At 43.2% G+C, this 137,213-nt stretch overlaps 67 non-coding genes and 16 pseudogenes across 67 annotated transcripts; all 83 read right to left on the bottom strand.

Annotated features, from left to right (window-relative positions):
- Window positions 1-227: 227 nt before the first annotated feature.
- On the bottom strand, window positions 228-346 carry LOC143012660 (5S ribosomal RNA). The gene has a single exon (XR_012965069.1). It is a non-coding gene; the product is annotated as a 5S ribosomal RNA (ribosomal RNA).
- A 1,174-nt stretch (window positions 347-1,520) lies between these two features.
- LOC143009290 (5S ribosomal RNA) lies at window positions 1,521-1,639 on the bottom strand. The gene has a single exon (XR_012964681.1). It is a non-coding gene; the product is annotated as a 5S ribosomal RNA (ribosomal RNA).
- Window positions 1,640-2,090: 451 nt separating this feature from the next.
- LOC143011118 (5S ribosomal RNA) lies at window positions 2,091-2,209 on the bottom strand (annotated as a pseudogene).
- Window positions 2,210-2,671: 462 nt separating this feature from the next.
- Window positions 2,672-2,791, bottom strand: LOC143010591 (5S ribosomal RNA; annotated as a pseudogene).
- Window positions 2,792-3,035: 244 nt separating this feature from the next.
- Window positions 3,036-3,154, bottom strand: LOC143009239 (5S ribosomal RNA). The gene has a single exon (XR_012964678.1). It is a non-coding gene; the product is annotated as a 5S ribosomal RNA (ribosomal RNA).
- A 6,156-nt stretch (window positions 3,155-9,310) lies between these two features.
- On the bottom strand, window positions 9,311-9,429 carry LOC143010968 (5S ribosomal RNA). Its single transcript, XR_012964875.1, has one exon. It is a non-coding gene; the product is annotated as a 5S ribosomal RNA (ribosomal RNA).
- A 457-nt stretch (window positions 9,430-9,886) lies between these two features.
- Window positions 9,887-10,005, bottom strand: LOC143011790 (5S ribosomal RNA). The gene has a single exon (XR_012964946.1). It is a non-coding gene; the product is annotated as a 5S ribosomal RNA (ribosomal RNA).
- A 45,427-nt stretch (window positions 10,006-55,432) lies between these two features.
- LOC143012942 (5S ribosomal RNA) lies at window positions 55,433-55,551 on the bottom strand. The gene has a single exon (XR_012965099.1). It is a non-coding gene; the product is annotated as a 5S ribosomal RNA (ribosomal RNA).
- A 245-nt stretch (window positions 55,552-55,796) lies between these two features.
- Window positions 55,797-55,915, bottom strand: LOC143012162 (5S ribosomal RNA). The gene has a single exon (XR_012965020.1). It is a non-coding gene; the product is annotated as a 5S ribosomal RNA (ribosomal RNA).
- A 239-nt stretch (window positions 55,916-56,154) lies between these two features.
- On the bottom strand, window positions 56,155-56,273 carry LOC143010754 (5S ribosomal RNA; annotated as a pseudogene).
- Window positions 56,274-56,736: 463 nt separating this feature from the next.
- LOC143013637 (5S ribosomal RNA) lies at window positions 56,737-56,855 on the bottom strand. Its single transcript, XR_012965203.1, has one exon. It is a non-coding gene; the product is annotated as a 5S ribosomal RNA (ribosomal RNA).
- Window positions 56,856-57,100: 245 nt separating this feature from the next.
- LOC143012463 (5S ribosomal RNA) lies at window positions 57,101-57,219 on the bottom strand. The gene has a single exon (XR_012965056.1). It is a non-coding gene; the product is annotated as a 5S ribosomal RNA (ribosomal RNA).
- Window positions 57,220-58,332: 1,113 nt separating this feature from the next.
- Window positions 58,333-58,451, bottom strand: LOC143009689 (5S ribosomal RNA). The gene has a single exon (XR_012964705.1). It is a non-coding gene; the product is annotated as a 5S ribosomal RNA (ribosomal RNA).
- Window positions 58,452-58,696: 245 nt separating this feature from the next.
- Window positions 58,697-58,815, bottom strand: LOC143010425 (5S ribosomal RNA). The gene has a single exon (XR_012964802.1). It is a non-coding gene; the product is annotated as a 5S ribosomal RNA (ribosomal RNA).
- A 463-nt stretch (window positions 58,816-59,278) lies between these two features.
- On the bottom strand, window positions 59,279-59,397 carry LOC143011269 (5S ribosomal RNA). Its single transcript, XR_012964903.1, has one exon. It is a non-coding gene; the product is annotated as a 5S ribosomal RNA (ribosomal RNA).
- Window positions 59,398-59,642: 245 nt separating this feature from the next.
- On the bottom strand, window positions 59,643-59,761 carry LOC143007856 (5S ribosomal RNA). Its single transcript, XR_012964529.1, has one exon. It is a non-coding gene; the product is annotated as a 5S ribosomal RNA (ribosomal RNA).
- A 7,209-nt stretch (window positions 59,762-66,970) lies between these two features.
- On the bottom strand, window positions 66,971-67,089 carry LOC143012879 (5S ribosomal RNA). The gene has a single exon (XR_012965097.1). It is a non-coding gene; the product is annotated as a 5S ribosomal RNA (ribosomal RNA).
- A 239-nt stretch (window positions 67,090-67,328) lies between these two features.
- LOC143011164 (5S ribosomal RNA) lies at window positions 67,329-67,447 on the bottom strand (annotated as a pseudogene).
- A 463-nt stretch (window positions 67,448-67,910) lies between these two features.
- LOC143013130 (5S ribosomal RNA) lies at window positions 67,911-68,029 on the bottom strand. The gene has a single exon (XR_012965117.1). It is a non-coding gene; the product is annotated as a 5S ribosomal RNA (ribosomal RNA).
- A 245-nt stretch (window positions 68,030-68,274) lies between these two features.
- LOC143012403 (5S ribosomal RNA) lies at window positions 68,275-68,393 on the bottom strand. Its single transcript, XR_012965054.1, has one exon. It is a non-coding gene; the product is annotated as a 5S ribosomal RNA (ribosomal RNA).
- A 239-nt stretch (window positions 68,394-68,632) lies between these two features.
- LOC143010921 (5S ribosomal RNA) lies at window positions 68,633-68,751 on the bottom strand (annotated as a pseudogene).
- A 463-nt stretch (window positions 68,752-69,214) lies between these two features.
- Window positions 69,215-69,333, bottom strand: LOC143008233 (5S ribosomal RNA). Its single transcript, XR_012964574.1, has one exon. It is a non-coding gene; the product is annotated as a 5S ribosomal RNA (ribosomal RNA).
- A 245-nt stretch (window positions 69,334-69,578) lies between these two features.
- LOC143012340 (5S ribosomal RNA) lies at window positions 69,579-69,697 on the bottom strand. The gene has a single exon (XR_012965047.1). It is a non-coding gene; the product is annotated as a 5S ribosomal RNA (ribosomal RNA).
- Window positions 69,698-69,942: 245 nt separating this feature from the next.
- LOC143008880 (5S ribosomal RNA) lies at window positions 69,943-70,061 on the bottom strand. Its single transcript, XR_012964632.1, has one exon. It is a non-coding gene; the product is annotated as a 5S ribosomal RNA (ribosomal RNA).
- A 457-nt stretch (window positions 70,062-70,518) lies between these two features.
- Window positions 70,519-70,637, bottom strand: LOC143011435 (5S ribosomal RNA). The gene has a single exon (XR_012964913.1). It is a non-coding gene; the product is annotated as a 5S ribosomal RNA (ribosomal RNA).
- Window positions 70,638-70,882: 245 nt separating this feature from the next.
- Window positions 70,883-71,001, bottom strand: LOC143008392 (5S ribosomal RNA). The gene has a single exon (XR_012964586.1). It is a non-coding gene; the product is annotated as a 5S ribosomal RNA (ribosomal RNA).
- A 463-nt stretch (window positions 71,002-71,464) lies between these two features.
- LOC143008286 (5S ribosomal RNA) lies at window positions 71,465-71,583 on the bottom strand. Its single transcript, XR_012964579.1, has one exon. It is a non-coding gene; the product is annotated as a 5S ribosomal RNA (ribosomal RNA).
- A 245-nt stretch (window positions 71,584-71,828) lies between these two features.
- On the bottom strand, window positions 71,829-71,947 carry LOC143011853 (5S ribosomal RNA). The gene has a single exon (XR_012964949.1). It is a non-coding gene; the product is annotated as a 5S ribosomal RNA (ribosomal RNA).
- A 7,208-nt stretch (window positions 71,948-79,155) lies between these two features.
- LOC143012758 (5S ribosomal RNA) lies at window positions 79,156-79,274 on the bottom strand. Its single transcript, XR_012965082.1, has one exon. It is a non-coding gene; the product is annotated as a 5S ribosomal RNA (ribosomal RNA).
- A 245-nt stretch (window positions 79,275-79,519) lies between these two features.
- On the bottom strand, window positions 79,520-79,638 carry LOC143009812 (5S ribosomal RNA). Its single transcript, XR_012964733.1, has one exon. It is a non-coding gene; the product is annotated as a 5S ribosomal RNA (ribosomal RNA).
- Window positions 79,639-79,877: 239 nt separating this feature from the next.
- Window positions 79,878-79,996, bottom strand: LOC143010709 (5S ribosomal RNA; annotated as a pseudogene).
- Window positions 79,997-80,462: 466 nt separating this feature from the next.
- On the bottom strand, window positions 80,463-80,581 carry LOC143012042 (5S ribosomal RNA). The gene has a single exon (XR_012964977.1). It is a non-coding gene; the product is annotated as a 5S ribosomal RNA (ribosomal RNA).
- A 245-nt stretch (window positions 80,582-80,826) lies between these two features.
- On the bottom strand, window positions 80,827-80,945 carry LOC143012608 (5S ribosomal RNA). The gene has a single exon (XR_012965061.1). It is a non-coding gene; the product is annotated as a 5S ribosomal RNA (ribosomal RNA).
- A 463-nt stretch (window positions 80,946-81,408) lies between these two features.
- LOC143009576 (5S ribosomal RNA) lies at window positions 81,409-81,527 on the bottom strand. The gene has a single exon (XR_012964696.1). It is a non-coding gene; the product is annotated as a 5S ribosomal RNA (ribosomal RNA).
- Window positions 81,528-81,772: 245 nt separating this feature from the next.
- LOC143010047 (5S ribosomal RNA) lies at window positions 81,773-81,891 on the bottom strand. Its single transcript, XR_012964760.1, has one exon. It is a non-coding gene; the product is annotated as a 5S ribosomal RNA (ribosomal RNA).
- A 7,169-nt stretch (window positions 81,892-89,060) lies between these two features.
- Window positions 89,061-89,179, bottom strand: LOC143012714 (5S ribosomal RNA). The gene has a single exon (XR_012965075.1). It is a non-coding gene; the product is annotated as a 5S ribosomal RNA (ribosomal RNA).
- Window positions 89,180-89,424: 245 nt separating this feature from the next.
- Window positions 89,425-89,543, bottom strand: LOC143009125 (5S ribosomal RNA). Its single transcript, XR_012964670.1, has one exon. It is a non-coding gene; the product is annotated as a 5S ribosomal RNA (ribosomal RNA).
- A 239-nt stretch (window positions 89,544-89,782) lies between these two features.
- LOC143010666 (5S ribosomal RNA) lies at window positions 89,783-89,901 on the bottom strand (annotated as a pseudogene).
- A 460-nt stretch (window positions 89,902-90,361) lies between these two features.
- On the bottom strand, window positions 90,362-90,480 carry LOC143011981 (5S ribosomal RNA). The gene has a single exon (XR_012964964.1). It is a non-coding gene; the product is annotated as a 5S ribosomal RNA (ribosomal RNA).
- A 245-nt stretch (window positions 90,481-90,725) lies between these two features.
- LOC143012558 (5S ribosomal RNA) lies at window positions 90,726-90,844 on the bottom strand. Its single transcript, XR_012965058.1, has one exon. It is a non-coding gene; the product is annotated as a 5S ribosomal RNA (ribosomal RNA).
- Window positions 90,845-91,307: 463 nt separating this feature from the next.
- On the bottom strand, window positions 91,308-91,426 carry LOC143009519 (5S ribosomal RNA). The gene has a single exon (XR_012964693.1). It is a non-coding gene; the product is annotated as a 5S ribosomal RNA (ribosomal RNA).
- A 245-nt stretch (window positions 91,427-91,671) lies between these two features.
- LOC143009992 (5S ribosomal RNA) lies at window positions 91,672-91,790 on the bottom strand. Its single transcript, XR_012964758.1, has one exon. It is a non-coding gene; the product is annotated as a 5S ribosomal RNA (ribosomal RNA).
- A 6,364-nt stretch (window positions 91,791-98,154) lies between these two features.
- Window positions 98,155-98,273, bottom strand: LOC143011022 (5S ribosomal RNA; annotated as a pseudogene).
- A 463-nt stretch (window positions 98,274-98,736) lies between these two features.
- LOC143008941 (5S ribosomal RNA) lies at window positions 98,737-98,855 on the bottom strand. The gene has a single exon (XR_012964639.1). It is a non-coding gene; the product is annotated as a 5S ribosomal RNA (ribosomal RNA).
- A 245-nt stretch (window positions 98,856-99,100) lies between these two features.
- On the bottom strand, window positions 99,101-99,219 carry LOC143012285 (5S ribosomal RNA). The gene has a single exon (XR_012965043.1). It is a non-coding gene; the product is annotated as a 5S ribosomal RNA (ribosomal RNA).
- Window positions 99,220-99,464: 245 nt separating this feature from the next.
- Window positions 99,465-99,583, bottom strand: LOC143008825 (5S ribosomal RNA). Its single transcript, XR_012964631.1, has one exon. It is a non-coding gene; the product is annotated as a 5S ribosomal RNA (ribosomal RNA).
- A 1,110-nt stretch (window positions 99,584-100,693) lies between these two features.
- LOC143013231 (5S ribosomal RNA) lies at window positions 100,694-100,812 on the bottom strand. Its single transcript, XR_012965125.1, has one exon. It is a non-coding gene; the product is annotated as a 5S ribosomal RNA (ribosomal RNA).
- An 808-nt stretch (window positions 100,813-101,620) lies between these two features.
- On the bottom strand, window positions 101,621-101,739 carry LOC143013406 (5S ribosomal RNA). The gene has a single exon (XR_012965137.1). It is a non-coding gene; the product is annotated as a 5S ribosomal RNA (ribosomal RNA).
- Window positions 101,740-101,984: 245 nt separating this feature from the next.
- Window positions 101,985-102,103, bottom strand: LOC143012515 (5S ribosomal RNA). The gene has a single exon (XR_012965057.1). It is a non-coding gene; the product is annotated as a 5S ribosomal RNA (ribosomal RNA).
- A 460-nt stretch (window positions 102,104-102,563) lies between these two features.
- LOC143009435 (5S ribosomal RNA) lies at window positions 102,564-102,682 on the bottom strand. The gene has a single exon (XR_012964690.1). It is a non-coding gene; the product is annotated as a 5S ribosomal RNA (ribosomal RNA).
- Window positions 102,683-102,927: 245 nt separating this feature from the next.
- Window positions 102,928-103,046, bottom strand: LOC143010811 (5S ribosomal RNA; annotated as a pseudogene).
- Window positions 103,047-103,291: 245 nt separating this feature from the next.
- LOC143008447 (5S ribosomal RNA) lies at window positions 103,292-103,410 on the bottom strand. The gene has a single exon (XR_012964589.1). It is a non-coding gene; the product is annotated as a 5S ribosomal RNA (ribosomal RNA).
- Window positions 103,411-103,873: 463 nt separating this feature from the next.
- LOC143011559 (5S ribosomal RNA) lies at window positions 103,874-103,992 on the bottom strand. Its single transcript, XR_012964931.1, has one exon. It is a non-coding gene; the product is annotated as a 5S ribosomal RNA (ribosomal RNA).
- A 245-nt stretch (window positions 103,993-104,237) lies between these two features.
- LOC143013172 (5S ribosomal RNA) lies at window positions 104,238-104,356 on the bottom strand. Its single transcript, XR_012965122.1, has one exon. It is a non-coding gene; the product is annotated as a 5S ribosomal RNA (ribosomal RNA).
- A 245-nt stretch (window positions 104,357-104,601) lies between these two features.
- LOC143010480 (5S ribosomal RNA) lies at window positions 104,602-104,720 on the bottom strand (annotated as a pseudogene).
- A 451-nt stretch (window positions 104,721-105,171) lies between these two features.
- LOC143010863 (5S ribosomal RNA) lies at window positions 105,172-105,290 on the bottom strand (annotated as a pseudogene).
- Window positions 105,291-105,535: 245 nt separating this feature from the next.
- Window positions 105,536-105,654, bottom strand: LOC143009928 (5S ribosomal RNA). The gene has a single exon (XR_012964753.1). It is a non-coding gene; the product is annotated as a 5S ribosomal RNA (ribosomal RNA).
- A 245-nt stretch (window positions 105,655-105,899) lies between these two features.
- Window positions 105,900-106,018, bottom strand: LOC143007800 (5S ribosomal RNA). Its single transcript, XR_012964525.1, has one exon. It is a non-coding gene; the product is annotated as a 5S ribosomal RNA (ribosomal RNA).
- A 463-nt stretch (window positions 106,019-106,481) lies between these two features.
- LOC143010210 (5S ribosomal RNA) lies at window positions 106,482-106,600 on the bottom strand (annotated as a pseudogene).
- Window positions 106,601-106,845: 245 nt separating this feature from the next.
- Window positions 106,846-106,964, bottom strand: LOC143009002 (5S ribosomal RNA). Its single transcript, XR_012964646.1, has one exon. It is a non-coding gene; the product is annotated as a 5S ribosomal RNA (ribosomal RNA).
- Window positions 106,965-107,209: 245 nt separating this feature from the next.
- Window positions 107,210-107,328, bottom strand: LOC143012097 (5S ribosomal RNA). The gene has a single exon (XR_012964984.1). It is a non-coding gene; the product is annotated as a 5S ribosomal RNA (ribosomal RNA).
- Window positions 107,329-107,573: 245 nt separating this feature from the next.
- Window positions 107,574-107,692, bottom strand: LOC143009869 (5S ribosomal RNA). The gene has a single exon (XR_012964735.1). It is a non-coding gene; the product is annotated as a 5S ribosomal RNA (ribosomal RNA).
- Window positions 107,693-107,937: 245 nt separating this feature from the next.
- Window positions 107,938-108,056, bottom strand: LOC143011619 (5S ribosomal RNA). Its single transcript, XR_012964936.1, has one exon. It is a non-coding gene; the product is annotated as a 5S ribosomal RNA (ribosomal RNA).
- A 463-nt stretch (window positions 108,057-108,519) lies between these two features.
- On the bottom strand, window positions 108,520-108,638 carry LOC143008182 (5S ribosomal RNA). The gene has a single exon (XR_012964564.1). It is a non-coding gene; the product is annotated as a 5S ribosomal RNA (ribosomal RNA).
- Window positions 108,639-109,101: 463 nt separating this feature from the next.
- LOC143013031 (5S ribosomal RNA) lies at window positions 109,102-109,220 on the bottom strand. The gene has a single exon (XR_012965104.1). It is a non-coding gene; the product is annotated as a 5S ribosomal RNA (ribosomal RNA).
- Window positions 109,221-109,465: 245 nt separating this feature from the next.
- Window positions 109,466-109,584, bottom strand: LOC143009751 (5S ribosomal RNA). The gene has a single exon (XR_012964720.1). It is a non-coding gene; the product is annotated as a 5S ribosomal RNA (ribosomal RNA).
- Window positions 109,585-110,053: 469 nt separating this feature from the next.
- On the bottom strand, window positions 110,054-110,172 carry LOC143011665 (5S ribosomal RNA). Its single transcript, XR_012964938.1, has one exon. It is a non-coding gene; the product is annotated as a 5S ribosomal RNA (ribosomal RNA).
- Window positions 110,173-110,419: 247 nt separating this feature from the next.
- Window positions 110,420-110,528, bottom strand: LOC143011210 (5S ribosomal RNA; annotated as a pseudogene).
- A 445-nt stretch (window positions 110,529-110,973) lies between these two features.
- LOC143008127 (5S ribosomal RNA) lies at window positions 110,974-111,092 on the bottom strand. Its single transcript, XR_012964555.1, has one exon. It is a non-coding gene; the product is annotated as a 5S ribosomal RNA (ribosomal RNA).
- Window positions 111,093-111,337: 245 nt separating this feature from the next.
- LOC143013078 (5S ribosomal RNA) lies at window positions 111,338-111,456 on the bottom strand. Its single transcript, XR_012965112.1, has one exon. It is a non-coding gene; the product is annotated as a 5S ribosomal RNA (ribosomal RNA).
- A 457-nt stretch (window positions 111,457-111,913) lies between these two features.
- On the bottom strand, window positions 111,914-112,032 carry LOC143008506 (5S ribosomal RNA). The gene has a single exon (XR_012964596.1). It is a non-coding gene; the product is annotated as a 5S ribosomal RNA (ribosomal RNA).
- Window positions 112,033-115,088: 3,056 nt separating this feature from the next.
- On the bottom strand, window positions 115,089-115,207 carry LOC143007971 (5S ribosomal RNA). Its single transcript, XR_012964540.1, has one exon. It is a non-coding gene; the product is annotated as a 5S ribosomal RNA (ribosomal RNA).
- A 439-nt stretch (window positions 115,208-115,646) lies between these two features.
- LOC143008073 (5S ribosomal RNA) lies at window positions 115,647-115,765 on the bottom strand. The gene has a single exon (XR_012964549.1). It is a non-coding gene; the product is annotated as a 5S ribosomal RNA (ribosomal RNA).
- A 457-nt stretch (window positions 115,766-116,222) lies between these two features.
- LOC143010535 (5S ribosomal RNA) lies at window positions 116,223-116,341 on the bottom strand (annotated as a pseudogene).
- Window positions 116,342-116,586: 245 nt separating this feature from the next.
- Window positions 116,587-116,705, bottom strand: LOC143011386 (5S ribosomal RNA). The gene has a single exon (XR_012964912.1). It is a non-coding gene; the product is annotated as a 5S ribosomal RNA (ribosomal RNA).
- Window positions 116,706-116,949: 244 nt separating this feature from the next.
- On the bottom strand, window positions 116,950-117,068 carry LOC143011728 (5S ribosomal RNA). Its single transcript, XR_012964941.1, has one exon. It is a non-coding gene; the product is annotated as a 5S ribosomal RNA (ribosomal RNA).
- Window positions 117,069-117,513: 445 nt separating this feature from the next.
- Window positions 117,514-117,632, bottom strand: LOC143010369 (5S ribosomal RNA; annotated as a pseudogene).
- A 459-nt stretch (window positions 117,633-118,091) lies between these two features.
- On the bottom strand, window positions 118,092-118,210 carry LOC143007566 (5S ribosomal RNA). Its single transcript, XR_012964491.1, has one exon. It is a non-coding gene; the product is annotated as a 5S ribosomal RNA (ribosomal RNA).
- Window positions 118,211-118,655: 445 nt separating this feature from the next.
- On the bottom strand, window positions 118,656-118,774 carry LOC143008728 (5S ribosomal RNA). The gene has a single exon (XR_012964624.1). It is a non-coding gene; the product is annotated as a 5S ribosomal RNA (ribosomal RNA).
- A 245-nt stretch (window positions 118,775-119,019) lies between these two features.
- LOC143012983 (5S ribosomal RNA) lies at window positions 119,020-119,138 on the bottom strand. The gene has a single exon (XR_012965101.1). It is a non-coding gene; the product is annotated as a 5S ribosomal RNA (ribosomal RNA).
- Window positions 119,139-119,601: 463 nt separating this feature from the next.
- LOC143012817 (5S ribosomal RNA) lies at window positions 119,602-119,720 on the bottom strand. Its single transcript, XR_012965091.1, has one exon. It is a non-coding gene; the product is annotated as a 5S ribosomal RNA (ribosomal RNA).
- Window positions 119,721-119,965: 245 nt separating this feature from the next.
- Window positions 119,966-120,084, bottom strand: LOC143008607 (5S ribosomal RNA). The gene has a single exon (XR_012964619.1). It is a non-coding gene; the product is annotated as a 5S ribosomal RNA (ribosomal RNA).
- A 445-nt stretch (window positions 120,085-120,529) lies between these two features.
- Window positions 120,530-120,648, bottom strand: LOC143011073 (5S ribosomal RNA; annotated as a pseudogene).
- Window positions 120,649-137,213: the final 16,565 nt, after the last annotated feature.

Raw genomic sequence — 137,213 nt, 5'->3', positions numbered from 1 at the left:
TCATCATCATCATCATCGTCACACAGTGGCTCGTGTACTTAACTTCTCATGTGCATTCAATCATCAAATATTATGCCCATGTGCAATACTCATTTTCTGAATGTATGCTTTCATATAAGATAAGATAAGATACAACTTTATTCTCCCGAAGGACATTGGGTGTTGACAGAGGGAGTGAAACATGAGGGAGGAGGACCAGGTGAGGCCTGCTGCTAAGAGGGCTAAAATGCTTACGGCACCGGGTATTCCCAGACGGTCTCCCATCCAAGTACTAACCTGGCCCGACGCTGCTTAGCTTCCGCGATCAGACGAGATCGGGCGTGTTCAGAGTGGTATGGCCGTAAACGAGGAGAGCAGCCACACAGAGGCTCTTTATAGGTGAGACGGACCCAGTTCAAGTCACCGTGTACACATGACTACACTCAAGTTCATGTATATCACAATTTACATGATGTCTTCATCAGAAGAACACTAACATTTCAGAAAAGATAAGAGACAACTTTATTCTCCCGAGGGAAATTGCGTGTTGACAGAGGGAGTGAAACATGAGGGAGGAGGACCAGGTGAGGCCTGCTGCTCAGAGGGCCAAAATGCTTACGGCACCGGGTATTCCCAGGCGGTCTCCCATCCAAGTATTAACCTGGCCCGACGCTCCTTAGCTTCCGAGATTGTGCGTGTTCAGAGTGGTACGGCCTTAAACTAGGAGAGCAGCCACACAGAGGCTCTTTATAGGTGAGACAGACCCAGTTCAAGTCACCGTGTACACATGACTACACTCAAGTTCATGTATATCACAATTTACATGATGCCTTCATCAGAAACACACATTTCTGGATAATGAAGTCTTACCTAATGAAACTGATAATCATCACATAGAACATACAGAGGGACCACTTACATCTCTGACGCTCACTTTCATCATCATCATCATCATCATCATCATCATCATCATCATCGTCACACAGTGGCTCCTGTACTTCACTCCTCATGTGCATTCAATCTTCTCATATTATGCCCATGTGCAATACTCATTTTCTGAATGTATGCTTTCATATAAGATAAGATAAGATACAACTTTATTCTCCCGAGGGAACTTGCGTGTTCACAGAGGGAGTGAAACATGAGGGAGGAGGACCAGGTGAGGCCTGCTGCTCACAGGGCCAAAATGCTTACGGCACCGGGTATTCCTAGGCGATCTCCCATCCAAGTACTAACCTGGCCCGACGCTGCTTAGCTTCCGAGATTGTGCGTGTTCAGAGTGGTACGGCCTTAAACTAGGAGAGCAGCCACACAGAGGCTCTTTATAGGTGAGACAGACCCAGTTCAAGTCACAGTGTACACATGACTACACTCAAGTTCATGTATATCACAATTTACATGATGCCTTCATCAGAAGAACACTAACATTTCAGATAAGATAAGATACAACTTTATTCTCCCGAGGGAAATTGCGTGTTGACAGAGGGAGTGAAACATGAGGGAGGAGGACCAGGTGAGGCCTGCTGCTCAGAGGGCCAAAATGCTTACGGCACTGGGTATTCCCAGGCGGTCTCCCATCCAAGTACTAACCTGGCCCGACGCTGATTAGCTTCTGAGATCAGACGAGATCGGGCGTGTTCAGAGTGGTATGGCCGTAAACAAGGAAAGCAGCCGCACAGAGGCTCTTTATAGGTGAGACAGATTCAGTTCAAGTCACCGTGTACACATGACTACACTCAAGTTCATGTATATCACAATTTACATGATGCCTTCCTCAGAAACACACATTTCTGGATAATGAAGTCTTACCTAATGAAACTGATAATCATCACATGGAACATACAGAGGGACCACTAACATTTCTGACGCTCACTTTCATCATCATTTTCATCATCATCATCGTCACACAGTGGCTCGTGTACTTCACTTCTCATGTGCATTCAATCTTCTCATATTATGACCATATGCAATACTCATTTTCTGAATGTATGCTTTCATATAAGATAAGATAAGATACAACTTTATTTTCCCGAGGGAAATTGCGTGTTGAGAGAGGGAGTGAAACATGAGGGAGGAGGACCAGGTGAGGCCTACTGCTCAGAGTGCCAAAATGCTTACGGCACCGGGTTTTCCCAGGCGGTCTCCGATGCAATTACTAACCTGGCCCGACGCTGCTTAGCTTCCGAGATCAGACGAGATCGGGCGTGTTCAGAGTGGTATGGCCGTACCGAGGAGAGCAGCCACACAGAGGCTCTTTATAGGTGAGACAGACCCAGTTCAAGTCACCGTGTACACATGACTACACTCAAGTTCATGTATATCACAATTTACATGATGCCTTCATCAGAAACACACATTTCTGGATAATGAAGTCTTACCTAATGAAACTGATAATCATCACATAGAACATACAGAGGGACCACTTACATCTCTGACGCTCACTTTCATCATCATCATCATCATCATCATCATCATCATCATCGTCACACAGTGGCTCCTGTACTTCACTCCTCATGTGCATTCAATCTTCTCATATTATGCCCATGTGCAATACTCATTTTCTGAATGTATGCTTTCATATAAGATAAGATAAGATACAACTTTATTCTCCCGAGGGAACTTGCGTGTTCACAGAGGGAGTGAAACATGAGGGAGGAGGACCAGGTGAGGCCTGCTGCTCACAGGGCCAAAATGTTTACGGCACCGGGTATTCCTAGGCGATCTCCCATCCAAGTACTAACCTGGCCCGACGCTGCTTAGCTTCACAAGATCAGACGAGATCAGGCGTGTTCAGAGTGGTATGGCCGTAAACGAGGAGAGCAGCCACACAGAGGCTCTTTATAGGTGAGACAGACCCAGTTCAAGTCACCGTGTACGCATGACTACACTCAAGTTCATGTATATCACAATTTACATGATGCCTTCATCAGAAGAACACTAACATTTCAATAAGATAAGATACAACTTTATTCTCCCGAGGGAAATTGCGTGTTGACAGAGGGAGTGAAACATGAGGGAGGAGGACCAGGTGAGGCCTGCTGCTCAGAGGGCCAAAATGCTTACGGCACCGGGTTTTCCCAAGCGGTATCCCATCCAAGTACTAACCTGGCCTGACGCTGCTTAGCTTCCGAGATCAGATGAGATTGGGCGTGTTCAGAGTGGTATGGCCGTAAACGAGGAGAGCAGCCACACAGAGGCTCTTTATAGGTGAGACGGACCCAGTTCAAGTCACCGTGTACACATGACTACACTCAAGTTCATGTATATCACAATTTACATGATGCCTTCATCAGTAGAACACTAACATTTCTGATAAGATAAGATACAACGTTATTCTCCCGAGGGAAATTGCGTGTTCACAGAGGGAGTGAAACATGAGGGAGGAGGACCAGGTGAGGCCTGCTGCTCAGAGGGCCAAAATGCTTACTGCACCGGGTATTCCCAGGCGGTCTCCCATCCAAGTACTAACCTGGCCCGACGCTGCTTAGCTTCTGAGATCAGACGAGATCGGGCGTGTTTCTTTTTTTTTCTCTTTTATTATCAAAAAATAAATATTTTTACAAATACATTTTACACAAGTAAATACAAGTCATTTCAAATCAAATCAAATTATTTCCAACAATCCATAACACCATTCATCACATCTTTTTTTTTTTTTTTCCTTCACCCATCACCCCTCACCCTTGACCTATTGACATTTGCACCCCACCCTGATTTCCACACACAAATAGACAGTTATCTTCCAGCACCTTTTGTTTGAAATTCTTGTCCCCACCATCCCACAGCAGACTCACATTCCTTTTCATAAAGTTACAGAAAAATCTCCAGATGTTCACTTTTTTGTCCTCGAAATGTGAATAGTTTCTCCGAAGTCTGATGACATGTTTGGCATAACTCAGAATGTAATTGATAAGCCATTTGTTCACCCCTGCTTTCCTTTCCTTATACCCAAATAGAAAAAACCTCTCCCATTTTTCCTTTTCCGTGATTGTGACTCTAAATTTTTGAAAGCATTGGTCCAGTTTCTCAAAAAACACTTTTAGCTCCTTAGATTCAAAAATAAAGTGCCTAAATGTCTCCACTTCCACCTCACATATATCACAAACCTTGCTGTTGAGTCTATTTATCTGGTTTAGCACCAAATTGACAAATATTCTATTATGTCTGAGCCTGAAATTTGTATCAAAGCACTCTGATGAAATGAACTTCACATTTAGATCTGACCAAATGTGCTCCCTCTGAAGCCCATGGAACTGCCTTAGCCATACTTCCTCAGCTGCCGCTTTCTTCTTTTCCTTTCCCAAAAACACTCTATATAGTATCTTGGAGTTAACTGATCGTATGTCATGCTCTTTCCCTCCTTGGATGAGGGAGAAACTGACCAACTCCAGAGCCTTCTCTGCCCTCCTCCCCTTCACCAGCGCCACCCAGCTACGAGGTAACCCCTCTAAAATTCTCTGGCATAGTCTTTTGATCTCTATTGGTCTCACTTTCCCTAATCTTCCCCTGACCTCCTGGATTACTTCCTCCTGCAGAAATCCACCACCTCTTTGGATAAAGTGCTTCACCTGATTTAAACCTGGTTCCTCCAAGTACCTCCCTGAAAAAACCTTCCCCTGACACCTTATTGCCGGATTTCTGAAAACTGGTTGGTGTAACACCTGCTCCGCAGTCTCACATCTAAACTTTAAATCCCCCAGTAAAATATTCCACGCTTCAAGTATTTCCCCTGTAAATGCATTAACCTGTGCTCTTTCCCTTTGCTCCGTTTCCCTACATAGATTAAACACTCCTCTATTATCCCACCCCTGTAGGCAAGAGTCGAGGCACTTCTGCCACGCGTAAATCTTTGCGTTTCCCATAAATTTCCCTAACAGTCGAATCCGTGCACTAAGCTTTTTACTTTTCAGGTCCACCAATTTCAAACCGCCCTCCTTCTGCCCATTGATGAGCACCTTCCTGGCTATCAAATGCTGTTTTTTATTCCAGATGAAAGCACTCATCATGTCATTCAGCTTTCCTATTACCCTGTCCGGCATTTCACAGACTCTTAGCGCATACTGACACTTGGACAGGAGGAGGGCGTTAGTTACTATCACTTTACCCCTTAGATTCAATTTCCTCCCGGACCAGAAATCCAATCGCATTTTGATTTTTCCCTCTATTTCACCCCACGTTTGTTTTGTTGCTGCATCTCGATTCTTACCTACATATACACCCAAAACCTTCACCATTTCATTTCTCTTTACAAAATTCCATTTATTTACACAATCGAAACCATCACCAAAGCCCATTAGCTCGCTTTTTCCCCATTGATTTTGGCCCCAGATGCCCTCTCATAGCACTCTACATGCTGCAGCACCCTGTCTACACTCCTCTCATCCCTAACCGTAATACTTATGTCATCTGCGTACTGGTAGATTTTCGTGTCCGTTTTATCTTCCATTTCAATCCCCAAAATCCCTGGGTCCCTCCTAATGAGGGCAGACAAGGGTTCTGCCGCTATGGAGTATAACATAGCTGAAAGCGGGCATCCTTGCCTGATTGACCTCTCCAGAGCGAAGCTCTCAGTTAACCTCCCGTTTATTTTCACCCTACTGATGGCATTCCTATATATTAACCTAATCCATTTAGTGAAACCTTCCCCGAAACCCATCTTTTCCAGTGTTTTAAACAAAAAATCATGATCCACCCTATCAAACGCCTTCTCTAAATCAACCCCTATGTACAGCCCTCCCTTCTGATTCATTTTGTCAAAGATGTCCTGGATCGATAAGATGATGTCACTAATGACTCTCCCTACCACACCATAACACTGACAGGGATTCACCACTGTGCCTATCACCTCCTTCAATCTGTTTGCCAGGATTTTAGCCAGTATTTTATAATCTGTATTTAGCAGACTAATTGGCCTATAATTCCCCAAATCACCTTTGTCACCCTTATTCTTATACACCACTCGGATTAGCCCCGTGAAGAAGTCCCCAGATGCTTTCCCCTCCCGCTCCATGCATTGAAAGATTCTCAGGAGAATTGGCTTCATCACCTGTTTAAAGGTGATGTAAAATTCCCCCGATAACCCATCCAGCCCTGGACTTTTGTTCTTATTCAAACCATTTATTGCTCTTTCCAATTCTTCCTCTGTAATGTTTTTATCACAGTCTGCTCTGTCCTCTTCCCCTAATTTTTTTTCTATCCCTTCAAAAACACTGTGGTCTGTAGAGTTTACCTCCATCTTTGAAAAAAGTGTTTTAAAATGTTTATGAGCCACCTCCAGCATTTCCTCTGTCTTCTCCATTGTCTTACCCTCTTCATTTTTCAGGTTTTGCAGATGAGCTTTCTTTTGCTGTCTTTTTTCAAGCCCTAAAAAGAAACTTGTATTCTTTTCCCCTTCTAAAATATCCTTCATCCTCGATCTGATAGCTGCCCCTCTGCTCCGTTTCTTCTCAAGCTCATCTAATTGTTTTCTCAGCATGAGATATTTTAGATTGTTGAAGTTTTCCTCTGCAATCGACCTTTCCAGCTCTTTATTAATCTGGTCTCTTAAACTATACTCAGTCCTTCTTTCCTTCTCCATTTTATTTTTACAATAGTTTATTGTCACTTTTTTGATGTGCAATTTCACCTCCTCCCACCACTCCCCCATATTTATACAACCCTCACCCTGCAGTTCTCTTTTTCTTTCTTTCAGTAGATTTTCAACTTTCTCCCTATATTTTCCATCCAGCAAAACACTGTTATTTAAACACCATAACCCTCCACCTTTGTGCTCTTTCTCCCCCAGCTCCACCCATAACCTTGCATGATCGCTAAACCCTGTGAACTCATACCAGCATTTTGAAATCTTTTTTTCCAGCCCAGATGCTAATAGACATAAGTCAATCCTGGACTGTTTAAGTTTCCCCAGAACCGTCTGTCGTCTGGAAAAGCCCCTTTCTCCCATATTGCGCACCCTCCACAGATCTACCAGGTTGAAATAGTCAAAAAGCTCATTTAGCGATTTCCTACTTATATCACTTTTGTATGTATTGTTGCTTGATATATCCAATCTCGTAAGTGCACAGTTAAAATCCCCCACTACACAAATGTTCCCTCCCAAATGCGGTTTTAGTTGATCAAAGAAAATTCCACGCTTGTTGTCCTCATTCGGTGCATAAATATTCAAAAGTTTGTAAAGCACATTCCTGTAAATAAATTCAATACCGATCACCCTTCCCTCATCATCCTTCACTATTTCCTTAACATTTTTGATCTTATCTCCTTTAGCAAAAATAGCGACTCCGGCTCGTCCATTTACACCGTTGTTTGCCCACACTTTTCCAGCCCATGTATCCCTCAGATAGCTTCTCCACTCCCTTGTCCACTTAGTCTCTTGTACACAGAGGATGTCAAAAGTATCCACCCTTAAAACATCTCTCATCTTGTTAATACATCTTAAGCCGTTTGTGTTTTGCGATAGTATTTTTAACATTGTAAATACATAGAGATAAATCAGGCCCATCACCTTTATGCTACAGTTCATGTCTTACTTTTTCCTCTTTTTGATCCCCTTGTCTTCAGCATCCATTGCAGTCTTCTCTTCCCCAGCTCCTGGCTGTTTCCGAGGTCCATATCAGACTCCGAGTTCCCCGACTCTTGAGACCCCGTCAAGCATATCTCTGAGTCTGATTCTGGGGGCCGCTGAAGTTGAACAATTTTCACCTTCCTCTCCTTTCTCTCCGATGTATCCACACTCTGCCCCTCTGCTGCGTCTCCATGTCCCGGCACCTCAGCTGTCGATCCTCTCACCTCCATTCCTTGCTCTCCGTCCGACTCCAGTATGTCTCTTCCTTTCTCCGCTTCCCCCTCCGCACGATCCTTCTCGGTCTCCTCCCTCTCAGAGATATTCTCTCTCGATTCTTCCTGCTCCTCACGTTGCTTTCCTCCCGTCCCTGGAGCATGATCAACGTCCTCACAAACACATCTGCTGCTCTCCTTTTTGCAGCTCTGGCATTTGTTCCCTCTGCCCATGCACTCCCTTGCATAGTGCCCCTGCTCTCCACATTTTCTACAAAGGAAATCTGGACAGTCCCTCAGGATATGACCAGTCTGTATGCACTGTCTGCACACTTTCACCTGTTTGTCGTGCAAAACTCTGAAGAACTCTGCTCCAAAAGCCGTCTCAAACTTGGTCGAATATGGAAGTGATTGGACCGTCTCCGTGAATTTAACTTTCACGTATCTTGTTCCGTCAGCAATTCAAGTTCCCGGCCACATTCTCCTGATGATCGGGGATACTGCACTTACTCCCCAGCTGTTCAGCTTGCCCAGAATGACGCTGTCCGTGATATACGCCGGCAGCCCCAGAAACGAGACCACCAGCTCATCATTACATAACTCCTTGGACATGATCGCGGTCTGTCCAATTTTTATGCCGTCCAATAGTCTTTCTTTCCCCTTCGGGTGATTCATTGTGATATGTCATATTTATTTCTGTCCGTGTACCGGCAGGCGATGATTTTCCCACAAGTGTCTTGTATTGCCTGGATCAGCTCCATTGCGGTCACTTTATCTTCTCCAATCAGCTCCAGCGCGAGCGTTAAATTTTGCTGAAACTCTTCAGCTTTATCCTTAATAATCCGTATCTCTTCCTCTCTCATGATTTCTCTCTCCTGCCCTCTTCCTCCTTCCGCATTTTCGGCTACGTCAGGAGCTGTCACCGCACGTGTGTCCTCCATTTCTCCCGTCATATTCTGACCGTCCACGGTCCTGTACGCCCGATCGTCTTTCACCATCAGCTCGCTTGCCTCGGCCGTCCGGTCCGGGCCCGGTGCAGCGACTCTGGCTCCCTTTCCTCTGGTTCTCACCATACTTGGAGCACAGTATAAACTATTTTCCATCAGGAAAACACAAACCAAACAAACAATTAACTTAAAGTGTCCCCCAGACAGTCAAAACTGCTGGGGGTGGCTCCAAAAACCGAGCTATCAAAGAAATGAAAAATCTGGGATTAAAGAAACGCCACAGTTCAAACTCAAAATCAAAATTGCCGCACAGGATCAGTCAAAATACACGCACGCCTGGAGCTCACACACACCTCCTCTTACTTCCGTGTTCAGAGTGGTATGGCCGTTAACGAGAAGAGCAGACCCAGTTCAAGTCACCGTGTACACATGACTACACTCAAGTTCATGTATATCACAATTTACATGATGCCTTCATCAGAAGAACACTAACATTTCAAATAAGATAAGACACAACTTTATTCTCCCGAGAGAAATTGCGTGTTGACAGAGGGAGTGAAACATGAGGGAGGAGGACCAGGTGAGGCCTGCTGCTCAGAGGGCCAAAATGCTTACGGCACCGGGTATTCCCAGGCGGTCTCCCATCCAAGTACTAACCTGGCCCGACGCTGATTAGCTTCCGAGATCAGACGAGATCGGGCGTGTTCAGAGTGGTATGGCCGTAAACGAGGAGAGCAGCCACACAGAGGCTCTTTAAAGGTGAGACAGACCCAGTTCAAGTCACCGTGTACACATGACTACACTCAAGTTCATGTATATCACAATTTACATGATGCCTTCATCAGAAACACACATTTCTGGATAATGAAGTCTTACCTAATGAAACTGATAATCATCACATAGAACATTAAGAGGGACCACTAACATCTCTGACGCTCACTTTCATCATCATCATCATCATCATCATCATCATCGTCACACAGTGGCTCGTGTACTTCACTTCTCATGTGCATTCAATCTTCTCATATTATGCCCATGTGCAATACTCATTTTCTGAATGTATGCTTTCATATAAGATAAGATAAGATACAACTTTATTCTCCCGAGGGAACTTGCGTGTTCACAGAGGGAGTGAAACATGAGGGAGGAGGACCAGGTGAGGCCTGCTGCTCAGAGGGCCAAAATGCTTACGGCACCGGGTATTCCCAGGGGGTCTCCCATCCAAGTACTAACCTGGCCCGACGCTGCTTAGCTTCCGAGATCAGACGAGATCAGGCGTGTTCAGAGTGGTATGGCCGTAAAATAGGAGAGCGGCCACACAGAGGCTCTTTATAGGTGAGACAGACCCAGTTCAAGTCACCGTGTACACATGACTACACTCAAGTTCATGTATATCACAATTTACATGATGCCTTCATCAGAAGAACACAGCAGCCTCTATCTCCTTCCTTGTCACAGATATGGGCTTTTTAAGTTTTCTCCAGTTTCAAAAATCGATGACCCGGGGGTCAACTTTTTTCCAAAATTTTCAATATTCCCCAATTTGTCCAAAATTTACACACATTGATGGCATTTCTGTCTGGATGCTGCGTCTGAAATTGTAGCTCTCTATCTCCTTCCTTGTCACAGATATGGGCTTTAAAAGTTTCTCCAGTTTCAAAAATCGATGACCCGCGAGTCAACATTTTTAGAAAATTTTCAATATTCCCCAATTTGCCCCAAATTTACACACATTGATGGCATTTCTGCCTGGATGCTGCGTCTGAAATTGTAGCTCTCTATCTCCTTCCTTGTCACAGATATGGGCTTTTCAAGTTTTCTCCAGTTTCAAAAATTGATGACCCGGGGGTCAACTTTTTTCCAAAATTTTCAATATTCCCCAATTTGCCCCAAATTTACACAAATTGATGGCATTTCTGTCTGGGTGCTGCGTCTGAAATTTTAGCTCTCTATCTCCTTCCTTGTCACAGATATGGGCTTTTCAAGTTTTCTCTAGTTTCAAGAATCGATGACCCGCGGGTCAAAATTTTTAGAAAATTTTCAATATTCCCCAATTTGCCCCAAATTTACACACATTGATGGCATTTCTGCCTGGATGCTGCGTCTGAAATTTTAGCTCTCTGTCTCCTTCCTTGTCACAGATATGGGCTTTTCAAGTTTTCTCCAGTTTCAAAAATTGATGACCCGGGGGTCAAATTTTTCCAAAATTTTCAATATTCCCCAATTTGCCCCAAATTTACACAAATTGATGGCATTTCTGTCTGGGTGCTGCGTCTGAAATTTTAGCTCTCTATCTCCTTCCTTGTCACAGATATGGGCTTTTCAAGTTTTCTCTAGTTTCAAGAATCGATGACCCGCGGGTCAACATTTTTAGAAAATTTTCAATATTCCCCAATTCGCCCCAAATTTACACACATTGATGGCATTTCTGCCTGGATGCTGCCTCTAAAATTGTAGCTCTCTATCTCCTTCCTTGTCACAGACATGGGCTTTTCAAGTTTTCTCTAGTTACAAGAATTGATGACCCGCGGGTCAACATTTTTAGAAAATTTTCAATATTCCCCAATTTGTCCCAAATTTACACAAATTGATGGCATTTCTGTCTGGATGCTGCGTCTGAAATTTTAGCTCTCTATCTCCTTCCTTGTCACAGATATGGGCTTTTAAAGTTTTCTCCAGTTTCAAAAATCGATGACCCGCGGGTCAACATTTTTCCAAAGTTTTCAATATTCCCCAATTTGCCCCAAATTTACACACATTGATGGCATTTCTACCTGGATGCTGCGTCTGAAATTTTAGCTCTCTATCTCCTTCCTTGTCACAGATATGGGCTTTTCAAGTTTTCTCCAGTTTCAAAAATTGATAACCCGGGTCAACATTTTTAGAAAATTTTCAATATTCCCCAATTTGTCTCAAATTTACACAAATTGATGGCATTTCTGTCTGGATGCTGCGTCTGAAATTTTAGCTCTCTATCTCCTTCCTTGTCACAGATATGGGCTTTTAAAGTTTTCTCCAGTTTCAAAAATCGATGACCCGGGGGTCAACTTTTTTCCAAAATTTTCAATATTCCCCAATTTGCCCCAAATTTACACACATTGATGGCATTTCTGCCTGGATGCTGCGTCTGAAATTGTAGCTCTCTATCTCCTTCCTTGTCACAGATATGGGCTTTTAAAGTTTTCTCCAGTTTCAAAAATCGATGACCCGGGGGTCAACTTTTTTCCAAAATTTTCAATATTCCCCAATTTGCACCAAATTTACACACATTGATGGCATTTCTGCCTGGATGCTGCGTCTGAAAATTTAGCTCTCTATCTCCTTCCTTGTCACAGATATGGGCTTTTCAAGTTTTCTCCAGTTTCAAAAATTGATGACCCGGGTCAACATTTTTAGAAAATTTTCAATATTCCCCAATTTGCCCCAAATTTACACACATTGATGGCATTTCTGCCTGGATGCTGCGTCTGAAATTGTAGCTCTCTATCTCCTTCCTTGTCACAGACATGGGCTTTTCAAGTTTTCTCTAGTTACAAGAATCGATGACCCGCGGGTCGACATTTTTAGAAAATTTTCAATATTCCCCAATTTGCCCCAAATTTACACACATTGATGGCATTTCTGCCTGGATGCTGCGTCTGAAAATTTAGCTCTCTATCTCCTTCCTTGTCACAGATATGGGCTTTTCAAGTTTTCTCCAGTTTCAAAAATTGATGACCCGGGTCAACATTTTTAGAAAATTTTCAATATTCCCCAATTTGCCGCAAATTTACACACATTGATGGCATTTCTGCCTGGATGCTGCGTCTGAAATTGTAGCTCTCTATCTCCTTCCTTGTCACAGACATGGGCTTTTCAAGTTTTCTCTAGTTACAAGAATCGATGACCCGCGGGTCGACATTTTTAGAAAATTTTCAATATTCCCCAATTTGCCCCAAATTTACACACATTGATGGCATTTCTGCCTGGATGCTGCGTCTGAAAATTTAGCTCTCTATCTCCTTCCTTGTCACAGATATGGGCTTTTGAAAGTTTGCTCCAGTTTCAAAAATTGATGACCCGGGTCAACATTTTTGGAAAATTTCCAATATTCCCCAATTTGCCCCAAATTTACACAAATTGATGGCATCTCTGTCTGGATGCTGCATCTGAAATTGTAGCTCTCTATCTCCTTCATTGTCACAGACTTGGGCTTTTCAAGTTTTCTCTAGTTACAAGAATTGATGACCCGCGGGTCAACATTTTTAGAAAATTTTCAATATTCCCCAATTTGCCCCAAATTTACACAAATTGATGGCATCTCTGTCTGGATGCTGCGTCTGAAATTTTAGCTCTCTATCTCCTTCCTTGTCACAGACATGGGCTTTTCAAGTTTTCTCTAGTTTCAAGAATCGATGACCCGCGGGTCAACATTTTTAGAAAATTTTCAATATTCCCCAATTTGCCCATAAATTTACACAAATTGATGGCATTTCTGTCTGGATGCAACGTCTGAAATTTTAGCTCTCTATCTCCTTCCTTGTCACAGATATGGGCTTTTCAAGTTTTCTCCAGTTTCAAAAATTGATGACCCGGGGGTCAAATTTTTCCAAAATTTTCAATATTCCCCAATTTGCCCCAAATTTACACAAATTGATGGCATTTCTGTCTGGGTGCTGCGTCTGAAATTTTAGCTCTCTATCTCCTTCCTTGTCACAGATATGGGCTTTTCAAGTTTTCTCTAGTTTCAAGAATCGATGACCCGCGGGTCAACATTTTTAGAAAATTTTCAATATTCCCCAATTTGCCCCAAATTTACACACATTGATGGCATTTCTGCCTGGATGCTGCCTCTGAAATTGTAGCTCTCTATCTCCTTCCTTGTCACAGACATGGGCTTTTCAAGTTTTCTCCAGTTTCAAAAATCGATGACCCGCGGGTCAACATTTTTCCAAAATTTTCAATATTCCCCAATTTGCCCCAAATTTACACACATTGATGGCATTTCTACCTGGATGCTGCGTCTGAAATTTTAGCTCTCTATCTCCTTCCTTGTCACAGATATGGGCTTTTCAAGTTTTCTCCAGTTTCAAAAATCGATGACCCGCGGGTCAACATTTTTAGAAAATTTTCAATATTCCCCAATTTGCCCCAAATTTACACACATTGATGGCATTTCTGCCTGGATGCTGCGTCTGAAATTTTAGCTCTCTATCTCCTTCCTTGTCACAGATATGGGCTTTTCAAGTTTTCTCTAGTTACAAGAATCTAGTTACAAGAATCGATGACCCGCGGGTCAACATTTTTAGAAAATTTTCAATATTCCCCAATAAGTCCCAAATTTACACACATTGATGGCATTTCTGCCTGGATGCTGCGTCTAAAATTGTAGCTCTCTATCTCCTTCCTTGTCACAGACATGGGCTTTTCAAGTTTTCTCTAGTTACAAGAATCGATGACCCGCGGGTCAACTTTTTTCCAAAATTTTCAATATTCCCCAATTTGTCCCAAATTTACACAAATTGATGGCATTTCTGTCTGGATGCTGCGTCTGAAATTTTAGCTCTCTATCTCCTTCCTTGTCACAGATATGGGCTTTTCAAGTTTTCTCTAGTTTCAAGAATCGATGACCCGCGGGTCAACATTTTTAGAAAATTTTCAATATTCCCCAATTTGTCCCAAATTTACACACATTGATGGCATTTCTGTCTGGATGCTGCGTCTGAAATTTTAGCTCTCTATCTCCTTCCTTGTCACAGATATGGGCTTTTAAAGTTTTCTCCAGTTTCAAAAATCGATGACCCGGGGGTTAAAATTTTTCCAAAATTTTCAATATTCCCCAATTCGCCCCAAATTTACACACATTGATGGCATTTCTACCTGGATGCTGCGTCTGAAATTGTAGCTCTCTATCTCCTTCCTTGTCACAGATATGGGCTTTTAAAGTTTTCTCCAGTTTCAAAAATCGATGACCCGGGGGTTAAAATTTTTCCAAAATTTTCAATATTCCCCAATTTGCCCCAAATTTACGCACATTGATGGCATTTCTGCCTGGATGCTGCGTCTGAAATTGTAGCTCTCTATCTCCTTCCTTGTCACAGATATGGGCTTTTCAAGTTTTCTCTAGTTTGAAGAATCGATGAGCCGCGGGTCAACATTTTTAGAAAATTTTCAATATTCCCCAATTTGCCCCAAATTTACACACATTGATGGCATTTCTGCCTGGATGCTGCGTCTGAAATTTTAGCTCTCTATCTCCTTCCTTGTCACAGATATGGGCTTTTCAAGTTTTCTCCAGTTTCAAAAATTGATGACCCGGGTCAACATTTTTAGAACATTTTCAATATTCCCCAATTTGCCCCAAATTTACACACATTGATGGCATTTCTGCCTGGATGCTGCGTCTGATATTGTAGCTCTCTATCTCCTTCCTTGTCACAGACATGGGCTTTTCAAGTTTTCTCCAGTTTCAAAAATTGATGACCCGGGTCAACATTTTTAGAAAATTTCCAATATTCCCCAATTTGCCCCAAATTTACACAAATTGATGGCATCTCTGTCTGGATGCTGCGTCTGAAATTTTAGCTCTCTATCTCCTTCTTTGTCACAGATATGGGCTTTTCAAGTTTTCTCTAGTTACAAGAATCGATGACCCGCGGGTCAACATTTTTAGAAAATTTTCAATATTCCCCAATTTGCCCCGATTTACACACATTGATGGCATTTCTGCCTGGATGCTGCGTCTGAAATTTTAGCTCTCTATCTCCTTCTTTGTCACAGATATGGGCTTTTCAAGTTTTCTCCAGTTTCAAAAATCGATGACCCGCGGGCCAACATTTTTAGAAAATTTTCAATATTCCCCAATTTGTCCCAAATTTACACAAATTGATGGCATTTCTGTCTGGATGCTGCGTCTGAAATTTTAGCTCTCTATCTCCTTCCTTGTCACAGATATGGGCTTTTCAAGTTTTCTCTAGTTACAAGAATCGATGACCCCGCGGGTCAACATTTTTAGAAAATTTTCAATATTCCCCAATTTGTCCCAAATTTACACACATTGATGGCATTTCTGTCTGGATGCTGCGTCTGAAATTTTAGCTCTCTATCTCCTTCCTTGTCACAGATATGGGCTTTTAAAGTTTTCTCCAGTTTCAAAAATCGATGACCCGGGGGTCAAAATTTTTCCAAAATTTCCAATATTCCCCAATTTGCACCAAATTTACACACATTGATGGCATTTCTGCCTGGATGCTGCGTCTGAAAATTTAGCTCTCTATCTCCTTCCTTGTCACAGATATGGGCTTTTCAAGTTTTCTCCAGTTTCAAAAATTGATGACCCGGGTCAACATTTTTCCAAAATTTCCAATATTCCCCAATTTGCACCAAATTTACACACATTGATGGCATTTCTGCCTGGATGCTGCGTCTGAAATTGTAGCTCTCTATCTCCTTCCTTGTCACAGACATGGGCTTTTCAAGTTTTCTCTAGTTACAAGAATCGATGACCCGCGGGTCGACATTTTTAGAAAATTTTCAATATTCCCCAATTTGCCCCAAATTTACACACATTGATGGCATTTCTGCCTGGATGCTGCGTCTGAAAATTTAGCTCTCTATCTCCTTCCTTGTCACAGATATGGGCTTTTCAAGTTTTCTCCAGTTTCAAAAATTGATGACCCGGGTCAACATTTTTAGAAAATTTTCAATATTCCCCAATTTGCCCCAAATTTACACACATTGATGGCATTTCTGCCTGGATGCTGCGTCTGAAATTGTAGCTCTCTATCTCCTTCCTTGTCACAGACATGGGCTTTTCAAGTTTTCTCTAGTTACAAGAATCGATGACCCGCGGGTCGACATTTTTAGAAAATTTTCAATATTCCCCAATTTGCCCCAAATTTACACACATTGATGGCATTTCTGCCTGGATGCTGCGTCTGAAAATTTAGCTCTCTATCTCCTTCCTTGTCACAGATATGGGCTTTTGAAAGTTTGCTCCAGTTTCAAAAATTGATGACCCGGGTCAACATTTCTGGAAAATTTCCAATATTCCCCAATTTGCCCCAAATTTACACAAATTGATGGCATCTCTGTCTGGATGCTGCATCTGAAATTGTAGCTCTCTATCTCCTTCATTGTCACAGACTTGGGCTTTTCAAGTTTTCTCTAGTTACAAGAATTGATGACCCGCGGGTCAACATTTTTAGAAAATTTTCAATATTCCCCAATTTGCCCCAAATTTACACAAATTGATGGCATCTCTGTCTGGATGCTGCATCTGAAATTGTAGCTCTCTATCTCCTTCCTTGTCACAGACATGGGCTTTTCAAGTTTTCTCTAGTTACAAGAATTGATGACCCGCGGGTCAACATTTTTAGAAAATTTTCAATATTCCCCAATTTGCCCCAAATTTACACACATTGATGGCATTTCTGCCTGGATGCTGCGTCTGAAATTGTAGCTCTCTATCTCCTTCCTTGTCACAGACATGGGCTTTTCAAGTTTTCTCCAGTTTCAAAAATCGATGACCCGCGGGTCAACATTTTTAGAAAATTTTCAATATTCCCCAATTTGCCCCAAATTTACACACATTGATAGCATTTCTGCCTGGATGCTGCGTCTGAAATTGTAGCTCTCTATCTCCTTCCTTGTCACAGATATGGGCTTTTAAAGTTTTCTCCAGTTTCAAAAATCGATGACCCGGGGGTCAACTTTTTTCCAAAATTTTCAATATTCCCCAATTTGCCCCAAATTTACACACATTGATGGCATTTCTGCCTGGATGCTGCGTCTGAAATTTTAGCTCTCTATCTCCTTCCTTGTCACAGACATGGGCTTTTCAAGTTTTCTCTAGTTTCAAGAATCGATGACCCGCGGGTCAACATTTTTAGAAAATTTTCAATATTCCCCAATTTGTCCCAAATTTACTAAGATTGATGGCATTTCTGTCTGGATGCTGCGTCTGAAATTTTAGCTCTCTATCTCCTTCTTTGTCACAGATATGGGCTTTTCAAGTTTTCTCCAGTTTCAAAAATTGATGACCCGGGTCAACATTTTTAGAAAATTTTCAATATTCCCCAATAAGTCCCAAATTTACACACATTGATGGCATTTCTGCCTGGATGCTGCGTCTAAAATTGTAGCTCTCTATCTCCTTCCTTGTCACAGACATGGGCTTTTCAAGTTTTCTCTAGTTACAAGAATCGATGACCCGCGGGTCAACTTTTTTCCAAAATTTTCAATATTCCCCAATTTGTCCCAAATTTACACAAATTGATGGCATTTCTGTCTGGATGCTGCGTCTGAAATTTTAGCTCTCTATCTCCTTCCTTGTCACAGATATGGGCTTTTCAAGTTTTCTCTAGTTTCAAGAATCGATGACCCGCGGGTCAACATTTTTAGAAAATTTTCAATATTCCCCAATTTGTCCCAAATTTACACACATTGATGGCATTTCTGTCTGGATGCTGCGTCTGAAATTTTAGCTCTCTATCTCCTTCCTTGTCACAGATATGGGCTTTTAAAGTTTTCTCCAGTTTCAAAAATTGATGACCAGGGTCAACATTTTTGGAAAATTTCCAATATTCCCCAATTTGCCCCAAATTTACACAAATTGATGGCATCTCTGTCTGGATGCTGCATCTGAAATTGTAGCTCTCTATCTCCTTCCTTGTCACAGACATGGGCTTTTCAAGTTTTCTCTAGTTACAAGAATTGATGACCCGCGGGTCAACATTTTTAGAAAATTTTCAATATTCCCCAATTTGCCCCAAATTTACACACATTGATGGCATTTCTGCCTGGATGCTGCGTCTGAAATTTTAGCTCTCTATCTCCTTCCTTGTCACAGACATGGGCTTTTCAAGTTTTCTCTAGTTACAAGAATCGATGACCCGCGGGTCAACATTTTTAGAAAATTTTCAATATTCCCCAATTTGCCCCAAATTTACACACATTGATGGCATTTCTGCCTGGATGCTGCGTCTGAAATTGTAGCTCTCTATCTCCTTCCTTGTCACAGATATGGGCTTTTCAAGTTCTCTCCAGTTTCAAAAATTGATGACCCGGGTCAACATTTTTAGAAAATTTTCAATATTCCCCAATTTGCACTAAATTTACACAAATTGATGGCATCTCTGACTGGATGCTGCGTCTGAAATTTTAGCTCTCTATCTCCTTCCTTGTCACAGATATGGGCTTTTCAAGTTTTCTCTATTTTGAAGAATCGATGACCCGCGGGTCAACATTTTTAGAAAATTTTCAATATTCCCCAATTTGCCCCAAATTTACACACATTGATAGCATTTCTGCCTGGATGCTGCGTCTGAAATTGTAGCTCTCTATCTCCTTCCTTGTCACAGATATGGGCTTTTAAAGTTTTCTCCAGTTTCAAAAATCGATGACCCGGGGGTCAACTTTTTTCCAAAATTTTCAATATTCCCCAATTTGCCCCAAATTTACACACATTGATGGCATTTCTGCCTGGATGCTGCGTCTGAAATTGTAGCTCTCTATCTCCTTCCTTGTCACAGATATGGGCTTTTCAAGTTTTCTCTAGTTACAAGAATCGATGACCCGCGGGTCGACATTTTTAGAAAATTTTCAATATTCCCCAATTTGCCCAAAATTTACACACATTGATGGCATTTCTGCCTGGATGCTGCGTCTGAAATTGTAGCTCTCTATCTCCTTCCTTGTCACAGATATGGGCTTTTCAAGTTCTCTCCAGTTTCAAGAATTGATGACCCGCGGGTCAACATTTTTAGAAAATTTTCAATATTCCCCAATTTGCACTAAATTTACACAAATTGATGGCATCTCTGACTGGATGCTGCGTCTGAAATTTTAGCTCTCTATCTCCTTCCTTGTCACAGATATGGGCTTTTCAAGTTTTCTCTATTTTGAAGAATCGATGACCCGCGGGTCAACATTTTTAGAAAATTTTCAATATTCCCCAATTTGCCCCAAATTTACACACATTGATAGCATTTCTGCCTGGATGCTGCGTCTGAAATTGTAGCTCTCTATCTCCTTCCTTGTCACAGATATGGGCTTTTAAAGTTTTCTCCAGTTTCAAAAATCGATGACCCGGGGGTCAACTTTTTTCCAAAATTTTCAATATTCCCCAATTTGCCCCAAATTTACACACATTGATGGCATTTCTGCCTGGATGCTGCGTCTGAAATTGTAGCTCTCTATCTCCTTCCTTGTCACAGATATGGGCTTTTCAAGTTTTCTCTAGTTACAAGAATCGATGACCCGCGGGTCGACATTTTTAGAAAATTTTCAATATTCCCCAATTTGCCCAAAATTTACACACATTGATGGCATTTCTGCCTGGATGCTGCGTCTGAAATTGTAGCTCTCTATCTCCTTCCTTGTCACAGATATGGGCTTTTCAAGTTCTCTCCAGTTTCAAGAATTGATGACCCGCGGGTCAACATTTTTAGAAAATTTTCAATATTCCCCAATTTGCCCCAAATTTACACACATTGATGGCATTTCTGCCTGGATGCTGCGTCTGAAATTTTAGCTCTCTATCTCCTTCCTTGTCACAGACATGGGCTTTTCAAGTTTTCTCTAGTTTCAAGAATCGATGACCCGCGGGTCAACATTTTTAGAAAATTTTCAATATTCCCCAATTTGTCCCAAATTTACACAAATTGATGGCATTTCTGTCTGGATGCTGCGTCTGAAATTTTAGCTCTCTATCTCCTTCCTTGTCACAGATATGGGCTTTTCAAGTTTTCTCCAGTTTTAAAAATCGATGACCCGGGAGTCAACTTTTTTCCAAAATTTTCAATATTCCCCAATTTGCCCCAAATTTACACACATTGATGGCATTTCTGCCTGGATGCTGCGTCTGAAATTGTAGCTCTTTATCTCCTTCCTTGTCACAGACATGGGCTTTTCAAGTTTTCTCTAGTTACAAGAATCGATGACCCGCGGGTCAACATTTTTAGAAAATTTTCAATATTCCCCAATTTGTCCCAAATTTACACACATTGATGGCATTTCTGCCTGGATGCTGCGTCTGAAATTGTAGCTCTCTATCTCCTTCCTTGTCACAGACATGGGCTTTTCAAGTTTTCTCTAGTTACAAGAATCGATGACCCGCTGGTCAACATTTTTAGAAAATTTTCAATATTCCCCAATTTGTGCCAAATTTACACACATTGATGGCATTTCTGCCTGGATGCTGCGTCTGAAATTGTAGCTCTCTATCTCCTTCCTTGTCACAGATATGGGCTTTTCAAGTTTTCTCTAGTTTAAAGAATCGATGACCTGCGGGTCAACATTTTTAGAAAATTTTCAATATTCCCCAATTTGCCCCAAATTTACTAAAATTGATGGCATTTCTGTCTGGATGCTGCGTCTGAAATTTTAGCTCTCTATCTCCTTCCTTGTCACAGATATGGGCTTTTGAAGTTTTCTCCAGTTTCAAAAATTGATGACCCGGGTCAACATTTTTAGAAAATTTTCAATGTTCCCCAATTTGCCCCAAATTTACACACATTGATGGCATTTCTGCCTGGATGCTGCGTCTGAAATGTTAGCTCTCTATCTCCTTCCTTGTCACAGATATGGGCTTTTCAAGTTTTCTCCAGTTTCAAAAATTGATGACCCGGGTCAACATTTTTAGAAAATTTTCAATATTCCCAGATTTGCCCCAAATTTACACACATTGATGGCATTTCTGCCTGGATGCTGCGTCTGAAATTGTAGCCTTCTATCTCCTTCCTTGTCACAGACATGGGCTTTTCAAGTTTTCTCTAGTTACAAGAATCGATGACCCGCGGGTCAACATTTTTAGAAAATTTTCAATATTCCCCAATTTGCCCCAAATTTACACACATTGATGGCATTTCTGCCTGGATGCTGCGTCTGAAATTGTAGCTCTCTATCTCCTTCCTTGTCACAGATATGGGCTTTTCAAGTTTTCTCTAGTTTGAAGAATCGATGACCCGCGGGTCAACATTTTTAGAAAATTTTCAATATTCCCCAATTTGCCCCAAATTTACACACATTGATGGCATTTCTGTCTGGATGCTGCGTCTGAAATTTTAGCTCTCTATCTCCTTCCTTGTCACAGATATGGGCTTTTCAAGTTTTCTCCAGTTTCAAAAATTGATGACCCGGGTCAACATTTTTAGAAAATTTTCAATATTCCCCAATTTGTCCCAAATTTACACAAATTGATGGCATTTCTGTCTGGATGCTGCGTCTGAAATTTTAGCTCTCTATCTCCTTCCTTGTCACAGATATGGGCTTTTCAAGTTTTCTCCAGTTTTAAAAATCGATGACCCGGGGGTCAACTTTTTTCCAAAATTTTCAATATTCCCCAATTTGCCCCAAATTTACACACATTGATGGCATTTCTGCCTGGATGCTGCGTCTGAAAATTTAGCTCTCTATCTCCTTCCTTGTCACAGATATGGGCTTTTCAAGTTTTCTCCAGTTTCAAAAATTGATGACCCGGGTCAACATTTTTAGAAAATTATCAATATTCCCAGATTTGCACCAAATTTACACACATTGATGGCATTTCTGCCTGGATGCTGCGTCTGAAATTTTAGCTCTCTATCTCCTTCCTTGTCACAGACATGGGCTTTTCAAGTTTTCTCTAGTTACAAGAATCGATATCCCGCGGGTCAACATTTTCCGAAAATTTTAAATATTCCCCAATTTGCCCCAAATTTACACACATTGATGGCATTTCTGCCTGGATGCTGCGTCTGAAATTGTAGCTCTCTATCTCCTTCCTTGTCACAGACATGGGCTTTTCAAGTTCTCTCCAGTTTCAAAAATCGATGACCCGGGGTCAACTTTTTTCCAAAAATTTTCAATATTCCCCAATTTGCACTAAATTTACACAAATTGATGGCATCTCTGTCTGGATGCTGCGTCTGAAATGTTAGCTCTCTATCTCCTTCCTTGTCACAGATATGGGCTTTTCAAGTTTTCTCCAGTTTCAAAAATTGATGACCCGAGTCAACATTTTTAGAAAATTTTCAATATTCCCCAATTTGCCCCAAATTTACACACATTGATGGCATTTCTGCCTGGATGCTGCGTCTGAAATTGTAGCTCTCTATCTCCTTCCTTGTCACAGATATGGGCTTTTCAAGTTTTCTCCAGTTTCAAAAATTGATGACCCGGGTCAACATTTTTAGAAAATTTTCAATATTCCCCAATTTGCCCCAAATTTACACACATTGATGGCATTTCTGCCTGGATGCTGCGTCTGAAATTTTAGCTCTCTATCTCCTTCCTTGTCACAGATATGGGCTTTTAAAGTTTTCTCCAGTTTCAAAAATCGATGACCCGGGGGTCAACTTTTTTCCAAAAATTTTCAATATTCCCCAATTTGCCCCAAATTTACACACATTGATGGCATTTCTGCCTGGATGCTGCGTCTGAAATTGTAGCTCTCTATCTCCTTCCTTGTCACAGACATGGGCTTTTCAAGTTTTCTCTAGTTTCAAGAATCGATGACCCGCGGGTCAACATTTTTAGAAAATTTTCAATATTCCCCAATTTGTCCCAAATTTACTAAAATTGATGGCATTTCTGTCTGGATGCTGCGTCTGAAATTTTAGCTCTCTATCTCCTTCCTTGTCACAGATATGGGCTTTTCAAGTTTTCTCCAGTTTCAAAAATTGATGACTCGGGTCAACATTTTTAGAAAATTTTCAATATTCCCCAATTTGTCCCAAATTTACTAAAATTGATGGCATTTCTGTCTGGATGCTGCGTCTGAAATTTTAGCTCTCTATCTCCTTCCTTGTCACAGATATGGGCTTTTCAAGTTTTCTCCAGTTTCAAAAATTGATGACTCGGGTCAACATTTTTAGAAAATTTTCAATGTTCCCCAATTTGCCCCAAATTTACACACATTGATGGCATTTCTGCCTGGATGCTGCGTCTGAAATGTTAGCTCTCTATCTCCTTCCTTGTCACAGATATGGGCTTTTCAAGTTTTCTCCAGTTTCAAAAATTGATGACCCGGGTCAACATTTTTAGAAAATTTTCAATATTCCCAGATTTGCCCCAAATTTACACACATTGATGGCATTTCTGCCTGGATGCTGCGTCTGAAATTGTAGCCTTCTATCTCCTTCCTTGTCACAGACATGGGCTTTTCAAGTTTTCTCTAGTTACAAGAATCGATGACCCGCGGGTCAACATTTTTAGAAAATTTTCAATATTCCCCAATTTGCCCCAAATTTACACACATTGATGGCATTTCTGCCTGGATGCTGCGTCTGAAATTGTAGCTCTCTATCTCCTTCCTTGTCACAGATATGGGCTTTTCAAGTTTTCTCTAGTTTGAAGAATCGATGACCCGCGGGTCAACATTTTTAGAAAATTTTCAATATTCCCCAATTTGCCCCAAATTTACACACATTGATGGCATTTCTGTCTGGATGCTGCGTCTGAAATTTTAGCTCTCTATCTCCTTCCTTGTCACAGATATGGGCTTTTCAAGTTTTCTCCAGTTTCAAAAATTGATGACCCGGGTCAACATTTTTAGAAAATTTTCAATATTCCCCAATTTGTCCCAAATTTACACAAATTGATGGCATTTCTGTCTGGATGCTGCGTCTGAAATTTTAGCTCTCTATCTCCTTCCTTGTCACAGATATGGGCTTTTCAAGTTTTCTCCAGTTTTAAAAATCGATGACCCGGGGGTCAACTTTTTTCCAAAATTTTCAATATTCCCCAATTTGCCCCAAATTTACACACATTGATGGCATTTCTGCCTGGATGCTGCGTCTGAAAATTTAGCTCTCTATCTCCTTCCTTGTCACAGATATGGGCTTTTCAAGTTTTCTCCAGTTTCAAAAATTGATGACCCGGGTCAACATTTTTAGAAAATTTTCAATATTCCCCAATTTGCCCCAAATTTACACACATTGATGGCATTTCTGCCTGGATGCTGCGTCTGAAATTGTAGCTCTCTATCTCCTTCCTTGTCACAGACATGGGCTTTTCAAGTTTTCTCTAGTTTCAAGAATCGATGACCCGCGGGTCAACATTTTTAGAAAATTTTCAATATTCCCCAATTTGTCCCAAATTTACTAAAATTGATGGCATTTCTGTCTGGATGCTGCGTCTGAAATTTTAGCTCTCTATCTCCTTCCTTGTCACAGATATGGGCTTTTCAAGTTTTCTCCAGTTTCAAAAATTGATGACCCGGGTCAACATTTTTAGAAAATTTTCAATATTCCCCAATTTGCCCCAAATTTACACACATTGATGGCATTTCTGCCTGGATGCTGCGTCTGAAATTGTAGCTCTCTATCTCCTTCCTTGTCACAGATATGGGCTTTTCAAGTTTTCTCCAGTTTCACAAATTGATGACCCGGGTCAACTTTTTTCCAAAAATTTTCAATATTCCCCAATTTGTCCCAAATTTACACAAATTGATGGCATTTCTGTCTGGATGCTGCGTCTGAAATTTTAGCTCTCTATCTCCTTCCTTGTCACAGATATGGGCTTTTCAAGTTTTCTCCAGTTTTAAAAATCGATGACCCGGGGGTCAACTTTTTTCCAAAATTTTCAATATTCCCCAATTTGCCCCAAATTTACACACATTGATGGCATTTCTGCCTGGATGCTGCGTCTGAAAATTTAGCTCTCTATCTCCTTCCTTGTCACAGATATGGGCTTTTCAAGTTTTCTCCAGTTTCAAAAATTGATGACCCGGGTCAACATTTTTAGAAAATTTTCAATATTCCCCAATTTGCCCCAAATTTACACACATTGATGGCATTTCTGCCTGGATGCTGCGTCTGAAATTGTAGCTCTCTATCTCCTTCCTTGTCACAGACATGGGCTTTTCAAGTTTTCTCTAGTTTCAAGAATCGATGACCCGCGGGTCAACATTTTTAGAAAATTTTCAATATTCCCCAATTTGTCCCAAATTTACTAAAATTGATGGCATTTCTGTCTGGATGCTGCGTCTGAAATTTTAGCTCTCTATCTCCTTCCTTGTCACAGATATGGGCTTTTCAAGTTTTCTCCAGTTTCAAAAATTGATGACCCGGGTCAACATTTTTAGAAAATTTTCAATATTCCCCAATTTGCCCCAAATTTACACACATTGATGGCATTTCTGCCTGGATGCTGCGTCTGAAATTGTAGCTCTCTATCTCCTTCCTTGTCACAGATATGGGCTTTTCAAGTTTTCTCCAGTTTCACAAATTGATGACCCGGGTCAACTTTTTTCCAAAAATTTTCAATATTCCCCAATTTGTCCCAAATTTACACAAATTGATGGCATTTCTGTCTGGATGCTGCGTCTGAAATTTTAGCTCTCTATCTCCTTCCTTGTCACAGATATGGGCTTTTCAAGTTTTCTCCAGTTTTAAAAATCGATGACCCGGGGGTCAACTTTTTTCCAAAATTTTCAATATTCCCCAATTTGCCCCAAATTTACACACATTGATGGCATTTCTGCCTGGATGCTGCGTCTGAAAATTTAGCTCTCTATCTCCTTCCTTGTCACAGATATGGGCTTTTCAAGTTTTCTCCAGTTTCAAAAATTGATGACCCGGGTCAACATTTTTAGAAAATTTTCAATATTCCCCAATTTGCCCCAAATTTACACACATTGATGGCATTTCTGCCTGGATGCTGCGTCTGAAATTGTAGCTCTCTATCTCCTTCCTTGTCACAGACATGGGCTTTTCAAGTTTTCTCTAGTTTCAAGAATCGATGACCCGCGGGTCAACATTTTTAGAAAATTTTCAATATTCCCCAATTTGTCCCAAATTTACTAAAATTGATGGCATTTCTGTCTGGATGCTGCGTCTGAAATTTTAGCTCTCTATCTCCTTCCTTGTCACAGATATGGGCTTTTCAAGTTTTCTCCAGTTTCAAAAATTGATGACCCGGGTCAACATTTTTAGAAAATTTTCAATATTCCCCAATTTGCCCCAAATTTACACACATTGATGGCATTTCTGCCTGGATGCTGCGTCTGAAATTGTAGCTCTCTATCTCCTTCCTTGTCACAGATATGGGCTTTTCAAGTTTTCTCCAGTTTCACAAATTGATGACCCGGGTCAACTTTTTTCCAAAAATTTTCAATATTCCCCAATTTGTCCCAAATTTACACAAATTGATGGCATTTCTGTCTGGATGCTGCGTCTGAAATTTTAGCTCTCTATCTCCTTCCTTGTCACAGATATGGGCTTTTCAAGTTTTCTCCAGTTTTAAAAATCGATGACCCGGGGGTCAACTTTTTTCCAAAATTTTCAATATTCCCCAATTTGCCCCAAATTTACACACATTGATGGCATTTCTGCCTGGATGCTGCGTCTGAAAATTTAGCTCTCTATCTCCTTCCTTGTCACAGATATGGGCTTTTCAAGTTTTCTCCAGTTTCAAAAATTGATGACCCGGGTCAACATTTTTAGAAAATTTTCAATATTCCCCAATTTGCCCCAAATTTACACACATTGATGGCATTTCTGTCTGGATGCTGCGTCTGAAATTGTAGCTCTCTATCTCCTTCCTTGTCACAGATATGGGCTTTTCAAGTTCTCTCCAGTTTCAAGAATTGATGACCCGCGGGTCAACATTTTTAGAAAATTTTCAATATTCCCCAATTTGCCCCAAATTTACACACATTGATGGCATTTCTGCCTGGATGCTGCGTCTGAAATTGTAGCTCTCTATCTCCTTCCTTGTCACAGACATGGGCTTTTCAAGTTTTCTCTAGTTACAAGAATCGATGACCCGCGGGTCAACATTTTTAGAAAATTTTCAATATTCCCCAATTTGTCCCAAATTTACACACATTGATGGCATTTCTGCCTGGATGCTGCGTCTGAAATTGTAGCTCTCTATCTCCTTCCTTGTCACAGATATGGGCTTTTCAAGTTTTCTCCAGTTTCAAAAATTGATGACCCGGGTCAACATTTTTAGAAAATTTTCAATATTCCCCAATTTGTCCCAAATTTACACACATTGATGGCATTTCTGTCTGGATGCTGCGTCTGAAATTTTAGCTCTCTATCTCCTTCCTTGTCACAGATATGGGCTTTTCAAGTTTTCTCCAGTTTCAAAAATCGATGACCCGGGGGTCAACTTTTTTCCAAAAATTTTCAATATTCCCCAATTTGCCCCAAATTTACACACATTGATGGCATTTCTGCCTGGATGCTGCGTCTGAAATTTTAGCTCTCTATCTCCTTCCTTGTCACAGACATGGGCTTTTCAAGTTTTCTCTAGTTTCAAGAATCGATGACCCGCGGGTCAACATTTTTAGAAAATTTTCAATATTCCCCAATTTGTCCCAAATTTACTAAAATTGATGGCATTTCAGTCTGGATGCTGCGTCTGAAATTTTAGCTCTCTATCTCCTTCCTTGTCACAGATATGGGCTTTTCAAGTTTTCTCCAGTTTCAAAAATTGATGACCCGGGTCAACATTTTTAGAAAATTTTCAATATTCCCCAATTTGCCCCAAATTTACACACATTGATGGCATTTCTGCCTGGATGCTGCGTCTGAAATTGTAGCTCTCTATCTCCTTCCTTGTCACAGACATGGGCTTTTCAAGTTTTCTCTAGTTACAAGAATCGATGACCCGCGGGTCAACATTTTTAGAAAATTTTCAATATTCCCCAATTTGTCCCAAATTTACACACATTGATGGCATTTCTGCCTGGATGCTGCGTCTGAAATTGTAGCTCTCTATCTCCTTCCTTGTCACAGATATGGGCTTTTCAAGTTTTCTCCAGTTTCAAAAATTGATGACCCGGGTCAACATTTTTAGAAAATTTTCAATATTCCCCAATTTGTCCCAAATTTACACACATTGATGGCATTTCTGTCTGGATGCTGCGTCTGAAATTTTAGCTCTCTATCTCCTTCCTTGTCACAGATATGGGCTTTTCAAGTTTTCTCCAGTTTCAAAAATCGATGACCCGGGGGTCAACTTTTTTCCAAAATTTTCAATATTCCCCAATTTGCCCCAAATTTACACACATTGATGGCATTTCTGCCTGGATGCTGCGTCTGAAATTTTAGCTCTCTATCTCCTTCCTTGTCACAGACATGGGCTTTTCAAGTTTTCTCTAGTTTCAAGAATCGATGACCCGCGGGTCAACATTTTTAGAAAATTTTCAATATTCCCCAATTTGTCCCAAATTTACTAAAATTGATGGCATTTCAGTCTGGATGCTGCGTCTGAAATTTTAGCTCTCTATCTCCTTCCTTGTCACAGATATGGGCTTTTCAAGTTTTCTCCAGTTTCAAAAATTGATGACCCGGGTCAACATTTTTAGAAAATTTTCAATATTCCCCAATTTGCCCCAAATTTACACACATTGATGGCATTTCTGCCTGGATGCTGCGTCTGAAATTGTAGCTCTCTATCTCCTTCCTTGTCACAGACATGGGCTTTTCAAGTTTTCTCTAGTTTCAAGAATCGATGACCCGCGGGTCAACATTTTTAGAAAATTTTCAATATTCCCCAATTTGTCCCAAATTTACTAAAATTGATGGCATTTCTGTCTGGATGCTGCGTCTGAAATTTTAGCTCTCTATCTCCTTCCTTGTCACAGATATGGGCTTTTCAAGTTTTCTCCAGTTTCAAAAATTGATGACCCGGGTCAACATTTTTAGAAAATTTTCAATATTCCCCAATTTGCCCCAAATTTACACACATTGATGGCATTTCTGCCTGGATGCTGCGTCTGAAATTTTAGCTCTCTATCTCCTTCCTTGTCACAGATATGGGCTTTTAAAGTTTTCTCCAGTTTCAAAAATCGATGACCCCGGGGTCAACTTTTTTCCAAAAATTTTCAATATTCCCCAATTTGCCCCAAATTTACACACATTGATGGCATTTCTGCCTGGATGCTGCGTCTGAAATTGTAGCTCTCTATCTCCTTCCTTGTCACAGACATGGGCTTTTCAAGTTTTCTCTAGTTTCAAGAATCGATGACCCGCGGGTCAACATTTTTAGAAAATTTTCAATATTCCCCAATTTGTCCCAAATTTACTAAAATTGATGGCATTTCTGTCTGGATGCTGCGTCTGAAATTTTAGCTCTCTATCTCCTTCCTTGTCACAGATATGGGCTTTTCAAGTTTTCTCCAGTTTCAAAAATTGATGACCCGGGTCAACATTTTTAGAAAATTTTCAATATTCCCCAATTTGCCCCAAATTTACACACATTGATGGCATTTCTGCCTGGATGCTGCGTCTGAAATTGTAGCTCTCTATCTCCTTCCTTGTCACAGATATGGGCTTTTCAAGTTTTCTCCATTTTTAAAAATCGATGACCCGGGGGTCAGCTTTTTTCCAAAATTTTCAATATTCCCCAATTTGCCCCAAATTTACACACATTGATGGCATTTCTGCCTGGATGCTGCGTCTGAAAATTTAGCTCTCTATCTCCTTCCTTGTCACAGATATGGGCTTTTCAAGTTTTCTCCAGTTTCAAAAATTGATGACCCGGGTCAACATTTTTAGAAAATTTTCAATATTCCCCAATTTGCCCCAAATTTACACACATTGATGGCATTTCTGCCTGGATGCTGCGTCTGAAATTGTAGCTCTCTATCTCCTTCCTTGTCACAGATATGGGCTTTTCAAGTTTTCTCTAGTTACAAGAATCGATGACCCGCGGGTCAACATTTTTAGAAAATTTTCAATATTCCCCAATTTGCCCCAAATTTACACACATTGATGGCATTTCTGCCTGGATGCTGCGTCTGAAAATTTAGCTCTCTATCTCCTTCCTTGTCACAGATATGGGCTTTTCAAGTTCTCTCCAGTTTCAAGAATTGATGACCCGCGGGTCAACTTTTTTAGAAAATTTTCAATATTCCCCAATTTGCCCCAAATTTACACACATTGATGGCATTTCTGCCTGGATGCTGCGTCTGAAATTGTAGCTCTCTATCTCCTTCCTTGTCACAGATATGGGCTTTTAAACTTTGCTCCAGTTTCAAAAATTGATGACCCGGGTCAACTTTTTTCCAAAATTTTCAGTATTCCCCAATTCGCCCCAAATTTACACACATTGATGGCATTTCTGCCTGGATGCTGCGTCTGAAATTGTAGCTCTCTATCTCCTTCCTTGTCACAGACATGGGCTTTTCAAGTTTTCTCTAGTTACAAGAATCGATGACCCGCGGGTCAACATTTTTAGAAAATTTTCAATATTCCCCAATTTGTCCCAAATTTACACACATTGATGGCATTTCTGCCTGGATGCTGCATCTGAAATTTTAGCTCTCTATCTCCTTCCTTGTCACAGACATGGGCTTTTCAAGTTTTCTCTAGTTACAAGAATCGATGACCCGCGGGTCAACATTTTTAGAAAATTTTCAATATTCCCCAATTTGTCCCAAATTTACACACATTGATGGCATTTCTGCCTGGATGCTGCGTCTGAAATTGTAGCTCTCTATCTCCTTCCTTGTCACAGATATGGGCTTTTAAAGTTTTCTCCAGTTTCAAAAATCGATGACCCGGGGGTCAACTTTTTTCCAAAATTTTCAATATTCCCCAATTTGCCCCAAATTTACAAACATTGATGGCATTTCTGGCTGGATGCTGCGTCTGAAATTTTAGCTCTCTATCTCCTTCCTTGTCACAGAAATGGGCTTTTCAAGTTTTCTCCAGTTTCAAAAATTGATGACCCGGGTCAACATTTTTAGAAAATTTTCAATATTCCCCAATTTGCCCCAAATTTACACACATTGATGGCATTTCTGCCTGGATGCTGCGTCTGAAATTTTAGCTCTCTATCTCCTTCCTTGTCACAGAAATGGGCTTTTCAAGTTTTCTCCAGTTTCAAAAATTGATGACCCGGGTCAACATTTTTAGAAAATTTTCAATATTCCCCAATTTGCCCCAAATTTACACACATTGATGGCATTTCTGCCTGGATGCTGCGTCTGAAATTTTAGCTCTCTATCTCCTTCCTTGTCACAGAAATGGGCTTTTCAAGTTTTCTCCAGTTTCAAAAATTGATGACCTGGGTCAACATTTTTAGAAAATTTTCAATATTCCCCAATTTGCCCCAAATTTACACACATTGATGGCATTTCTGCCTGGATGCTGCGTCTGAAATTGTAGCTCTCTATCTCCTTCCTTGTCACAGATATGGGCTTTTAAAGTTTGCTCCAGTTTCAAAAATTGATGACCCGGGTCAACTTTTTTCCAAAATTTTCAGTATTCCCCAATTTGCCCCAAATTTACACACATTGATGGCATTTCTGCCTGGATGCTGCGTCTGAAAGTGTAGCTCTCTATCTCCTTCCTTGTCACAGACATGGGCTTTTCAAGTTTTCTCTAGTTACAAGAATCGATGACCCGCGGGTCAACATTTTTAGAAAATTTTCAATATTCCCCAATTTGCCCCAAATTTACACACATTGATGGCATTTCTGCCTGGATGCTGCGTCTGAAATTTTAGCTCTCTATCTCCTTCCTTGTCACAGATATGGGCTTTTAAAGTTTTCTCCAGTTTCAAAAATCGATGACCCGGGGGTCAACTTTTTTCCAAAATTTTCAATATTCCCCAATTTGCCCCAAATTTACACACATTGATGGCATTTCTGCCTGGATGCTGCGTCTGAAATTGTAGCTCTCTATCTCCTTCCTTGTCACAGATATGGGCTTTTCAAGTTTTCTCTAGTTTCAAGAATTGATGACCTGCGGGTCAACATTTTTAGAAAATTTTCAATATTCCCCAATTTGCCCCAAATTTACTAAAATTGATGGCATTTCTGTCTGGATGCTGCGTCTGAAATTGTAGCTCTCTATCTCCTTCCTTGTCACAGATATGGGCTTTTCAAGTTTTCTCCAGTTTCAAAAATTGATGACCCGGGTCAACATTTTTAGAAAATTTTCAATATTCCCCAATTTGTCCCAAATTTACACACATTGATGGCATTTCTGCCTGGATGCTGCGTCTGAAATTTTAGCTCTCTATCTCCTTCCTTGTCACAGATATGGGCTTTTAAAGTTTTCTCCAGTTTCAAAAATCGATGACCCCGGGGTCAACTTTTTTCCAAAAATTTTCAATATTCCCCAATTTGCCCCAAATTTACACACATTGATGGCATTTCTGCCTGGATGCTGCGTCTGAAATTGTAGCTCTCTATCTCCTTCCTTGTCACAGACATGGGCTTTTCAAGTTTTCTCTAGTTTCAAGAATCGATGACCCGCGGGTCAACATTTTTAGAAAATTTTCAATATTCCCCAATTTGTCCCAAATTTACTAAAATTGATGGCATTTCTGTCTGGATGCTGCGTCTGAAATTTTAGCTCTCTATCTCCTTCCTTGTCACAGATATGGGCTTTTCAAGTTTTCTCCAGTTTCAAAAATTGATGACCCGGGTCAACATTTTTAGAAAATTTTCAATATTCCCCAATTTGCCCCAAATTTACACACATTGATGGCATTTCTGCCTGGATGCTGCGTCTGAAATTGTAGCTCTCTATCTCCTTCCTTGTCACAGATATGGGCTTTTCAAGTTTTCTCCATTTTTAAAAATCGATGACCCGGGGGTCAGCTTTTTTCCAAAATTTTCAATATTCCCCAATTTGCCCCAAATTTACACACATTGATGGCATTTCTGCCTGGATGCTGCGTCTGAAAATTTAGCTCTCTATCTCCTTCCTTGTCACAGATATGGGCTTTTCAAGTTTTCTCCAGTTTCAAAAATTGATGACCCGGGTCAACATTTTTAGAAAATTTTCAATATTCCCCAATTTGCCCCAAATTTACACACATTGATGGCATTTCTGCCTGGATGCTGCGTCTGAAATTGTAGCTCTCTATCTCCTTCCTTGTCACAGATATGGGCTTTTCAAGTTTTCTCTAGTTACAAGAATCGATGACCCGCGGGTCAACATTTTTAGAAAATTTTCAATATTCCCCAATTTGCCCCAAATTTACACACATTGATGGCATTTCTGCCTGGATGCTGCGTCTGAAAATTTAGCTCTCTATCTCCTTCCTTGTCACAGATATGGGCTTTTCAAGTTCTCTCCAGTTTCAAGAATTGATGACCCGCGGGTCAACTTTTTTAGAAAATTTTCAATATTCCCCAATTTGCCCCAAATTTACACACATTGATGGCATTTCTGCCTGGATGCTGCGTCTGAAATTGTAGCTCTCTATCTCCTTCCTTGTCACAGATATGGGCTTTTAAACTTTGCTCCAGTTTCAAAAATTGATGACCCGGGTCAACTTTTTTCCAAAATTTTCAGTATTCCCCAATTCGCCCCAAATTTACACACATTGATGGCATTTCTGCCTGGATGCTGCGTCTGAAATTGTAGCTCTCTATCTCCTTCCTTGTCACAGACATGGGCTTTTCAAGTTTTCTCTAGTTACAAGAATCGATGACCCGCGGGTCAACATTTTTAGAAAATTTTCAATATTCCCCAATTTGTCCCAAATTTACACACATTGATGGCATTTCTGCCTGGATGCTGCATCTGAAATTTTAGCTCTCTATCTCCTTCCTTGTCACAGACATGGGCTTTTCAAGTTTTCTCTAGTTACAAGAATCGATGACCCGCGGGTCAACATTTTTAGAAAATTTTCAATATTCCCCAATTTGTCCCAAATTTACACACATTGATGGCATTTCTGCCTGGATGCTGCGTCTGAAATTGTAGCTCTCTATCTCCTTCCTTGTCACAGATATGGGCTTTTAAAGTTTTCTCCAGTTTCAAAAATCGATGACCCGGGGGTCAACTTTTTTCCAAAATTTTCAATATTCCCCAATTTGCCCCAAATTTACACACATTGATGGCATTTCTGGCTGGATGCTGCGTCTGAAATTTTAGCTCTCTATCTCCTTCCTTGTCACAGAAATGGGCTTTTCAAGTTTTCTCCAGTTTCAAAAATTGATGACCCGGGTCAACATTTTTAGAAAATTTTCAATATTCCCCAATTTGCCCCAAATTTACACACATTGATGGCATTTCTGCCTGGATGCTGCGTCTGAAATTTTAGCTCTCTATCTCCTTCCTTGTCACAGAAATGGGCTTTTCAAGTTTTCTCCAGTTTCAAAAATTGATGACCCGGGTCAACATTTTTAGAAAATTTTCAATATTCCCCAATTTGCCCCAAATTTACACACATTGATGGCATTTCTGCCTGGATGCTGCGTCTGAAATTTTAGCTCTCTATCTCCTTCCTTGTCACAGAAATGGGCTTTTCAAGTTTTCTCCAGTTTCAAAAATTGATGACCTGGGTCAACATTTTTAGAAAATTTTCAATATTCCCCAATTTGTCCCAAATTTACACAAATTGATGGCATTTCTGTCTGGATGCTGCGTCTGAAATTTTAGCTCTCTATCTCCTTCCTTGTCACAGATATGGGCTTTTCAAGTTTTCTCCAGTTTCAAAAATTGATGACCCGCGGGTCAACATTTTTAGAAAATTATCAATATTCCCAGATTTGCCCCAAATTTACACACATTGATGGCATTTCTGCCTGGATGCTGCGTCTGAAATTTTAGCTCTCTATCTCCTTCCTTGTCACAGACATGGGCTTTTCAAGTTTTCTCTAGTTACAAGAATCGATATCCCGCGGGTCAACATTTTTCGAAAATTTTCAATATTCCCCAATTTGCCCCAAATTTACACACATTGATGGCATTTCTGCCTGGATGCTGCGTCTGAAATTTTAGCTCTCTATCTCCTTCCTTGTCACAGACATGGGCTTTTCAAGTTCTCTCCAGTTTCAAAAATTGATGACCCGGGTCAACATTTTTCCAAAATTTTCAATATTCCCCAATTTGCCCCAAATTTACACACATTGATGGCATTTCTGCCTGGATGCTGCGTCTGAAATTTTAGCTCTCTATCTCCTTCCTTGTCACAGATATGGGCTTTTCAAGTTTTCTCCAGATTCAAAAATTGATGACCCGGGTCAACATTTTTAGAAAATTTTCAATATTCCCCAATTTGCCCCAAATTTACACACATTGATGGCATTTCTGCCTGGATGCTGCGTCTAAAATTGTAGCTCTCTATCTCCTTCCTTGTCACAGACATGGGCTTTTCAAGTTTTCTCTAGTTTCAAAAATCGATGACCCGGGGGTCAACTTTTTTCCAAAATTTTCAATATTCCCCAATTTGCCCCAAATTTACACACATTGATGGCATTTCTGCCTGGATGCTGCGTCTGAAATTTTAGCTCTCTATCTCTTTCCTTGTCACAGATATGGGATTTTAAAGTTTTCTTCAGTTTCAAAAATCGATGACCCGGGGGTCAACTTTTTTCCAAAATTTTCAATATTCCCCAATTTGCACTTAATTTACACAAATTGATGGCATCTCTGTCTGGATGCTGCGTCTGAAATGTTAGCTCTCTATCTCCTTCCTTGTCACAGATATGGGCTTTTCAAGTTTTCTCCAGTTTCAAAAATTGATGACCCGGGTCAACATTTTTAGAAAATTTTCAATATTCCCCAATTTGCCCCAAATTTACACACATTGATGGCATTTCTGCCTGGATGCTGCGTCTGAAATTGTAGCTCTCTATCTCCTTCCTTGTCACAGATATGGGCTTTTCAAGTTTTCTCCAGTTTCAAAAATTGATGACCCGGGTCAACATTTTTCGAAAATTTTCAATATTCCCCAATTTGCCCAAAATTTACACACATTGATGGCATTTCTGCCTGGATGCTGCGTCTAAAATTGTAGCTCTCTATCTCCTTCTTTGTCACAGACATGGGCTTTTCAAGTTTTCCTAGTTACAAGAATCGATGACCCGCTGGTCAACATTTTTAGAAAATCTTCAATATTCCCCAATTTGCCCCAAATTTACACACATTGATGGCATTTCTGCCTGGATGCTGCGTCTGAAATTGTAGCTCTCTATCTCCTTCCTTGTCACAGACATGGGCTTTTCAAGTTTTCTCTAGTTTCAAGAATCGATGACCCGCGGGTCAACATTTTTAGAAAATTTTCAATATTCCCCAATTTGTCCCAAATTTACTAAAATTGATGGCATTTCTGTCTGGATGCTGCGTCTGAAATTGTAGCTCTCTATCTCCTTCCTTGTCACAGACATGGGCTTTTCAAGTTTTCTCTAGTTTCAAGAATCGATGACCCGCGGGTCAACATTTTTAGAAAATTTTCAATTTTCCCCAATTTGCCCCAAATTTACACACATTGATGGCATTTCTGCCTGGATGCTGCGTCTGAAATTGTAGCTCTCTATCTCCTTCCTTGTCACAGATATGGGCTTTTCAAGTTTTCTCCAGTTTCACAAATTGATGACCCGGGTCAACTTTTTTCCAAAAATTTTCAATATTCCCCAATTTGTCCCAAATTTACACAAATTGATGGCATTTCTGTCTGGATGCTGCGTCTGAAATTTTAGCTCTCTATCTCCTTCCTTGTCACAGATATGGGCTTTTCAAGTTTTCTCCAGTTTTAAAAATCGATGACCCGCGGGTCAACTTTTTTCCAAATTTTTCAATATTCCCCAATTTGCCCCAAATTTACACACATTGATGGCATTTCTGCCTGGATGCTGCGTCTGAAAATTTAGCTCTCTATCTCCTTCCTTGTCACAGATATGGGCTTTTCAAGTTTTCTCCAGTTTCAAAAATTGATGACCCGGGTCAACATTTTTAGAAAATTTTAAATATTCCCCAATTTGCCCCAAATTTACACACATTGATGGCATTTCTGCCTGGATGCTGCGTCTGAAATTGTAGCTCTCTATCTCCTTCCTTGTCACAGATATGGGCTTTTCAAGTTCTCTCCAGTTTCAAGAATTGATGACCCGCGGGTCAACTTTTTTAGAAAATTTTCAATATTCCCCAATTTGCCCCAAATTTACACACATTGATGGCATTTCTGCCTGGATGCTGCGTCTGAAATTGTAGCTCTCTATCTCCTTCCTTGTCACAGATATGGGCTTTTAAACTTTGCTCCAGTTTCAAAAATTGATGACCCGGGTCAACTTTTTTCCAAAATTTTCAGTATTCCCCAATTCGCCCCAAATTTACACACATTGATGGCATTTCTGCCTGGATGCTGCGTCTGAAATTGTAGCTCTCTATCTCCTTCCTTGTCACAGACATGGGCTTTTCAAGTTTTCTCTAGTTACAAGAATCGATGACCCGCGGGTCAACATTTTTAGAAAATTTTCAATATTCCCCAATTTGTCCCAAATTTACACACATTGATGGCATTTCTGCCTGGATGCTGCGTCTGAAATTTTAGCTCTCTATCTCCTTCCTTGTCACAGAAATGGGCTTTTCAAGTTTTCTCCAGTTTCAAAAATTGATGACCCGGGTCAACATTTTTAGAAAATTTTCAATATTCCCCAATTTGCCCCAAATTTACACACATTGATGGCATTTCTGTCTGGATGCTGCGTCTGAAATTGTAGCTATCTATCTCCTTCCTTGTCACAGATATGGGCTTTTCAAGTTTTCTCCAGTTTCAAAAATTGATGACCCGGGTCAACATTTTTAGAAAATTTTCAATATTCCCCAATTTGCCCCAAATTTACACAAATTGATGGCATTTCTGTCTGGATGCTGCGTCTGAAATGTTAGCTCTCTATCTCCTTCCTTGTCACAGATATGGGCTTTTAAAGTTTTCTCCAGTTTCAAAAATCGATGACCCGGGGGTCAACTTTTTTCGAAAATTTTCAATATTCCCCAATTTGCCGCAAATTTACACACATTGATGGCATTTCTGTCTGGATGCTGCGTCTGAAATTTTAGCTCTCTATCTCCTTCCTTGTCACAGATATGGGCTTTTCAAGTTTTCTCCAGTTTCAAAAATTGATGACCCTGGTCAACATTTTTAGAAAATTTTCAATATTCCCCAATTTGCCGCAAATTTACACACATTGATGGCATTTCTGTCTGGATGCTGCGTCTGAAATTTTAGCTCTCTATCTCCTTCCATGTCACAGATATGGGCTTTTCAAGTTTTCTCCAGTTTCACGAATCGATGACCCGGCGGTCAACTTTTTTCCAAAATTTTCAATATTCCCCAATTTGCCCCAAATTTACACACATTGATGGCATTTCTGCCTGGATGCTGCGTCTGAAATTTTAGCTCTCTATCTCCTTCCTTGTCACAGATATGGGCTTTTCAAGTTTTCTCCAGTTTCAAAAATTGATGACCCGGGTCAACATTTTTAGAAAATTTTCAATATTCCCCAATTTGTCCCAAATTTACACAAATTGATGGCATTTCTGTCTGGATGCTGCGCCTGAAATTTTAGCTCTCTATCTCCTTCCTTGTCACAGATATGGGCTTTTCAAGTTTTCTCCAGTTTCAAAAATTGATGACCCGGGTCAACATTTTTAGAAAATTTTCAATATTCCCCAATTTGCCCCAAATTTACACACATTGATGGCATTTCTGCCTGGATGCTGCGCCTGAAATTTTAGCTCTCTATCTCCTTCCTTGTCACAGATATGGGCTTTTCAAGTTTTCTCCAGTTTCAAAAATTGATGACCCTGGTCAACATTTTTTGAAAATTTTCAATATTCCCCAATTTGCCCCAAATTTACACACATTGATGGCATTTCTGTCTGGATGCTGCGTCTGAAATTTTAGCTCTCTATCTCCTTCCTTGTCACAGATATGGGCTTTTCAAGTTTTCTCCAGTTTCAAAAATTGATGACCCGGGTCAACATTTTTAGAAAATTTTCAATATTCCCCGATTTGCCCCAAATTTACACACATTGATGGCATTTCTGTCTGGATGCTGCGTCTGAAATTTTAGCTCTCTATCTCCTTCCTTGTCACAGATATGGGCTTTTCAAGTTTTCTCCAGTTTCAAAAATTGATGACCCTGGTCAACATTTTTAGAGAATTTTCAATATTCCCCAATTTGCCCCAAATTTACACACATTGATGGCATTTCTGTCTGGATGCTGCGTCTGAAATTTTAGCTCTCTATCTCCTTCCTTGTCACAGATATGGGCTTTTCAAGTTTTCTCCAGTTTCAAAAATTGATGACCCGGGTCAACATTTTTAGAAAATTTTCAATATTCCCCAATTTGCCCCAAATTTACACACATTGATGGCATTTCTGTCTGGATGCTGCGTCTGAAATTTTAGCTCTCTATCTCCTTCCTTGTCACAGATATGGGCTTTTCAAGTTTTCTCTAGTTTCAAGAATCGATGACTCGCGGGTCAACATTTTTAGAAAATGTTCAATATTCCCCAATTTGTCCCAAATTTACACAAATTGATGGCATTTCTGTCTGGATGCTGCGTCTGAAATTTTAGCTCTCTTAATCCTTCCTTGTCACAGATATGGGCTTTTCAAGTTTTCTCTAGTTTCAAGAATCGATGACTCGCGGGTCAACATTTTTAGAAAATTTTCAATATTCCCCAATTTGTCCCAAATTTACACACATTGATGGCATTTCTGCCTGGATGCTGCGTCTGAAATTTTAGCTCTCTATCTCCTTCCTTGTCACAGACATGGGCTTGTCAAGTTTTCTCTAGTTTCAAGAATCGATGACTCGCGGGTCAACATTTTTAGAAAATTTTCAATATTCCCCAATTTGTCCCAAATTTACACAAATTGATGGCATTTCTGTCTGGATGCTGCGTCTGAAATTGTAGCTCTCTATCTCCTTCCTTGTCACAGATATGGGCTTTTCAAGTTTTCTCCAGTTTCAAAAATATATGACCCGGGTCAACATTTTCAGAAAATTTTCAATATTCCCCAATTTGCCCCAAATTTACACACATTGATGGCATTTCTGTCTGGATGCTGCGTCTGAAATTTTAGCTCTCTATCTCCTTCCTTGTCACAGATATGGGCTTTTCAAGTTTTCTCCAGTTTCAAAAATTGATGACCCGGGTCAACATTTTTTTTGAAAATTTTCAATATTCCCAAATTTGCCCCAAATTTACACACATTGATGGCATTTCTGCCTGGATGCTGCGTCTGAAATTGTAGCTCTCTATCTCCTTCCTTGTCACAGACATGGGCTTTTCAAGTTTTCTCTAGTTTCAAAAATCGATGACCCGCGGGTCAACAATTTTAGAAAATCTTCAATATTCCCCAATTCGTCCCAAATTTACACAAATTGATGGCATTTCTGCCTGGATGCTGCGTCTGAAATTTTAGCTCTCTTTCTCCTTCCTTGTCACAGATATGGGCTTTTCAAGTTTTCTCCAGTTTCAAAAATCGATGACCCGGGGGTCAACTTTTCTCCAAAATTTTCAATATTCCCCAATTTGCCCCAAATTTACACACATTGATGGCATTTCTGCCTGGATGCTGCGTCTGAAATTTTAGCTCTCTATCTCCTTCCTTGTCACAGATATGGGCTTTTCAAGTTTTCTCCAGTTTCAAAAATTGATGACCCGGGTCAACATTTTTAGAAAATTTTCAATATTCCCCAATTTGCCCCAAATTTACACACATTGATGGCATTTCTGCCTGGATGCTGCGCCTGAAATTTTAGCTCTCTATCTCCTTCCTTGTCACAGATATGGGCTTTTCAAGTTTTCTCCAGTTTCAAAAATTGATGACCCTGGTCAACATTTTTTGAAAATTTTCAATATTCCCCAATTTGCCCCAAATTTACACACATTGATGGCATTTCTGTCTGGATGCTGCGTCTGAAATTTTAGCTCTCTATCTCCTTCCTTGTCACAGATATGGGCTTTTCAAGTTTTCTCCAGTTTCAAAAATTGATGACCCGGGTCAACATTTTTAGAAAATTTTCAATATTCCCCGATTTGCCCCAAATTTACACACATTGATGGCATTTCTGTCTGGATGCTGCGTCTGAAATTTTAGCTCTCTATCTCCTTCCTTGTCACAGATATGGGCTTTTCAAGTTTTCTCCAGTTTCAAAAATTGATGACCCTGGTCAACATTTTTAGAGAATTTTCAATATTCCCCAATTTGCCCCAAATTTACACACATTGATGGCATTTCTGTCTGGATGCTGCGTCTGAAATTTTAGCTCTCTATCTCCTTCCTTGTCACAGATATGGGCTTTTCAAGTTTTCTCCAGTTTCAAAAATTGATGACCCGGGTCAACATTTTTAGAAAATTTTCAATATTCCCCAATTTGCCCCAAATTTACACACATTGATGGCATTTCTGTCTGGATGCTGCGTCTGAAATTTTAGCTCTCTATCTCCTTCCTTGTCACAGATATGGGCTTTTCAAGTTTTCTCTAGTTTCAAGAATCGATGACTCGCGGGTCAACATTTTTAGAAAATGTTCAATATTCCCCAATTTGTCCCAAATTTACACAAATTGATGGCATTTCTGTCTGGATGCTGCGTCTGAAATTTTAGCTCTCTTAATCCTTCCTTGTCACAGATATGGGCTTTTCAAGTTTTCTCTAGTTTCAAGAATCGATGACTCGCGGGTCAACATTTTTAGAAAATTTTCAATATTCCCCAATTTGTCCCAAATTTACACACATTGATGGCATTTCTGCCTGGATGCTGCGTCTGAAATTTTAGCTCTCTATCTCCTTCCTTGTCACAGACATGGGCTTGTCAAGTTTTCTCTAGTTTCAAGAATCGATGACTCGCGGGTCAACATTTTTAGAAAATTTTCAATATTCCCCAATTTGTCCCAAATTTACACAAATTGATGGCATTTCTGTCTGGATGCTGCGTCTGAAATTGTAGCTCTCTATCTCCTTCCTTGTCACAGATATGGGCTTTTCAAGTTTTCTCCAGTTTCAAAAATATATGACCCGGGTCAACATTTTCAGAAAATTTTCAATATTCCCCAATTTGCCCCAAATTTACACACATTGATGGCATTTCTGTCTGGATGCTGCGTCTGAAATTTTAGCTCTCTATCTCCTTCCTTGTCACAGATATGGGCTTTTCAAGTTTTCTCCAGTTTCAAAAATTGATGACCCGGGTCAACATTTTTTTTGAAAATTTTCAATATTCCCAAATTTGCCCCAAATTTACACACATTGATGGCATTTCTGCCTGGATGCTGCGTCTGAAATTGTAGCTCTCTATCTCCTTCCTTGTCACAGACATGGGCTTTTCAAGTTTTCTCTAGTTTCAAAAATCGATGACCCGCGGGTCAACAATTTTAGAAAATCTTCAATATTCCCCAATTCGTCCCAAATTTACACAAATTGATGGCATTTCTGCCTGGATGCTGCGTCTGAAATTTTAGCTCTCTTTCTCCTTCCTTGTCACAGATATGGGCTTTTCAAGTTTTCTCCAGTTTCAAAAATCGATGACCCGGGGGTCAACTTTTCTCCAAAATTTTCAATATTCCCCAATTTGCCCCAAATTTACACACATTGATGGCATTTCTGTCTGGATGCTGCGTCTGAAATTTTAGCTCTCTATCTCCTTCCTTGTCACAGATATGGGCTTTTCAAGTTCTCTCCAGTTTCAAGAATTGATGACCCGCGGGTCAACATTTTTAGAAAATTTTCAATATTCCCCAATTTGCCCCAAATTTACACACATTGATGGCATTTCTGCCTGGATGCTGCGTCTGAAATTTTAGCTCTCTATCTCCTTCCTTGTCACAGATATGGGCTTTTCAAGTTTTCTCCAGTTTCAAAAATTGATGACCCGGGTCAACATTTTTAGAAAATTTTCAATATTCCCCGATTTGCCCCAAATTTACACACATTGATGGCATTTCTGTCTGGATGCTGCGTCTGAAATTTTAGCTCTCTATCTCCTTCCTTGTCACAGATATGGGCTTTTCAAGTTTTCTCCAGTTTCAAAAATTGATGACCCTGGTCAACATTTTTAGAGAATTTTCAATATTCCCCAATTTGCCCCAAATTTACACACATTGATGGCATTTCTGTCTGGATGCTGCGTCTGAAATTTTAGCTCTCTATCTCCTTCCTTGTCACAGATATGGGCTTTTCAAGTTTTCTCCAGTTTCAAAAATTGATGACCCGGGTCAACATTTTTAGAAAATTTTCAATATTCCCCAATTTGCCCCAAATTTACACACATTGATGGCATTTCTGTCTGGATGCTGCGTCTGAAATTTTAGCTCTCTATCTCCTTCCTTGTCACAGATATGGGCTTTTCAAGTTTTCTCTAGTTTCAAGAATCGATGACTCGCGGGTCAACATTTTTAGAAAATGTTCAATATTCCCCAATTTGTCCCAAATTTACACAAATTGATGGCATTTCTGTCTGGATGCTGCGTCTGAAATTTTAGCTCTCTAAATCCTTCCTTGTCACAGATATGGGCTTTTCAAGTTTTCTCTAGTTTCAAGAATCGATGACTCGCGGGTCAACATTTTTAGAAAATTTTCAATATTCCCCAATTTGTCCCAAATTTACACACATTGATGGCATTTCTGCCTGGATGCTGCGTCTGAAATTTTAGCTCTCTATCTCCTTCCTTGTCACAGACATGGGCTTGTCAAGTTTTCTCTAGTTTCAAGAATCGATGACTCGCGGGTCAACATTTTTAGAAAATTTTCAATATTCCCCAATTTGTCCCAAATTTACACAAATTGATGGCATTTCTGTCTGGATGCTGCGTCTGAAATTGTAGCTCTCTATCTCCTTCCTTGTCACAGATATGGGCTTTTCAAGTTTTCTCCAGTTTCAAAAATATATGACCCGGGTCAACATTTTCAGAAAATTTTCAATATTCCCCAATTTGCCCCAAATTTACACACATTGATGGCATTTCTGTCTGGATGCTGCGTCTGAAATTTTAGCTCTCTATCTCCTTCCTTGTCACAGATATGGGCTTTTCAAGTTTTCTCCAGTTTCAAAAATTGATGACCCGGGTCAACATTTTTAGAAAATGTTCAATATTCCCCAATTTGTCCCAAATTTACACAAATTGATGGCATTTCTGTCTGGATGCTGCGTCTGAAATTTTAGCTCTCTATCTCCTTCCTTGTCACAGATATGGGCTTTTCAAGTTTTCTCTAGTTTCAAGAATCGATGACTCGGGGGGCAACATTTTTAGAAAATTTTCAATATTCCCCAATTTGTCCCAAATTTACACACATTGATGGCATTTCTGCCTGGATGCTGCGTCTGAAATTTTAGCTCTCTATCTCCTTCCTTGTCACAGATATCGGCTTTTCAAGTTTTCTCCAGTTTCAAAAATCGATGACCCGGGGGTCAACTTTTCTCAAAAATTTTCAATATTCCCCAATTTGCCCTAAATTTACACACATTGATGGCATTTCTGTCTGGATGCTGCGTCTGAAATTTTAGCTCTCTATCTCCTTCCTTGTCACAGACATGGGCTTGTCAAGTTTTCTCTAGTTTCAAGAATCGATGACTCGCGGGTCAACATTTTTAGAAAATTTTCAATATTCCCCAATTTGCCCCAAATTTACACACATTGATGGCATTTCTGTCTGGATGCTGCGTCTGAAATTGTAGCTCTCTATCTCCTTCCTTGTCACAGATATGGGCTTTTCAAGTTTTCTCCAGTTTCAAAAATATATGACCCGGGTCAACATTTTCAGAAAATTTTCAATATTCCCCAATTTGCCCCAAATTTACACACATTGATGGCATTTCTGCCTGGATGCTGCGTCTGAAATTGTAGCTCTCTATCTCCTTCCTTGTCACAGACATGGGCTTTTCAAGTTTTCTCTAGTTTCAAGAATCGATGACTCGCAGGTCAACATTTTTAGAACATTTTCAATATTCCCCAATTTGTCCCAAATTTACACAAATTGATGGCATTTCTGTCTGGATGCTGCGTCTGAAATTTTAGCTCTCTTTCTCCTTCCTTGTCACAGATATGGGCTTTTCAAGATTTCTCTAGTTTCAAAAATCGATGACCCGCGGGTCAACATTTTTAGAAAATTTTCAATATTCCCCAATTTGCCCCAAATTTACACAAATTGATGGCATTTCTGTCTGGATGCTGCGTCTGAAATTTTAGCTCTCTATCTCCTTCCTTGTCACAGATATGGGCTTTTCAAGTTTTCTCCAGTTTCAAAAATCGATGACCCGGGGGTCAACTGTTCTCCAAAATTTTCAATATTCCCCAATTTGCCCTAAATTTACACACATTGATTGCATTTCTGTCTGGATGCTGCGTCTGAAATTTTAGCTCTCTATCTCCTTCCTTGTCACAGACATGGGCTTGTCAAGTTTTCTCTAGTTTCAAGAATCGATGACCCCCGGTCAACATTTTTAGAAAATGTTCAATATTCCCCAATCTGTCCCAAATTTACACACATTGATGGCATTTCTGTCTGGATGCTGCGTCTGAAATTTTAGCTCTCTATCTCCTTCCTTGTCACAGATATGGGCTTTTCAAGTTTTCTCCAGTTTCAAAAATCGATGACCCGGGGGTCAACTGTTCTCCAAAATTTTCAATATTCCCCAATTTGCCCTAAATTTACACACATTGATTGCATTTCTGTCTGGATGCTGCGTCTGAAATTTTAGCTCTCTATCTCCTTCCTTGTCACAGACATGGGCTTGTCAAGTTTTCTCTAGTTTCAAGAATCGATGACCCCCGGTCAACATTTTTAGAAAATGTTCAATATTCCCCAATCTGTCCCAAATTTACACAAATTGATGGCATTTCTGTCTGGATGCTGCGTCTGAAATTGTAGCTCTCTATCTCCTTCCTTGTCACAGATATGGGCTTTTCAAGTTTTCTCCAGTTTCAAAAATCGATGACCCGGGGGTCACCATTTTTCCAAAGTTTTCAATATTCCCCAATTTGCCCCAAATTTACACACATTGATGGCATTTCTGCCTGGATGCTGCGTCTGAAATTTTAGCTCTCTATCTCCTTCCTTGTCACAGATATGGGCTTTTCAAGTTTTCTCAAGTTTCAAAAATTGATGACCCAGGTCAACATTTTTAGAAAATTTTCAATATTCCCCAATTTGCCCCAAATTTACACACATTGATGGCATTTCTGCCTGGATGCTGCGTCTGAAATTTTAGCTCTCTATCTCCTTCCTTGTCACAGATATGGGCTTTTCAAGTTTTCTCAAGTTTCAAAAATTGATGACCCGGGTCAACATTTTTAGAAAATTTTCAATATTCCCCAATTTGCCCCAAATTTACACACATTGATGGCATTTCTGCCTGGATGCTGCGTCTGAAATTTTAGCTCTCTATCTCCTTCCTTGTCACAGATATGGGCTTTTCAAGTTTTCTCAAGTTTCAAAAATTGATGACCCAGGTCAACATTTTTAGAAAATTTTCAATATTCCCCAATTTGCCCCAAATTTACACACATTGATGGCATTTCTGTCTGGATGCTGCGTCTGAAATTGTAGCTATCTATCTCCTTCCTTGTCACAGATATGGGCTTTTCAAGTTTTCTCCAGTTTCAAAAATTGATGACCCGGGTCAACTTTTTTCCAAAATTTTCAATATTCCCCAATTTGCCCCAAATTTACACACATTGATGGCATTTCTGCCTGGATGCTGCGTCTGAAATTTTAGCTCTCTATCTCCTTCCTTGTCACAGATATGGGCTTTTCAAGTTTTCTCAAGTTTCAAAAATTGATGACCCGGGTCAACATTTTTAGAAAATTTTCAATATTCCCCAATTTGCCCCAAATTTACACACATTGATGGCATTTCTGCCTGGATGCTGCGTCTGAAATTTTAGCTCTCTATCTCCTTCCTTGTCACAGATATGGGCTTTTCAAGTTTTCTCAAGTTTCAAAAATTGATGACCCAGGTCAACATTTTTAGAAAATTTTCAATATTCCCCAATTTGCCCCAAATTTACACAAATTGATGGCATTTCTGCCTGGATGCTGCGTCTGAAATTGTAGCTCTCTATCTCCTTCCTTGTCACAGATATGGGCTTTTAAAGTTTTCTCCAGTTTCAAAAATTGATGACCCTGGTCAACATTTTTAGAAAATGTTCAATATTCCCCAATTTGCCCCAAATTTAGACACATTGATGGCATTTCTGCCTGGATGCTGCGTCTGAAATTTTAGCTCTCTATCTCCTTCCTTGTCACAGATATGGGCTTTTCAAGTTTTCTCAAGTTTCAAAAATTGATGACCCTGGTCAACATTTTTAGAAAATTTTCAATATTCCCCAATTTGTCCCAAATTTACACAAATTGATGGCATTTCTGCCTGGATGCTGCGTCTGAAATTGTAGCTCTCTATCTCCTTCCTTGTCACAGACATGGGCTTTTCAAGTTTTCTCTAGTTACAAAAATCGATGACCCGCAGGTCAACATTTTTAGAAAATGTTCAATATTCCCCAATTTGTCCCAAATTTACACAAATTGATGGCATTTCTGTCTGGATGCTGCGTCTGAAATTTTAGCTCTCTATCTCCTTCCTTGTCACAGATATGGGCTTTTCAAGTTTTCTCCAGTTTCAAAAATTGATGACCCAGGTCAACATTTTTAGAAAATTTTCAATATTCCACAATTTGTCCCAAATTTACACAAATTGATGGCATTTCTGTCTGGATGCTGCGTCTGAAATTTTAGCTCTCTATCTCCTTCCTTGTCACAGATATGGGCTTTTCAAGTTTTCTCCAGTTTCAAAAATTGATGACCCTGGTCAAAATTTTTAGAAAATTTTCAATATTCCCCAATTTGCCCCAAATTTACACACATTGATGGCAATTCTGCCTGGATGCTGCGTCTGAAATTTTAGCTCTCTATCTCCTTCCTTGTCACAGATATGGGCTTTTCAAGTTTTCTCCAGTTTCAAAAATTGATGACCTGGGTAAAATTTTTTAGAAAATTTTCAATATTCCCCAATTTGCCCCAAATTTTCACACATTGATGGCATTTCTGCCTGGATGCTGCGTCTGAAATTGTACCTCTCTATCTCCTTCCTTGTCACAGATATGGGCTTTTAAAGTTTTCTCCATTTTCCAAAATTGATGACCCGGGTCAACTTTTTTAGAAAATTTTCAATATTCCCCAATTTGCCCGAAATTTACACAAATTGATGGCATTTCTGTCTGGATGCTGCGTCTGAAATTGTAGCTCTCTATGTCCTTCCTTGTCAGAGACATGGGCTTTTCAAGTTTTCTCCAGTTTCAAAAATCGATGACCCGGGGGTCAACGTTTTTCCAAAATTTTCAATATTCCCCAATTTGCCCCAAATTTACACACATTGATGGCATTTCTGCCTGGATGCTGCGTCTGAAATTGTAGCTCTCTATCTCCTTCCTTGTCAGAGACATGGGCTTTTAAAGTTTTCTCCAGTTTCAAAAATCGATGACCCGGGGGTCAACGTTTTTCCAAAATTTTCAATATTCCCCAATTTGCCCCAAATTTACACACATTGATGGCATTTCTGCCTGGATGCTGCGTCTGAAATTGTAGCTCTCTATCTCCTTCCTTGTCAGAGACATGGGCTTTTCAAGTTTTCTCTAGTTACAAGAATCGATGACCCGGGGGTCAACTTTTTTCCCAAATTTTCAATATTCCCCAATTTGCCCCAAATTTACACACATTGATGGCATTTCTGCCTGGATGCTGCATCTGAAATTTTAGCTCTCTATCTCCTTCCTTGTCACAGATATGGGCTTTTCAAGTTTTCTCAAGTTTCAAAAATTGATGACCCGGGTCAACATTTTTAGAAAATTTTCAATATTCCCCAATTTGCCCCAAATTTACACACATTGATGGCATTTCTGCCTGGATGCTGCATCTGAAATTTTAGCTCTCTATCTCCTTCCTTGTCACAGATATGGGCTTTTCAAGTTTTCTCAAGTTTCAAAAATTGATGACCCGGGTCAACATTTTTAGAAAATTTTCAATATTCCCCAATTTGCCCCAAATTTACACACATTGATGGCATTTCTGCCTGGATGCTGCGTCTGAAATTGTAGCTCTCTATCTCCTTCCTTGTCACAGATATGGGCTTTTAAAGTTTTCTCCAGTTTCAAAAATCGATGACCCGGGGGTCAACTTTTTTCCCAAATTTTCAATATTCCCCAATTTGTCCCAAATTTACACAAATTGATGGCATTTCTGTCTGGATGCTGCGTCTGAAATTTTAGCTCTCTATCTCCTTCCTTGTCACAGATATGGGCTTTTAAAGTTTTCTCCAGTTTCAAAAATTGATGACCCGGGGGTCAACTTTTTTAGAAAATTTTCAATATTCCCCAATTTGCCCCAAATTTTCACTCATTGATGGCATTTCTGCCTGGATGCTGCGTCTGAAATTGTACCTCTCTATCTCCTTCCTTGTCACAGATATGGGCTTTTCAAGTTTTCTCCAGTTTCAAAAATTGATGACCCGGGTCAACATTTTTAGAAAATGTTCAATATTCCCCAATTTGCCCCAAATTTACACACATTGATGGCATTTCTGCCTGGATGCTGCGTCTGAAATGTTAGCTCTCTATCTCCTTCCTTGTCACAGATATGGGCTTTTCAAGTTTTCTCCAGTTTCAAAAATTGATGACCCGGGTCAAGATTTTTAAAAAATTTTCAATATTCCCCAATTTGCCCCAAATTTACACACATTGATGGCATTTCTGCCTGGATGCTGCGTCTGAAATTTTAGCTCTCTATCTCCTTCCTTGTCACAGATATGGGCTTTTCAAGTTTTCTCCAGTTTCAAAAATTGATGACCCGGGTCAACATTTTTAGAAAATTTTCAATATTCCCCAATTTGGCCCAAATTTACACACATTGATGGCATTTCTGTCTGGATGCTGCGTCTGAAATTTTAGCTCTCTATCTCCTTCCTTGTCACAGATATGGGCTTTTCAAGTTTTCTCTAGTTTCAAGAATCGATGACTCGCGGGTCAACATTTTTAGAAAATTTTCAATATTCCCCAATTTGTCCCAAATTTACACACATTGATGGCATTTCTGCCTGGATGCTGCGTCTGAAATTTTAGCTCTCTATCTCCTTCCTTGTCACAGATATGGGCTTTTCAAGTTTTCTCCAGTTTCAAAAATTGATGACCCTGGTCAACATTTTTAGAAAATTTTCAATATTCCCCAATTTGCCCCAAATTTACACACATTGATGGCATTTCTGCCTGGATGCTGCGTCTAAATTTTAGCTCTCTTTCTCCTTCCTTGTCACAGATATGGGCTTTTCAAGTTTTCTCCAGTTTCAAAAATCGATGACCCGGGGGTCAACTTTTCTCCAAAATTTTCAATATTCCCCAATTTGCCCCAAATTTACACACATTGATGGCATTTCTGTCTGGATGCTGCGTCTGAAATTTTAGCTCTCTATCTCCTTCCTTGTCACAGATATGGGCTTTTCAAGTTTTCTCTAGTTTCAAGAATCGATGACTCGCGGGTCAACATTTTTAGAAAATGTTCAATATTCCCCAATTTGTCCCAAATTTACACAAATTGATGGCATTTCTGTCTGGATGCTGCGTCTGAAATTTTAGCTCTCTATCTCCTTCCTTGTCACAGATATGGGCTTTTCAAATTTTCTCTAGTTTCAAGAATCGATGACTCGCGGGTCAACATTTTTAGAAAATTTTCAATATTCCCCAATTTGTCCCAAATTTACACACATTGATGGCATTTCTGCCTGGATGCTGCGTCTGAAATTTTAGCTCTCTATCTCCTTCCTTGTCACAGATATCGGCTTTTCAAGTTTTCTCCAGTTTCAAAAATCGATGACCCGGGTCAACATTTTTAGAAAATTTTCAATATTCCCCAATTTGCCCCAAATTTACACACATTGATGGCATTTCTGCCTGGATGCTGCGTCTGAAATTGTAGCTCTCTATCTCCTTCCTTGTCACAGATATGGGCTTTTCAAGTTTTCTCTAGTTTCAAGAATCGATGACCCGCGGGTCAACCTTTTTCGAAAATTTTCAATATTCCCCAATTTGCCCCAAATTTACACACATTGATGGCATTTCTGTCTGGATGCTGCGTCTGAAATTTTAGCTCTCTATCTCCTTCCTTGTCACAGATATGGGCTTTTCAAGTTTTCTCCAGTTTCAAAAATTGATGACCCGGGTCAACATTTTTAGAAAATTTTCAATATTCCCCAATTTGCCCCAAATTTACACAAATTGATGGCATTTCTGTCTGGATGCTGCGTCTGAAATTTTAGCTCTCTATCTCCTTCCTTGTCACAGATATGGGCTTTTCGAATTTTCTCTAGTTTCAAGAATCGATGACTCGCGGGTCAACATTTTTAGAAAATTTTCAATATTCCCCAATTTGCCCCAAATTTACACACATTGATGGCATTTCTGCCTGGATGCTGCGTCTGAAATTGTAGCTCTCTATCTCCTTCCTTGTCACAGATATGGGCTTTTCAAGTTTTCTCTAGTTTCAAGAATCGATGACCCGCGGGTCAACCTTTTTCGAAAATTTTCAATATTCCCCAATTTGCCCCAAATTTACACACATTGATGGCATTTCTGTCTGGATGCTGCGTCTGAAATTTTAGCTCTCTATCTCCTTCCTTGTCACAGATATGGGCTTTTCAAGTTTTCTCCAGTTTCAAAAATCGATGACCCGGGGGTCAACTTTTCTCCAAAATTTTCAATATTCCCCAATTTGCCCCAAATTTACACCCATTGATGGCATTTCTGTCTGGATGCTGCGTCTGAAATTTTAGCTCTCTATCTCCTTCCTTGTCACAGATATGGGCTTTTCAAGTTTTCTCTAGTTACAAGAATCGATGACCCGCGGGTCAACATTTTTCCAAAATTTTCAATATTCCCCAATTCGTCCCAAATTTACACACATTGATGGCATTTCTGCCTGGATGCTGCGTCTGAAATTGTAGCTCTCTATCTCCTTCCTTGTCACAGATATGGGCTTTTCAAGTTTTCTCTAGTTTCAAAAATCAATGACCCGCGGGTCAACATTTTTAGAAAATTTTCAATATTCCCCAATTTGCCCCAAATTTACACACATTGATGGCATTTCTGCCTGGATGCTGCGTCTGAAATTGTAGCTCTCTATCTCCTTCCTTGTCACAGATATGGGCTTTTCAAGTTTTCTCTAGTTTCAAGAATCGATGACTGGCGGGTCAACATTTTTAGAAAATTTTCAATATTCCCCAATTTGTCCCAAATTTACACACATTGAAGGCATTTCTGTCTGGATGCTGCGTCTGAAATTTTAGCTCTCTATCTCTTTCCTTGTCACAGATATGGGCTTTTCAAGTTTTCTCCAGTTTCAAAAATTGATGACCCGGGTCAACCTTTTTAGAAAATTTTCAATATTCCCAAATTTGCCCCAAATTTACACACATTGATGGCATTTCTGCCTGGATGCTGCGTCTGAAATTGTAGCTCTCGATCTCCTTCCTTGTCACAGATATGGGCTTTTCAAGTTTTCTCCAGTTTCAAAAATTGATGACCCGGGGGTCAACATTTTTAGAAAATTTTCAATATTCCTCAATTTGCCCCAAATTTACACAAATTGATGGCATTTCTGTCTGGATAATGCGTCTGAAATTTTAGCTCTCTATCCCCTTCCTTGTCACAGATATGGGCTTTTCAAGTTTTCTCCAGTTTCAAAAATTGATGACCCGGGTCAACATTTTTTTTGAACATTTTCAATATTCCCAAATTTGCCCCAAATTTACACACATTGATGGCATTTCTGCCTGGATGCTGCGTCTGAAATTGTAGCTCTCTATCTCCTTCCTTGTCACAGATATGGGCTTTTCAAGTTTTCTCCAGTTTCAAAAATCGATGACCCGGGGGTCAACTTTTCTCCAAAATTTTCAATATTCCCCAATTTGGCCCAAATTTACACCCATTGATGGCATTTCTGTCTGGATGCTGCGTCTGAAATTTTAGCTCTCTATCTCCTTCCTTGTCACAGATATGGGCTTTTCAAGTTTTCTCTAGTTACAAGAATCGATGACCCGCGGGTCAACATTTTTAGAAAATTTTCAATATTCCCCAATTTGCCCCAAATTTACACAAATTGATGGCATTTCTGTCTGGATGCTGCGTCTGAAATTGTAGCTCTCTATCTCCTTCCTTGTCACATATATGGGCTTTTCAAGTTTTCTCCAGTTTCAATAATCGATGACCCGGGGGTCACCATTTTTCCAAAATTTTCAATATTCCCCAATTTGCCCCAAATTTACACAAATTGATGGCATTTCTGTCTGGATGCAACGTCTGAAATTTTAGCTCTCTATCTCCTTCCTTGTCACAGATATGGGCTTTTCAAGTTTTCTCCAGTTTCAAAAATCGATGACCCGGGTCAACATTTTTAGAAAATTTTCAATATTCCCCAATTTGTCCCAAATTTACACAAATTGATGGCATTTCTGTCTGGATGCTGCGTCTGAAATTGTAGCTCTCTATCTCCTTCCTTGTCACAGATATGGGCTTTTCAAGTTTTCTCCAGTTTCAATAATCGATGACCCGGGGGTCACCATTTTTCCAAAATTTTCAATATTCCCCAATTTGCCCCAAATTTACACAAATTGATGGCATTTCTGTCTGGATGCAACGTCTGAAATTTTAGCTCTCTATCTCCTTCCTTGTCACAGATATGGGCTTTTCAAGTTTTCTCCAGTTTCAAAAATCGATGACCCGGGTCAACATTTTTAGAAAATTTTCAATATTCCCCAATTTGTCCCAAATCACACAAATTGAAGGCATTTCTGCCTGGATGCTGCGTCTGAAATTGTAGCTCTCTATCTCCTTCCTTGTCACAGATATCGGCTTTTCAAGTTTTCTCTAGTTACAAGAATCCAATGACCCGCGGGTCAACATTTTTAGAAAATTTTCAATATTCCCCAATTTGTCCCAAATTTACACAAATTGATGGCATTTCTGTCTGGATGCTGCGTCTGAAATTGTAGCTCTCTATCTCCTTCCTTGTCACAGATATGGGCTTTTCAAGTTTTCTCCAGTTTCAAAAATTGATGACCCGGGTCAATATTTTTAGAAAATTTTCAATATTCCCCAATTTGCCCCAAATTTACACACATTGATGGCATTTCTGCCTGGATGCTGCGCCTGAAATGTTAGCTCTCTATCTCCTTCCTTGTCACAGATAGAAAATTTTCAATATTCCCCAATTTGCCCCAAATTTACACACATTGATGGCATTTCTGCCTGGATGCTGCGTCTGAAATTTTAGCTCTCTATCTCCTTCCTTGTCACAGATATGGGCTTTTCAAGTTTTCTCCAGTTTCAAAAATTGATGACCCTGGTCAACATTTTTAGAAAATTTTCAATATTCCCCAATTTGCCCCAAATTTTCACACATTGATGGCATTTCTGCCTGGATGCTGCGTCTGAAATTGTAGCTCTCTATCTCCTTCCTTGTCACAGATATGGGCTTTTCAAGTTTTCTCCAGTTTCAAAAATTGATGACCCTGGTCAACATTTTTAGAAAATTTTCAATATTCCCCAATTTGCCCCAAATTTACACACATTGATGGCATTTCTGCCTGGATGCTGCGTCTGAAATTGTAGCTCTCTATCTCCTTCCTTGTCACAGATATGGGCTTTTCAAGTTTTCTCCAGTTTCAAAAATTGATGACCCTGGTCAACATTTTTAGAAAATTTTCAATATTCCCCAATTTGCCCCAAATTTACACACATTGATGGCATTTCTGCCTGGATGCTGCGCACTTTCATCATCATCATCATCATCATCATCATCATCATCGTCACACAGTGGCTCGTGTACTTCACTCCTCATGTGCATTCAATCATCTCATATTATGCCCATGTGCAATACTCATTTTCTGAATGTATGCTTTCATATAAGATAAGATAAGATACAACTTTATTCTCCCGAGGGAAATTGCGTGTTGACAGAGGGAGTGTAACATGAGGGAGGAGGACCAGGTGAGGCCTGCTGCTCAGAGGGCCAAAATGCTTACGGCACCGGGTATTCCCAAGCGGTCTCCCATCTAAGTACTAACCTGGCCCGACGCTGATTAGCTTCCGAGATCAGAAGAGATCGGGCGTGTTCAGAGTGGTATGGCCGTAAACGAGGAGAGCAGCCACACAGAGGCTCTTTATAGGTGAGACAGACCCAGTTCAAGTCACCGTGTACGCATGACTACACTCAAGTTCATGTATATCCCAATTTACATGATGCCTTCATCAGAAAAACACTAACATTTCAGATAAGATAAGATACAACTTTATTCTCCCGAGGGAAATTGCGTGTTCACAGAGGGAGTGAAACATGAGGGAGGAGGACCAGGTGAGGCCTGCTGCTCAGAGGGCCAAAATGCTTACGGCACCGGGTATTCCCAGGCGGTCTCCCATCCAAGTACTAACCTGGCCCGACGCTGATTAGCTTCCGAGATCAGACGAGATCGGGCGTGTTCAGAGTGGTATGGCCGTAAATGAGGAGAGCAGCCACACAGAGGCTCTTTATAGGTGAGACAGACCCAGTTCAAGTCACCGTGTACACATGACTACACTCAAGTTCATGTATATCACAATTTACATGATGCCTTCATCAGAAGAACACTAACATTTCTGATAAGATAAGATACAACTTTATTCTCCCGAGGGAAATTGCGTGTTCACAGAGGGAGTGAAACGAGGAGGACCAGGTGAGGCCTGCGGCTCAGAGGGCCAAAATGCTTACTGCACCGGGTATTCCCAGGCTGTCTCCCATCCAAGTACTAACCTGGCCCGACGCTGATTAGCTTCCGAGATCAGACGAGATCGGGCGTGTTCAGAGTGGTATGTCCGTAAACGAGGAGAGCAGCCACACAGAGGCTCTTTATAGGTGAGACAGACCCAGTTCAAGTCACCGTGTACACATGACTACACTCAAGTTCATGTATATCACAATTTACATGATGCCTTCATCAGAAACACACATTTCTGGATAATAAAGTCTTACCTAATGAAACTGATAATCATCACATAGAACATACAGAGGGACCACTTACATCTCTGACGCTCACTTTTATCCTCATCATCATCATCATCATCATCATCATCATCGTCACACAGTGGCTCCTGTACTTTACTCCCCATGTGCATTCAATCATCTCATATTATGCCCATGTGCAATACTCATTTTCTGAATGTATGCTTTCATATAAGATAAGATAAGATACAACTTTATTCTCCCGAGGGACATTGGGTGTTGACAAAGGGAGTGAAACATGAGGGAGGAGGACCAGGTGAGGCCTGCTGCTCAGAGGGCCAAAATGCTTACGGCAGCAGGTATTCCCAGGCGGTCTCCCATCCAAGTACTAACCTGGCCCGACGCTGCTTAGCTTCCGAGATCAGACGAGATCAGGCGTGTTCAGAGTGGTATGGCCGTAAACGAGGAGAGCAGCCACACAGAGGCTCTTTATAGGTGAGACAGACCCAGTTCAAGTCACCGTGTACGCATGACTACACTCAAGTTCATGTATATCACAATTTACATGATGCCTTCATCAGAAGAACACTAACATTTCAGATAAGATAAGATACAACTTTATTCTCCCGAGGGAAATTGCGTGTTGACAGAGGGAGTGAAACATGAGGGAGGAGGACCAGGTGAGGCCTGCTGCTCAGAGGGCCAAAATGCTTACGGCACCGGGTATTCCCAGGCGGTCTCCCATCCAAGTACTAACCTGGCCCGACGCTGATTAGCTTCCGAGATCAGACGAGACCGGGCGTGTTCAGAGTGGTATGGCCGTAAACGAGGAGAGCAGCCACACAGAGGCTCTTTATAGGTGAGACAGACCCAGTTCAAGTCACCGTGTACACATGACTACACTCAAGTTCATGTATATCACAATTTACATGATGCCTTCATCAGAAACACATATTTCTGGATAATGAAGTCTTACCTAATGAAACTGATAATCATCACATAGAACATAAAGAGGGACCACTAACATCTCTGACGCTCACTTTCATCATCATCATCATCATCATCATCAGCATCATCATCTTCGTCACACAGTGGCTCGTGTACTTCACTTCTCATGTGCATTCAACCTTCTCATATTATGACCATGTGCAATACTCATTTTCTGAATGTGTGCTTTCATAAAAGCAAAATGTTATTAAATAGTTTGCCAGAATCTTGGAGCAGCACAAGCCAAGAACAAACAAATAGAACAGATCGACTCCCAGGGTCAGATGCAAGTCAACAAGGCTCTTTCAGACCAGTCCATTATGAAATGAGCAAGTAATCAAATTACAAAATCCAATGTACAGTACAGCATTGCTACTGTCATAACTTATAAACATTAGCAAATCAACAGCAGCTCGTGACATTGCCATTACTATTTGTTTCCTATATTCTGTTATGTTAGGTTATTCAGAACCATTGGATTCATTAGTTGCGTTGTCTATTTATTTAAATATTCCACAATCACACAATCACAATCATTGTATATTACCATGTGTTTACACTGTTACGACCATATTGTCTTTGATTTCTTTCCCTTGTTCCTTTTTTTTTTTTTGAGAGTCAACAACCTTTATTTGTCCATATATCAATATAACATGCACGATCTCGTCTGACATAACATAGAACATAAAGAGGGACCACTAACATCTCTGATGCTCACTTTCATCATCATCATCATCATCATTGTCAAACAGTGGCTCGTGTACTTCACTTCTCATGTGCATTCAATCTTCTCATATTATGCCCATGTGCAATACTCATTTTCTGAATGTATGCTTTCATATAAAATAAGATAAGATACAACTTTATTCTCCCGAGGGAAATTGCGTGTTGACAGAGGGAGTGCAACATGAGGGAGGAGGACCAGGTGAGGCCTGCTGCTCAGAGGGCCAAAATGCTTACGGCACCGGGTATTCCCAGGCGGTCTCCCATCCAAGTACTAACCTGGCCCGACGCTGCTTAGCTTCCGCGATCAGACGAGATCGGGCATGTTCAAATTGGTATGGCCGTAAACGAGGAGAGCAGCCACACAGAGGCTCTTTATAGGTGAGACGGACCCAGTTCAAGTCACCGTGTACACATGACTACACTCAAGTTCATGTATATCACGATTTACATGATGCCTTCATCAGAAGAACACTAACATTTCAGAAAAGATAAGATACAACTTTATTCTCCCGAGGGAAATTGCGTGTTCACAGAGGGAGTGAAACATGAGGGAGGAGGACCAGGTGAGGCCTGCTGGTCAGAGGGCCAAAATGCTTACGGCACCGGGTATTCCCAGGCGGTCTCCCATCCAAGTACTAACCTGGCCCGACGCTGATTAGCTTCCGAGATCAGACGAGATCGGGCGTGTTCAGAGTGGTATGGCCGTAAACGAGGAGAGCAGCCACACAGAGGCTCTTTATAGGTGAGACAGACCCAGTTCAAGTCACCGTGTACACATGACTACACTCAAGTTCATGTATATCACAATTTACATGATGCCTTCATCAGAAACACACATTTCTGGATAATAAAGTCTTACCTAATGAAACTGATAATCATCACATAGAACATACAGAGGGACCACTTACATCTCTGACGCTCACTTTTATCCTCATCATCATCATCATCATCATCATCATCATCGTCACACAGTGGCTCCTGTACTTCACTCCCCATGTGCATTCAATCATCTCATATTATGCCCATGTGCAATACTCATTTTCTGAATGTATGCTTTCATATAAGATAAGATAAGATACCACTTTATTCTCCCGAGGGACATTGGTTGTTCACAGAGGGAGTGAAACATGAGGGAGGAGGACCAGGTGAGGCCTGCTGCTCAGAGGGCCAAAATGCTTACGGCACCGGGTATTCCCAGGTGGTCTCCCATCCAAGTACTAACCTGGCCCGACGCTGCTTAGCTTCCGAGATCAGAAGAGATCAGGCGTGTTCAGAGTGGTATGGCCGTAAACGAGGAGAGCAGCCACACAGAGGCTCTTTATAGGTGAGACAGACCCAGTTCAAGTCACCGTGTACACATGACTACACTCAAGTTCATGTATATCACAATTTACATGATGCCTTCATCAGAAGAACACTAACATTTCAGATAAGATAAGATACAACTTTATTCTCCCGAGGGAAATTGCGTGTTGACAGAGGGAGTGAAACATGAGGGAGGAAGACCAGGTGAGGCCTGCTGCTCAGAGGGCCAAAATGCTTACGGCACCGGGTATTCCCAGTCGGTCTCCCATCCAAGTACTAACCTGGCCCGACACTGCTTAGCTTCCCAGATCAGACGAGATCGGGCGTGTTCAGAGTGGTATGGCCGTAAACGAGGAGAGCAGCCACACAGAGGCTCTTTATAGGTGAGACAGACCCAGTTCAAGTCACCGTGTACACATGACTACACTCAAGTTCATGTATATCACAATTTACATGATGCCTTCATCAGAAACACACATTTCTGGATAATGAAGTCTTACCTAATGAAACTGATAATCATCACATAGAACATAAAGAGGGACCACTAACATCTCTGACGCTCACTTTCATCATCATCATCATCATCATCATCATCATCATCGTCACACAGTGGCTCGTGTACTTCACTTCTCATGTGCATTCAATCATCTCATATTATGCCCATGTGCCATACTCATTTTCTGAATGTATGCTTTCATATAAGATAAGATAAGATACAACTTTATTCTCCCGAGGGACATTGGGTGTTGACAGAGGGAGTGAAACATGAGGGAGGAGGACCAGGTGAGGCCTGCTGCTCAGAGGGCCAAAATGCTTACGGCACCGGGTATTCCTAGGCGGTCTCTCATCCAAGTACGAACCTGGCCCGACGCTACTTAGCTTCCGAGATCAGACGAGATCAGGCGTGTTTTTTTTTTTTTCTTTTATTATCAAAAAAATAAATATTTTTACAAATACATTTTACACAAGTAAATACAAGTCATTTCAAATCAAATCAAATTATTTCCAACAATCCATAACACCATTCATCACATCTTTTTTTTTTTTCTTTTTTTTTCCTTCACCCATCACCCCTCACCCTTGACCTATTGACATTTGCACCCCACCCTGATTTCCACACACAAATAGACAGTTATCTTCCAGCACCTTTTGTTTGAAAGTCTTGTCCCCACCATCCCACAGCAGACTCACATTCCTTTTCATAAAGTTACAGAAAAATCTCCAGATGTTCACTTTTTTGTCCTCGAAATGTGAATAGTTTCTCCGAAGTCTGATGACATGTTTGGCATAACTCAGAATGTAATTGATAAGCCATTTGTTCACCCCTGCTTTCCTTTCCTTATACCCAAATAGAAAAAACCTCTCCCATTTTTCCTTTTCCGTGATTGTGACTCTACATTTTTGAAAGCATTGGTCCAGTTTCTCAAAAAACACTTTTAACTCCTTACATTCAAAAATAAAGTGCCTAAATGTCTCCACTTCCACCTCACATATATCACAAACCTTGCTGTTGAGTCTATTTATCTGGTTTAGCACCAAATTGACAAATATTCTATTGTGTCTGAGCCTGAAATTTGTATCAAAGCACTCTGATGAAATGAACTTCACATTTAGATCTGACCAAATGTGCTCCCTCTGAAGCCCATGGAACTGCCTTAGCCATACTTCCTCAGCTGCCGCTTTCTTCTTTTCCTTTCCCAAAAACACTCTATATAGTATCTTGGAGTTAACTGATCGTATGTCATGCTCTTTCCCTCCTTGGATGAGGGAGAAACTGACCAACTCCAGAGCCTTCTCTGCCCTCCTCCCCTTCACCAGCGCCACCCAGCTACGAGGTAACCCCTCTAAAATTCTCTGGCATAGTCTTTTGATCTCTATTGGTCTCACTTTCCCTAATCTTCCCCTGACCTCCTGGATTACTTCCTCCTGCAGAAATCCACCACCTCTTTGGATAAAGTGCTTCACCTGATTTAAACCTAGTTCCTCCAAGTACCTCCCTGAAAATACCTTCCCCTGACACCTTATTGCCGGATTTCTGAAAACTGGTTGGTGTAACACCTGCTCCGCAGTCTCACATCTAAACTTTAAATCCCCCAGTAAAATATTCCACGCTTCAAGTATTTCCCCTGTAAATGCATTAACCTGTGCTCTTTCCCTTTGCTCCGTTTCCCTACATAGATTAAACACTCCTCTATTATCCCACCCCTGTAGGCAAGAGTCGAGGCACTTCTGCCACGCGTAAATCTTTGCGTTTCCCATAAATTTCCCTAACAGTCGAATCCGTGCACTAAGCTTTTTACTTTTCAGGTCCACCAATTTCAAACCGCCCTCCTTCTGCCCATTGATGAGCACCTTCCTGGCTATCAAATGCTGTTTTTTATTCCAGATGAAAGCACTCATCATGTCATTCAGCTTTCCTATTACCCTGTCCGGCATTTCACAGACTCTTAGCGCATACTGACACTTGGACAGGAGGAGGGCGTTAGTTACTATCACTTTACCCCTTAGATTCAATTTCCTCCCGGACCAGAAATCCAATCGCATTTTGATTTTTCCCTCTATTTCACCCCACGTTTGTTTTGTTGCTGCATCTCGATTCTTACCTACGTATACACCCAAAACCTTCACCATTTCATTTCTCTTTACAAAATTCCATTTATTTACACAATCGAAACCATCACCAAAGCCCATTAGCTCGGTTTTTTCCGCATTGATTTTGGCCCCAGATGCCCTCTCATAGCACTCTACATGCTGCAGCACCCTGTCTACACTCCTCTCATCCCTAACCGTAATACTTATGTCATCTGCGTACTGGTAGATTTTCGTGTCCGTTTTATCTTCCATTTCAATCCCCAAAATCCCTGGGTCCCTCCTAATGAGGGCAGACAAGGGTTCTGCCGCTATGGAGTATAACATAGCTGAAAGCGGGCATCCTTGCCTGATTGACCTCTCCAGAGCGAAGCTCTCAGTTAACCTCCCGTTTATTTTCACCCTACTGATGGCATTCCTATATATTAACCTAATCCATTTAGTGAAACCTTCCCCGAAACCCATCTTTCCCAGTGTTTTAAACAAAAAATCATGATCCACCCTATCAAACGCCTTCTCTAAATCAACCCCTATGTACAGCCCTCCCTTCTGATTCATTTTGTCAAAGATGTCCTGGATCGATAAGATGATGTCACTAATGTCTCTCCCTACCACACCATAACACTGACAGGGATTCACCACTGTGCCTATCACCTCCTTCAATCTGTTTGCCAGGATTTTAGCCAGTATTTTATAATCTGTATTTAGCAGACTAATTGGCCTATAATTCCCCAAATCCCCTTTGTCACCCTTATTCTTATACACCACTCGGATTAGCCCCGTGAAGAAGTCCCCAGATGCTTTCCCCTCCCGCTCCATGCATTGAAAGATTCTCAGGAGAATTGGCTTTATCACCTGTTTAAAGGTGATGTAAAATTCCCCCGATAACCCATCCAGCCCTGGACTTTTGTTCTTATTCAAACCATTTATTGCTCTTTCCAATTCTTCCTCTGTTATGTTTTTATCACAGTCTGCTCTGTCCTCTTCCCCTAATTTTTTTTCTATCCCTTCAAAAACACTGTGGTCTGTAGAGTTTACCTCCATCTTTGAAAAAAGTTTTTTAAAATGTTTATGAGCCACCTCCAGCATTTCCCCTGTCTTCTCCATTGTCTTACCCTCTTCATTTTTCAGGTTTTGCAGATGAGCTTTCTTTTGCTGTCTTTTTTCAAGCCCTAAAAAGAAACTTGTATTCTTTTCCCCTTCTAAAATATCCTTCATCCTTGATCTGATAGCTGCCCCTCTGCTCCGTTTCTTCTCAAGCTCATCTAATTGTTTTCTCAGCATGAGATATTTTAGATTGTTGAAGTTTTCCTCTGCAATCGACCTTTCCAGCTCTTTATTAATCTGGTCTCTTAAACTATACTCAGTCCTTCTTTCCTTCTCCATTTTATTTTTACAATAGTTTATTGTCACTTTTTTGATGTGCAATTTCACCTCCTCCCACCACTCCCCCATATTTATGCAACCCCCCCGAGTTCTCTTTTTCTTTCTTTCAGTAGATTTTCAACTTTCTCCCTATATTTTCCATCCAGCAAAACACTGTTATTTAAACACCATAACCCTCCACCTTTGTGCTCTTTCTCCCCCAGCTCCACCCATAACCTTGCATGATCGCTAAACCCTGTGAACTCATACCAGCATTTTGAAATCTTTTTTTCCAGCCCAGATGCTAATAGACATAAGTCAATCCTGGACTGTTTAAGTGCCCCAGAACCGTCTGTCGTCTGGAAAAGCCCCTTTCTCCCATATTGCGCACCCTCCACAGATCTACCAGGTTGAAATAGTCAAAAAGCTCATTTAGCGATTTCCTACTTATATCACTTTTGTATGTATTGTTGCTTGATATATCCAACCTCGTAAGTGCACAGTTAAAATCCCCCACTACACAAATGTTCCCTCCCAAATGCGGTTTTAGTTGATCAAAGAAAATTCCACGCTTGTTGTCCTCATTCGATGCATAAATATTCAAAAGTTTGTAAAGCACATTCCTGTAAATAAATTCAATACCGATCACCCTTCCCTCATCATCCTTCACTATTTCCTTAACATTTTGGATCTTATCTCCTTTCGCAAAAATAGCGACTCCGGCTCGTCCATTTACACCGTTGTTTGCCCACACTTTTCCAGCCCATGTATCCCTCAGATAGCTTCTCCACTCCCTTGTCCACCTAGTCTCTTGTACACAGAGGATGTCAAAAGTATCCACCCTTAAAACATCTCTCATCTTGTTAATACATCTTAAGCCGTTTGTGTTTTGCGATAGTATTTTTAACATTGTAAATACATAGAGATAAATCAGGCCCATCATCTTTATGCTACAGTTCACGTCTTACTTTTTCCTCTTTTTGATCCCCTTGTCTTCAGCATCCATTGCAGTCTTCTCTTCCCCAGCTCCTGGCTGTTTCCGAGGTCCATATCAGACTCCGAGTTCCCCGACTCTTGAGACCCCGTCAAGCATATCTCTGAGTCTGATTCTGGGGGCCGCTGAAGTTGAACAATTTTCACCTTCCTCTCCTTCCTCTCCTTTCTCTCCGATGTATCCACACTCTGCCCCTCTGCTGCGTCTCCATGTCCCGGCACCTCAGCTGTCGATCCTCTCACCTCCATTCCTTGCTCTCCGTCCGACTCCAGTATGTCTCTTCCTTTCTCCGCTTCCCCCTCCGCACGATCCTTCTCGGTCTCCTCCCTCTCAGAGATATTCTCTCTCGATTCTTCCTGCTCCTCACGTTGCTTTCCTCCCGTCCCTGGAGCATGATCAACGTCCTCACAAACACATCTGCTGCTCTCCTTTTTGCAGCTCTGGCATTTGTTCCCTCTGCCCATGCACTCCCTTGCATAGTGCCCCTGCTCTCCACATTTTCTACAAAGGAAATCTGGACAGTCCCTCAGGATATGACCAGTCTGTATGCACTGTCTGCACACTTTCACCTGTTTGTCGTGCAAAACTCTGAAGAACTCTGCTCCAAAAGCCGTCTCAAACTTGGTCGAATATGGAAGTGATTGGACCGTCTCCGTGAATTTAACTTTCACGTATCTTGTTCCGTCAGCAATTCTAGTTCCCGGCCACATTCTCCTGATGATCGGGGATACTGCACTCACTCCCCAGCTGTTCAGCTTGCCCAGAATGACGCTGTCCGTGATATACGCCGGCAGCCCCAGAAACGAGACCACCAGCTCATCATTACATAACTCCTTGGACATGATCGCGGTCTGTCCAATTTTTATGCCGTCCAATAGTCTTTCTTTCCCCTCCGGGTGATTCATTGTGATCTCATATTTATTTCTGCCCGTGTACCGGCAGGCGATGATTTTCCCACAAGTGTCTTGTATTGCCTGGATCAGCTCCATTGCGGTCACTTTATCTTCTCCAATCAGCTCCAGCGCGAGCGTTAAATTTTGCTGAAACTCTTCAGCTTTATCCTTAATAATCCGTATCTCTTCCTCTCTGATGATTTCTCTCTCCTGCCCTCTTCCTCCTTCCGCATTTTCGGCTACGTCAGGAGCTGTCACCGCACGTGTGTCCTCCATTTCTCCCGTCATATTCTGACCGTCCACGGTCCTGTACGCCCGATCGTCTTTCACCATCGGCTCGTTTGCCTCGGCCGTCCGGTCCGGGCCCGGTGCAGCGACTCTGGCTCCCTTTCCTCTGGTTCTCACCATACTTGGAGCACAGTATAAACTATTTTCCATCAGGAAAACACAAACCAAACAAACAAATAACTTAAAGTGTCCCCCAGACAGTCAAAACTGCTGGGGGTGGCTCCAAAAACCGAGCTATCAAAGAAACGAAAAATCTGGGCTTAAAGAAACGCCACAGTTTAAACTCAAAATCAAAATTGCCGCACAGGATCAGTCAAAATACACGCACGCCTGGAGCTCACACACACCTCCTCTTACTTCCGTGTTCAGAGTGGTATGGCCGTAAACGAGGAGCGCAGCCACACAGAGGCTCTTTATAGGTGAGACAGACCCAGTTCAAGTCACCGTGTACACATGACTACACTCAAGTTCATGTATATCACAATTTACATGATGCCTTCATCAGAAGAACACAGAAGCCTCTATCTCCTTCCTTTTCACAGATATGGGCTTTTCAAGTTTTCTCTAGTTTCAAGAATCGATGACCCGCGGGTCAACATTTTTAGAAAATTTTCAATATTCCCCAATTTGCCCCAAATTTACACAAATTGATGGCATTTCTGTCTGGATGCTGCGTCTGAAATTTTAGCTCTCTATCTCCTTCCTTGTCACAGATATGGGCTTTTAAAGTTTTCTCCAGTTTCAAAAATCGATGACCCGGGTGTCAACTTTTTTCCAAAATTTTCAATATTCCCCAATTTGCCCCAATTTACACACATTGATGGCATTTCTGCCTGGATGCTGCGTCTGAAATTTTAGCTCTCTATCTCCTTCCTTGTCACAGATATGGGCTTTTCAAGTATCTCCAGTTTCAAAAATCGATGACCACATTTTTAGAAAATTTTCAATATTCCCCAATTTGCCCCAAATTTACACACATTGATGGCATTTCTGCCTGGATGCTGCGTCTGCAATTTTAGCTCTCTATCTCCTTCCTTGTCACAGATATTGGCTTTTAAAGTTTTCTCCAGTTTCAAAAATTGATGACCCGGGTCAACATTTTTAGAAAATTTTCAATATTCCCCAATTTACCCCAAATTTACACACATTGATGGCATTTCTGCCTGGATGCTGCGCACTTTCATCATCATCATCATCATCATCATCATCATCATCATCATCGTCACACAGTGGCTCGTGTACTTCACTTCTCATGTGCATTCAATCTTCTCATATTATGCCCATGTGCAATACTCATTTTCTGAATGTATGCTTTCATATAAGATAAGATAAGATACAACTTTATTCTCCCGAGGGAAATTGCGTGTTGACAGAGGGAGTGTAACATGAGGGAGGAGGACCAGGTGAGGCCTGCTGCTCAGAGGGCCAAAATGCTTACGGCACCGGGTATTCCCAAGCGGTCTCCCATCTAAGTACTAACCTGGCCCGACGCTGATTAGCTTCCGAGATCAGAAGAGATCGGGCGTGTTCAGAGTGGTATGGCCGTAAACGAGGAGAGCAGCCACACAGAGGCTCTTTATAGGTGAGACAGACCCAGTTCAAGTCACCGTGTACACATGACTACACTCAAGTTCATGTATATAACAATTTACATGATGCCTTCATCAGAAGAACACTAACATTTCTGATAAGATAAGATACAACTTTATTCTCCCGAGGGAAATTGCGTGTTCACAGAGGGAGTGAAACGAGGAGGACCAGGTGAGGCCTGCGGCTCAGAGGGCCAAAATGCTTACTGCACTGGGTATTCCCAGGCTGTCTCCCATCCAAGTACTTACCTGGCCCGACGCTGATTAGCTTCCGAGATCAGACGAGATCGGGCGTGTTCAGAGTGGTATGTCCGTAAACGAGGAGAGCAGCCACACAGAGGCTCTTTATAGGTGAGACAGACCCAGTTCAAGTCACCGTGTACACATGACTACACTCAAGTTCATGTATATCACAATTTACATGATGCCTTCATCAGAAACACACATTTCTGGATAATAAAGTCTTACCTAATGAAACTGATAATCATCACATAGAACATACAGAGGGACCACTTACATCTCTGACGCTCACTTTTATCCTCATCATCATCATCATCATCATCATCATCATCGTCACACAGTGGCTCCTGTACTTTACTCCCCATGTGCATTCAATCATCTCATATTATGCCCATGTGCAATACTCATTTTCTGAATGTATGCTTTCATATAAGATAAGATAAGATACAACTTTATTCTCCCGAGGGACATTGGTTGTTGACAAAGGGAGTGAAACATGAGGGAGGAGGACCAGGTGAGGCCTGCTGCTCAGAGGGCCAAAATGCTTACGGCAGCAGGTATTCCCAGGCGGTCTCCCATCCAAGTACTAACCTGGCCCAACGCTGCTTAGCTTCCGAGATCAGACGAGATCAGGCGTGTTCAGAGTGGTATGGCCGTAAACGAGGAGAGCAGCCACACAGAGGCTCTTTATAGGTGAGACAGACCCAGTTCAAGTCACCGTGTACGCATGACTACACTCAAGTTCATGTATATCACAATTTACATGATGCCTTCATCAGAAGAACACTAACATTTCAGATAAGATAAGATACAACTTTATTCTCCCGAGGGAAATTGCGTGTTGACAGAGGGAGTGAAACATGAGGGAGGAGGACCAGGTGAGGCCTGCTGCTCAGAGGGCCAAAATGCTTACGGCACCGGGTATTCCCAGGCGGTCTCCCATCCAAGTACTAACCTGGCCCGACGCTGATTAGCTTCCGAGATCAGACGAGACCGGGCGTGTTCAGAGTGGTATGGCCGTAAACGAGGAGAGCAGCCACACAGAGGCTCTTTATAGGTGAGACAGACCCAGTTCAAGTCACCGTGTACACATGACTACACTCAAGTTCATGTATATCACAATTTACATGATGCCTTCATCAGAAGAACACTAACATTTCTGATAAGATAAGATACAACTTTATTCTCCCGAGGGAAATTGCGTGTTCACAGAGGGAGTGAAACGAGGAGGACCAGGTGAGGCCTGCGGCTCAGAGGGCCAAAATGCTTACTGCACCGGGTATTCCCAGGCTGTCTCCCATCCAAGTACTTACCTGGCCCGACGCTGATTAGCTTCCGAGATCAGACGAGATCGGGCGTGTTCAGAGTGGTATGTCCGTAAACGAGGAGAGCAGCCACACAGAGGCTCTTTATAGGTGAGACAGACCCAGTTCAAGTCACCGTGTACACATGACTACACTCAAGTTCATGTATATCACAATTTACATGATGCCTTCATCAGAAACACACATTTCTGGATAATAAAGTCTTACCTAATGAAACTGATAATCATCACATAGAACATACAGAGGGACCACTTACATCTCTGACGCTCACTTTTATCCTCATCATCATCATCATCATCATCATCATCATCGTCACACAGTGGCTCCTGTACTTTACTCCCCATGTGCATTCAATCATCTCATATTATGCCCATGTGCAATACTCATTTTCTGAATGTATGCTTTCATATAAGATAAGATAAGATACAACTTTATTCTCCCGAGGGACATTGGTTGTTGACAAAGGGAGTGAAACATGAGGGAGGAGGACCAGGTGAGGCCTGCTGCTCAGAGGGCCAAAATGCTTACGGCAGCGGGTATTCCCAGGCGGTCTCCCATCCAAGTACTAACCTGGCCCGACGCTGCTTAGCTTCCGAGATCAGACGAGATCAGGCGTGTTCAGAGTGGTATGGCCGTAAACGAGGAGAGCAGCCACACAGAGGCTCTTTATAGGTGAGACAGACCCAGTTCAAGTCACCGTGTACGCATGACTACACTCAAGTTCATGTATATCACAATTTACATGATGCCTTCATCAGAAGAACACTAACATTTCAGATAAGATAAGATACAACTTTATTCTCCCGAGGGAAATTGCGTGTTGACAGAGGGAGTGAAACATGAGGGAGGAGGACCAGGTGAGGCCTGCTGCTCAGAGGGCCAAAATGCTTACGGCACCGGGTATTCCCAGGCGGTCTCCCATCCAAGTACTAACCTGGCCCGACGCTGATTAGCTTCCGAGATCAGACGAGACCGGGCGTGTTCAGAGTGGTATGGCCGTAAACGAGGAGAGCAGCCACACAGAGGCTCTTTATAGGTGAGACAGACCCAGTTCAAGTCACCGTGTACACATGACTACACTCAAGTTCATGTATATCACAATTTACATGATGCCTTCATCAGAAGAACACTAACATTTCTGATAAGATAAGATACAACTTTATTCTCCCGAGGGAAATTGCGTGTTCTCAGAGGGAGTGAAACATGAGGGAGGAGGACCAGGTGAGGCCTGCTGCTCAGAGGGCCAAAATGCTTACTGCACCAGGTATTCCCAGGCGGTCTCCCATCCAAGTGCTAACCTGGCCCGACGCTGCTTAGCTTCCGAGATCAGACGAGATCGGGCGTGTTCAGAGTGGTATGGCCGTAAACGAGGAGAGCAGCCACACAGAGGCTCTTTATAGGTGAGACAGACCCAGTTCAAGTCACCGTGTACACATGACTACACTCAAGTTCATGTATATCACAATTTACATGATGCCTTCATCAGAAACACACATTTCTGGATAATGAAGTCTTACCTAATGTAACTGATAATCATCACATAGAACATAAAGAGGGACCACTAACATCTCTGACCCTCACTTTCATCATCATCATCATCATCATCATCATCATCATCACACAGTGGCTCGTGTACTTCACTTCTCATGTGCATTCAATCTTCTCATATTATGCCCATGTGCAATACTCATTTTCTGAATGTATGCTTTCATATAAGATAAGATAAGATACCACTTTATTCTCCCGAGGGACATTGGGTGTTGACAGAGGGAGTGAAACATGAGGGAGGAGGACCAGGTGAGGCCTGCTGCTCAGAGGGCCAAAATGCTTACGGCACCGGGTATTCCCAGGCGGTCTCCCATCCAAGTACTAACCTGGCCCGACGCTGCTTAGCTTCCGAGATCAGAAGAGATCAGGCGTGTTCAGAGTGGTATGGCCGTAAACGAGGAGAGCAGCCACACAGAGGCTCTTTATAGGTGAGACAGACCCAGTTCAAGTCACCGTGTACGCATGACTACACTCAAGTTCATGTATATCCCAATTTACATGATGCCTTCATCAGAAAAACACTAACATTTCAGATAAGATAAGATACAACTTTATTCTCCCGAGGGAAATTGCGTGTTCACAGAGGGAGTGAAACATGAGGGAGGAGGACCAGGTGAGGCCTGCTGGTCAGAGGGCCAAAATGCCTTCGGCACCGGGTATTCCCAGGCGGTCTCCCATCCAAGTACTAACCTGGCCCGACGCTGATTAGCTTCCGAGATCAGACGAGATCGGGCGTGTTCAGAGTGGTATGGCCGTAAACGAGGAGAGCAGCCACACAGAGGCTCTTTATAGGTGAGACAGACCCAGTTCAAGTCACCGTGTACACATGACTACACTCAAGTTCATGTATATCACAATTTACATGATGCCTTCATCAGAAACACACATTTCTGGATAATAAAGTCTTACCTAATGAAACTGATAATCATCACATAGAACATACAGAGGGACCACTTACATCTCTGACGCTCACTTTTATCCTCATCATCATCATCATCATCATCATCATCATCGTCACACAGTGGCTCCTGTACTTCACTCCCCATGTGCATTCAATCATCTCATATTATGCCCATGTGCAATACTCATTTTCTGAATGTATGCTTTCATATAAGATAAGATAAGATACCACTTTATTCTCCCGAGGGACATTGGTTGTTCACAGAGGGAGTGAAACATGAGGGAGGAGGACCAGGTGAGGCCTGCTGCTCAGAGGGCCAAAATGCTTACGGCACCGGGTATTCCCAGGCGGTCTCTCATCCAAGTACTAACCTGGCCCGACGCTGCTTAGCTTCCGAGATCAGAAGAGATCAGGCGTGTTCAGAGTGGTATGGCCGTAAACGATGAGAGCAGCCACACAGAGGCTCTTTATAGGTGAGACAGACCCAGTTCAAGTCACCGTGTACACATGACTACACTCAAGTTCATGTATATCACAATTTACATGATGCCTTCATCAGAAGAACACTAACATTTCAGATAAGATAAGATACAACTTTATTCTCCCGAGGGAAATTGCGTGTTGACAGAGGGAGTGAAACATGAGGGAGGAAGACCAGGTGAGGCCTGCTGCACAGAGGGCCAAAATGCTTACGGCACCGGGTATTCCCAGGCGGTCTCCCATCCAAGTACTAACCTGGCCCAACACTGCTTAGCTTCCCAGATCAGACGAGATCGGGCGTGTTCAGAGTGGTATGGCCGTAAACGAGGAGAGCAGCCACACAGAGGCTCTTTATAGGTGAGACAGACCCAGTTCAAGTCACCGTGTACACATGACTACACTCAAGTTCATGTATATCACAATTTACATGATGCCTTCATCAGAAACACACATTTCTGGATAATGAAGTCTTACCTAATGAAACTGATAATCATCACATAGAACATAAAGAGGGACCACTAACATCTCTGACGCTCACTTTCATCATCATCATCATCATCATCATCATCATCATCATCGTCACACAGTGGCTCGTGTACTTCACTTCTCATGTGCATTCAATCATCTCATATTATGCCCATGTGCCATACTCATTTTCTGAATGTATGCTTTCATATAAGATAAGATAAGATACAACTTTATTCTCCCGAGGGACATTGGGTGTTGACAGAGGGAGTGAAACATGAGGGAGGAGGACCAGGTGAGGCCTGCTGCTCAGAGGGCCAAAATGCTTACGGCACCGGGTATTCCTAGGCGGTCTCTCATCCAAGTACGAACCTGGCCCGACGCTGCTTAGCTTCCGAGATCAGACGAGATCAGGCGTGTTTTTTTTTTTTTCTTTTATTATCAAAAAAATAAATATTTTTACAAATACATTTTACACAAGTAAATACAAGTCATTTCAAATCAAATCAAATTATTTCCAACAATCCATAACACCATTCATCACATCTTTTTTTTTTTTCTTTTTTTTTCCTTCACCCATCACCCCTCACCCTTGACCTATTGACATTTGCACCCCACCCTTATTTCCACACACAAATAGACAGTTATCTTCCAGCACCTTTTGTTTGAAAGTCTTGTCCCCACCATCCCACAGCAGACTCACATTCCTTTTCATAAAGTTACAGAAAAATCTCCAGATGTTCACTTTTTTGTCCTCGAAATGTGAATAGTTTCTCCGAAGTCTGATGACATGTTTGGCATAACTCAGAATGTAATTGATAAGCCATTTTTTCACCCCTGCTTTCCTTTCCTTATACCCAAATAGAAAAAACCTCTCCCATTTTTCCTTTTCCGTGATTGTGACTCTACATTTTTGAAAGCATTGGTCCAGTTTCTCAAAAAACACTTTTAACTCCTTACATTCAAAAATAAAGTGCCTAAATGTCTCCACTTCCACCTCACATATATCACAAACCTTGCTGTTGAGTCTATTTATCTGGTTTAGCACCAAATTGACAAATATTCTATTGTGTCTGAGCCTGAAATTTGTATCAAAGCACTCTGATGAAATGAACTTCACATTTAGATCTGACCAAATGTGCTCCCTCTGAAGCCCATGGAACTGCCTTAGCCATACTTCCTCAGCTGCCGCTTTCTTCTTTTCCTTTCCCAAAAACACTCTATATAGTATCTTGGAGTTAACTGATCGTATGTCATGCTCTTTCCCTCCTTGGATGAGGGAGAAACTGACCAACTCCAGAGCCTTCTCTGCCCTCCTCCCCTTCACCAGCGCCACCCAGCTACGAGGTAACCCCTCTAAAATTCTCTGGCATAGTCTTTTGATCTCTATTGGTCTCACTTTCCCTAATCTTCCCCTGACCTCCTGGATTACTTCCTCCTGCAGAAATCCACCACCTCTTTGGATAAAGTGCTTCACCTGATTTAAACCTAGTTCCTCCAAGTACCTCCCTGAAAATACCTTCCCCTGACACCTTATTGCCGGATTTCTGAAAACTGGTTGGTGTAACACCTGCTCCGCAGTCTCACATCTAAACTTTAAATCCCCCAGTAAAATATTCCACGCTTCAAGTATTTCCCCTGTAAATGCATTAACCTGTGCTCTTTCCCTTTGCTCCGTTTCCCTACATAGATTAAACACTCCTCTATTATCCCACCCCTGTAGGCAAGAGTCGAGGCACTTCTGCCACGCGTAAATCTTTGCGTTTCCCATAAATTTCCCTAACAGTCGAATCCGTGCACTAAGCTTTTTACTTTTCAGGTCCACCAATTTCAAACCGCCCTCCTTCTGCCCATTGATGAGCACCTTCCTGGCTATCAAATGCTGTTTTTTATTCCAGATGAAAGCACTCATCATGTCATTCAGCTTTCCTATTACCCTGTCCGGCATTTCACAGACTCTTAGCGCATACTGACACTTGGACAGGAGGAGGGCGTTAGTTACTATCACTTTACCCCTTAGATTCAATTTCCTCCCGGACCAGAAATCCAATCGCATTTTGATTTTTCCCTCTATTTCACCCCACGTTTGTTTTGTTGCTGCATCTCGATTCTTACCTACGTATACACCCAAAACCTTCACCATTTCATTTCTCTTTACAAAATTCCATTTATTTACACAATCGAAACCATCACCAAAGCCCATTAGCTCGGTTTTTTCCGCATTGATTTTGGCCCCAGATGCCCTCTCATAGCACTCTACATGCTGCAGCACCCTGTCTACACTCCTCTCATCCCTAACCGTAATACTTATGTCATCTGCGTACTGGTAGATTTTCGTGTCCGTTTTATCTTCCATTTCAATCCCCAAAATCCCTGGGTCCCTCCTAATGAGGGCAGACAAGGGTTCTGCCGCTATGGAGTATAACATAGCTGAAAGCGGGCATCCTTGCCTGATTGACCTCTCCAGAGCGAAGCTCTCAGTTAACCTCCCGTTTATTTTCACCCTACTGATGGCATTCCTATATATTAACCTAATCCATTTAGTGAAACCTTCCCCGAAACCCATCTTTCCCAGTGTTTTAAACAAAAAATCATGATCCACCCTATCAAACGCCTTCTCTAAATCAACCCCTATGTACAGCCCTCCCTTCTGATTCATTTTGTCAAAGATGTCCTGGATCGATAAGATGATGTCACTAATGTCTCTCCCTACCACACCATAACACTGACAGGGATTCACCACTGTGCCTATCACCTCCTTCAATCTGTTTGCCAGGATTTTAGCCAGTATTTTATAATCTGTATTTAGCAGACTAATTGGCCTATAATTCCCCAAATCCCCTTTGTCACCCTTATTCTTATACACCACTCGGATTAGCCCCGTGAAGAAGTCCCCAGATGCTTTCCCCTCCCGCTCCATGCATTGAAAGATTCTCAGGAGAATTGGCTTTATCACCTGTTTAAAGGTGATGTAAAATTCCCCCGATAACCCATCCAGCCCTGGACTTTTGTTCTTATTCAAACCATTTATTGCTCTTTCCAATTCTTCCTCTGTTATGTTTTTATCACAGTCTGCTCTGTCCTCTTCCCCTACTTTTTTTTCTATCCCTTCAAAAACACTGTGGTCTGTAGAGTTTACCTCCATCTTTGAAAAAAGTTTTTTAAAATGTTTATGAGCCACCTCCAGCATTTCCCCTGTCTTCTCCATTGTCTTACCCTCTTCATTTTTCAGGTTTTGCAGATGAGCTTTCTTTTGCTGTCTTTTTTCAAGCCCTAAAAAGAAACTTGTATTCTTTTCCCCTTCTAAAATATCCTTCATCCTTGATCTGATAGCTGCCCCTCTGCTCCGTTTCTTCTCAAGCTCATCTAATTGTTTTCTCAGCATGAGATATTTTAGATTGTTGAAGTTTTCCTCTGCAATCGACCTTTCCAGCTCTTTATTAATCTGGTCTCTTAAACTATACTCAGTCCTTCTTTCCTTCTCCATTTTATTTTTACAATAGTTTATTGTCACTTTTTTGATGTGCAATTTCACCTCCTCCCACCACTCCCCCATATTTATACAACCCTCACCCTGCAGTTCTCTTTTTCTTTCTTTCAGTAGATTTTCAACTTTCTCCCTATATTTTCCATCCAGCAAAACACTGTTATTTAAACACCATAACCCTCCACCTTTGTGCTCTTTCTCCCCCAGCTCCACCCATAACCTTGCATGATCGCTAAACCCTGTGAACTCATACCAGCATTTTGAAATCTTTTTTTCCAGCCCAGATGCTAATAGACATAAGTCAATCCTGGACTGTTTAAGTTTCCCCAGAACCGTCTGTCGTCTGGAAAAGCCCCTTTCTCCCATATTGCGCACCCTCCACAGATCTACCAGGTTGAAATAGTCAAAAAGCTCATTTAGCGATTTCCTACTTATATCACTTTTGTATGTATTGTTGCTTGATATATCCAACCTCGTAAGTGCACAGTTAAAATCCCCCACTACACAAATGTTCCCTCCCAAATGCGGTTTTAGTTGATCAAAGAAAATTCCACGCTTGTTGTCCTCATTCGGTGCATAAATATTCAAAAGTTTGTAAAGCACATTCCTGTAAATAAATTCAATACCGATCACCCTTCCCTCATCATCCTTCACTATTTCCTTAACATTTTGGATCTTATCTCCTTTCGCAAAAATAGCGACTCCGGCTCGTCCATTTACACCGTTGTTTGCCCACACTTTTCCAGCCCATGTATCCCTCAGATAGCTTCTCCACTCCCTTGTCCACCTAGTCTCTTGTACACAGAGGATGTCAAAAGTATCCACCCTTAAAACATCTCTCATCTTGTTAATACATCTTAAGCCGTTTGTGTTTTGCGATAGTATTTTTAACATTGTAAATACATAGAGATAAATCAGGCCCATCATCTTTATGCTACAGTTCACGTCTTACTTTTTCCTCTTTTTGATCCCCTTGTCTTCAGCATCCATTGCAGTCTTCTCTTCCCCAGCTCCTGGCTGTTTCCGAGGTCCATATCAGACTCCGAGTTCCCCGACTCTTGAGACCCCGTCAAGCATATCTCTGAGTCTGATTCTGGGGGCCGCTGAAGTTGAACAATTTTCACCTTCCTCTCCTTTCTCTCCGATGTATCCACACTCTGCCCCTCTGCTGCGTCTCCATGTCCCGGCACCTCAGCTGTCGATCCTCTCACCTCCATTCCTTGCTCTCCGTCCGACTCCAGTATGTCTCTTCCTTTCTCCGCTTCCCCCTCCGCACGATCCTTCTCGGTCTCCTCCCTCTCAGAGATATTCTCTCTCGATTCTTCCTGCTCCTCACGTTGCTTTCCTCCCGTCCCTGGAGCATGATCAACGTCCTCACAAACACATCTGCTGCTCTCCTTTTTGCAGCTCTGGCATTTGTTCCCTCTGCCCATGCACTCCCTTGCATAGTGCCCCTGCTCTCCACATTTTCTACAAAGGAAATCTGGACAGTCCCTCAGGATATGACCAGTCTGTATGCACTGTCTGCACACTTTCACCTGTTTGTCGTGCAAAACTCTGAAGAACTCTGCTCCAAAAGCCGTCTCAAACTTGGTCGAATATGGAAGTGATTGGACCGTCTCCGTGAATTTAACTTTCACGTATCTTGTTCCGTCAGCAATTCTAGTTCCCGGCCACATTCTCCTGATGATCGGGGATACTGCACTCACTCCCCAGCTGTTCAGCTTGCCCAGAATGACGCTGTCCGTGATATACGCCGGCAGCCCCAGAAACGAGACCACCAGCTCATCATTACATAACTCCTTGGACATGATCGCGGTCTGTCCAATTTTTATGCCGTCCAATAGTCTTTCTTTCCCCTTCGGGTGATTCATTGTGATCTCATATTTATTTCTGCCCGTGTACCGGCAGGCGATGATTTTCCCACAAGTGTCTTGTATTGCCTGGATCAGCTCCATTGCGGTCACTTTATCTTCTCCAATCAGCTCCAGCGCGAGCGTTAAATTTTGCTGAAACTCTTCAGCTTTATCCTTAATAATCCGTATCTCTTCCTCTCTGATGATTTCTCTCTCCTGCCCTCTTCCTCCTTCCGCATTTTCGGCTACGTCAGGAGCTGTCACCGCACGTGTGTCCTCCATTTCTCCCGTCATATTCTGACCGTCCACGGTCCTGTACGCCCGATCGTCTTTCACCATCGGCTCGTTTGCCTCGGCCGTCCGGTCCGGGCCCGGTGCAGCGACTCTGGCTCCCTTTCCTCTGGTTCTCACCATACTTGGAGCACAGTATAAACTATTTTCCATCAGGAAAACACAAACCAAACAAACAAATAACTTAAAGTGTCCCCCAGACAGTCAAAACTGCTGGGGGTGGCTCCAAAAACCGAGCTATCAAAGAAACGAAAAATCTGGGCTTAAAGAAACGCCACAGTTTAAACTCAAAATCAAAATTGCCGCACAGGATCAGTCAAAATACACGCACGCCTGGAGCTCACACACACCTCCTCTTACTTCCGTGTTCAGAGTGGTATGGCCGTAAACGAGGAGCGCAGCCACACAGAGGCTCTTTATAGGTGAGACAGACCCAGTTCAAGTCACCGTGTACACATGACTACACTCAAGTTCATGTATATCACAATTTACATGATGCCTTCATCAGAAGAACACAGAAGCCTCTATCTCCTTCCTTTTCACAGATATGGGCTTTTCAAGTTTTCTCTAGTTTCAAGAATCGATGACCCGCGGGTCAACATTTTTAGAAAATTTTCAATATTCCCCAATTTGCCCCAAATTTACACAAATTGATGGCATTTCTGTCTGGATGCTGCGTCTGAAATTTTAGCTCTCTATCTCCTTCCTTGTCACAGATATGGGCTTTTAAAGTTTTCTCCAGTTTCAAAAATCGATGACCCGGGTGTCAACTTTTTTCCAAAATTTTCAATATTCCCCAATTTGCCCCAATTTACACACATTGATGGCATTTCTGCCTGGATGCTGCGTCTGAAATTTTAGCTCTCTATCTCCTTCCTTGTCACAGATATGGGCTTTTCAAGTATCTCCAGTTTCAAAAATCGATGACCACATTTTTAGAAAATTTTCAATATTCCCCAATTTGCCCCAAATTTACACACATTGATGGCATTTCTGCCTGGATGCTGCGTCTGCAATTTTAGCTCTCTATCTCCTTCCTTGTCACAGATATTGGCTTTTAAAGTTTTCTCCAGTTTCAAAAATTGATGACCCGGGTCAACATTTTTAGAAAATTTTCAATATTCCCCAATTTACCCCAAATTTACACACATTGATGGCATTTCTGCCTGGATGCTGCGCACTTTCATCATCATCATCATCATCATCATCATCATCATCATCATCGTAACACAGTGGCTCGTGTACTTCACTTCTCATGTGCATTCAATCTTCTCATATTATGCCCATGTGCAATACTCATTTTCTGAATGTATGCTTTCATATAAGATAAGATAAGATACAACTTTATTCTCCCGAGGGAAATTGCGTGTTGACAGAGGGAGTGTAACATGAGGGAGGAGGACCAGGTGAGGCCTGCTGCTCAGAGGGCCAAAATGCTTACGGCACCGGGTATTCCCAAGCGGTCTCCCATCTAAGTACTAACCTGGCCCGACGCTGATTAGCTTCCGAGATCAGAAGAGATCGGGCGTGTTCAGAGTGGTATGGCCGTAAACGAGGAGAGCAGCCACACAGAGGCTCTTTATAGGTGAGACAGACCCAGTTCAAGTCACCGTGTACGCATGACTACACTCAAGTTCATGTATATCCCAATTTACATGATGCCTTCATCAGAAAAACACTAACATTTCAGATAAGATAAGATACAACTTTATTCTCCCGAGGGAAATTGCGTGTTCACAGAGGGAGTGAAACATGAGGGAGGAGGACCAGGTGAGGCCTGCTGCTCAGAGGGCCAAAATGCTTACGGCACCGGGTATTCCCAGGCGGTCTCCCATCCAAGTACTAACCTGGCCCGACGCTGATTAGCTTCCGAGATCAGACGAGATCGGGCGTGTTCAGAGTGGTATGGCCGTAAACGAGGAGAGCAGCCACACAGAGGCTCTTTATAGGTGAGACAGACCCAGTTCAAGTCACCGTGTACACATGACTACACTCAAGTTCATGTATATCACAATTTACATGATGCCTTCATCAGAAGAACACTAACATTTCTGATAAGATAAGACACAACTTTATTCTCCCGAGGGAAATTGCGTGTTCACAGAGGGAGTGAAACGAGGAGGACCAGGTGAGGCCTGCGGCTCAGAGGGCCAAAATGCTTACTGCACCGGGTATTCCCAGGCTGTCTCCCATCCAAGTACTAACCTGGCCCGACGCTGATTAGCTTCCGAGATCAGACGAGATCGGGCGTGTTCAGAGTGGTATGTCCGTAAACGAGGAGAGCAGCCACACAGAGGCTCTTTATAGGTGAGACAGACCCAGTTCAAGTCACCGTGTACACATGACTACACTCAAGTTCATGTATATCACAATTTACATGATGCCTTCATCAGAAACACACATTTCTGGATAATAAAGTCTTACCTAATGAAACTGATAATCATCACATAGAACATACAGAGGGACCACTTACATCTCTGACGCTCACTTTCATCATCATCATCATCATCATCATCATCATCATCATCATCGTCACACAGTGGCTCCTGTACTTTACTCCCCATGTGCATTCAATCATCTCATATTATGCCCATGTGCAATACTCATTTTCTGAATGTATGCTTTCATATAAGATAAGATAAGATACAACTTTATTCTCCCGAGGGACATTGGTTGTTGACAAAGGGAGTGAAACATGAGGGAGGAGGACCAGGTGAGGCCTGCTGCTCAGAGGGCCAAAATGCTTACTGCACCAGGTACTCCCAGGCGGTCTCCCATCCAAGTGCTAACCTGGCCCGACGCTGCTTAGCTTCCGAGATCAGACGAGATCGGGCGTGTTCAGAGTGGTATGGCCGTAAACGAGGAGAGCAGCCACACAGAGGCTCTTTATAGGTGAGACAGACCCAGTTCAAGTCACCGTGTACACATGACTACACTCAAGTTCATGTATATCACGATTTACATGATGCCTTCATCAGAAGAACACTAACATTTCAGAAAAGATAAGATACAACTTTATTCTCCCGAGGGAAATTGCGTGTTGACAGAGGGAGTGAAACATGAGGGAGGAAGACCAGGTGAGGCCTGCTGCTCAGAGGGCCAAAATGCTTACGGCACCGGGTATTCCCAGGCGGTCTCCCATCCAAGTACTAACCTGGCCCGACACTGCTTAGCTTCCCAGATCAGACGAGATCGGGCGTGTTCAGAGTGGTATGGCCGTAAACGAGGAGAGCAGCCACACAGAGGCTCTTTATAGGTGAGACAGACCCAGTTCAAGTCACCGTGTACACATGACTACACTCAAGTTCATGTATATCACAATTTACATGATGCCTTCATCAGAAACACACATTTCTGGATAATGAAGTCTTACCTAATGAAACTGATAATCATCACATAGAACATAAAGAGGGACCACTAACATCTCTGACGCTCACTTTCATCATCATCATCATCATCATCATCATCATCATCATCGTCACACAGTGGCTCGTGTACTTCACTTCTCATGTGCATTCCATCATCTCATATTATGCCCATGTGCCATACTCATTTTCTGAATGTATGCTTTCATATAAGATAAGATAAGATACAACTTTATTCTCCCGAGGGACATTGGGTGTTGACAGAGGGAGTGAAACATGAGGGAGGAGGACCAGGTGAGGCCTGCTGCTCAGAGGGCCAAAATGCTTACGGCACCTGGTATTCCTAGGCGGTCTCTCATCCAAGTACGAACCTGGCCCGACGCTGCTTAGCTTCCGAGATCAGACGAGATCAGGCGTGTTCAGAGTGGTATGGCCGTAAACAAGGAGAGCAGCCACACAGAGGCTCTTTATAGGTGAGACAGACCCAGTTCAAGTCACCGTGTACGCATGACTACACTCAAGTTCATGTATATCCCAATTTACATGATGCCTTCATCAGAAAAACACTAACATTTCAGATAAGATAAGATACAACTTTATTCTCCCGAGGGAAATTGCGTGTTGACAGAGGGAGTGAAACATGAGGGAGGAGGACCAGGTGAGGCCTGCTGCTCAGAGGGCCAAAATGCTTACTGCACCGGGTATTCCCAGGCGGTCTCCCATCCAAGTACTAACCTGGCCAGACGCTGATTAGCTTCCGAGATCAGACGAGATCGGGCGTGTTCAGAGTGGTATGGCCGTAAACGAGGAGAGCAGCCACACAGAGGCTCTTTATAGGTGAGACAGACCCAGTTCAAGTCACCGTGTACACATGACTACACTCAAGTTCATGTATATCACAATTTACATGATGCCTTCATCAGAAACACACATTTCTGGATAATGAAGTCTTACCTAATGAAACTGATAATCATCACATAGAACATAAAGAGGGACCACTAACATCTCTGACGCTCACTTTCATCATCATCATCATCATCATCATCATCATCATCGTCACACAGTGGCTCGTGTACTTCACTTCTCATGTGCATTCAATCATCTCATATTATGCCCATGTGCCATACTCATTTTCTGAATGTATGCTTTCATATAAGATAAGATAAGATACAACTTTATTCTCCCGAGGGACATTGGGTGTTGACAGAGGGAGTGAAACATGAGGGAGGAGGACCAGGTGAGGCCTGCTGCTCAGAGGGCAGAAATGCTTACGGCACCGGGTATTCCTAGGCGGTCTCTCATCCAAGTACGAACCTGGCCCGACGCTGCTTAGCTTCCGAGATCAGACGAGATCGGGCGTGTTTTTTTTTTTTCTCTTTTATTATCAAAAAATAAATATTTTTACAAATACATTTTACACAAGTAAATACAAGTCATTTCAAATCAAATCAAATTATTTCCAACAATCCATAACACCTTCACCCATCACCCCTCACCCTTGACCTATTGACATTTGCACCCCACCCTGATTTCCACACACAAATAGACAGTTATCTTCCAGCACCTTTTGTTTGAAATTCTTGTCCCCACCATCCCACAGCAGACTCACATTCATTTTCATAAAGTTACAGAAAAATCTCCAGATGTTCACTTTTTTGTCCTCGAAATGTGAATAGTTTCTCCGAAGTCTGATGACATGTTTGGCATAACTCAGAATGTAATTGATAAGCCATTTGTTCACCCCTGCTTTCCTTTCCTTATACCCAAATAGAAAAAACCTCTCCCATTTTTCCTTTTCCGTGATTGTGACTCTACATTTTTGGAAGCATTGGTCCAGTTTCTCAAAAAACACTTTTAACTCCTTACATTCAAAAATAAAGTGCCTAAATGTCTCCACTTCCACCTCACATATATCACAAACCTTGCTGTTGAGTCTATTTATCTGGTTTAGCACCAAATTGACAAATATTCTATTGTGTCTGAGCCTGAAATTTGTATCAAAGCACTCTGATGAAATGAACTTCACATTTAGATCTGACCAAATGTGCTCCCTCTGAAGCCCATGGAACTGCCTTAGCCATACTTCCTCAGCTGCCGCTTTCTTCTTTTCCTTTCCCAAAAACACTCTATATAGTATCTTGGAGTTAACTGATCGTATGTCATGCTCTTTCCCTCCTTGGATGAGGGAGAAACTGACCAACTCCAGAGCCTTCTCTGCCCTCCTCCCCTTCACCAGCGCCACCCAGCTCCGAGGTAACCCCTCTAAAATTCTCTGGCATAGTCTTTTGATTTCTATTGGTCTCACTTTCCCTAATCTTCCCCTGACCTCCTGGATTACTTCCTCCTGCAGAAATCCACCACCTCTTTGGATAAAGTGCTTCACCTGATTTAAACCTAGTTCCTCCAAGTACCTCCCTGAAAATACCTTCCCCTGGCACCTTATTGCCGGATTTCTGAAAACTGGTTGGTGTAACACCTGCTCCGCAGTCTCACATCTAAACTTTAAATCCCCCAGTAAAATATTCCACGCTTCAAGTATTTCCCCTGTAAATGCATTAACCTGTGCTCTTTCCCTTTGCTCCGTTTCCCTACATAGATTAAACACTCCTCTATTATCCCACCCCTGTAGGCAAGAGTCGAGGCACTTCTGCCACGCGTAAATCTTTGCGTTTCCCATAAATTTCCCTAACAGTCGAATCCGTGCACTAAGCTTTTTACTTTTCAGGTCCACCAATTTCAAACCGCCCTCCTTCTGCCCATTGATGAGCACCTTCCTGGCTATCAAATGCTGTTTTTTATTCCAGATGAAAGCACTCATCATGTCATTCAGCTTTCCTATTACCCTGTCCGGCATTTCACAGACTCTTAGCGCATACTGACACTTGGACAGGAGGAGGGCGTTAGTTACTATCACTTTACCCCTTAGATTCAATTTCCTCCCGGACCAGAAATCCAATCGCATTTTGATTTTTCCCTCTATTTCACCCCACGTTTGTTTTGTTGCTGCATCTCGATTCTTACCTACGTATACACCCAAAACCTTCACCATTTCATTTCTCTTTACAAAATTCCATTTATTTACACAATCGAAACCATCACCAAAGCCCATTAGCTCGGTTTTTTCCGCATTGATTTTGGCCCCAGATGCCCTCTCATAGCACTCTACATGCTGCAGCACCCTGTCTACACTCCTCTCATCCCTAACCGTAATACTTATGTCATCTGCGTACTGGTAGATTTTTGTGTCCGTTTTATCTTCCATTTCAATCCCCAAAATCCCTGGGTCCCTCCTAATGAGGGCAGACAAGGGTTCTGCCGCTATGGAGTATAACATAGCTGAAAGCGGGCATCCTTGCCTGATTGACCTCTCCAGAGCGAAGCTCTCAGTTAACCTCCCGTTTATTTTCACCCTACTGATGGCATTCCTATATATTAACCTAATCCATTTAGTGAAACCTTCCCCGAAACCCATCTTTCCCAGTGTTTTAAACAAAAAATCATGATCCACCCTATCAAACGCCTTCTCTAAATCAACCCCTATGTACAGCCCTCCCTTCTGATTCATTTTGTCAAAGATGTCCTGGATCGATAAGATGATGTCACTAATGTCTCTCCCTACCACACCATAACACTGACAGGGATTCACCACTGTGCCTATCACCTCCTTCAATCTGTTTGCCAGGATTTTAGCCAGTATTTTATAATCTGTATTTAGCAGACTAATTGGCCTATAATTCCCCAAATCACCTTTGTCACCCTTATTCTTATACACCACTCGGATTAGCCCCGTGAGGAAGTCCCCAGATGCTTTCCCCTCCCGCTCCATGCATTGAAAGATTCTCAGGAGAATTGGCTTTATCACCTGTTTAAAGGTGATGTAAAATTCCCCCGATAACCCATCCAGCCCTGGACTTTTGTTCTTATTCAAACCATTTATTGCTCTTTCCAATTCTTCCTCTGTTATGTTTTTATCACAGTCTGCTCTGTCCTCTTCCCCTAATTTTTTTTCTATCCCTTCAAAAACACTGTGGTCTGTAGAGTTTACCTCCATCTTTGAAAAAAGTTTTTTAAAATGTTTATGAGCCACCTCCAGCATTTCCCCTGTCTTCTCCATTGTCTTACCCTCTTCATTTTTCAGGTTTTGCAGATGAGCTTTCTTTTGCTGTCTTTTTTCAAGCCCTAAAAAGAAACTTGTATTCTTTTCCCCTTCTAAAATATCCTTCATCCTTGATCTGATAGCTGCCCCTCTGCTCCGTTTCTTCTCAAGCTCATCTAATTGTTTTCTCAGCATGAGATATTTTAGATTGTTGAAGTTTTCCTCTGCAATCGACCTTTCCAGCTCTTTATTAATCTGGTCTCTTAAACTATACTCAGTCCTTCTTTCCTTCTCCATTTTATTTTTACAATAGTTTATTGTCACTTTTTTGATGTGCAATTTCACCTCCTCCCACCACTCCCCCATATTTATACAACCCTCACCCTGCAGTTCTCTTTTTCTTTCTTTCAGTAGATTTTCAACTTTCTCCCTATATTTCCCATCCAGCAAAACACTGTTATTTAAACACCATAACCCTCCACCTTTGTGCTCTTTCTCCCCCAGCTCCACCCATAACCTTGCATGATCGCTAAACCCTGTGAACTCATACCAGCATTTTGAAATCTTTTTTTCCAGCCCAGATGCTAATAGACATAAGTCAATCCTGGACTGTTTAAGTTTCCCCAGAACCGTCTGTCGTCTGGAAAAGCCCCTTTCTCCCATATTGCGCACCCTCCACAGATCTACCAGGTTGAAATAGTCAAAAAGCTCATTTAGCGATTTCCTACTTATATCACTTTTGTATGTATTGTTGCTTGATATATCCAACCTCGTAAGTGCACAGTTAAAATCCCCCACTACACAAATGTTCCCTCCCAAATGCGGTTTTAGTTGATCAAAGAAAATTCCACGCTTGTTGTCCTCATTCGGTGCATAAATATTCAAAAGTTTGTAAAGCACATTCCTGTAAATAAATTCAATACCGATCACCCTTCCCTCATCATCCTTCACTATTTCCTTAACATTTTGGATCTTATCTCCTTTAGCAAAAATAGCGACTCCGGCTCGTCCATTTACACCGTTGTTTGCCCACACTTTTCCAGCCCATGTATCCCTCAGATAGCTTCTCCACTCCCTTGTCCACTTAGTCTCTTGTACACAGAGGATGTCAAAAGTATCCACCCTTAAAACATCTCGCATCTTGTTAATACATCTTAAGCCGTTTGTGTTTTGCGATAGTATTTTTAACATTGTAAATACATAGAGATAAATCAGGCCCATCATCTTTATGCTACAGTTCACGTCTTACTTTTTCCTCTTTTTGATCCCCTTGTCTTCAGCATCCATTGCAGTCTTCTCTTCCCCAGCTCCTGGCTGTTTCCGAGGTCCATATCAGACTCCGAGTTCCCCGACTCTTGAGACCCCGTCAAGCATATCTCTGAGTCTGATTCTGGGGGCCGCTGAAGTTGAACAATTTTCACCTTCCTCTCCTTTCTCTCCGATGTATCCACACTCTGCCCCTCTGCTGCGTCTCCATGTCCCGGCACCTCAGCTGTCGATCCTCTCACCTCCATTCCTTGCTCTCCGTCCGACTCCAGTATGTCTCTTCCTTTCTCCGCTTCCCCCTCCGCACGATCCTTCTCGGTCTCCTCCCTCTCAGAGATATTCTCTCTCGATTCTTCCTGCTCCTCACGTTGCTTTCCTCCCGTCCCTGGAGCATGATCAACGTCCTCACAAACACATCTGCTGCTCTCCTTTTTGCAGCTCTGGCATTTGTTCCCTCTGCCCATGCACTCCCTTGCATAGTGCCCCTGCTCTCCACATTTTCTACAAAGGAAATCTGGACAGTCCCTCAGGATATGACCAGTCTGTATGCACTGTCTGCACACTTTCACCTGTTTGTCGTGCAAAACTCTGAAGAACTCTGCTCCAAAAGCCGTCTCAAACTTGGTCGAATATGGAAGTGATTGGACCGTCTCCGTGAATTTAACTTTCACATATCTTGTTCCGTCAGCAATTCTAGTTCCCGGCCACATTCTCCTGATGATCGGGGATACTGCACTTACTCCCCAGCTGTTCAGCTTGCCCAGAATGACGCTGTCCGTGATATACGCCGGCAGCCCCAGAAACGAGACCACCAGCTCATCATTACATAACTCCTTGGACATGATCGCGGTCTGTCCAATTTTTATGCCGTCCAATAGTCTTTCTTTCCCCTTCGGGTGATTCATTGTGATCTCATATTTATTTCTGCCCGTGTACCGGCAGGCGATGATTTTCCCACAAGTGTCTTGTATTGCCTGGATCAGCTCCATTGCGGTCACTTTATCTTCTCCAATCAGCTCCAGCGCGAGCGTTAAATTTTGCTGAAACTCTTCAGCTTTATCCTTAATAATCCGTATCTCTTCCTCTCTGATGATTTCTCTCTCCTGCCCTCTTCCTCCTTCCGCATTTTCGGCTACGTCAGGAGCTGTCACCGCACGTGTGTCCTCCATTTCTCCCGTCATATTCTGACCGTCCACGGTCCTGTACGCCCGATCGTCTTTCACCATCGGCTCGTTTGCCTCGGCCGTCCGGTCCGGGCCCGGTGCAGCGACTCTGGCTCCCTTTCCTCTGGTTCTCACCATACTTGGAGCACAGTATAAACTATTTTCCATCAGGAAAACACAAACCAAACAAACAAATAACTTAAAGTGTCCCCCAGACAGTCAAAACTGCTGGGGGTGGCTCCAAAAACCGAGCTATCAAAGAAACGAAAAATCTGGGCTTAAAGAAACGCCACAGTTTAAACTCAAAATCAAAATTGCCGCACAGGATCAGTCAAAATACACGCACGCCTGGAGCTCACACACACCTCCTCTTACTTCCGTGTTCAGAGTGGTATGGCCGTAAACGAGGAGCGCAGCCACACAGAGGCTCTTTATAGGTGAGACAGACCCAGTTCAAGTCACCGTGTACACATGACTACACTCAAGTTCATGTATATCACAATTTACATGATGCCTTCATCAGAAGAACACAGAAGCCTCTATCTCCTTCCTTTTCACAGATATGGGCTTTTCAAGTTTTCTCTAGTTTCAAGAATCGATGACCCGCGGGTCAACATTTTTAGAAAATTTTCAATATTCCCCAATTTGCCCCAAATTTACACAAATTGATGGCATTTCTGTCTGGATGCTGCGTCTGAAATTTTAGCTCTCTATCTCCTTCCTTGTCACAGATATGGGCTTTTAAAGTTTTCTCCAGTTTCAAAAATCGATGACCCGGGTGTCAACTTTTTTCCAAAATTTTCAATATTCCCCAATTTGCCCCAATTTACACACATTGATGGCATTTCTGCCTGGATGCTGCGTCTGAAATTTTAGCTCTCTATCTCCTTCCTTGTCACAGATATGGGCTTTTCAAGTATCTCCAGTTTCAAAAATCGATGACCACATTTTTAGAAAATTTTCAATATTCCCCAATTTGCCCCAAATTTACACACATTGATGGCATTTCTGCCTGGATGCTGCGTCTGCAATTTTAGCTCTCTATCTCCTTCCTTGTCACAGATATTGGCTTTTAAAGTTTTCTCCAGTTTCAAAAATTGATGACCCGGGTCAACATTTTTAGAAAATTTTCAATATTCCCCAATTTACCCCAAATTTACACACATTGATGGCATTTCTGCCTGGATGCTGCGCACTTTCATCATCATCATCATCATCATCATCATCATCATCATCATCGTAACACAGTGGCTCGTGTACTTCACTTCTCATGTGCATTCAATCTTCTCATATTATGCCCATGTGCAATACTCATTTTCTGAATGTATGCTTTCATATAAGATAAGATAAGATACAACTTTATTCTCCCGAGGGAAATTGCGTGTTGACAGAGGGAGTGTAACATGAGGGAGGAGGACCAGGTGAGGCCTGCTGCTCAGAGGGCCAAAATGCTTACGGCACCGGGTATTCCCAAGCGGTCTCCCATCTAAGTACTAACCTGGCCCGACGCTGATTAGCTTCCGAGATCAGAAGAGATCGGGCGTGTTCAGAGTGGTATGGCCGTAAACGAGGAGAGCAGCCACACAGAGGCTCTTTATAGGTGAGACAGACCCAGTTCAAGTCACCGTGTACGCATGACTACACTCAAGTTCATGTATATCCCAATTTACATGATGCCTTCATCAGAAAAACACTAACATTTCAGATAAGATAAGATACAACTTTATTCTCCCGAGGGAAATTGCGTGTTCACAGAGGGAGTGAAACATGAGGGAGGAGGACCAGGTGAGGCCTGCTGCTCAGAGGGCCAAAATGCTTACGGCACCGGGTATTCCCAGGCGGTCTCCCATCCAAGTACTAACCTGGCCCGACGCTGATTAGCTTCCGAGATCAGACGAGATCGGGCGTGTTCAGAGTGGTATGGCCGTAAACGAGGAGAGCAGCCACACAGAGGCTCTTTATAGGTGAGACAGACCCAGTTCAAGTCACCGTGTACACATGACTACACTCAAGTTCATGTATATCACAATTTACATGATGCCTTCATCAGAAGAACACTAACATTTCTGATAAGATAAGACACAACTTTATTCTCCCGAGGGAAATTGCGTGTTCACAGAGGGAGTGAAACGAGGAGGACCAGGTGAGGCCTGCGGCTCAGAGGGCCAAAATGCTTACTGCACCGGGTATTCCCAGGCTGTCTCCCATCCAAGTACTAACCTGGCCCGACGCTGATTAGCTTCCGAGATCAGACGAGATCGGGCGTGTTCAGAGTGGTATGTCCGTAAACGAGGAGAGCAGCCACACAGAGGCTCTTTATAGGTGAGACAGACCCAGTTCAAGTCACCGTGTACACATGACTACACTCAAGTTCATGTATATCACAATTTACATGATGCCTTCATCAGAAACACACATTTCTGGATAATAAAGTCTTACCTAATGAAACTGATAATCATCACATAGAACATACAGAGGGACCACTTACATCTCTGACGCTCACTTTCATCATCATCATCATCATCATCATCATCATCATCGTCACACAGTGGCTCCTGTACTTTACTCCCCATGTGCATTCAATCATCTCATATTATGCCCATGTGCAATACTCATTTTCTGAATGTATGCTTTCATATAAGATAAGATAAGATACAACTTTATTCTCCCGAGGGACATTGGTTGTTGACAAAGGGAGTGAAACATGAGGGAGGAGGACCAGGTGAGGCCTGCTGCTCAGAGGGCCAAAATGCTTACTGCACCAGGTACTCCCAGGCGGTCTCCCATCCAAGTGCTAACCTGGCCCGACGCTGCTTAGCTTCCGAGATCAGACGAGATCGGGCGTGTTCAGAGTGGTATGGCCGTAAACGAGGAGAGCAGCCACACAGAGGCTCTTTATAGGTGAGACAGACCCAGTTCAAGTCACCGTGTACACATGACTACACTCAAGTTCATGTACATCACGATTTACATGATGCCTTCATCAGAAGAACACTAACATTTCAGAAAAGATAAGATACAACTTTATTCTCCCGAGGGAAATTGCGTGTTGACAGAGGGAGTGAAACATGAGGGAGGAAGACCAGGTGAGGCCTGCTGCTCAGAGGGCCAAAATGCTTACGGCACCGGGTATTCCCAGGCGGTCTCCCATCCAAGTACTAACCTGGCCCGACACTGCTTAGCTTCCCAGATCAGACGAGATCGGGCGTGTTCAGAGTGGTATGGCCGTAAACGAGGAGAGCAGCCACACAGAGGCTCTTTATAGGTGAGACAGACCCAGTTCAAGTCACCGTGTACACATGACTACACTCAAGTTCATGTATATCACAATTTACATGATGCCTTCATCAGAAACACACATTTCTGGATAATGAAGTCTTACCTAATGAAACTGATAATCATCACATAGAACATAAAGAGGGACCACTAACATCTCTGACGCTCACTTTCATCATCATCATCATCATCATCATCATCATCATCATCGTCACACAGTGGCTCGTGTACTTCACTTCTCATGTGCATTCAATCATCTCATATTATGCCCATGTGCCATACTCATTTTCTGAATGTATGCTTTCATATAAGATAAGATAAGATACAACTTTATTCTCCCGAGGGACATTGGGTGTTGACAGAGGGAGTGAAACATGAGGGAGGAGGACCAGGTGAGGCCTGCTGCTCAGAGGGCCAAAATGCTTACGGCACCTGGTATTCCTAGGCGGTCTCTCATCCAAGTACGAACCTGGCCCGACGCTGCTTAGCTTCCGAGATCAGACGAGATCAGGCGTGTTCAGAGTGGTATGGCCGTAAACAAGGAGAGCAGCCACACAGAGGCTCTTTATAGGTGAGACAGACCCAGTTCAAGTCACCGTGTACGCATGACTACACTCAAGTTCATGTATATCCCAATTTACATGATGCCTTCATCAGAAAAACACTAACATTTCAGATAAGATAAGATACAACTTTATTCTCCCGAGGGAAATTGCGTGTTGACAGAGGGAGTGAAACATGAGGGAGGAGGACCAGGTGAGGCCTGCTGCTCAGAGGGCCAAAATGCTTACTGCACCGGGTATTCCCAGGCGGTCTCCCATCCAAGTACTAACCTGGCCAGACGCTGATTAGCTTCCGAGATCAGACGAGATCGGGCGTGTTCAGAGTGGTATGGCCGTAAACGAGGAGAGCAGCCACACAGAGGCTCTTTATAGGTGAGACAGACCCAGTTCAAGTCACCGTGTACACATGACTACACTCAAGTTCATGTATATCACAATTTACATGATGCCTTCATCAGAAACACACATTTCTGGATAATGAAGTCTTACCTAATGAAACTGATAATCATCACATAGAACATAAAGAGGGACCACTAACATCTCTGACGCTCACTTTCATCATCATCATCATCATCATCATCATCATCATCGTCACACAGTGGCTCGTGTACTTCACTTCTCATGTGCATTCAATCATCTCATATTATGCCCATGTGCCATACTCATTTTCTGAATGTATGCTTTCATATAAGATAAGATAAGATACAACTTTATTCTCCCGAGGGACATTGGGTGTTGACAGAGGGAGTGAAACATGAGGGAGGAGGACCAGGTGAGGCCTGCTGCTCAGAGGGCAGAAATGCTTACGGCACCGGGTATTCCTAGGCGGTCTCTCATCCAAGTACGAACCTGGCCCGACGCTGCTTAGCTTCCGAGATCAGACGAGATCGGGCGTGTTTTTTTTTTTTCTCTTTTATTATCAAAAAATAAATATTTTTACAAATACATTTTACACAAGTAAATACAAGTCATTTCAAATCAAATCAAATTATTTCCAACAATCCATAACACCTTCACCCATCACCCCTCACCCTTGACCTATTGACATTTGCACCCCACCCTGATTTCCACACACAAATAGACAGTTATCTTCCAGCACCTTTTGTTTGAAATTCTTGTCCCCACCATCCCACAGCAGACTCACATTCATTTTCATAAAGTTACAGAAAAATCTCCAGATGTTCACTTTTTTGTCCTCGAAATGTGAATAGTTTCTCCGAAGTCTGATGACATGTTTGGCATAACTCAGAATGTAATTGATAAGCCATTTGTTCACCCCTGCTTTCCTTTCCTTATACCCAAATAGAAAAAACCTCTCCCATTTTTCCTTTTCCGTGATTGTGACTCTACATTTTTGGAAGCATTGGTCCAGTTTCTCAAAAAACACTTTTAACTCCTTACATTCAAAAATAAAGTGCCTAAATGTCTCCACTTCCACCTCACATATATCACAAACCTTGCTGTTGAGTCTATTTATCTGGTTTAGCACCAAATTGACAAATATTCTATTGTGTCTGAGCCTGAAATTTGTATCAAAGCACTCTGATGAAATGAACTTCACATTTAGATCTGACCAAATGTGCTCCCTCTGAAGCCCATGGAACTGCCTTAGCCATACTTCCTCAGCTGCCGCTTTCTTCTTTTCCTTTCCCAAAAACACTCTATATAGTATCTTGGAGTTAACTGATCGTATGTCATGCTCTTTCCCTCCTTGGATGAGGGAGAAACTGACCAACTCCAGAGCCTTCTCTGCCCTCCTCCCCTTCACCAGCGCCACCCAGCTCCGAGGTAACCCCTCTAAAATTCTCTGGCATAGTCTTTTGATTTCTATTGGTCTCACTTTCCCTAATCTTCCCCTGACCTCCTGGATTACTTCCTCCTGCAGAAATCCACCACCTCTTTGGATAAAGTGCTTCACCTGATTTAAACCTAGTTCCTCCAAGTACCTCCCTGAAAATACCTTCCCCTGGCACCTTATTGCCGGATTTCTGAAAACTGGTTGGTGTAACACCTGCTCCGCAGTCTCACATCTAAACTTTAAATCCCCCAGTAAAATATTCCACGCTTCAAGTATTTCCCCTGTAAATGCATTAACCTGTGCTCTTTCCCTTTGCTCCGTTTCCCTACATAGATTAAACACTCCTCTATTATCCCACCCCTGTAGGCAAGAGTCGAGGCACTTCTGCCACGCGTAAATCTTTGCGTTTCCCATAAATTTCCCTAACAGTCGAATCCGTGCACTAAGCTTTTTACTTTTCAGGTCCACCAATTTCAAACCGCCCTCCTTCTGCCCATTGATGAGCACCTTCCTGGCTATCAAATGCTGTTTTTTATTCCAGATGAAAGCACTCATCATGTCATTCAGCTTTCCTATTACCCTGTCCGGCATTTCACAGACTCTTAGCGCATACTGACACTTGGACAGGAGGAGGGCGTTAGTTACTATCACTTTACCCCTTAGATTCAATTTCCTCCCGGACCAGAAATCCAATCGCATTTTGATTTTTCCCTCTATTTCACCCCACGTTTGTTTTGTTGCTGCATCTCGATTCTTACCTACGTATACACCCAAAACCTTCACCATTTCATTTCTCTTTACAAAATTCCATTTATTTACACAATCGAAACCATCACCAAAGCCCATTAGCTCGGTTTTTTCCGCATTGATTTTGGCCCCAGATGCCCTCTCATAGCACTCTACATGCTGCAGCACCCTGTCTACACTCCTCTCATCCCTAACCGTAATACTTATGTCATCTGCGTACTGGTAGATTTTTGTGTCCGTTTTATCTTCCATTTCAATCCCCAAAATCCCTGGGTCCCTCCTAATGAGGGCAGACAAGGGTTCTGCCGCTATGGAGTATAACATAGCTGAAAGCGGGCATCCTTGCCTGATTGACCTCTCCAGAGCGAAGCTCTCAGTTAACCTCCCGTTTATTTTCACCCTACTGATGGCATTCCTATATATTAACCTAATCCATTTAGTGAAACCTTCCCCGAAACCCATCTTTCCCAGTGTTTTAAACAAAAAATCATGATCCACCCTATCAAACGCCTTCTCTAAATCAACCCCTATGTACAGCCCTCCCTTCTGATTCATTTTGTCAAAGATGTCCTGGATCGATAAGATGATGTCACTAATGTCTCTCCCTACCACACCATAACACTGACAGGGATTCACCACTGTGCCTATCACCTCCTTCAATCTGTTTGCCAGGATTTTAGCCAGTATTTTATAATCTGTATTTAGCAGACTAATTGGCCTATAATTCCCCAAATCACCTTTGTCACCCTTATTCTTATACACCACTCGGATTAGCCCCGTGAGGAAGTCCCCAGATGCTTTCCCCTCCCGCTCCATGCATTGAAAGATTCTCAGGAGAATTGGCTTTATCACCTGTTTAAAGGTGATGTAAAATTCCCCCGATAACCCATCCAGCCCTGGACTTTTGTTCTTATTCAAACCATTTATTGCTCTTTCCAATTCTTCCTCTGTTATGTTTTTATCACAGTCTGCTCTGTCCTCTTCCCCTAATTTTTTTTCTATCCCTTCAAAAACACTGTGGTCTGTAGAGTTTACCTCCATCTTTGAAAAAAGTTTTTTAAAATGTTTATGAGCCACCTCCAGCATTTCCCCTGTCTTCTCCATTGTCTTACCCTCTTCATTTTTCAGGTTTTGCAGATGAGCTTTCTTTTGCTGTCTTTTTTCAAGCCCTAAAAAGAAACTTGTATTCTTTTCCCCTTCTAAAATATCCTTCATCCTTGATCTGATAGCTGCCCCTCTGCTCCGTTTCTTCTCAAGCTCATCTAATTGTTTTCTCAGCATGAGATATTTTAGATTGTTGAAGTTTTCCTCTGCAATCGACCTTTCCAGCTCTTTATTAATCTGGTCTCTTAAACTATACTCAGTCCTTCTTTCCTTCTCCATTTTATTTTTACAATAGTTTATTGTCACTTTTTTGATGTGCAATTTCACCTCCTCCCACCACTCCCCCATATTTATACAACCCTCACCCTGCAGTTCTCTTTTTCTTTCTTTCAGTAGATTTTCAACTTTCTCCCTATATTTCCCATCCAGCAAAACACTGTTATTTAAACACCATAACCCTCCACCTTTGTGCTCTTTCTCCCCCAGCTCCACCCATAACCTTGCATGATCGCTAAACCCTGTGAACTCATACCAGCATTTTGAAATCTTTTTTTCCAGCCCAGATGCTAATAGACATAAGTCAATCCTGGACTGTTTAAGTTTCCCCAGAACCGTCTGTCGTCTGGAAAAGCCCCTTTCTCCCATATTGCGCACCCTCCACAGATCTACCAGGTTGAAATAGTCAAAAAGCTCATTTAGCGATTTCCTACTTATATCACTTTTGTATGTATTGTTGCTTGATATATCCAACCTCGTAAGTGCACAGTTAAAATCCCCCACTACACAAATGTTCCCTCCCAAATGCGGTTTTAGTTGATCAAAGAAAATTCCACGCTTGTTGTCCTCATTCGGTGCATAAATATTCAAAAGTTTGTAAAGCACATTCCTGTAAATAAATTCAATACCGATCACCCTTCCCTCATCATCCTTCACTATTTCCTTAACATTTTGGATCTTATCTCCTTTAGCAAAAATAGCGACTCCGGCTCGTCCATTTACACCGTTGTTTGCCCACACTTTTCCAGCCCATGTATCCCTCAGATAGCTTCTCCACTCCCTTGTCCACTTAGTCTCTTGTACACAGAGGATGTCAAAAGTATCCACCCTTAAAACATCTCGCATCTTGTTAATACATCTTAAGCCGTTTGTGTTTTGCGATAGTATTTTTAACATTGTAAATACATAGAGATAAATCAGGCCCATCATCTTTATGCTACAGTTCACGTCTTACTTTTTCCTCTTTTTGATCCCCTTGTCTTCAGCATCCATTGCAGTCTTCTCTTCCCCAGCTCCTGGCTGTTTCCGAGGTCCATATCAGACTCCGAGTTCCCCGACTCTTGAGACCCCGTCAAGCATATCTCTGAGTCTGATTCTGGGGGCCGCTGAAGTTGAACAATTTTCACCTTCCTCTCCTTTCTCTCCGATGTATCCACACTCTGCCCCTCTGCTGCGTCTCCATGTCCCGGCACCTCAGCTGTCGATCCTCTCACCTCCATTCCTTGCTCTCCGTCCGACTCCAGTATGTCTCTTCCTTTCTCCGCTTCCCCCTCCGCACGATCCTTCTCGGTCTCCTCCCTCTCAGAGATATTCTCTCTCGATTCTTCCTGCTCCTCACGTTGCTTTCCTCCCGTCCCTGGAGCATGATCAACGTCCTCACAAACACATCTGCTGCTCTCCTTTTTGCAGCTCTGGCATTTGTTCCCTCTGCCCATGCACTCCCTTGCATAGTGCCCCTGCTCTCCACATTTTCTACAAAGGAAATCTGGACAGTCCCTCAGGATATGACCAGTCTGTATGCACTGTCTGCACACTTTCACCTGTTTGTCGTGCAAAACTCTGAAGAACTCTGCTCCAAAAGCCGTCTCAAACTTGGTCGAATATGGAAGTGATTGGACCGTCTCCGTGAATTTAACTTTCACGTATCTTGTTCCGTCAGCAATTCTAGTTCCCGGCCACATTCTCCTGATGATCGGGGATACTGCACTCACTCCCCAGCTGTTCAGCTTGCCCAGAATGACGCTGTCCGTGATATACGCCGGCAGCCCCAGAAACGAGACCACCAGCTCATCATTACATAACTCCTTGGACATGATCGCGGTCTGTCCAATTTTTATGCCGTCCAATAGTCTTTCTTTCCCCTTCGGGTGATTCATTGTGATCTCATATTTATTTCTGCCCGTGTACCGGCAGGCGATGATTTTCCCACAAGTGTCTTGTATTGCCTGGATCAGCTCCATTGCGGTCACTTTATCTTCTCCAATCAGCTCCAGCGCGAGCGTTAAATTTTGCTGAAACTCTTCAGCTTTATCCTTAATAATCCGTATCTCTTCCTCTCTGATGATTTCTCTCTCCTGCCCTCTTCCTCCTTCCACATTTTCGGCTACGTCAGGAGCTGTCACCGCACGTGTGTCCTCCATTTCTCCCGTCATATTCTGACCGTCCACGGTCCTGTACGCCCGATCGTCTTTCACCATCGGCTCGTTTGCCTCGGCCGTCCGGTCCGGGCCCGGTGCAGCGACTCTGGCTCCCTTTCCTCTGGTTCTCACCATACTTGGAGCACAGTATAAACTATTTTCCATCAGGAAAACACAAACCAAACAAACAAATAACTTAAAGTGTCCCCCAGACAGTCAAAACTGCTGGGGGTGGCTCCAAAAACCGAGCTATCAAAGAAACGAAAAATCTGGGCTTAAAGAAACGCCACAGTTTAAACTCAAAATCAAAATTGCCGCACAGGATCAGTCAAAATACACGCACGCCTGGAGCTCACACACACCTCCTCTTACTTCCGTGTTCAGAGTGGTATGGCCGTAAACGAGGAGCGCAGCCACACAGAGGCTCTTTATAGGTGAGACAGACCCAGTTCAAGTCACCGTGTACACATGACTACACTCAAGTTCATGTATATCACAATTTACATGATGCCTTCATCAGAAGAACACTAACATTTCTGATAAGATAAGATACAACTTTATTCTCCCGAGGGAAATTGCGTGTTCACAGAGGGAGTGAAACGAGGAGGACCAGGTGAGGCCTGCGGCTCAGAGGGCCAAAATGCTTACTGCACCGGGTATTCCCAGGCTGTCTCCCATCCAAGTACTAACCTGGCCCGACACTGATTAGCTTCCGAGATCAGACGAGATCGGGCGTGTTCAGAGTGGTATGTCCGTAAATGAGGAGAGCAGCCACACAGAGGCTCTTTATAGGTGAGACAGACCCAGTTCAAGTCACCGTGTACACATGACTACACTCAAGTTCATGTATATCACAATTTACATGATGCCTTCATCAGAAACACACATTTCTGGATAATAAAGTCTTACCTAATGAAACTGATAATCATCACATAGAACATACAGAGGGACCACTTACATCTCTGACGCTCACTTTTATCCTCATCATCATCATCATCATCATCATCATCATCGTCACACAGTGGCTCCTGTACTTTACTCCCCATGTGCATTCAATCATCTCATATTATGCCCATGTGCAATACTCATTTTCTGAATGTATGCTTTCATATAAGATAAGATAAGATACAACTTTATTCTCCCGAGGGACATTGGTTGTTGACAAAGGGAGTGAAACATGAGGGAGGAGGACCAGGTGAGGCCTGCTGCTCAGAGGGCCAAAATGATTACGGCAGCGGGTATTCCCAGGCGGTCTCCCATCCAAGTACTAACCTGGCCCGACGCTGCTTAGCTTCCGAGATCAGACGAGATCAGGCGTGTTCAGAGTGGTATGGCCGTAAACGAGGAGAGCAGCCACACAGAGGCTCTTTATAGGTGAGACAGACCCAGTTCAGGTCACCGTGTACGCATGACTACACTCAAGTTCATGTATATCACAATTTACATGATGCCTTCATCAGAAGAACACTAACATTTCAGATAAGATAAGATACAACTTTATTCTCCCGAGGGAAATTGCGTGTTGACAGAGGGAGTGAAACATGAGGGAGGAGGACCAGGTGAGGCCTGCTGCTCAGAGGGCCAAAATGCTTACGGCACCGGGTATTCCCAGGCGGTCTCCCATCCAAGTACTAACCTGGCCCGACGCTGATTAGCTTCCGAGATCAGACGAGACCGGGCGTGTTCAGAGTGGTATGGCCGTAAACAAGGAGAGCAGCCACACAGAGGCTCTTTATAGGTGAGACAGACCCAGTTCAAGTCACCGTGTACACATGACTACACTCAAGTTCATGTATATCACAATTTACATGATGCCTTCATCAGAAGAACACTAACATTTCTGATAAGATAAGATACAACTTTATTCTCCCGAGGGAAATTGCGTGTTCTCAGAGGGAGTGAAACATGAGGGAGGAGGACCAGGTGAGGCCTGCTGCTCAGAGGGCCAAAATGCTTACTGCACCAGGTATTCCCAGGCGGTCTCCCATCCAAGTGCTAACCTGGCCCGACGCTGCTTAGCTTCCGAGATCAGACGAGATCGGGCGTGTTCAGAGTGGTATGGCCGTAAACGAGGAGAGCAGCCACACAGAGGCTCTTTATAGGTGAGACAGACCCAGTTCAAGTCACCGTGTACACATGACTACACTCAAGTTCATGTATATCACAATTTACATGATGCCTTCATCAGAAACACACATTTCTGGATAATGAAGTCTTACCTAATGAAACTGATAATCATCACATAGAACATAAAGAGGGACCACTAACATCTCTGACGCTCACTTTCATCATCATCATCATCATCATCATCATCATCATCATCTTCGTCACACAGTGGCTCGTGTACTTCACTTCTCATGTGCATTCAACCTTCTCATATTATGACCATGTGCAATACTCATTTTCTGAATGTGTGCTTTCATAAAAGCAAAATGTTATTAAATAGTTTGCCAGAATCTTGGAGCAGCACAAGCCAAGAACAAACAAATAGAACAGATCGACTCCCAGGGTCAGATGCAAGTCAACAAGGCTCTTTCAGACCAGTCCATTATGAAATGAGCAAGTAATCAAATTACAAAATCCAATGTACAGTACAGCATTGCTACTGTCATAACTTATAAACATTAGCAAATCAACAGCAGCTCGTGACATTGCCATTACTATTTGTTTCCTATATTCTGTTATGTTAGGTTATTCAGAACCATCGGATTCATTAGTTGCGTTGTCTATTTATTTAAATATTCCACAATCACACAATCACAATCATTGTATATTACCATGTGTTTACACTGTTACGACCATATTGTCTTTGATTTCTTTCCCTTGTTCCTTTTTTTTTTTTTGAGAGTCAACAACCTTTATTTGTCCATATATCAATATAACATGCACGATCTCGTCTGACATAACATAGAACATAAAGAGGGACCACTAACATCTCTGATGCTCACTTTCATCATCATCATCATCATTGTCAAACAGTGGCTCGTGTACTTCACTTCTCATGTGCATTCAATCTTCTCATATTATGCCCATGTGCAATACTCATTTTCTGAATGTATGCTTTCATATAAAGTAAGATAAGATACAACTTTATTCTCCCGAGGGAAATTGCGTGTTGACAGAGGGAGTGCAACATGAGGGAGGAGGACCAGGTGAGGCCTGCTGCTCAGAGGGCCAAAATGCTTACGGCACCGGGTATTCCCAGGCGGTCTCCCATCCAAGTACTAACCTGGCCCGACGCTGCTTAGCTTCCGCGATCAGACGAGATCGGGCATGTTCAGAGTGGTATGGCCGTAAACGAGGAGAGCAGCCACACAGAGGCTCTTTATAGGTGAGACGGACCCAGTTCAAGTCACCGTGTACACATGACTACACTCAAGTTCATGTATATCACGATTTACATGATGCCTTCATCAGAAGAACACTAACATTTCAGAAATGATAAGATACAACTTTATTCTCCCGAGGGAAATTGCGTGTTGACAGAGGGAGTGAAACATGAGGGAGGAGGACCAGGTGAGGCCTGCTGCTCAAAGGGCCAAAATGCTTACGGCACCGGGTATTCCCAGGCGGTCTCCCATCCAAGTACTAACCTGGCCCGACGCTGCTCAGCATCCGAGATTGTGCGTGTTCAGAGTGGTACGGCCTTAAACGAGGAGAGCAGCCACACAGAGGCTCTTTATAGGTGAGACAGACCCAGTTCAAGTCACCGTGTACACATGACTACACTCAAGTTCATGTATATCACAATTTACATGATGCCTTCATCAGAAACACACATTTCTGGATAATGAAGTCTTACCTAATGTAACTGATAATCATCACATAGAACATAAAGAGGGACCACTAACATCTCTGACCCTCACTTTCATCATCATCATCATCATCATCATCATCATCACACAGTGGCTCGTGTACTTCACTTCTCATGTGCATTCAATCTTCTCATATTATGCCCATGTGCAATACTCATTTTCTGAATGTATGCTTTCATATAAGATAAGATAAGATACAACTTTATTCTCCCGAGGGACATTGGTTGTTCACAGAGGGAGTGAAACATGAGGGAGGAGGACCAGGTGAGGCCTGCTGCTCAGAGGGCCAAAATGCTTACGGCACCGGGTATTCCCAGGCGGTCTCCCATCCAAGTACTAACCTGGCCCGACGCTGCTTAGCTTCCGAGATCAGACGAGATCAGGCGTGTTCAGAGTGGTATGGCCGTAAACGATGAGAGCAGCCACACAGAGGCTCTTTATAGGTGAGACAGACCCAGTTCAAGTCACCGTGTACACATGACTACACTCAAGTTCATGTATATCACAATTTACATGATGCCTTCATCAGAAGAACACTAACATTTCAGATAAGATAAGATACAACTTTATTCTCCCGAGGGAAATTGCGTGTTGACAGAGGGAGTGAAACATGAGGGAGGAAGACCAGGTGAGGCCTGCTGCTCAGAGGGCCAAAATGCTTACGGCACCGGGTATTCCCAGGCGGTCTCCCATCCAAGTACTAACCTGGCCCGACACTGCTTAGCTTCCCAGATCAGACGAGATCGGGCGTGTTCAGAGTGGTATGGCCGTAAACGAGGAGAGCAGCCACACAGAGGCTCTTTATAGGTGAGACAGACCCAGTTCAAGTCACCGTGTACACATGACTACACTCAAGTTCATGTATATCACAATTTACATGATGCCTTCATCAGAAACACACATTTCTGGATAATGAAGTCTTACCTAATGAAACTGATAATCATCACATAGAACATAAAGAGGGACCACTAACATCTCTGACGCTCACTTTCATCATCATCATCATCATCATCATCATCATCATCGTCACACAGTGGCTCGTGTACTTCACTTCTCATGTGCATTCAATCATCTCATATTATGCCCATGTGCCATACTCATTTTCTGAATGTATGCTTTCATATAAGATAAGATAAGATACAACTTTATTCTCCCGAGGGACATTGGGTGTTGACAGAGGGAGTGAAACATGAGGGAGGAGGACCAGGTGAGGCCTGCTGCTCAGATGGCCAAAATGCTTACGGCACCTGGTATTCCTAGGCGGTCTCTCATCCAAGTACGAACCTGGCCCGACGCTGCTTAGCTTCCGAGATCAGACGAGATCAGGCGTGTTCAGAGTGGTATGGCCGTAAACAAGGAGAGCAGCCACACAGAGGCTCTTTATAGGTGAGACAGACCCAGTTCAAGTCACCGTGTACGCATGACTACACTCAAGTTCATGTATATCCCAATTTACATGATGCCTTCATCAGAAAAACACTAACATTTCAGATAAGATAAGATACAACTTTATTCTCCCGAGGGAAATTGCGTGTTGACAGAGGGAGTGAAACATGAGGGAGGAGGACCAGGTGAGGCCTGCTGCTCAGAGGGCCAAAATGCTTACTGCACCGGGTATTCCCAGGCGCTCTCCCATCCAAGTACTAACCTGGCCAGACGCTGATTAGCTTCCGAGATCAGACGAGATCGGGCGTGTTCAGAGTGGTATGGCCGTAAACGAGGAGAGCAGCCACACAGAGGCTCTTTATAGGTGAGACAGACCCAGTTCAAGTCACCGTGTACACATGACTACACTCAAGTTCATGTATATCACAATTTACATGATGCCTTCATCAGAAGAACACTAACATTTCTGATAAGATAAGATACAACTTTATTCTCCCGAGGGAAATTGCGTGTTCACAGAGGGAGTGAAACATGAGGGAGGAGGACCAGGTGAGGCCTGCTGCTCAGGGTGCAAAAATGCTTACTGCACCGGGTATTCCCAGGCGGTCTCCCATCCAAGTACTAAACTGGCCCGACGCTGCTTAGCTTCCGAGATCAGACGAGATCGGGCATGTTCAGAGTGGTATGGCCGTAAACGAGGAGAGCAGCCACACAGAGGCTCTTTATAGGTGAGACAGACCCAGTTCAAGTCACCGTGTACACATGACTACACTCAAGTTCATGTATATCACAATTTACATGATGCCTTCATCAGAAACACACATTTCTGGATAATGAAGTCTTACCTAATGAAACTGATAATCATCACATAGAACATACAGAGGGACCACTTACATCTCTGACGCTCACTTTTATCCTCATCATCATCATCATCATCATCATCATCATCGTCACACAGTGGCTCCTGTACTTCACTCCCCATGTGCATTCAATCATCTCCTATTATGCCCATGTGCAATACTCATTTTCTGAATGTATGCTTTCATATAAGATAAGATAAGATACCACTTTATTCTCCCGAGGGACATTGGTTGTTGACAGAGGGAGTGAAACATGAGGGAGGAGGACCAGGTGAGGCCTGCTGCTCAGAGGGCCAAAATGCTTACGGCACCGGGTATTCCCAGGCGGTCTCCCACCCAAGTACTAACCTGGCCCGACGCTGCTTAGCTTCTGAGATCAGACGAGATCAGGCGTGTTCAGAGTGGTATGGCCGTAAACGAGGAGAGCAGCCACACAGAGGCTCTTTATAGGTGAGACAGACCCAGTTCAAGTCACCGTGTACGCATGACTACACTCAAGTTCATGTATATCACAATTTACATGATGCCTTCATCAGAAGAACACTAACATTTCAGATAAGATAAGATACAACTTTATTCTCCCGAGGGAAATTGCGTGTTCACAGAGGGAGTGAAACATGAGGGAGGAGGACCAGGTGAGGCCTGCTGCTCAGGGGGCCAAAATGCTTACTGCACCGGGTATTCCCAGGCGGTCTCCCATCCAAGTACTAACCTGGCCCGACGCTGCTTAGCTTCCGAGATCAGACGAGATCGGGCGTGTTCAGAGTAGTATGGCCGTAAACGAGGAGAGCAGCCACACAGAGGCTCTTTATAGGTGAGACAGACCCAGTTCAAGTCACCGTGTACACATGACTACACTCAAGTTCATGTATATCACAATTTACATGATGCCTTCATTAGAAGAACACTAACATTTCAGATAAGATAAGATACAACTTTATTCTCCCGAGGGAAATTGCGTGTTGACAGAGGGAGTGAAACATGAGGGAGGAAGACCAGGTGAGGCCTGCTGCTCAGAGGGCCAAAATGCTTACTGCACCGGGTATTCCCAGGCGGTCTCCCATCCAAGTACTAACCTGGCCCGACACTGCTTAGCTTCCCAGATCAGACGAGATCGGGCGTGTTCAGAGTGGTATGGTCATAAACGAGGAGAGCAGCCACACAGAGGCTCTTTATAGGTGAGACAGACCCAGTTCAAGTCACCGTGTACACATGACTACACTCAAGTTCATGTATATCACAATTTACATGATGCCTTCATCAGAAACACACATTTCTGGATAATGAAGTCTTACCTAATGAAACTGATAATCATCACATAGAACATAAAGAGGGACCACTAACATCTCTGACGCTCACTTTCATCATCATCATCATCATCATCATCGTCACACAGTGGCTCGTGTACTTCACTTCTCATGTGCATTCAATCATCTCATATTATGCCCATGTGCCATACTCATTTTCTGAATGTATGCTTTCATATAAGATAAGATAAGATACCACTTTATTCTCCCGAGGGACATTGGGTGTTGACAGAGGGAGTGAAACATGAGGGAGGAGGACCAGGTGAGGCCTGCTGCTCAGAGGGCAGAAATGCTTACGGCACCGGGTATTCCTAGGCGGTCTCTCATCCAAGTACGAACCTGGCCCGACGCTGCTTATGTTCCGAGATCAGACGAGATCAGGCGTGTTCAGAGTGGTATGGCCGTAAACGATGAGAGCAGCCACACAGAGGCTCTTTATAGGTGAGACAGACCCAGTTCAAGTCACCGTGTACGCATGACTACACTCAAGTTCATGTATATCACAATTTACATGATGCCTTCATCAGAAGAACACTAACATTTCAGATAAGATAAGATACCACTTTATTCTCCCGAGGGACATTGGTTGTTCACAGAGGGAGTGAAACATTAGGGAGGAGGACCAAGTGAGGCCTGCTGCTCAGAGGGCCAAAATGCTTACTGCACCGGGTATTCCCAGGCGGTCTCCCATCCAAGTACTAACCTGGCCAGACGCTGATTAGCTTCCGAGATCAGACGAGATCGGGCGTGTTCAGAGTGGTATGGCCGTAAACGAGGAGAGCAGCCACACAGAGGCTCTTTATAGGTGAGACAGACCCAGTTCAAGTCACCGTGTACACATGACTACACTCAAGTTCATGTATATCACAATTTACATGATGCCTTCATCAGAAGAACACTAACATTTCTGATAAGATAAGATACAACTTTATTCTCCCGAGGGAAATTGCGTGTTCACAGAGGGAGTGAAACATGAGGGAGGAGGACCAGGTGAGGCCTGCTGCTCAGGGGGCCAAAATGCTTACTGCACCGGGTATTCCCAGGTGGTCTCCCATCCAAGTACTAACCTGGCCCGACGCTGCTTAGCTTCCGAGATCAGACAAGATCGGGCGTGTTCAGAGTGGTATGGCCGTAAACGAGGAGAGCAGCCACACAGAGGCTCTTTATAGGTGAGACAGACCCAGTTCAAGTCACCGTGTACACATGACTACACTCAAGTTCATGTATATCACAATTTACATGATGCCTTCATCAGAAACACACATTTCTGGATAATGAAGTCTTACCTAATGAAACTGATAATCATCACATAGAACATACAGAGGGACCACTTACATCTCTGACGCTCACTTTCATCCTCATCATCATCATCATCATCATCATCATCATCGTCACACAGTGGCTCCTGTACTTCACTCCTCATGTGCATTCAACCATCTCATATTATGCCCATGTGCAATACTCATTTTCTGAATGTATGCTTTCATATAAGATAAGATAAGATATCACTTTATTCTCCCGAGGGACATTGGTTGTTGACAAAGGGAGTGAAACATGAGGGAGGAGGACCAGGTGAGGCCTGCTGCTCAGAGGGCCAAAATGCTTACGGCAGCGGGTATTCCCAGGCGGTCTCCCATCCAAGTACTAACCTGGCCAGACGCTGATTAGCTTCCGAGATCAGACGAGATCGGGCGTGTTCAGAGTGGTATGGCCGTAAACGAGGAGAGCAGCCACACAGAGGCTCTTTATAGGTGAGACAGACCCAGTTCAAGTCACCGTGTACACATGACTACACTCAAGTTCATGTATATCACAATTTACATGATGCCTTCATCAGAAGAACACTAACATTTCTGATAAGATAAGATACAACTTTATTCTCCCGAGGGAAATTGCGTGTTCACAGAGGGAGTGAAACATGAGGGAGGAGGACCAGGTGAGGCCTGCTGCTCAGGGGGCCAAAATGCTTACGGCACCGGGTATTCCCAGGCGGTCTCCCATCCAAGTACTAACCTGGCCCGACGCTGATTAGCTTCAGAGATCAGACGAGACCGGGCGTGTTCAGAGTGGTATGGCCGTAAACGAGGAGAGCAGCCACACAGAGGCTCTTTATAGGTGAGACAGACCCAATTCAAGTCACCGTGTACACATGACTACACTCAAGTTCATGTATATCGAAATTTACATGATGCCTTCATCAGAAGAACACTAACATTTCTGATAAGATAAGATACAACTTTATTCTCCCGAGGGAAATTGCGTGTTCTCAGAGGGAGTGAAACATGAGGGAGGAGGACCAGGTGAGGCCTGCTGCTCAGAGGGCCAAAATGCTTACGGTACCGGGTATTCCCAGGCGGTCTCCCACCCAAGTACTAACCTGGCCCGACGCTGCTTAGCTTCCGAGATCAGACGAGATCAGGCGTGTTCAGAGTGGTATGGCCGTAAACGAGGAGAGCAGCCACACAGAGGCTCTTTATAGGTGAGACAGACCCAGTTCAAGTCACCGTGTACGCATGACTACACTCAAGTTCATGTATATCACAATTTACATGATGCCTTCATCAGAAGAACACTAACATTTCAGATAAGATAAGATACAACTTTATTCTCCCGAGGGAAATTGCGTGTTGACAGAGGGAGTGAAACATGAGGGAGGAGGACCAGGTGAGGCCTGCTGCTCAGAGGGCCAAAATGCTTACTGCACCGGGTATTCCCAGGCGGTCTCCCATCCAAGTACTAACCTGGCCAGACGCTGATTAGCTTCCGAGATCAGACGAGATCGGGCGTGTTCAGAGTGGTATGGCCGTAAACGAGGAGAGCAGCCACACAGAGGCTCTTTATAGGTGAGACAGACCCAGTTCAAGTCACCGTGTACACATGACTACACTCAAGTTCATGTATATCACAATTTACATGATGCCTTCATCAGAAGAACACTAACATTTCTGATAAGATAAGATACAACTTTATTCTCCCGAGGGAAATTGCGTGTTCACAGAGGGAGTGAAACATGAGGGAGGAGGACCAGGTGAGGCCTGCTGCTCAGGGGGCCAAAATGCTTACTGCACCGGGTATTCCCAGGCGGTCTCCCATCCAAGTACTAACCTGGCCCGACGCTGCTTAGCTTCCGAGATCAGACGAGATCGGGCGTGTTCAGAGTGGTATGGCCGTAAACGAGGAGAGCAGCCACACAGAGGCTCTTTATAGGTGAGACAGACCCAGTTCAAGTCACCGTGTCGGCATGACTACACTCAAGTTCATGTATATCACAATTTACATGATGCCTTCATCAGAAACACACATTTCTGGATAATGAAGTCTTACCTAATGAAACTGATAATCATCACATAGAACATACAGAGGGACCACTTACATCTCTGACGCTCACTTTCATCCTCATCATCATCATCATCATCATCATCATCATCGTCACACAGTGGCTCCTGTACTTCACTCCTCATGTGCATTCAACCATCTCATATTATGCCCATGTGCAATACTCATTTTCTGAATGTATGCTTTCATATAAGATAAGATAAGATACAACTTTATTCTCCCGAGGGACATTGGTTGTTGACAAAGGGAGTGAAACATGAGGGAGGAGGACCAGGTGAGGCCTGCTGCTCAGAGGGCCAAAATGCTTACGGCAGCGGGTATTCCCAGGCGGTCTCCCATCCAAGTACTAACCTGGCCCGACGCTGCTTAGCTTCCGAGATCAGACGAGATCAGGCGTGTTCAGAGTGGTATGGCCGTAAACGAGGAGAGCAGCCACACAGAGGCTCTTTATAGGTGAGACAGACCCAGTTCAAGTCACCGTGTACGCATGACTACACTCAAGTTCATGTATATCACAATTTACATGATGCCTTCATCAGAAACACACATTTCTGGATAATAAAGTCTTACCTAATGAAACTGATAATCATCACATAGAACATACAGAGGGACCACTTACATCTCTGACGCTCACTTTTATCCTCATCATCATCATCATCATCATCATCATCATCGTCACACAGTGGCTCCTGTACTTCACTCCCCATGTGCATTCACTCATCTCATATTATGCCCATGTGCAATACTCATTTTCTGAATGTATGCTTTCATATAAGATAAGATAAGATACCACTTTATTCTCCCAAGGGACATTGGTTGTTGACAGAGGGAGTGAAACATGAGGGAGGAGGACCAGGTGAGGCCTGCTGCTCAGAGGGCCAAAATGCTTACGGCACCGGGTATTCCCAGGCGGTCTCCCATCCAAGTACTAACCTGGCCTGACGCTGCTTAGCTTCCGAGATCAGACGAGATCAGGCGTGTTCAGAGTGGTATGGCCGTAAACGAGGAGAGCAGCCACACAGAGGCTCTTTATAGGTGAGACAGACCCAGTTCAAGTCACCGTGTACGCATGACTACACTCAAGTTCATGTATATCACAATTTACATGATGCCTTCATCAGAAGAACACTAACATTTCAGATAAGATAAGATACAACTTTATTCTCCCGAGGGAAATTGCGTGTTGACAGAGGGAGTGAAACATGAGGGAGGAGGACCAGGTGAGGCCTGCTGCTCAGAGGGCCAAAATGCTTACTGCACCGGGTATTCCCAGGCGGTCTCCCATCCAAGTACTAACCTGGCCAGACGCTGATTAGCTTCCGAGATCAGACGAGATCGGGCGTGTTCAGAGTGGTATGGCCGTAAACGAGGAGAGCAGCCACACAGAGGCTCTTTATAGGTGAGACAGACCCAGTTCAAGTCACCGTGTACACATGACTACACTCAAGTTCATGTATATCACAATTTACATGATGCCTTCATCAGAAACACACATTTCTGGATAATGAAGTCTTACCTAATGAAACTGATAATCATCACATAGAACATAAAGAGGGACCACTAACATCTCTGACGCTCACTTTCATCATCATCATCATCATCATCATCATCATCATCATCATCATCGTCACACAGTGGCTCGTGTACTTCACTCCTCATGTGCATTCAATCATCTCATATTATGCCCATGTGCAATACTCATTTTCAGAATGTATGCTTTCATATAAGATAAGATAAGATACAACTTTATTCTCCCGAGGGACATTGGGTGTTGACAGATGGAGTGAAACATGAGGGAGGAGGACCAGGTGAGGTCTGCTGCTCAGAGGGCCAAAATGCTTACGGCACAGGGTATTCCCAGGCGGTCTCCCATCCAAGTACTAACCTGGCCCGACGCTGCTTAGCTTCCGAGATCAGACGAGATCGGGCGTGTTCAGAGTGGTATGGCCGTAAACGAGGAGAGCAGCCACACAGAGGCTCTTTATAGGTGAGACAGACCCAGTTCAAGTCACCGTGTACACATGACTACACTCAAGTTCATGTATATCACAATTTACATGATGCCTTCATCAGAAGAACACTAACATTTCAGATAAGATAAGATACAACTTTATTCTCCAGATGGAAATTGCGTGTTGACAGAGGGAGTGAAACATGACCAGGAGGAGGACCAGGTGAGGCCTGCTGCTCAGAGGGCCAAAATGCTTACTGCACCGGGTATTCCCAGGCGGTCTCCCATTCAAGTAGTAACCTGGCCCGACGCTGCTTAGCTTCCGAGATCAGACGTGTTCAGAGTGGTATGGCCGTAAACGAGGAGAGCAGCCACAGAGAGGCTCTTTATAGGTGAGACAGACCCAGTTCAAGTCACCGTGTACGCATGACTACACTCAAGTTCATGTATATCACAATTTACATGATGACTTCATCAGAAACACACATTTCTGGATAATGAAGTCTTACCTAATGAAACTGATAATCATCACATAGAACATACAGAGGGACCACTTACATGTCTGACGCTCACTTTCATCATCATCATCATCATCGTCACACAGTGGCTCGTGTTCTTCACTTCTCATGTGCATTCAATCTTCTCATATTATGCCCATGTGCAATACTCATTTTCTGAATGTATGCTTTCATATAAGATAAGATAAGATACAACTTTATTCTCCCGAGGGAAATTGGGTGTTGACAGAGGAAGTGAAACATGAGGGAGGAGGACCAGGTGAGGCCTGCTGCTCAGAGGGCCAAAATGCTTACGGCACCGGGTATTCCTAGGCGGTCTCCCATCCAAGTATTAACCTGGCCCGACGCTGCTTAGCTTCCGAGATCAGACGAGATCAGGCGTGTTCAGAGTGGTATGGCCGTAAACGAGGAGAGCAGCCACACAGAGGCTCTTTATAGGTGAGACAGACCAAGTTCAAGTAACCGTGTACGCATGACTACACTCAAGTTCATGTATATCACAATTTACATGATGCCTTCATCAGAAGAACACTAACATTTCAGATAAGATAAGATACAACTTTATTCTCCCGAGGGAAATTGCGTGTTGACAGAGGGAGTGAAACATGAGGAAGGAAGACCAGGTGAGGCATGCTGCTCAGAGGGCCAAAATGCTTACGGCATCGGGTATTCCCAGGCGGTCTCCCATCCAAGTACTAACCTGGCCCGACGCTGCTTAGCTTCCGAGATCAGACGAGATCGGGCATGTTCAGAGTGGTATGGCCGTAAACGAGGAGAGCAGCCACACAGAGGCTCTTCATAGGTGAGACAGACCCAGTTCAAGTCACCGTGTACACATGACTACACTCAAGTTCATGTATATCACAATTTACATGATGCCTTCATCAGAAACACACATTTCTGGATAATGAAGTCTTACCTAATGAAACTGATAATCATCATATAGAACATAAAGAGGGACCACTAACATCTCTGACGCTCACTTTCATCATCATCATCATCGTCATCATCATCATCGTCACACAGTGGCTCGTGTACTTCACTTCTCATGTGCATTCAATCTTCTCATATTATGCCCATGTGCAATACTCATTTTCTGAATGTATGCTTTCATATAAGATAAGATAAGATACAACTTTATTCTCCCGAGGGAAATTGCGTGTTGACAGAGGGAGTGAAACATGAGGGAGGAGGACCAGGTGAGGCCTGCTGCTCAGAGGGCCAAAATGCTTACGGCACCGGGTATTCCCAGGCGGTCTCCCATCCAAGTACTAACCTGGCCCGCCGCTGCTTAGCTTCCGAGATCAGACGAGATCGGGCGTGTTCAGAGTGGTATGGCCGTAAACTAGGAGAGCAGCCACACAGAGCACCAAGTTGTCCTTTCCGGCGACGTGTCGGATGTCCGTGGTGTATTCCGATATGAAGGAGAGCTGACGCTGCTGGCGGGCCGACCACGGCTCGGCCACCTTGGACATGCAGAACGTGAGCGGCTTATGATCCACGAATGCCGTAAACTCTCGACCTTCCAGCAGGAACCTGAAATGGCGGACTGCCAACCAGAGGCCGAGGAGCTCTCTGTCAAACGCACTGTACTTGCGCTCCCTGGGGGTCAACTGGCGGCTGAAAAAGGCGAGTGGCTGCCAGGCGCCGTCGACCCATTGCTCGTGCACCGCTCCCACAGCATAATCAGACGCGTCCGTGGTGATAGCGATGGGGGCCTTGTGCGACGGGTGGGCCAGCATGGTGGCTTGGCTCAGGGCGGCTTTGGTGGCATCGAACGCGGCATCCCTCTCAGCCGTCCAGTCGACGGCCTGACCGGGGGACTTACCCTTAAGAGCCTCGTATAGCGGGCGCATAGTGTGGGCGGCCCGGCGGATGAACCGGTGATAAAAGGTCACCATCCCCAGAAACTCCCGGAGTGCACGAGCTGTGTGCGGTCTTGGAAAGGCGGACACGGCCTCCACCTTTGCAGGGAGGGGGGCAGCCCCCTCTTTGCTCACCATATGTCCGAGGAATTGGATGGAGGGCAACCCGAACACGCACTTCGCAGGGTTGATAATCAAGCCGTGCTGGTCGAGCCTTTTGAAGAGATCCCGGAGGTGTACTTGGTGCTCTCCCTCCGAGGAGCTGGCAACGAGAATATCGTCTAGGTAAACGAAAATGAACGGCATGTCTCTTAGCGTCGAATCCATCAACCGCTGGAAAGACTGTGCAGCGTTCTTAAGTCCAAACGGCATCCGCAGGAACTCAAACAGTCCGAACGGCGTGACCACCGCCGTTTTGGGGATGTCTGCAGGGTGCACCGGGACTTGGTGGTAGCCCCGCACCAGATCCACTTCGGAGAAAACCAGTTTGCCAGCCAGATGTGCGGAGAAATCCTGGATGTGGGGGACCGGGTAGCGGTCCGGTGTGGTAGCGTCGTTAAGGCGGCGGTAGTCTCCGAACGGACGACAACCGCCATCTGGTTTAGGGACGATGTGGAGGGGTGAGGCCCATGGGCTGTCAGAGCAGTGGATAATGCCCAGGCACTCCATGTTGGCAAACTCTGACCTGGCGACTGCCAGCCTGACAGGATTGAGCCGCCGGGCCCTAGCGTAGACCGGGGGGCCCTTAGTGTCAATGTGGTGTTCAACCCCGTGCTTGATGGTAGTGGCGGAAAAGGTGGGCTTCGTCAGGCTGGGAAACTCACCAAGTAGGCGTTGATATCTGTCCCCCTCAGCAAGAGAGCTGGAGAGTCCGCCGTATGTTGCCTCACCGCGGACACAAGCAAGCGAGGAGAATGTCAATGCGTCTACCCAGCGGCTGTTCTTGACGTCCACTAGTAGTCCGTGAGCGCACAGGAAATCCGCACCGAGGATGGGGAAGGAAATGTCGGCCGTAACAAAATCCCACGTAAACTGCCGGCCCTCGAGACACAGGTTCACAGTCTTTGTGCCATAGGTGCGGATAGGGGTGTCGTTAGCAGACGTCAATGGGGGGCCGTAGCCTCCGCTGGCGGTGTCACTCCTCGTGGCCGGCAAAACGCTCCTGTTAGCTCCGGTGTCGCAGAGGAAGTTACGCCTGGAGAGGGTGTCCTTAATGAATAGTAGTCTGCTTGTTGCACCCACGCTCACGGCTACAACTGAACGTGGGCCCTGTCGTTTCCCGCCGGTCCATAGTTGCAAGGGGGCCGGCATCTCTTAGCTTTAGCGCCGAAACGCGCATGGAAGTAGCACATGCCTGAATTTGTGCGGCCGTCAGCAGTCACAGGGTCTCCTGTAGTTAGCATTCCTCTGCTGGGGGGCATGTAGCTGCGCGTCGGGGCTAGCACCTCAGGGGCGAAACGCTGGGTAGCCAGGAAAAAGCGATCAGCCTCCTCGGCGAAAGCTCGTGGCTCCGTGATAGTTGTATTAGTTAAGGCTGTTTGCACGTGTGGCGGCATGTGCCGAAGGAACAGTTCCATGAACAGGAAATTTGGCTCTTCTTTACCTAGCAGGTTCAGCATCATCTCCATGTGCTCTGAGGGCTTACTGTCTCTGAGGCCGTGAATAGCGAACAGGCGTCGGGCTCGTTCCGGCCGTGACAGCTCGAAGGTTTTGAGCAGGAGAGTCTTGAATGCTGCATATTTCTCCAGGGCAGGAAGACAAGTAATACACCCCACTGTCCGGGCGGCTGTAGAGCTCCCCAGTGCGGAGACGACGTGGAAATAGCGTGTGTCGTCATCCGTTATCCCGCGGAGGGCGAATTGAGCTTCCGTCTGTGCGAACCATGCCGCCGCGGACGTCTCCCAAAACTCCGGCAATTTGAGAAAAACGGCCATGTTCAGTCCAGTCTCGGATACTTCGTCGAGACTCGCGTCAGGGTCACCAGTGTAGTGCCGAAGGACGGGAGTCGGAGGCTGCGTATTGAGTTTTAACGTCCACTTTATAGACATGCGGATTCACTCGTCTCGTACAATCAATACAGCAGAACAACAACACCTACGGACCGGAAGTCCTCGCCCTTTTAACCACCGTGGGGAACACACCTACCCACACCATAGTCCGAGGGGGAATTATGTATAATCACCACAATATCACAATTTACATGATGCCTTCATCAGAAACACACATTTCTGGATAATGAAGTCTTACCTAATGAAACTGATAATCATCACATAGAACATACAGAGGGACCACTTACATCTCTGACGCTCACTTTCATCATCATCATCGTCAAACAGTGGCTCGTGTACTTCACTTCTCATGTGCATTCAATCTTCTCATATTATGCCCATGTGCAAAACTCATTTTCTGAATGTATGCTTTCATATAAGATAAGATAAGATGCAACTTTATTCTCCCGAGGGAACTTGCGTGTTCACAGAGTGAGTGAAACATGAGGGAGGAGGACCAGGTGAGGCCTGCTGCTGACAGGGCCAAAATGCTTACAGCACCGGGTATTCCTAGGCGGTCTTCCATCCAAGTACTAACCTGGCCCGACGCTGCTTAGCTTCCGAGATCAGACGAGATCAGGCGTGTTCAGAGTGGTATGGCCGTAAACGAGGAGAGCAGCCACACAGAGGCTCTTTATAGGTGAGACAGACCCAGTTCAAGTCACCGTGTACGCATGACTACACTCAAGTTCATGTATATCACAATTTACATGATGCCTTCATCAGAAACACAAATTTCTGGATAATGAAGTCTTACCTAATGAAACTGATAATCATCACATAGAACATACAGAGGGACCACTTACATCTCTGACGCTCACTTTCATCATCATCATCGTCACACAGTGGCTCGTGTACTTCACTCCTCATGTGCATTCAATCTTCTCATATTATGACCATGTGCAATACTCATTTTCTGAATGTATGCTTTCATATATGATAAGATAAGATACAACTTTATTCTCCCGAGGGAAATTGCGTGTTGACAGAGGGAGTGAAACATGAGGGAGGAAGACCAGGTGAGGCCTGCTGCTCAGAGGGCCAAAATGCTTACGGCACCGGGTATTCCCAGGCGGTCTCCCATCCAAGTACTAACCTGGCCTGACGCTGCTTAGCTTCTGAGATCAGACGAGATCGGGCGTGTTCAGAGTGGTATGGCCGTAAACGAGGAGAGCAGCCACACAGAGGCTCTTCATAGGTGAGACAGACCCAGTTCAAGTCACCGTGTACACATGACTACACTCAAGTTCATGTATATCACAATTTACATGATGCCTTCATCAGAAACACACATTTCTGGATAATGAAGTCTTACCTAATGAAACTGATAATCATCATATAGAACATAAAGAGGGACCACTAACATCTCTGGCGCTCACTTTCATCATCATCATCATCGTCATCATCATCATCGTCACACAGTGGCTCGTGTACTTCACTTCTCATGTGCATTCAATCTTCTCATATTATGACCATGTGCAATACTCATTTTCTGAATGTATGCTTTCAAATAAGATAAGATAAGATACAACTTTATTCTCCCGAGGGAAATTGCGTGTTTACAGAGGGAGTGAAACATGAGGGAGGAGGACCAGGTGAGGCCTGCTGCTCAGAGGGCCAAAATGCTAACGGCACCGGGTATTCCCAGGCGGTCTCCCATCCAAGTACAAACATGGCCCAACGCTGCTTAGCTTCTGAGATCAGACGAGATCGGGCGTGTTCAGAGTGGTATGGCCGTAAAACAGGAGAGCAGCCACACAGAGGCTCTTTATAGGTGAGACAGACCAAGTTCAAGTGACCGTGTACACATGACTACACTCAAGTTCATGTATATCACAATTTACATGATGCCTTCATCAGAAGAACACTAACATTTCAGATAAGATAAGATACAACTTTATTCTCCCGAGGGAAATTGCGTGTTGACAGAGGAAGTGAAACATGAGGGAGGAGGACCAGGTGAGGCCTGCTGCTCAGAGGGCCAAAATGCTTACGGCACCGGGTATTCCCAGGCGGTCTCCCATCCAAGTACTAACCTGGCCCGACGCTGCTTAGCTTCCGAGATCAGACAAGATCGGGCGTGTTCAGAGTGGTATGGCCGTAAACGAGGAGAGCAGCCACACAAAGGCTCTTTATAGGTGAGACAGACCCAGTTCAAGTCACCGTGTACACATGACTACACTCAAGTTCATGTATATCACAATTTACATGATGCCTTCATCAGAAGAACACTAACATTTCAGATAAGATAAGACACAACTTTATTCTCCCGAGGGAAATTGCGTGTTGACATGGGAGTGAAACATGAGGGAGGAGGACCAGGTGAGGCCTGCTGCTCAGAGGGCCAAAATGCTTACGGCACCGGGTATTCCCAGGCGGTCTCCCACCCAAGTACTTACCTGGCCCGACGCTGATTAGCTTCCGAGATCAGACGAGATCGGGCGTGTTCAGAGTGGTATGGCCGTAAACGAGGAGAGCAGCCACACAGAGGCTCTTTATAGGTGAGACAGACCCAGTTCAAGTCACCGTGTACCCATGACTACACTCAAGTTCATGTATATCACAATTTACATGATGCCTTCATCAGAAACACACATTTCTGGATAATGAAGTCTTACCTTATGAAACTGATAATCATCACATAGAAGATACAGAGGGACCACTTACATCTCTGACGCTCACTTTCATCATCATCATCATCATCGTCACAAAGTGGCTCGTGTACTTCACTTCTCATGTGCATTCAATCTTCTCATATTATGCCCATGTGCAATACTCATTTTCTGAATGTATGCTTTCATATACGATAAGATAAGATACAACTTTATTCTCCCGAGGGACCTTGCGTGTTCACAGAGTGAGTGAAACATGAGGGAGGAGGACCAGGTGAGGCCTGCTGCTCAGAGGGCCAAAATGCTAACGGCACCGGGTATTCCCAGGCGGTCTCCCATCCAAGTACTAACCTGGCCCGACGCTGATTAGCTTCCGAGATCAGACGAGATCGGGCGTGTTCAGAGTGTTATGGACGTAAACGAGGAGAGCAGCCACACAGAGGCTCTTTATAGGTGAGACAGACCCAGTTCATGTCACCGTGTACACATGACTACACTCAAGTTCATGTATATCACAATTTACATGATGCCTTCATCAGAAACACACATTTCTGGATAATGAAGTCTTACCTAATGAAACTGATAATCATCACATAGAACATAAAGAGGGACCACTAACATCTCTGACGCTCACTTTCATCATCATCATCATCATCATCATCATCATCATCGTCACACAGTGGCTCGTGTACTTCACTCCTCATGTGCATTCAATCATCTCATATTATGCCCATGTGCAATACTCATTTTCTGAATGTATGCTTTCATATAAGATAAGATGAGATGCAACTTTATTCTCCCGAGGGACATTGGGTGTTGACAGAGGGAGTGAAACATGAGGGAGGAGGACCAGGTGAGGCCTGCTGCTCAGAGGGCCAAATGCTTACGGCACCGGGTATTCCCAGGCGGTCTCCCATCCAAGTACTAACCTGGCCCGACACTGCTTATCTTCCGAGATCAGACGAGATCGGGCGTGTTCAGAGTGGTATGGCCGTAAACGAGGAGAGCAGCCACACAGAGGCTCTTCATAGGTGAGACAGACCCAGTTCAAGTCACCGTGTACACATGACTACACTCAAGTTCATGTATATCATAATTTACATGATGCCTTCATCAGAAACACACATTTCTGGATAATGAAGTCTTACCTAATGAAACTGATAATCATCACATAGAACATACAGAGGGACCACTAACATCTCTGACGCTCACTTTCATCATCATCATCATCATCGTCACACAGTGGCTTGTGTACTTCACTTCTCATGTGCATTCAATCTTCTCATATTATGCCCATGTGCAATACTCATTTTCTGAATGTATGCTTTCATATAAGATAAGATAAGATACAACTTTATTCTCCCGAGGGAACTTGCGTGTTCACAGAGTGAGTGAAACATGAGGAAGGAGGACCAGGTGAGGCCTGCTGCTCAGAGGGCCAAAATGCTAACGGCACCGGGTATTCCCAGGCGGTCTCCCATCCAAGTACTAACCTGGCCCCACGCTGCTTAGCTTCTGAGATCAGAAGAGATCGGGCGTGTTCAGAGTGGTATGGCCGTAAACGAGGAGAGCAGCCACACAGAGGCTCTTTATAGGTGAGACAGACCCAGTTCAAGTCACCGTGTACACATGACTACACTCAAGTTCATGTATATCACAATTTACATGATGCCTTCATCAGAAGAACACTAACATTTCAGATAAGATAAGATACAACTTTATTCTCCAGATGGAAATTGCGTGTTGACAGAGGGAGTGAAACATGAGGGAGGAGGACCAGGTGAGGCCTGCTGCTCAGAGGGCCAAAATGCTTACGGCACCGGGTATTCCCATGTGGTCTCCCAACCAAGTACTAACCTGGCCCGACGCTGATTAGCTTCCGAGATCAGACGAGATCGGGCGTGTTCAGAGTGGTATAGCCGTAAACGAGGAGAGCAGCCACACAGAGGCTCTTTATAGGTGAGACAGACCCAGTTCAAGTCACCGTCTACACATGACTACACTCAAGTTCATGTATATCACAATTTACATGATGCCTTCATCAGAAACACACATTTCTGGATAATGAAGTCTTACCTAATGAAACTGATAATCATCACATAGAACATAAAGAGGGACCACTAACATCTCTGACGCTCACTTTCATCATCATTATCATCATCATCATCATCATCATCATCGTCACACAGTGGCTCGTGTACTTCACTCCTCATGTGCATTCAATCATCTCATATTATGCCCTTGTGCAATACTCATTTTCTGAATGTATGCTTTCATATAAGATAAGATAAGATACAACTTTATTCTCCCGAGGGACATTGGGTGTTGACAGAGGGAGTGAAACACGAGGGAGGAGGACCAGGTGAGGCCTGCTGCTCAGAGGGCCAAAATGCTTACGGCACCGGGTATTCCCAGGCGGTCTCCCATCCAAGTACTAACCTGGCCCGACGCTGCTTAGCTTCCGAGATCAGACGAGATCAGGCGTGTTCAGAGTGGTATGGCCGTAAACGAGGAGAACAGCCACACAGAGGCTCTTTATAGGTGAGACAGACCCAGTTCAAGTCACCGTGTACACATGACTACACTCAAGTTCATGTATATCACAATTTACATGATGCCTTCATCAGAAGAACACTAACATTTCAGATAAGATAAGATACAACTTTATTCTCCCGAGGGAAATTGCGTGTTCACAGAGGGAGTGAAAGATGAGGGAGGAGGACCAGGTGAGGCCTGCTGCTCAGAGGGCCAAAATGCTTACTGCACCGGGTATTCCCAGGCGGTCTCCCATCCAAGTACTCACCTGGCCCGACGCTGCTTAGCTTCCGAGATCAGACAAGATCGGGTGTGTTCAGAGTGGTATGGCCGTAAACGAGGAGAGCAGCCACCAAGAGGCTCTTTATAGGTGAGACAGACCCAGTTCAAGTCACCGTGTACACTTGACTACACTCAAGTTCATGTATATCACAATTTACATGATGCCTTCATCAGAAACACACATTTCTGGATAATGAAGTCTTACCTAATGAAACTGATAATCATCACATAGAACACACAGAGGGACCACTTACATCTCTGACGCTCACTTTCATCCTCATCATCATCATTGTCACACAGTGGCTCGTGTTCTTCACTTCTCATGTGCATTCAATCTTCTCATATTATGACCATGTGCAATACTCATTTTCTGAATGTATGCTTTCATATAAGATAAGATAAGATACAACTTTATTCTCCCGAGGGAAATTGCGTGTTTACAGAGGGAGTGAAACATGAGGAAGGAGGACCAGGTGAGGCCTGCTGCTCAGAGGGCCAAAATGCTAACGGCACCTGGTATTCCCAGGCTGTCTCCCATCCAAGTACTAACCTGGCCGGACGCTGCTTAGCTTCTGAGATCAGAAGAGATCGGGCGTGTTCAGAGTGGTATGGCCGTAAACGAGGAGAGGAGCCACACAGAGGCTCTTTATAGGTGAGACAGACCCAGTTCAAGTCACCGTGTACACATGACTACACTCAAGTTCATGTATATCACAATTTACATGATGCCTTTGTGACATACCCCCCATTTAGTCTTTTCTTTGGTCCCTTTTCCATTAAGTTGTGGCCTTTTATTTTCTTTTGTTACGATGTTGTTGCATGTTTTGGCCAGAAGTGGCGCTGTAGTACTGGGATATAATGCAGTTGCATAACGGTGAGAGAGAGAAGAAGTAGCCACTGAGAACGGAAGGCGGGAGATGTAAATGGTGAAGTGAGCTGTATTGTGGAAACTTTGGATTAAACGAAAAACTTTTCCCAGCACGCCGTTGAGAGTATTACTTTCTTCAAGTGTGCAACAAAATTGGCGCCCGAACAGGGACTCAACGTGATACAAAAAAGAAGTCTGAAGAAAAAAAAAAGAACGAACGTTGGAACACGCAAAATGGAGCTGGAGCAGTTACAGGATCAGCTAACGGAGCTACTGTGTCGGCTAAACGTGGAACAGCTTAAAGAAGTGTGTATCCGAGCTAAAGTTTCATCAGACAAGGAGAAGAAACACACGTTGATCCGAGCAATTAATGAGTCAGTAGAGAATGCTTTTGAAGTGGAGGAACAAGATGTAGCAGAGACATTTGGGCAAGAGTTGTTAGCTACAGCTAAGCGATTGAGAGAAAACGCGCCCAAACCAGAGAGGTATGATAAAAATGAAGAGGAGCTACAAAAGCTACAAAAACAGTATGCTGAAATGCAGTTGACATTCCAGACGTCGACCAAAATGCTCGAGGAGGAAATGAGTCGGCTTCGGGAAAAAATGAACAGGACGGCTAGCCCGCCAGAACTCCCATTCTCCAGAGCCCCTGAAGTGGTTATCAGACGCGAGTTTCGGATTAATGGCCAGATAGGTGAATTGGGGCAGAAAGACAAGTTATCATACACTAACCTCATGTACCAAATAGACTCGTAAAGGCCACAGTGATGTAGAAATTGTTGAAGCCGTAGTAAAAGCTGCTACACCAGGGCTCAGTTTACGTGATATGCTGGAAGCCAAAAATAATTTGACACTCGTGCAGTTGAAGACGATTCTTAAAGCCCATTTCAAAGAAAACAACACTACAGATATGTTCCACAGACTCATTAACATAACTCAAGATGCAAAAGAATCCCCTCAGAATTTTCTTTTTCGTGCAGTTGAACTCAAAGAGAGGCTACTGGCGGCTGCAGAAGATGCCAGCTCAGATGTACAGTATAGCCCAGACCTCATTCAGAAGAAGTTTCTTAGGTCAGTCAGTACAGGACTACTGAGTGATAATGTTAAAATGCAGCTGAAACCTCACCTAGATGATCTAGGAGTGACTGACGAGATATTGATAGAGAAAATGAATGATGCTGCTGCTGTTGATTGGGAGACACAGCAGAAATTGAAGAAAAGTATCCCAAATAAGCCAGCCAGAATAAATGAGCTAAAAACAGAAACAACTACTTACCAGCTGTATAGTGACAGGGAAACAGACAATGACCAGCCATCTGAACACAGCACTTCAGTCAAGGCCAGTGTTAAAAGTCAGAAGATAAAAACTCCAAAAAGCTCTTCAGAAACTGAACTGATGGATGCAGTGAAACAGCTGAGAGAGGAAGTGGCTGAGCTGAGGAAGAATGTTCAGTACTCAGCACGACCATCTCACCAGTTCCAAAACAGAGGGTAGAGGGCATGCAGAGGATGTCAAGACCGGGGTGAAGAGGAACAGTGTGACCACTGCTTCAAATGTGGCCTGAGTGGACACCTCTCAAGAGGATGCAGAGGCCAAAGGAACTCAAGAGGCAACACTGATTCAGCTAATATCAAAGGACAGACTGTAGAATGTACCTCCCCTGACACTCAAGAACAGCATAGCAGGTCACTCAACACCCCTACTATTCTTAGAGAAAGCATTGTACAATTAGAAGAGAGACTGCGAGCAGAAAGGTGTTCCCCAGGTGGAAGATTGGCAGGTTCTGCTTATATTAGCCACATCTCCCCTCGTCACCATTCACAGCTGCTGAGACTTATTGGAAAGAAGTGCATGGTGAGTTGCTACCTAGATGGGGTGAAGACTCAAGCCTTATGGGACACTGGATCGCAAGTCTGCCTTATCAATGAGACCCGGAGGAAGAACTGCATCCCAGAGGTGAAGGTACGGAGCACTGAAGAACTCCTCGGCCCTGGTCCTTTTGTGGGGAAAGCTGTCAACCAGACCGACATCCCTTTCCTAGGCTGGGTGGAGGTCACGTTCCACCTAGACCCATCACATGCTCCAGAGTTCACGCTTCAGGTGCCCATGCTCGTGACAGGTGAGAAAGGAGCAGCAGAAGAGCCAATCGTTGGTTACAATGTAATTGAACTGTTGTTAAAGAATGGTGTGGAGGGTCCACATGAAGTAATAACACAGGCTGTGAGCACAGCTCTCTCTTTTAGCTGTAAAAAGACTGAAATGTTAGTGAAAATTATTCAAAACAGTGACCCTGAGTGCAGTGACGGCCTAGTGAGAGTGGGTAGGCAGAAGGAAGTGATCCCAGCAGGTCAGGTGAGAACTATAAAATGTGCTGTGAGAACAGGTCCTCTACTGTCCAGTCAAGAAGCCCTTTTTCTGCCTGATGAACATGCCCCCTGGCCAGATGGCCTGAGAATGTCAGAGAGCATGATGACTCTTAGCGAAGGGACATATTCTCGCATAGCACTGCCCATCACCAATAACACCTGTCATGATGTCACCCTGAGCCCACGCACAGTGTTGGGGCAGGTTCAACTGGTCAAAGCTGTCTATCCAGTGGACGCCAAGCCAGTCACTCCCCGACCAGCTTCTCCAGTCGAACGTCCAGAGGTCAGCAGGGAGGATGAGCCTGAGCCTGATGGAAGGACAGCGGTGGACGAGGAAAGGTGGGACCCACCAATCACACTGATTCACCTCCCCCTTGCTCAGCAGCGACAAGTGAAGCAGATGTTGAGGGAGGAATGCAGAGCGTTCGCCAGAGACGATGATGATGTGGGATACATCCCTTCCCTACAACTGAAAATCAGACTCACAGATACAACACCGGTAAGACGTACCTATGTGTCTGTGCCTAAGCCACTTCACAAAGAAGTAAAACAGTACTTAGAAGACTTGTTAAATAGGGGCTGGATCCAAAAATCTAGGTCACATTACTCATCTCCCATTGTCTGTGTGCGGAAAAAAGATGGGAACCTCCGTCTGTGCTGTGACTACAGAGAACTCAACCGTAAGTCTCTGCCAGATCGCCACCCTATTCCCCGCATTCAAGATATGCTAGATAGTTTACATGGGAGTGCATGGTTTTCAGTGTTAGATCAAGGCAAGGCCTACCATCAGGGGTTCGTGGAAGAAAGTAGTAGACCACTCACAGCTTTTATAACACCCTGGGGCCTATATGAGTGGATCCGAATCCCTTTTGGCTTGTCTACAGCACCCTCCGAATTCCAGCGCAGCATGGAGGAGTGTCTATCTGGACTCAGAGATGAAATTTGCGAGCCATATCTAGACGATAATCTGGTTCATAGCCAAACATTTGATAATCACCTGAAAGATGTGAGAAAAGTGCTTCAGCGCTACCAACAGCACGGGGTGAAATTGACTGCAAAGAAATGTGAGCTCTTTAAGAACCAGGTCAGATTTCTGGGAAAGATCGTATCGAAGGAAGGCTACACAATGGATCCTGCAGAAGTAGCCCCAGTGCAAGAGATGAAGCAGAGGAAGCCAGCGACAGTGGGTGAGGTGCGGAAAGTGCTAGGATTCATCTCATACTACCGAGCCTATATCCCAAACTTCTCTCGCATAGCTAAGCCTCTCTATGCACTGCTGTGCGCTGAGATACCAGGCAGTGAGACCCCTAAAGGCACAAAGAAGCAGAAGGCTGGGGTGAGAAAGACAAAGCAAAGCCAGGTACCCTCACATCAACGTATCAGGTGGACAGAAGAACACAGTACAGTTCTCAGTCAGCTGATAGATTACCTCTCCAGTCCTCCTGTGCTGGGCTACCCAAACTTTGAAGAACCGTTCATTATGCATTGTGATGCGTCCCAGGATGGACTTGGAGCGGTGCTCTATCAAAAACAGGAGGGAAGGTTAAAGGTCATTGCGTATGGCTCCCGCACACTCTCTGCTCCAGAGAAGAATTACCATCTACATTCTGGTAAGCTAGAGTTTTTAGCAATGAAATGGGCTATATGCGAGAGGTTTAGGGATTATTTGTATTACACTCCATCGTTTGTAGTATATACAGATAATAACCCTCTGACATATGTGCTGACAACAGCTAAATTGAATGCCACGTTGCTGAGATGGGTGGCTGAATTGGCAGACTTCAATTAAGTACAGGCCAGGGAAGTCTAACTCTGACGCAGACGGGCTATCGAGAATGCCCCTTGACATAGAGAAGTATATGCTAACCTGTTCACAAAAGATACAGTCTGAGATCTTGGCCAGTGTCTCCAAAGGGTTGTCAGTTCACCAGGTGGAGAGAGAGCCGTTGCTGTGTCCAGTGACCATCACCACAGCCATCGCAGAGCTGAGCAGTGAGCCGCGGATGAACGCAGCAAAGCAGATCGCCCCTCAAGCACTGAGAGCCGCTCAAGACGAGGATCTACTGCTGAAGCAGGTGAAACAGCAGGTCGCACAACAGCAGTGGCCGAGGGTGAAAGACACTCACAGTGAGTTGGCAGTGTTTGCAAGGGAGAAAGCGAAGTTGGTGATTGATGCTGAGGATGTTCTCCGGCGACAGACAGCAACACGCACACAACTGGTTGTGCCTCCAAAGTTCCGTCCCCTCATCCTGAGAGAGCTGCATGAAGAGATGGGACACTTGGGCGTTAAACGGACACTCCATCTGATCCGTGAGCGTTTCTTTTGGCCTCATATGCAGAGAGACGTTGAGCATCACATCAACAAGGTCTGTAGCTGTGTGAAACGGAAAAGACCACAGAAAGCAGTAAGAGCACCACTTACCAGTATTGTGACAACATACCCCTTTGAGCTGGTCTCAATTGACTTCATGCACCTAGAGAAGTGTAAAGGAGGATATGAGTACATTCTGGTGGTCATGGACCATTTTACACGATTCGCTCAGGCGTATGCATGTACTAACAACAGTGCTCGAACTGCAGCTGAGAAGATATTCGGTGACTTTGTCCTCAAATTCGGCTTCCCCACGAAATTACACCATGATCAGGGTAGAGAATTTGAGAATAAGTTGTTTGCAGAGCTCCAAAAATACTCTGGCATCCAAGGTTCTCGCACCACCCCGTACCACCCCCAGGGAAACGGTCAAGTGGAACGCTTCAACCGCACCCTGCTGGCCATGTTGCGTAACCTAGATGACCAAGCTAAAGCAGATTGGAAGAATTCTCTTGCCAAAGTAATACACGCCTACAATTGCACGCGCAATGAGTCCACTGGATACGCACCATATTACCTGCTCTTTGGTCGTAACCCCAGATTGCCTATTGACCGCGGGGTCAACATTTTCACCAAAAATTCACTATTCCCCAATTTGCCCCAAAATAACACAAATTGAAGCCATTGCAGCCTGGATGCTGCGTCTTAAAATTTTAACACTCTAACTCCTTCCTTGCCCAAGATATGGGCGTTTCAAGTTCTCCTCAGCTGAAAAAAACATTGACCGCGGGGTCAACATTTTCACAAAAAATTCAATATTCCCCAATTTGCCCCAAAATAACACAAATTTAAGCCATTGCAGCCTGGATGCTGCGTCTAAAAATTTGAACACTCTAACTCCTTCCTTGCCCAAGATATGGGCGTTTCAAGTTCTCCTCAGCTGAAAAAAACATTGACCGCGGGGTCAACATTTTCACCAAAAATTCACTATTCCCCAATTTGCCCCAAAATGACACAAATTGAAGCCATTGCAGCCTGGATGCTGCGTCTAAAAATTTTAACACTCTAACTCCTTCCTTGCCCAAGATATGGGCGTTTCAAGTTCTCCTCAGCTGAAAAAAACATTGACCGCGGGGTCAACATTTTCACAAAAAATTCAATATTCCCCAATTTGCCCCAAAATAACACAAATTGAAGCCATTGCACCATGGATGCTGTGTCTGAAATGTGAGCTCTCTCACTCCTTCCTTGCCCAAGATACGGGCGTTTCAAGTTATCTCCTCAGCTGAAAAAAACATTGACCGCGAGGTCAACTTTTTCACCAAAAATTCAATATTCCCCAATTTGCCCCAAAATAACACAAATTCATCCCTTCGCAGCCTGGATGCTGTGTCTGAAATGTGAGCTCTCTCACTCCTTCCTTATCCAAGATATGGGCGTTTCAAGTTTTCTCCAGTTGAAAAAAAACGTTGACCGCGGGGTCAACATTTTCACCAAAAATTCTATATTTCCCAATTTGCCCCAAAATAACACAAATTGAAGCCATTGCAGCCTGGATGCTGTGTCTGAAACGTGAGCTCTCTCACTCCTTCCTTATCCAAGATATGGGCGTTTCAAGTTCTCCTCAGCTGAAAAAAACATTGACCGCGGGGTCAACTTTTTCACAAAAAATTCAATATTCCCCAATTTGCCCCAAAATAACACATATTGAAGCCATTGCAGCATGGATGCTGTGTCTGAAATTTAAGCTCTCTCACTCCTTCCTTGTCCAAGATATGGGCGTTTCAAGTTCTCCTCAGCTGAAAAAAACATTGACCGCGGGGTCAACATTTTCACCAAAAATTCACTATTCCCCAATTTGCCCCGAAATAACACAAATTGAAGCCATTGCAATCTGGATGCTGTGACTGAAATGTGAGCTCTCTAACTCCTTCCTTGCCCAAGATATGGGCGTTTCAAGTTCTCCTCAGCTGAAAAAAACATTGACCGCGGGGTCAACATTTTCACAAAAAATTCAATATTCCCCAATTTGCCCCTAAATAACACAAATTGAAGCCATTGCAGCCTGGATGCTGCGTCTAAAAATTTTAACACTCTAACTCCTTCCTTGCCCAAGATATGGGCGTTTCAAGTTCTCCTCAGCTGAAAAAAACATTGACCGCGGGGTCAACATTTTCACAAAAAATTCAATATTCCCCAATTTGCCCCAAAATAACACAAATTGAAGCCATTGCAGCCTGGATGCTGTGTCTGAAATGTGAGCTCTCTCACTCCTTCCTTATCCAAGATATGGGCATTTCAAGTTCTCCTCAGCTGAAAAAAACATTGACCGCGGGGTCAACATTTTCACAAAAAATTCAATATTCCCCAATTTGCCCCGAAATAACACAAATTGAAGCCATTGCAGCCTGGATGCTGTGTCTGAAATGTGAGCTCTCTCACTCCTTCCTTATCCAAGATATGGGCATTTCAAGTTCTCCTCAGCTGAAAAAAACATTGACCGCGGGGTCAACATTTTCACAAAAAATTCAATATTCCCCAATTTATCCGGAAATAACACAAATTGAAGCCATTGCAGCCTGGATGCTGTGTCTGAAATGTGAGCTCTCTCACTCCTTCCTTGCCCAAGATATGGGCGTTTCAAGTACTCCTCAGCTGAAAAAAACATTGACCGCGGGGTCACCATTTTCACCAAAAATTCAATATTCCCCAATTTGCCCCAAAATGACACAAATTGAAGCCATTGCAGCCTGGATGCTGCGTCTGAAATGTGAGCTCTCTCACTCCTTCCTTATCCAAGATATGGGCGTTTCAAGTTCTCATCAGCTGAAAAAAACATTGACCGAGGGGTCAACTTTTTCACCAAAAATTCAATATTCCCCAATTTGCCCCAAAATAACACAAATTGAAGCCATTGCAGCCTGGATGCTGTGTCTGAAATGTGAGCTCTCTCACTCCTTCCTTATCCAAGATATGGGCGTTTCAAGTTCTCATCAGCTGAAAAAAACATTGACCGCGGGGTCAACTTTTTCACCAAAAATTCAATATTCCCCAATTTGCCCCAAAATAACACAAATTGAAGCCATTGCAGCCTGGATGCTGTGTCTGAAATGTGAGCTGTCTCACTCCTTCCTTATCCAAGATATGGGCGTTTCAAGTTCTCATCAGCTGAAAAAAACATTGACCGCGGGGTCAACTTTTTCACCAAAAATTCAATATTCCCCAATTTGCCCCAAAATAACACAAATTGAAGCCATTGCAGCCTGGATGCTGTGTCTGAAATGTGAGCTCTCTCACTCCTTCCTTATCCAAGATATGGGCGTTTCAAGTTATCTCCTCAGCTGAAAAAAACATTGACCGCGAGGTCAACTTTTTCACCAAAAATTCAATATTCCCCAATTTGCCCCAAAATAACACAAATTGAAGCCATTGCAGCCTGGATGCTGTGTCTGAAATGTGAGCTCTCTAACTCCTTCCTTGCCCAAGATATGGGCGTTTCAAGTTATCTCCTCAGCTGAAAAAAACATTGACCGCGAGGTCAACTTTTTCACCAAAAATTCAATATTCCCCAATTTGCCCCAAAATAACACAAATTGAAGCCATTGCAGCCTGGATGCTGCGTCTCAAAATTTTAGCACTCTAACTCCTTCCTTGCCCAAGATATGGGCGTTTCAAGTTCTCCTCAGCTGAAAAAAACATTGACCAACAACATTGACCAACAACTTTTTCACCAAAAATTCAATATTCCCCAATTTGCCCAAAAATAACACAAATTGAAGCCATTGCAGCCTGGATGCTGTGTCTGAAATGTGAGCTCTCTCACTCCTTCCTTATTCAAGATATGGGCGTTTCAAGTTCTCCTCAGCTGAAAAAAACATTGACCGCGGGGTCAACATTTTCACCAAAAATTCAATATTCCCCTATTTGCCCCAAAATAACACAAATTGAAGCCATTGCAGCCTGGATGCGAAATGTGAGCTCTCTCACTCCTTCCTTATCCAAGATATGGGCGTTTCAAGTTCTCCTCAGCTAAAAAAAACATTGACCGCGGGTCAACTTTTTCACCAAAAAATCAATATTCCCCAATTTGCCCCGAAATAACACAAATTCATCCCATTGCAGCCTGGATGCTGTATCTGAAATGTGAGCTCTCTCACTCCTTCCTTATCCAAGATATGGGCATTTCAAGTTCTCCTCAGCTGAAAAAAACATTGACCGCGGGCTCAACATTTTCACCAAAAATTCAATATTCCCCAATTTGCCCCAAAATGACACAAATTGAAGCCATTGCAGCCTGGATGCTGCGTCTCAAAATTTTAACACTCTAACTCCTTCCTTATCCAAGATATGGGCGTTTCAAGTTCTCCTCAGCTGAAAAAAACATTGACCGCGGGGTCAACATTTTCACCAAAAAGTCAATATTCCCCAATTTGCCCCAAAATAACACAAATTGAAGCCATTGCAGCCTGGATGCTGTATCTGAAATGTGAGCTCTCTCACTCCTTCCTTATCCAAGATATGGACATTTCAAGTTCTCCTCAGCTGAAAAAAACATTGACCGCGGGGTCAACTTTTTCACCAAAAATTCAATATTCCCCAATTTGCCCCAAAATGACACAAATTGAAGCCATTGCAGCCTGGATGCTGCGTCTAAAAATTTTAACACTCTAACTCCTTCCTTGCCCAAGATATGGGCGTTTCAAGTTCTCCTCAGCTGAAAAAAACATTGACCGCGGGGTCAACTTTTTCACCAAAAATTCAATATTCCCCAATTTGCCCCAAAATAACACAAATTGAAGCCATTGCAGCCTGGATGCTGTGTCTGAAATGTGAGCTCTCTCACTCCTTCCTTGCCCAAGATACGGGCGTTTCAAGTTATCTCCTCAGCTGAAAAAAACATTGACCGCGGGGTCAACTTTTTCACCAAAAATTCAATATTCCCCAATTTGCCCCAAAATACCACAAATTCATCCCATTGCAGCCTGGATGCTGTGTCTGCAATGTGAGCTCTCTCACTCCTTCCTTATCCAAGATATGGGCGTTTCAAGTTCTCCTCAGCTGAAAAAAACATTGACCGCGGGGTCAACTTTTTCACCAAAAATTCAATATTCCCCAATTTGCCCCGAAATAACACAAATTGAAGCCATTGCAGCCTGGATGCTGTGTCTGAAATGTGAGCTCTCTCACTCCTTCCTTGCCCAAGATATGGGCGTTTCAAGTTCTCCTCAGCTGAAAAAAACATTGACCGCGGGGTCAACATTTTCACCAAAAATTCAATATTCCCCAATTTGCCCCAAAATGACACAAATTGAAGCCATTGCAGCCTGGATGCTGCGTCTAAAAATTTTAACACTCTAACTCCTTCCTTGCCCAAGATATAAGCGTTTCAAGTTCTCCTCAGCTGAAAAAAACATTGACCGCGGGGTCAACTTTTTCACCAAAAATTCAATATTCCCAGATTTGCCCCAAAATAACACAAATTGAAGCCAATGCAGCCTGGATGCTGTGCCTGAAATGTGAGCGCTCTCACTCCTTCCTTATCCAAGATATGGGCATTTCAAGTTCTCCTCAGCTGAAAAAAACATTGACCGCGGGGTCAACTTTTTCACCAAAAATGCAATATTCCCCAATTTGCCCCAAAATAACACAAATTGAAGCCATTGCAGCCTGGATGCTGTGTCTGAAATGTGAGCTCTCTCACTCCTTCCTTGCCCAAGATACGGGCGTTTCAAGTTATCTCCTCAGTTGAAAAAAACATTGACCGCGGGGTCAACATTTTCACAAAAAATTCAATATTCCCCAATTTGCCCCAAAATAACACAAATTGAAGCCATTGCAGCCTAGATGCTGCGTCTAAAAATTTGAACACTCTAACTCCTTCCTTGCCCAAGATATGGGCGTTTCAAGTTATCTCCTCAGCTGAAAAAAACATTGACCGCGAGGTCAACTTTTTCACCAAAAATTCAATATTCCCCAATTTGCCCCAAAATAACACAAATTGAAGCCATTGCAGCCTGGATGCTGTGTCTGAAATGTGAGCTCTCTCACTCCTTCCTTATCCAAGATATGGGCGTTTCAAGTTCTCATCAGCTGAAAAAAACATTGACCGCGGGGTCAACTTTTTCACCAAAAATTCAATATTCCCCAATTTGCCCCAAAATAACACAAATTGAAGCCATTGCAGCCTGGATGCTGTGTCTGAAATGTGAGCTCTCTCACTCCTTCCTTATCCAAGACATGGGCGTTTCAAGTTCTCATCAGCTGAAAAAAACATTGACCGCGGGGTCAACTTTTTCACCAAAAATTCAATATTCCCCAATTTGCCCCAAAATAACACAAATTGAAGCCATTGCAGCCTGGATGCTGTGTCTGAAATGTGAGCTCTCTCACTCCTTCCTTATCCAAGATATGGGCGTTTCAAGTTATCTCCTCAGCTGAAAAAAACATTGACCGCGAGGTCAACTTTTTCACCAAAAATTCAATATTCCCCAATTTGCCCCAAAATAACACAAATTGAAGCCATTGCAGCCTGGATGCTGTGTCTGAAATGTGAGCTCTCTAACTCCTTCCTTGCCCAAGATATGGGCGTTTCAAGTTATCTCCTCAGCTGAAAAAAACATTGACCGCGAGGTCAACTTTTTCACCAAAAATTCAATATTCCCCAATTTGCCCCAAAATAACACAAATTGAAGCCATTGCAGCCTGGATGCTGCGTCTCAAAATTTTAGCACTCTAACTCCTTCCTTGCCCAAGATATGGGCGTTTCAAGTTCTCCTCAGCTGAAAAAAACAATGACCGCGGGGTCAACATCTTCACAAAAAATTCAATATTCCCCAATTTGCCCCGAAATAACACAAATTGAAGCCATTGCAGCCTGGATGCTGTGTCTGAAATGTGAGCTCTCTCACTCCTTCCTTATCCAAGATATGGGCGTTTCAAGTTCTCCTCAGCTGAAAAAAACATTGACCAACAACATTGACCAACAACTTTTTCACCAAAAATTCAATATTCCCCAATTTGCCCAAAAATAACACAAATTGAAGCCATTGCAGCCTGGATGCTGTGTCTGAAATGTGAGCTCTCTCACTCCTTCCTTATTCAAGATATGGGCGTTTCAAGTTCTCCTCAGCTGAAAAAAACATTGACCGCGGGGTCAACATTTTCACCAAAAATTCAATATTCCCCTATTTGCCCCAAAATAACACAAATTGAAGCCATTGCAGCCTGGATGCGAAATGTGAGCTCTCTCACTCCTTCCTTATCCAAGATATGGGCGTTTCAAGTTCTCCTCAGCTGAAAAAAACATTGACCGCGGGCTCAACATTTTCACCAAAAATTCAATATTCCCCAATTTGCCCCAAAATGACACAAATTGAAGCCATTGCAGCCTGGATGCTGCGTCTCAAAATTTTAACACTCTAACTCCTTCCTTATCCAAGATATGGGCGTTTCAAGTTCTCCTCAGCTGAAAAAAACATTGACCGCGGGGTCAACATTTTCACCAAAAAGTCAATATTCCCCAATTTGCCCCAAAATAACACAAATTGAAGCCATTGCAGCCTGGATGCTGTATCTGAAATGTGAGCTCTCTCACTCCTTCCTTATCCAAGATATGGGCATTTCAAGTTCTCCTCAGCTGAAAAAAACATTGACCGCGGGGTCAACTTTTTCACCAAAAATTCAATATTCCCCAATTTGCCCCAAAATGACACAAATTGAAGCCATTGCAGCCTGGATGCTGCGTCTAAAAATTTTAACACTCTAACTCCTTCCTTGCCCAAGATATGGGCGTTTCAAGTTCTCCTCAGCTGAAAAAAACATTGACCGCGGGGTCAACTTTTTCACCAAAAATTCAATATTCCCCAATTTGCCCCAAAATAACACAAATTGAAGCCATTGCAGCCTGGATGCTGTGTCTGAAATGTGAGCTCTCTCACTCCTTCCTTGCCCAAGATACGGGCGTTTCAAGTTATCTCCTCAGCTGAAAAAAACATTGACCGCGGGGTCAACTTTTTCACCAAAAATTCAATATTCCCCAATTTGCCCCAAAATACCACAAATTCATCCCATTGCAGCCTGGATGCTGTGTCTGCAATGTGAGCTCTCTCACTCCTTCCTTATCCAAGATATGGGCGTTTCAAGTTCTCCTCAGCTGAAAAAAACATTGACCGCGGGGTCAACATTTTCACCAAAAATTCAATATTCCCCAATTTGCCCCAAAATGACACAAATTGAAGCCATTGCAGCCTGGATGCTGCGTCTAAAAATTTTAACACTCTAACTCCTTCCTTGCCCAAGATATAAGCGTTTCAAGTTCTCCTCAGCTGAAAAAAACATTGACCGCGGGGTCAACTTTTTCACCAAAAATTCAATATTCCCAGATTTGCCCCAAAATAACACAAATTGAAGCCAATGCAGCCTGGATGCTGTGCCTGAAATGTGAGCGCTCTCACTCCTTCCTTATCCAAGATATGGGCATTTCAAGTTCTCCTCAGCTGAAAAAAACATTGACCGCGGGGTCAACTTTTTCACCAAAAATGCAATATTCCCCAATTTGCCCCAAAATAACACAAATTGAAGCCATTGCAGCCTGGATGCTGTGTCTGAAATGTGAGCTCTCTCACTCCTTCCTTGCCCAAGATACGGGCGTTTCAAGTTATCTCCTCAGTTGAAAAAAACATTGACCGCGGGGTCAACATTTTCACAAAAAATTCAATATTCCCCAATTTGCCCCAAAATAACACAAATTGAAGCCATTGCAGCCTAGATGCTGCGTCTAAAAATTTGAACACTCTAACTCCTTCCTTGCCCAAGATATGGGCGTTTCAAGTTATCTCCTCAGCTGAAAAAAACATTGACCGCGAGGTCAACTTTTTCACCAAAAATTCAATATTCCCCAATTTGCCCCAAAATAACACAAATTGAAGCCATTGCAGCCTGGATGCTGTGTCTGAAATGTGAGCTCTCTCACTCCTTCCTTATCCAAGATATGGGCGTTTCAAGTTCTCCTCAGCTGAAAAAAACATTGACCGCGGGGTCAACATTTTCACCAAAAATTCACTATTCCCCAATTTGCCCCAAAATAACACAAATTGAAGCCATTGCAGCCTGGATGCTGTGCCTGAAATGTGAGCTCTCTCACTCCTTCCTTATCCAAGATATGGGCGTTTCAAGTTCTCCTCAGCTGAAAAAAACATTGACCGCGGGGGCAACATTTTCACCAAAAATTCAATATTCCCAAATTTGCCCCAAAATGACACAAATTGAAGCCATTGCAGCCTGGATGCTGCGTCTGAAATGTGAGCTCTCTCACTCCTTCCTTATCCAAGATATGGGCGTTTCAAGTTCTCATCAGCTGAAAAAAACATTGACCGAGGGGTCAACTTTTTCACCAAAAATTCAATATTCCCCAATTTGCCCCAAAATAACACAAATTGAAGCCATTGCAGCCTGGATGCTGTGTCTGAAATGTGAGCTCTCTCACTCCTTCCTTATCCAAGATATGGGCGTTTCAAGTTCTCATCAGCTGAAAAAAACATTGACCGCGGGGTCAACTTTTTCACCAAAAATTCAATATTCCCCAATTTGCCCCAAAATAACACAAATTGAAGCCATTGCAGCCTGGATGCTGTGTCTGAAATGTGAGCTCTCTCACTCCTTCCTTATCCAAGATATGGGCGTTTCAAGTTCTCATCAGCTGAAAAAAACATTGACCGCGGGGTCAACTTTTTCACCAAAAATTCAATATTCCCCAATTTGCCCCAAAATAACACAAATTGAAGCCATTGCAGCCTGGATGCTGTGTCTGAAATGTGAGCTCTCTCACTCCTTCCTTATCCAAGATATGGGCGTTTCAAGTTATCTCCTCAGCTGAAAAAAACATTGACCGCGAGGTCAACTTTTTCACCAAAAATTCAATATTCCCCAATTTGCCCCAAAATAACACAAATTGAAGCCATTGCAGCCTGGATGCTGTGTCTGAAATGTGAGCTCTCTAACTCCTTCCTTGCCCAAGATATGGGCGTTTCAAGTTATCTCCTCAGCTGAAAAAAACATTGACCGCGAGGTCAACTTTTTCACCAAAAATTCAATATTCCCCAATTTGCCCCAAAATAACACAAATTGAAGCCATTGCAGCCTGGATGCTGCGTCTCAAAATTTTAGCACTCTAACTCCTTCCTTGCCCAAGATATGGGCGTTTCAAGTTCTCCTCAGCTGAAAAAAACAATGACCGCGGGGTCAACATCTTCACAAAAAATTCAATATTCCCCAATTTGCCCCGAAATAACACAAATTGAAGCCATTGCAGCCTGGATGCTGTGTCTGAAATGTGAGCTCTCTCACTCCTTCCTTATCCAAGATATGGGCGTTTCAAGTTCTCCTCAGCTGAAAAAAACATTGACCAACAACATTGACCAACAACTTTTTCACCAAAAATTCAATATTCCCCAATTTGCCCAAAAATAACACAAATTGAAGCCATTGCAGCCTGGATGCTGTGTCTGAAATGTGAGCTCTCTCACTCCTTCCTTATTCAAGATATGGGCGTTTCAAGTTCTCCTCAGCTGAAAAAAACATTGACCGCGGGGTCAACATTTTCACCAAAAATTCAATATTCCCCTATTTGCCCCAAAATAACACAAATTGAAGCCATTGCAGCCTGGATGCGAAATGTGAGCTCTCTCACTCCTTCCTTATCCAAGATATGGGCGTTTCAAGTTCTCCTCAGCTAAAAAAAACATTGACCGCGGGTCAACTTTTTCACCAAAAAATCAATATTCCCCAATTTGCCCCGAAATAACACAAATTCATCCCATTGCAGCCTGGATGCTGTATCTGAAATGTGAGCTCTCTCACTCCTTCCTTATCCAAGATATGGGCATTTCAAGTTCTCCTCAGCTGAAAAAAACATTGACCGCGGGCTCAACATTTTCACCAAAAATTCAATATTCCCCAATTTGCCCCAAAATGACACAAATTGAAGCCATTGCAGCCTGGATGCTGCGTCTCAAAATTTTAACACTCTAACTCCTTCCTTATCCAAGATATGGGCGTTTCAAGTTCTCCTCAGCTGAAAAAAACATTGACCGCGGGGTCAACATTTTCACCAAAAAGTCAATATTCCCCAATTTGCCCCAAAATAACACAAATTGAAGCCATTGCAGCCTGGATGCTGTATCTGAAATGTGAGCTCTCTCACTCCTTCCTTATCCAAGATATGGGCATTTCAAGTTCTCCTCAGCTGAAAAAAACATTGACCGCGGGGTCAACTTTTTCACCAAAAATTCAATATTCCCCAATTTGCCCCAAAATAACACAAATTGAAGCCATTGCAGCCTGGATGCTGTGTCTGAAATGTGAGCTCTCTCACTCCTTCCTTGCCCAAGATACGGGCGTTTCAAGTTATCTCCTCAGCTGAAAAAAACATTGACCGCGGGGTCAACTTTTTCACCAAAAATTCAATATTCCCCAATTTGCCCCAAAATAACACAAATTGAAGCCATTGCAGCCTGGATGCTGTGTCTGAAATGTGAGCTCTCTCACTCCTTCCTTATCCAAGATATGGGCATTTCAAGTTCTCCTCAGCTGAAAAAAACATTGACCGCGGGGTCAACTTTTTCACCAAAAATTCAATATTC

This window comes from Genypterus blacodes, unplaced genomic scaffold, assembly GCF_046128005.1.
Source record: "Genypterus blacodes isolate CSIRO-AG114 ecotype Tasmania unplaced genomic scaffold, CSIRO-AGI_Gbla_v1 ptg000002l_1, whole genome shotgun sequence".
NCBI classification, from domain to species: domain Eukaryota; kingdom Metazoa; phylum Chordata; class Actinopteri; order Ophidiiformes; family Ophidiidae; genus Genypterus; species Genypterus blacodes.
Note: the sequence above shows the minus strand (reverse complement) of the source record. Positions and strands in the feature narration are given on the sequence as shown.